The sequence below is a fragment of the Thalia democratica genome, chromosome 9 (assembly GCF_965202585.1).
Source record: "Thalia democratica chromosome 9, ktThaDemo2.hap1.1, whole genome shotgun sequence".
Classification (NCBI taxonomy): Eukaryota; Metazoa; Chordata; class Thaliacea; order Salpida; family Salpidae; genus Thalia; species Thalia democratica.
Window position 1 is genome coordinate 16,956,689 of NC_139173.1, and position 144,179 is coordinate 17,100,867.

The 144,179-nt window shown below is 24.8% G+C and overlaps 5 protein-coding genes across 10 annotated transcripts; 2 read left to right on the forward strand and 3 right to left on the reverse strand.

Moving 5' to 3' along the window:
* Positions 1-19,891: 19,891 nt before the first annotated feature.
* Positions 19,892-43,648, reverse strand: LOC145844071 (uncharacterized). Its single transcript, XM_082951410.1, has 24 exons — positions 43,525-43,648; positions 42,836-42,943; positions 42,425-42,467; positions 41,106-41,216; positions 40,272-40,343; positions 39,831-39,944; positions 37,392-37,575; positions 35,866-36,155; positions 32,516-32,689; positions 31,168-31,395; positions 30,812-30,875; positions 27,385-27,457; positions 26,701-26,810; positions 26,286-26,416; positions 25,847-25,949; positions 23,875-24,072; positions 23,019-23,167; positions 22,791-22,881; positions 22,402-22,563; positions 21,860-21,965; positions 21,412-21,487; positions 21,206-21,342; positions 20,891-21,105; positions 19,892-20,779 (listed from the first exon to the last, which is right to left on the reverse strand). The coding sequence occupies exons 1-24, from the start codon at positions 43,626-43,628 to the stop codon at positions 20,310-20,312; spliced, it is 3,513 nt and encodes a 1,170-aa protein (XP_082807536.1). The 5' UTR covers positions 43,629-43,648; the 3' UTR covers positions 19,892-20,309.
* Positions 43,649-50,070: 6,422 nt separating this feature from the next.
* LOC145844112 (uncharacterized) lies at positions 50,071-68,346 on the forward strand. Of its 5 annotated transcripts, none has more exons than XM_082951465.1 (9): positions 50,071-50,177; positions 53,171-53,315; positions 54,879-54,971; positions 59,402-59,524; positions 59,849-60,025; positions 63,984-64,100; positions 64,278-64,460; positions 66,958-67,059; positions 67,571-68,344. In XM_082951465.1, exons 2-9 carry the CDS (start codon positions 53,205-53,207, stop codon positions 67,784-67,786), a joined length of 1,122 nt encoding a protein of 373 aa, XP_082807591.1. In that variant the 5' UTR covers positions 50,071-50,177; positions 53,171-53,204; the 3' UTR covers positions 67,787-68,344. The 5 variants fall into 5 exon arrangements, with proteins under 5 accessions (XP_082807591.1, XP_082807589.1, XP_082807592.1 ...); XM_082951463.1 differs by having other exon boundaries at positions 50,158-50,273; positions 67,571-68,346; XM_082951466.1 differs by having other exon boundaries at positions 50,158-50,273; positions 59,945-60,025; positions 67,571-68,346.
* An 18,530-nt stretch (positions 68,347-86,876) lies between these two features.
* On the forward strand, positions 86,877-88,858 carry LOC145843818 (monoglyceride lipase-like). The gene has a single exon (XM_082951055.1). It carries the CDS (start codon positions 86,897-86,899, stop codon positions 87,800-87,802), a length of 906 nt encoding a protein of 301 aa, XP_082807181.1. The 5' UTR covers positions 86,877-86,896; the 3' UTR covers positions 87,803-88,858.
* Positions 88,859-94,819: 5,961 nt separating this feature from the next.
* LOC145844183 (putative methyltransferase NSUN7) lies at positions 94,820-115,189 on the reverse strand. Of its 2 annotated transcripts, none has more exons than XM_082951552.1 (15): positions 115,132-115,189; positions 114,627-114,784; positions 112,186-112,450; positions 111,632-111,690; positions 111,184-111,354; positions 110,805-110,917; positions 110,531-110,741; positions 109,942-110,069; positions 108,073-108,275; positions 104,410-104,667; positions 104,012-104,150; positions 103,748-103,883; positions 102,346-102,416; positions 102,072-102,271; positions 94,820-94,983 (listed from the first exon to the last, which is right to left on the reverse strand). In XM_082951552.1, the coding sequence occupies exons 2-15, from the start codon at positions 114,759-114,761 to the stop codon at positions 94,946-94,948; spliced, it is 2,127 nt and encodes a 708-aa protein (XP_082807678.1). In that variant the 5' UTR covers positions 114,762-114,784; positions 115,132-115,189; the 3' UTR covers positions 94,820-94,945. The 2 variants fall into 2 exon arrangements, with proteins under 2 accessions (XP_082807678.1, XP_082807677.1); XM_082951551.1 differs by having other exon boundaries at positions 114,941-115,154.
* A 10,098-nt stretch (positions 115,190-125,287) lies between these two features.
* On the reverse strand, positions 125,288-138,933 carry LOC145844856 (dynamin-2-like). Its single transcript, XM_082952277.1, has 18 exons — positions 138,861-138,933; positions 136,127-136,279; positions 135,428-135,631; positions 134,362-134,460; positions 133,367-133,527; positions 132,685-132,831; positions 131,472-131,606; positions 130,912-131,043; positions 130,482-130,553; positions 129,275-129,361; positions 128,493-128,675; positions 127,366-127,481; positions 126,962-127,112; positions 126,561-126,722; positions 126,436-126,492; positions 125,605-125,715; positions 125,456-125,520; positions 125,288-125,393 (listed from the first exon to the last, which is right to left on the reverse strand). Exons 1-18 carry the CDS (start codon positions 138,931-138,933, stop codon positions 125,288-125,290), a joined length of 2,214 nt encoding a protein of 737 aa, XP_082808403.1.
* Between the last annotated feature and the right edge of the window lie 5,246 nt (positions 138,934-144,179).

The following is a 144,179-nucleotide window of genomic DNA, read 5'->3' on the forward strand; positions in this document are numbered from 1 at the left end:
ACTGGTATATGTTGTTTTATAACATTATAACTTTGATGGTTTTTATAAGTTTAGCCTTAAAGTGTTGGAGTTATTTAAATTTACAATATTTTTTTAAGCAGGTTTTTCTTTTAAAGTTAAGAAAGCTGATTACAAAAAGAAACAGAAAACTTAAATAATATACTATATATATGCTTGTTTAAATGTTTTCTACAGCTATGGTTAAATTTATTTAAGTTTAATTTTTTTTCAAAGTGTCGTGACAAGACAATTAAGGTGAAAGAATGAATATATTTTGTTTTTATTCTAATTATAGATAATTTTGGAAGTAGTTATTTCTAAAAATACAAAAAAAAAACTTACTTTTGTAATTGACTTATGATGCTTCTTACTAGCTCCATTAAGCTGTTTGAAATTTTTAGTTACAGTACGAAAACTTAAATTTAAACTGTATTGTACTCAATTTACTTATATTTAGTGATGTACCGGACTCACTATCCGGGTCCGGCCGGATATTGCCACTTTTGTCTGATATCCGGATCCGGCCGGACTCTAATTTGAAAAAAAAGTCCGGATACGGTTCCGGCCAGATTCTAATTTGAAAAAAAAGTCCGGATCCGGGTCTGGCCGGATCCTAACAGAGATCCGGCCGGACCCGGATCTTGTTAGTATAAAAGAGCATACTGAAAAGTATTTTTTCAAAAACAAACCCTCTGTTAATTAATAAGAGTCATTTTTGTCAGTTAAAATTAAACACCTACCGTGATTGGCTCATTTTGTACACGTGACTAATTTACATTTGTATACATTTAAACTATGAAATAAACATTTCAGAAATGCAACTCTTTATATATGTTGTAAAATTGAAAACTTTGGAATGAATACTTGTATTATTTATTGTTTAAATTTGAGCTCAGAGAACATTTAGAGTAAATACGGTTGAATGTACGAGCTAATGAGAATCATATGACGAAATGTTTCAAACTATATACTGATGCAACAAAACATCAGAACATGACAGGCAGATTATATGTAAGCAGTTAGTTAGTTTGGTTTGCAGCTTGAAGCAACAAAATATCTTGAACTTTTTTGTGAATGCTTATTGTAAGTAGTGTTTTGTTTTAAAAGTGAATATTTCAACTGGTGTTTAATTGTATAAATATTTAAGCCAGGTTTATAGTTTAATAGTTAATTAAAAATTTTACAGTTTCTTGTTTACTAAAAGTTTTATTTAATTTTTAGTTTATTGTTTTAAGTCTTTTGATATAGATTTAAATAGCTTCCAGTTTTTAAAGTGTTACCAAATTAATTAATAGTTTTGTATATGCTAGTATTTCTTGTTGTGTTTTATATAAAAGATTCATCACTCAAAACTGTCGTGTCTGATTATAGAAAATAGTTTCAGTTAGAATTTAGAATTTTTTAGATATTAATTAAATAAGGTAGGATTTAGTTATGATGGGTAGTACTAATAAGTTAAGTGTACCACAATCAGTCCACAACTTTACTACCAAATTGTCAACCTTTGCTAGCTGTTCTACTGATTATTAGGTTAAAGTATTTTTTTCAGTTTTTAAAAACCTCATTCTGACTCAGGCTGGTTTATACTCACTCTAGCTAGTTTTGTTGACTTAAACAGTGGCAACACTGCTAGTTTGAAAATTTTTGGGAATTTTAGAAAATCTTGGACTGCCTAAGGCTAGTTTAGTCTTTTATAAAACTCAGGCTAGTTTTCTTTTAGATTTTGAATGAGCTTGAGCTGATCCAGTTTTCAATATTTTGTAATTTTCTAGTGTATTTTGTTCAAGAACTTGATTTCAGATTTTTAATTGTAAATAACACCTAAATTTGTAAACCTTGTGGCTAGCTGTTCTACTTATTATTAGATTGAAGTTCTTTTTTTTCAGTTTTTAAAAACCTCATTCTGACTCAGGCTAGTTTATAGTCTAGTGATGTACCCGGACTCACTATCCGGGTCCGGCCGGATATTGCCATTTTTGTCTGATATCCGGATCCGGCCGGATTCTAATTTGAAAAAAAAGTCCGGATCCGGTTCCGGCCGGATTCTAATTTGAAAAAAAAGTCCGGATCCGGTTCCGGCCGGATTCTAGTTTGAAAAAAAAGTCCGGATCCGGTTCCGGCCGGATTCTAATTTGAAAAAAAAGTTCGGATCCGGGTCCGGTACATCACTACTTATATTAGAGTTGAGTCAAAATAAATAAAATATTGGGTATGGATAGCGGTTTTATCAATATTTTTTTTTTTAAATTTTGTCTCTTTTGTCCTAAAATAAAAATACTTAAGTTATTTAAAGTTAAACAACTATAAAAAAAGTTTAAAAACAGTTTGATATAAAGTACAAAAAAAAATTCTATATAATAACTGTTTATAAATAAAACAATTATTGTCTGATATGACGAGGTATAGAAACATATTAATTGAAGTCGAATGAAACTAAACTCATGTCAAAATATTCAAATCAATCAAACTTAATTGTTAACATTTAGAAAGTGGTGTTATTAGAAAACATATTACATAAATTCATACTTTATATCAAATTAAACTAACTTTTTTCAATGATTCCTTATATTTTTGTTTCTTCTTTTCAACCTGTATTAAGTTTTTTCGAAGATTTTTTTTTCAAGAAAATATAAACATAAAAAAAACACTTACCTCGACTGAAGGTCTTTTTGTTTCTTTTGATATACTCTGAAGTTTAAAAAACGTATTTGTTATTTACTATCAATATTTAGTTTTTAATTGAATACTATCATTAAGTATTGATAAAAAAAGAAACAATACAACTTTTAAAGCAATTCATTTTTTGAAGATAAACCTTTTTGAATTAAGTGTACTTCTTAAAATAAAGAGACTAAACAGTTTTATTGATAGTAAGTTCTATTTTTTAAAACTTTGTTTTACTAATAATAAAACATTTTTAAGGTTAAGCACATGTATATACAAATTTTCTTAAGTGGTTACTTCAGAAAACACTATGTACGATAATAATATACAAAATTACACGAAAATAGTTACTTTAATCATTATATGTAAAAGCTGTAATTATTTTATTAAGTTTAAGGTTAAACATAAAAACGAGCAAACTCGACACTATACTTACTATTATCTTATCAAAATACTTCAAGTATACTTTTAATTAGAAGAATAAATAAGTTTTAAAGATATAGTAACAAAAATATTTGAAATATTTTTTACATAAAGTATTTTTTTTTAACTAAAAGAAAAGAAAGTAACAAACTCATTTTCGCCTAAAAATGACTATTTATACAACTTACTGATTCTAATGCATCAATTAATTGCTGTTTCGATTTTCTTGTCTGTTTGGCAATTACAACTAAAAAAAACTTTTAAATAGAAAATATTAGGTAAGTTTAACTACTGAATAAATTTAAAACAGTTAAATTTAAACAAAATTGATATTTAAGGCATATATAGCATTAATACTAAAAAAGTTCAAACAATGCATCTGTGAAAAAAAAAAATTAAAACAAACAGTTTAAAATTATTAGAACGAAAATAATAACAGAAACATTTCAATAAATATAAATATTTTATAACTTGGTTTAAAAGAGTAAATTGTTAAACTGGTAATAATTTGAAAGTAAGTACTTAAGTTTTGAAACTTTAATAAATAAATACCAAAAAATGCTAAACACAAAACACTAAAAATCTAAAAGTAGGATGTCAAAGTTTAAGCAAACTCGCAAAAACTATCGTAACAGTCATAATTTTTATGCTATTTTTACCAAATTTTTTCTATTAAAAAAAAGTTTAATGACATATTTATTTGTTATAAGTATGCCAAAAATTAATTTTATAAGTAAAAGTTAAAAAAAGAAACCAAAGTATATTTTTAATAAATATAGTTATAAATTTGTAGTATAACCTCTTGTAGTGCATCTTGGTATGCTTCTTTATAATCTTTTTTCTAAATAAAAAACATAAAACAACTTAGAAAAAAATTTTTATTTATAGTTTAGCTGGTGTAAATATCATAACACTGTTTTATAAGAATACACCTGCTTTTAGCTTATTCAGTATAGAACTTTTGTTTAAAGTTCAATAAACAAGTTTAAAAGTTTTAAATTAATCAGTCTTTATTATAATGTTAAGAATAACTATAGACTTTTTATAAAAAAGTATTTGAAAATTTTAACAAAATAAGACTAAAATTTATTCTTATAAGTTTGAGATTCCTCAATTTTAAAATAACGTAATTTTTGTGTAAAACTGTAATACGTAACTTTTTTTTATTTCTTTGAAGTTTAAAAACTTACTCAGCTCTTATCTTTTTAATTTTTTGAAATCAACGATTTTTAAAGCAATAGAATTAGTTTTAAAAAAACTTAAACTTCAAAATAAAAAGTTAATTACGTATCGTAGCTTTACACAAAAGTTACGTTTTAACCTTAAAACTGATTAATTTAAATGTAAACTTTTTAGTTTTTTAAAAAGTTACCAATTGTTAATAATTTAATCTTTTTTTTAGAGGTAATGCTTTCTTTTTAACGTACATTTAGTTTTAAAAATGATTACTGTAACATTTTAATTAAGTCAGTATTAAATATATCAGAAAATATATCACTTACTAACCTCATTTAAGTCTTCACAAAGTTTAAAAATGACCGTTGTGCCCTGATAAATGTTTTCTTAGTAATGAAAACTAAAAATTAAAATTAGTTAGAAAACGTTACTTACTTTGAAGTCAGGGTCTATGTGTTGAAATCCCTAAAGAGTTTTTTTCGTTATTAGTTTCAAATATAAATGTTATAATTTAAAGAAAAACATACCTCTGGTTCTTCACCCTATTGAAAGTAAACGAGCATAATATACAATAACAAAACTTTGTCTATATACTACATGAATATACTTCAATTGACCAAAAATACATCAAGTGTATGTCAAAAACAACTCTACCAATTCTTTAAAATAAAAACTGTGTTTAAGGAAATAAGGAAACTGCCACAATTAAATTAATTTTTACTTAAAAACTAAGTAAAATTTATCAACTAAATTTTATTAAAAATGCATATCTATATGTATAAACAAGTTTTGTACTGTGTAACAAATAAAAAACTTCATAGTTTTAAAATTAAAGCGACATACTTAGCTAGTTTTTGTAAAATTTATTTTAGAGTATTCTGACTTGTATAATTTTTTTTTTTGCTAATTATCTAATTTTTAGTACACTTACGTTAGAAATTGTAATTTATTTTAACAGTACAGACAAAAATATGTTTATAACTACATAAAAAGTTTTAATTTGGCTTAATCAAATGTTTATTTTTATTGAATAAATGAACACTCAATTTTTTTTCTTTCCAATATATTTCGTCAAATTCTCTTCAGGGAAATTACAATTGAAACAATACAATAAAACACAACAAGTATATATACAAAAATTTTACAAATTAATTAACTAATCGATTAAGTGAATGTAAATGTAATCAACAAAAACTTTAAAAATCAACACAAAATGGTCTTAACTAAATAAGGCTAAAGTGCAGTCAACTTTTTTTTACATAAATTTGGTTTATTTAAATGTATTAAAATGGCTTCAAGTCTAACTAATTCCAATGTATTTGAACATTGTCGTTACACTGAAATTAAATAATGCAAACTTTTTTCCACAATTTGGATTATTCACAAGGTTTTCTGCTATCGCGGAATTTTTTTTTATTGCATTTTTGACTGCAACACTCTTTTCGTCTTTTTTGTCTTTAATATTTTTATTTTTTGTATACATACTTGTTGTGTTTTATTGTATTGTTTTAATTGTAATTTCCCTGAAGAGAATTTGACGAAATATATTGGAAAGAAAAAAAACTGAGTGTTCATTTATTCATTAAAAATTTTAAAATAAAGTCTGATGTTTTAATTACTAAATATTTATTAATAACATAGATTTTTGTTCTCATTTTTAATTTGTTTAATTATTGTGCATGTTTTTACAAATAAAACTTTAAATGTACCAAGTTGAATTATTAATTTATTAAGAAATACAAAAAGTAACAATGAAAATTGTATTTAAAATTACTTACCGATTTTATCACTTGGATACAATTACATACATCTTTTCTTTTCTGAAAAATATACATTTGATATAAACTTTGAGTACAAAAAAACATTCATATATAAATCAAAAATAGATATAAAAGATTATGTTTTACTTTATACATGTAAATTTACAAGTGTTAGTTTTAAAAATATACTTCAATTGATCAAAATTCTTAAGATATGCAACACTTTGATTTATACGAAACAATGTTTTTTTTTTGTAATATATGTATTTTCCTCGAAAAAAACCTTTGGTTTGCTAAGAAGTTTTAGTTTAATGATAAAAAAGTATAAAAATCTAAATTGTACTGAGAATTGGTTCAGAAATAAGTATAATAATCTAAATCTGTATTGTGTGTGATGCAATCATTACGCTTGTGCGTTAACAAACAAAATCTTAAAATTAGTTACTCGAACTTGTCGAACATCGTAGATACCTTGAATATTAATACAGTGTTACAGGTAAAACATAAGTTTTTGAATTTGTTCCAATGTGGAAAAAATAACCAGAATAAATGTTTGACAGTTTTCTGTATAGCTTAGTATGAACTAAGTGCCTAAATGTATTTTATTAATAAAGTTTTATCTTAAATTTACCTCCAAGTAAAATAATATTTAAAAACTACCTTCATTTGTTCCATAAACAAAGGGTTCCAAAACTAGAAAAAAAATATTTTATTGAAAGATTATTTTGTTATCGATAGAAAATGTATAATAGAAAAAAAACTTAATAATAAGTCACATTTCTCTAAGCTAAATTAAATTTTAAACTTACCATACACGGGAAACCTATTTCCGCTAATTGCTGTAAGTAAATATGCATTTAAAAAAGAAAATAAAAGAATAGTTTCTTTTAATATATGAACTTACAGACAACGGGCAGGAATCTTGTTCACATTCGATCTACGTAAATAAACACTAATTATAAATAATGAAATTAGTTTTAAAACGTTTACTAAAGTTTTTTATTAAAAGTCTGTAATACACTATAAACATTTTTTTATATGTTGTTCAAAAAGAAAATGCTACTTAAAAACTATTTTATAGTTTAGAAAATTAACATTATTTTATTTTCAAAGAAAACAGAAAACTGTTTTCTGTAGTATAAAAAAAGTTATCAACAAATATTTTATTATTTAATAGTAATTTGAAAATGTATTGTATAAAAAGGTAATTTTAAAAAACCAAAACACATTTTCAACTTAAAAAAACGTTCTTTTATTTTTACTAACTTATTCGATAGTTTTCATTTTCGCTAAATCTTTACAGTTTCCTACTTATAAATAGATAATTATCAAAATTTTTACTTACGGAGGTAGCGCTACTGGCGAGTTCAACTTCTGACTTTTTTTCGTTTGCTACTATAGGTTCGTTTTCATAGGTTAGTTCGTGTGTTACAGTCTCTTCCTCATGCGTACTTATTTTCTATAAAACACCAACATAATAGAAATTACATTGGAATCTGATTCATCAGTTTAAAGGCTTGCAAATGTACTAAATTAGATGATTAACTGTTAGCTTACTTAGGTATATTAACTAAAATGCACTGACCTCTTCACAAGGATTTTCAGGATGTAATTCCAAATACGAATTGGTATCAGTTTTGGAAATCTAAAAAAAAATCAACATCAGGAAAGATATAAAAAAATAACTTATAATAAATACAGCATTTTCTGTTTTTATGAGCCAAGTTGTACAGGCTAAAAAATATTATAACACAATGTTAGATTAAACTGCAGAGTTTATCGATAATTGAAATATAAATTAATTTATATAAGCTAGTTTGAATATCTTTTTGGCGGTTATAACTAAAAAAGTTTCAAAAGTGATTCTGTGAGCATTGAACACGATTTTTAATTTTAGCTTACTTTTACCTATAAGTTTTAGAATTTAAATAAAGACTTTTTTTATTTATCAAATCACAAAATTTTAAAGTCTGATCAATAGGCTTGATATTAACCTTTTTGTTGAAAGTATGTGTACAAAAAACATCGTCATCTGAATATATATTTGTTCTGAACCTAGACAGATTTTCATTACAAAAGAATTCTTTCCGGTCATAATCTGAATATCCCGCAGTTAAGTTAGGAGACTGTGTTTAAATAACTCGAATTAAGTTTTAAAAATAACTGTCTACATTATATAGAGGAAAAGTTTTTGTTTTAGTAGTGTTACAGAGAATATAAATATCTTTCTAAAACTGATAGTCCAGCCATTTATTAGTTTTAGACTTTAAAGAAATTAAAATATATATGCTATAAAAAATTTAAAGTTAAATTTAAACCTAAGAGTTAAAAAATAAATAAAAACTGTTTTTTGTATGAAATGTTGTTTATTTGATACAGGACCATTCTGAAAAATTGTACATCATGTTTTACGTTGAATTATTTTATAAAAAAGTATTTTTTGCTAATTTTTTATTTTATTTTTAAGCTTAGATGACTTTACTTATATATTAAATTTTTAACGTTACAGTATACTTTAAAAATTTAGCTATTTTTTTAATAGTATTTTTATATTTAACACAGTTTTATTTTGATAACACCTGAAACAATTTTAAGACACCGTTATTTATGATATAGCAGCTTTATAATATAATTTATTGCGAAATATTCTTAATAGAATCCAAAACAAAGCAATAATTTCTAAAGAGGTATTCTGACGAGATATATTAGGGTGGTTTATAATCTAAATTGTTAAGAATGACAAACAACACTAAACTATGAAGTTACTTGTACATGAAATAAACAATTCATGTTAATTTAGTTAATTAACTAATTATAATAACAGAATACAAAAAAATCTATAAAAAGCTGATGCATAATATTTATGGAAAGGTTTTTGATAAGTTTAACTAAAAGCAACAAATTTGTACGAGCTGGTTTTTTGTTGGCCTAATGTAAGTAGCTAGTGATTTTTGTCAGTTAAACCATTGTTTTTACTGCTATCAAAATTAAGAAAATAGTTTTATTAAACTAGTTATTATTAGTTGTTGTCGTTTTTTAACTATAACTACACAAGTTGTTAGTACTTAATCCTTTAGTATACAGATATAAATAAGTTTTAAAAATTGCCATAATTTACCGTTTACTTCTAGCTATCTATTATAAAAGTTAAATAAACAGTAATAATTACCCAAACACTTTCGCGGCACAGTTTTGATTGTAACTGGGCAACTTTAGTCTGCGATTGATTGAAGCAATTCCAACTCATCTCACACGATCTAACTGCTGCAACATAAGGATTATTTTCCTCGTCAAATCTTGTTGGTGTATGGCAGGAGAGCACATAAGGAATTATCGAATGCTGACGACCCATACCATAGGCTCGTTCAAAAACTTCACAAATGCTAGGTGTAGGCGAGAATGTTTTTGATGTTATTGTTGATACGGTGTTAGTTTCTGCAAAATATTTAAATATTTTGTTAAAACTTAATTATACTACTTAAGTATAAAGTTAATTATTTTTACTGAACCTAAAGTTGTGAAATTGTTTTTAAATATATAATTTTAAATGAAAATAAAAGTTATAGACAAGTTTTAAATAATACAAATAAATAATAAAAAATTTATACGAAAGTTTATTAATAATAACTGTACCTAAACTTAAACTTCATTAACTGCAAGAAAAAAAACAAAAAACGATAGAAAAATATTTTTTAGTTCGAACTTCTTCTTTAATTTGTAATCAACAGAATCTGTGAACTATTTAGATTTTAGATAGTCTATTGCAAAGCTATTATAAACTATCAAGTGTAACATTATCGGTTCAGATCAACTTATTTCGTAAACTCTTAGTAGCATTAGGCCAAGAAAATTTTTTAGTTTTCCTAAACTATCATCAATAAATAGCTATATTTTAGATTACCAGGTAGTCATGTCATTTTGAATGTAATTTTTATCATTAAATACATTTTAATAGTATAATTTTTGTTTTTTAGCGATACAATATAAATATATTTTAAACTTAGTTTATTTATTTGTATTTGGAGAATTACTATAATACTGTATTTAAGATTATTAAATAATTCAATCAAAACTTTTAACAAGAAATAAAAAATAATAAAACTTAATTGTTTTAAAACATAAGTTACAAGCCCAATTGGTAATTTTATTATCTAAAAAATTCTTAGTAACAACCTTGAAAACTTACTTACTATCATTCTAATTAATTATTTGTTGTAATTAAATCTAAACTATACGTGATAGCTTAAGATAAACTCTTCTATAAAATATTTATTATACTTTTAGATTGATGTATTCTATACAAGTCCAAGTTGTTATGAAACTTTTAATTATCAGCCATATAAAAAATTCAAATAAATAAATCAAAATTAATTTATGCAACAAAAAACTAAATATGTATTGTTAAAGAATATTCAAACTTAGTATATCATTGGTCGTAATAAAAAATGATCAGGACCTTACAAAGCTAGTAAGTATTAAGCAGTGGATATCAAATGGTTAAAGGGACAATTTAAAACATATACTTTAAATCAGTACTTTATTTTCCTGAACAGTTGTTTTTTATTAAATAAAAACTAAACGAACAACTTTCTTTTTAAGTATAAAGTTAGTTAAGCGTTTTCGTTTCCTTTATTAAAAATACGTTTAACAAACGAGTTCTTAAAAAATATGCTTTTTTAGAACTTTTGAGTACAACAAATTAGAAACAAAAAATGTAATTACTTGAAACAATGTCTTCACTTTTAACACCTGCTCCCATCATTGGAGTTGTCAAAGGTTTGACTAAAGGTAGATCCGTAAGTTTCGTGTTTGAAGAAGATTCATCCTGCTCAAGTTCAAAACAACAACTTTTTTCAATTGAACACTTTACTGTAGAAATTGAGCTAACACTCGATATTTCACTGTACAGAGCATCAAACTGCGCTTTATGTGCCTTTAAGTCATTTGTGGAAGAATTCAATTCACTTTCATTAGTTCTATCGTTTTCTGAAATAAACACGTTTTCTTTTCCATGTTCTTGAGTTTTATTATCTTTATTAACGTTTGTTTCAAAAACTTTAGGATTTAAGTTACTAGTAAGAGACTGAAAATGTGTAGAATCTGAAGAGTTTGTAGATGTACCAGAAGTTGTATTTTCAGAATCATATAAGGATGTTGAACTAGCGCTATTATCTTTGCGAAAGCCTTGCATAGAAGTGTTATGTGATTCCAACGTTTTGTATGATGAAATTGTCTGCCAAGAACTTTCTGATGATGATTCAGATTCTGTATAAATGTTTTGTTTTATTGCATTCGACCAATTTATTTAGACTTTTTTATGAATGCTAGGTTTAGTTTTATTTAATCTAGTGTTTTCACAAAAACAAAAATCGATATTTATCATATTTAAATAAAAAAATTTACGACAAACTAATAAATTAAAGTTTTTGTAAAATACATTTATTCTATAAACTTATCTATTAGGTTAGTTAGAATGAAAACATAATTTAAAAAATATATAAACAAATCTAAACACCTGAACTAAACGTTTCACAGGAGTCTTCTGAGCTACTGATGTCTGTGAAGAAATATTTAGTTTGATCAGAATTTTCCACGGAACCTTTTGGTTTATTGCTACATTCTTTTGGTTCTTTTTTGTTACCTGAAAAAAAATCCACTAGAAAAATATAACTTATTAGTGTCTACATAAAAACTTTTACAGTGCATAAATTGTTTAAAAAGTTAGATAATTCGTTCATTTACTGTTTTCTAACTAAGTATAAAAAAAAAGATAGAATCAGCTTGCTAACCATCATACATAAAACTTACAAGCAAAGTCAAATACATGAAAAATGTATTTTTTTCTTCTTTGTATTTGTAAAAATATGTCCGTATTTTTGTACTTTACCCAATCTTCACTCTAAATGTATTTTTAGATAAAAGTTTTTGAAAGTTGTCATTAACTAACTTATATGTACTCTTTAATTTATTGTTTTTTTAAAGAAAAATCTTATATATAATTATATACAGTCTATAAAAAAAGTATATTTTGGTATAAAACTTTTAAATAACAAATGAAAAGATTAGTATTTAATAGAAAACACTTTAACTTAATAAAAACTTTCTGCAAATTTTAGTAGTACACTTTTATTTAACTTATTAAAATTAATTTTGCTATTTGATTGGTTATTAGTTATAAAAAAAAAACATCTAAATTTTTTTTAATAAATTTTATAATTTTGATTACATTAAATATAATTACTGCTAAAGAAATTAAGGTGTATCAATATTTACTGAAGCTAACCTCAAGCATTTGATAGCAATCGAGGATGATACTATGTATATTTTGAATAATGATACCTATCGAAGTAAAATTAAGATTATTTGTGTTAAAAACTTAAAACATTTAGAAAAACATTTTTCTACAATTTAATAAAAAAAATAATAATAAGCGTCCTTGTTATAGAGTGATTATCAAAACTTAAAACTACGTATTTAGTGTAAAGAAGAAGAGAAACATACTTGTAGCTTATTTAATCTACTTGTGGAAACTAAAAAAATTGTTTGCGATACTTAACTACCCAAATATAAATTAGGCTTTTGAGCTTTATACGGTAATAAAAAAATATTCTTTCTTCTACAAACTACCACAACAGCCAACGCTACCAGGACTACCTTAGAAAATGACATAGTCAACACTTTTACACGGGTGAAAAATTTTCACGAGCGTCACTTTTGAACGGTTGGGTATACGGCGGGAGTAATTAGATTAGTTATATTATTTTTCATTTAAGTTTTAGTTTAATTGTAGATTTTAACAACTGTTTGTAGTTATTTTTAAACAGTAGTCTTTTAATCAGTTATGTTTAACTTCACACAAGTCAACCTTACAAAAACAAGTACTAATGTAAACCTAAAGTTAAAACAATTAAGTAAAACTGAAACATAATTACTCTCCCCGTTTACCCAACCGTTCAAAATTGATGTCGTGAAAAAGTGACACACGTACATAAGTGTTACTCGTGCAAAAATGACGCCGTGCTGTATTGACACTTCGTGCATATTTGACATCTACATAATAAAAAAAGCAAGTTAAAATTTCAGTGAGAGAGCTAACTAAATACATCTTATCTTTAAAAGTTTACTAGTAGTTATTGTGGCTATATTCAGCAAAGCTGAGATGTTTTTACGGCGTCATTTAACAAATACTAAAAACTACACCACACGACCATCAACAAAAGTCCATGTGACATTCTGCAACTTGGTTTAGTACTCCTTTTGACTCATCAGGCATATATAGTCACGATGAACCGTTGTGTCAATCAAACCAAACGTGCTACGTACTTTCAAAAAGTTGTTTATGGTCGTTTGATGCAGTTTAGTGCTTAATTTAAATGTTAACAAACAATTGGTTTTTTTTTGACAATAATTTCCTTGTCGATTATCCAGTAAAATTTAGTCATTTTAAATTCTAGCATCACGTTTTCGTGTTTAAATTGTAATTGTTTAGAACAAATTTTGCGTGTTGAAATTATGTTTTACTCGTTGTGAGTCAAATATGTGAAACAATGTTTATCCTTAAGTATTAAAAGTTAATTCTTACTTAATGAACACTTCATCCAATTCAGAGTAGATGTGGAAAAATCTTCATCCTTATTTTCTGAACTGAATTCTTTTGAAAAATGTCCATAGATTACTTTATATACTTGTATATACTTCAAAACAAAGTCTTTAAACACGTCCGATAGACCACTGTTTGAAAAATGTTATACTTTTACAAAAAAAAGTTTTCTAAGTTTTATCAACACTAAATATTAGATTATAAATGTTTATAATACTCAGTATTTCTTAAAAAAATCAATTGCAATTAATATAATATTCTAACAAGTTTTGTGTAAATTAATATTTAGGACTAAATAAGCAAACAAAATTTTCATCGAGTATCAAAAGCCTTATTAATGTTATTAAAATAAAAACTGTTTTTTGTAGAGTATTAACAAAGCAAAAATTTACTTAAAGACACTCGGGAAATAAAAGAATATTTTTTAACAAAAACTCAAAAAACTAGTTTAAAAGTAATTTGTATAATTCGGGAAATATATTTTGAAAACTTTTAACAACTTTATTTCACAGATAGTTCAAATTTAAAAACGTTATTGTTACAGTAAAATATTTGTCCCTAAACTAGAAATAAAATATTTTCGTTTATGCAAAAAATGGAAGTTTTATTATGTTGTTGCCGGGACACGTACAAAATCCACCTGCGATCAAAATCCACCCGCGTTCAAAATTCACCCAGTCAAATTCGAGAACCGCTTACCGATCGAGGGTAACGGTTAGGGGTAAAAGTGATAGTTAAAATTGAATAAAAAATAAATTAATAAACGCAAAAAATTTATAAAATAAATTAATAAAAAAAAAAAAAAAATTAAGTGGATTTTGAACGCGGGTGGATTTTGATAGTTTACCGTTGTTGCCTTATCTGTTCACTTATGTAGTTATTTTATAAAGAATGACAGTTTTATTTTGCTATGCGTGCTTTTGACTAAAGTTAGCATATCCCGTAATCAAAATTAAGTTTTAGTTAAAAAGTAATAAACAAATTTACACATTTAAAACAATATTTTAAGCAAATGAGAATACTTTGAACACTCATTTTTTTATGAATTATGATTTTAATTTTAAATAAATGCGTACAAAAACAAGAAGATAGTGCTACTGTTACAAAGCAGCATAGAAACTTACCTATTAAGCTCAATACTTTTAACGCGCAGAAACTCTTTCAATCCGTTTGAAATAAAAGACACCTCTAAAAAATATACTACTTTTAGAATTATTAAACATATTTCTAATAAAAATATTAACGATGTTACCTGTATCAGAAATTAGTTTTTTACAGTCCACTTTAACATCTAGATTTTGACTAAGAGCTTTTATTTGCGTAAAGTTTTGATATAATGATTCGGTACATAATGTCTGCAAAAATTACCTTAGATAATAAAATTAAATCAAAAAGGTTAGTTGCAGTAAACTATTTGAATAAACTAATATCAATGACATTCCGTGTACTTCTTACCTTATTTTTAACTGTGTTCTTTAGTTTTGTATAGTTTTAATTCATGAACGATTTAAAAAACTTCATAAGTTTAAAATAGTTTATAAAAATTCTAAATTATCAAAACATACTAACCACACTCGTCGTCTAAATACTACGTTAAATAACTTAATATAAAAAAACATACTAGTATTAAACAGTTTTTTATAATAAAAGTTTTACAGCACTAGGGTTAATATAAAACTGTGAACTGTATTATGACAAGTTAGTTGCATGTATTGTATGCATACTTTTTATCACAGGTAAAAGGTGATCCTAAAGCAGGGCCAAAATATTTGAGCGCTAATCACTTACATACTATAAAAAGTTCTTAAAATAATGCTTTATATATCTATAGTACATTTTTTTTCATATAAAACTACTTAAACTTTTATTCCAGCTGAAAAGAATACTTTTAATAGTTTCATAAACACTAAGCAATAAGGGAACACTAGAAGAAATTGAGTTTTTTTCTTAATATTTTTACTCGTATAATATTATAGTTACAGCTGGTATATTTACAACATGACCGAATTCTAAATAAATTGAAGTTTTGTTTGGAGTTTTGAACAGAACTGCATAAGATATTTTAATTTTTATAACGTTGTAATTTTGTGACAAAAACCAGAAAAAAACTGTTAAAAAAATGTTTAAAGAAACGAAAACTTTACTTTATAAAACTTTAAACAAACTATAAATATGACAAAAAATAGCAGACTTTATATATAACAATTCTGGTATGCTATTTCATAAATATTGGTTTGCTTTAGTTTTTCTTAATTAATTATTAGAAGAAAAAATAGTCAGATATTATAATCAGTCATTAGTATCACGTTAATATTTAATAATATGTAACAAAAAAATTGTTTAGGGTTTAGTTATACTTAATGAATAAAAATATTTTTTACTATTGTTACTACTATAACTAACTTGATTTTTATTATTAAGTTGTTCAATTAAGTTTTCAATATCATCACCAATTTTAGTTAAAGCGAATGTAATATCTGTATTACAAACTTCATCAACTTTGTTACTAAAGGAAGTAGCTAGGTTTCTAAATGCCGAAACAATAGAAGAAAGCTTGATTCTAAAATGAAAGTTCTAGTAAAAAAGTGTTTATTTACTTTTAATTTTAAAATAAAAGTTAAAAATGTTTTATTTTCAATAAATAGGATGAATGGTATGTGGGTAGTCTGCCTTTTTTTAGCCTAGAATCGGATTCTATTTGAATAAGAATTGAAAATATATTTTTGTTAAACGAAAGACCTCTTGTTCAGAGTTTTTATTTAAAACAATTGAGACAGTTATTTTCTAGAGTTTTTCCTTGAAATTAATTCTAATAGATTTTAAAGAAAATTTTGTATTGAACGAGGTACAATCTTTGTTGTATATAGTATACAAAATGAATCTACATCTAATTTTTAATAATTATCAAAAAGAAAGAAAACAATGTAAAAAATAGGATTCTAGTCAATTTATAGGATTTTCTATGAAATGTATACTTATAAAAGTTTATTTAGATTCTTTTGTAACTTGATTTGAATTTTAACAAATATTAAAAATGAGTTTGATTAAATACCATTATTAACATTTTTTTTTTAATTTTTAAGTATTTCTATAAAGTTATTGCAACTTGATTGAAAGGTTAGTTTTTGCTAGTTATTTTGATAGATTAGTTTAAAATATTGCAAAATTAATTGATCAAAATCCAACCAATAAAACGACGGTTATTTTTAAATTGAAACTCACTTGTTGCTATCTAAATCTTCTGACATATTATTCTATTAAAATCTCTTTACTTTAGGGCGTCTTACTTTAAACATTTATAAAAATATAACTAAATAATACCATTTATTACTTAGGCTTCTTACTTTGACATAAAATTATAAAAGATAAATATTGATAAGTTTGTACGGGCTGACTTTTATTACGTCATATAATCTTTGAAAATACTTTAAATAATTATTCAAAACTCTTACTGCTTTGGATTTAACAAAAAACTTTTCTTAAGCCACTTTAAGTTTTGCAACTAAGATAATTTAATTAATTTTTATTTTCTTACATGTAGACAAATTATCTATTTAAGTCAATTTTCGTAAAGTGCGCACAAGTGCTTACGTTTTCTTAGAACTAATATCTTAAAAGTTAAAAGAGCAATAAGTTTCTGCTTACAATATACTTTTAATCTAGAAATTAATCATTTATTAAGTAGAAATATAAAGAACAAATCTTTTTTAAAGTATTATGCATTTAAGCAAGTAGATAGTATGCAATGCACACCAATTTTCAATATAACTTAAAAGTCTCGCTGCCCAAAAATGCTAGAAAATTAAACAAAGTCTCATTTGACACTATGTTCAACTTTATAATTTACAAAATCATTTTTGTTAACATGCGTTAATAAAAAGAGTAATTAGGGTAGACAACTATAAAAGTTTTTTAATATTCGACCAACTAAGATTCCTAAATTAGTTTTAAGTATCACTGCAAAATCTTCCGTTTATAATTTAAACTATTTTAAGAAACAGAGTTTCGATAGAAATGTTAACTTAGTTCTAGCTAGACCAACCTCTTTGTGTTTTTCATAAGTAGTCTAAATATTCAACAATATTTTTTTTCCTAGTTTTTATATAGCATTCAAGTAAATCTATTTTTGTCATACAGTTAAAACTTTTCCTAGATATATGAGTTTAGTTAGATGTTTATCATCGGTTTAGGTTTATTATTTGCTGCAGAGACGTAGCTTGGACGCTAAAACTTTCTATAAGACAATTTTGCTTATACTTTTGATTGAAAAATATTTTGTTTTTAGTGTTCAATAACTTAAACTGCATTAATTTTTTTTTTCTGCAGTTATAGGTTCAGCTTTGAGGAGTTTTTGTAATCCAAGCAAAAATTTTATAATTAGTTTTCAAACCGTCGCTTGTTATTAAATATTATCGTGATACTTATCTTTTAACTTTTGAACATTTTTTCAAACTTTGGATTAAAATGCTTAGAAAGCTAAGATAACGTTAAGTTTTAAACTTCAGTACATATATATTTTAGAACAGTTGAATAATGAATTATGGTACTATAATATTTAAAAAACTAGTCAAAAATCCACCGAAGTGTTCATTCAAAATTAAATACCTGCAAGTTTTGTGAATATTCAAAAGTGTTTTTTTTTAGTTTTGTAATGATCAAGATTATACACAATCATGCTTAGCAAATCACAACTTAAAAGAGTAGTGGAAAATAATCTTAACCGATTATACAAATTAAAATTTTAATCCCTATTCTGACTAATTCATACTCTATTTTAAACAAAAGTTTTCATAACTTTTTACGGGTCTGTAAGAAAAATTTAGGTTTACTTTTTATAACTTTTTTTCTTAAAACAACTTAAACAATTGATTCTTTTTTGTCCCTATATTGGTAAAAAGTATTGAGAACCATTACAAAAACAACTTTGAATTCTGATTAAGTTACTTAAGTCCCAAATATTTGTTTTTCAGTCACAACATGGTTTCTAACTGAAGTTAGAAAAAATAATTTACCTGTGCAAATATAAACTTGTTCATTTTTTCTAATGATACAATTTTAAATGAAATATTGAAGCTGATACAAATATTTAAAAAACATCTTTAAAATTGATAATAGAACTAAATCCTACATTTCTAGAAACTTTAATCTAAAATATTGTTACAGAAAACTATTTTTAAACTAGTAAGTTTTTCTAGAACTTCTTTTAGGAGAAAAGTTATAACTTTACATAATATTTACTCAAGAAAAAAAGAAGTTTAAATTGTTCAGTTAATGATATAAAAAAAAACTTTGCCAACTTATTTTTTTCAAAACCATCAGCTTAGAAACTTTAAATACATAAATAGGAGCGATTTTTTTTGAGATACAATAGATTAAATTTAATCAAGTATTGCTAAAAAACATTACTACAAAAACTGAGCAATTTTAGAAGTGAAAAAATACGAATTGGCAACATTGCAATTTACTTAGTTTATAACCCATTTATACACTTCAAATTATCATTAAGTGCAACCAGCCAGATTAACCGGAAAAAGTTTATACTAAGAAAAGTTTAAATAATTTAAATTTTATATCCCTTTTTTTATAAATACTTAGTATTATTGATTTGTACTTATCTAAATTAACTATTTATGTAGAAATGAAATAATTTAAAGGCTAGGTTATTTTAACTAGATGTGATGTTTTAGATCAGGATTTTCCTAAAGAAACGTTTCAATTTACCTCCTTAGTTCGGAAAATACTGGTCAAGATTGTTATTTTTCAATCAACTTTTCTTTGATAATCTAAAACTTACACTTTATCTTTTAAGTACATTTAAAAATTATGCTAGTACAAGAAAAAAGTACTTACCATTTTACAAATAATCAAGTGCTTTACAATTTAAAAAAATATAGCAAACAAATGTTGTAATTTTATAACTTTGTCATTTAATGCTTCAATACACACACAAATTAATTAATATTAAGATCCCATAATAACAAAAAATAGCGTTTTAATCGATTTTATCTTATCAAAAAATATAAGCTAAGATGTGTTCTTTAAAAATGATTTGATATTGAATTTTAGCAAAACTAAACTTTAGGGTACTAGAATACAAAATAATACTCAAGTTCATGAAAAGTATTTGGATCTTCGAAGTATAAAATGTATACTTGTCATTACTTATGTACATTACACATAACACAAACTTTAAAAGATATACTGGAAAATGTGTATATAGATAAAAAATTCTTCTTTTACCTTGATACAAAAATTGTGACGAAAAAATCATATGAAACATTAAATAAAAACGAGATGAAGTTACTAATTTAAAATGTACACAATAACTAGTTTAAAATACTGCTTCAAAGACAGAAATTTCAAGTAAGATTTATTATGGTATAAAATAAAAATTGTTACATTAAACAGGAAGAAAATGCCGGAAAACTGATGAAATTATAAGGCTACATGATAAAAATGATATTTAAGAAGTGATGCAATACAGAAAACGTTTTCATGAACAACTCCGTTTCGTCAACATAAAATTTAGTGTTTTTTGTATTGATTAGTTTAAAATTATTTAAAAAAATATACATCATTCTTAAAAAAAACCATTATGTCAAAAAAAAAGATTAAGCTTAAAGATTCAAAAAAGTTACAACTTTGCACAGTCTTTCAAACGACAGTCATGTCTCGCAAAACCGGCCTTACTTTTTAAACTGGTCGTTGAAGCACTTGACGGAGTTCTTTATGGTCAGCTGGTGGCCGATCGGCTTCACGCCCAGCTGCACCAGCTCCTCTCTGCCCAGCATCTGCAGGTGCGACCCCGCTATCTCGTTCTCCCTGAAGCTTTCCACGTAGACGGCCAGGTTGAGGCTCTTCAGCCACAATCCCACCTCCTCCACGCTCCACATCACCAGCGGCTTCGTTCCAGGATTTCCCGAGTCCGAAATTTTTTTCTTGCCGTAGACGGCGGCGGCGTCGCGCAAGTCGTAGGACATCCCGAAGTCGGAGTTGAAGTCGGAATCCGAGGACAAGTTGCTGACGGTGGAGACGACCGAGCGGGTTTCGATGCAGGGTTGCGAGGAGTTGGCCGTGTTCGGCTTGTTCTGGTTGCAGGAAATTCCTGAGTCGGCCGTCGACGCGGTTTCTATTTTGTGGCTGCTTGAAATTGCTTCTGAAATTAAAAAAATTATCATAAGATTAATTTCATATGATTAATTCAGACAGATAAAAATAATCATTGTATTTATTTTTTGACTTTATTTGTACGTTGAATACCACTAACTTTTCTGCTGGAACAAAGTCAACGGCTTGACCACAGTTGACGTAGCGACGACCGGAGGTGAAATCGGAGGAAGAGAAGTGGCGGAAAGCACTTCGGCCGGAGGAGGAGGAGGCAGGTCGTCGTTTTGTTTGTTGAACCTGGGATGTTTGAACAACTCGTTGTTTATTGTCGGTGGCGGAGGGAGCTTGAAATTCGATGCTGGATTGCTCTCAATTCTACAGTAACAATTAGCCTTGTAACATAACTTTGCACTAGCAAAAACACAGTGGTATAGTTTAAACAGTTTAAAAGTTTTACAAAAAAAAGTATACTAACTGATAAGGTTTTTTCAAGATACTCTGTTTAGTGAGATTGGTCGGATTAACTTTAAGATCTTCGCTTTTGTTTTGTTTCGACTGCATTTTGATTTCAATAGAAGAAATTCTTTCATTTATATTGGCAAGATGGTCACTCTGTTATAAAAATTGGTTAATTTAAAATTATTAATCAAAAGAATAAAAAAATTACAGATCAAAGCTTACATTTTTGTTTGCGTTCACCATAAAAGAATTCTTCAATAAAGAAGACTCCTTACCGTTATATGCAACAGTATCAAACCTGCGTATTTTAGCAAATTGTTAAAAATTAAATACTTATATTATTTATACAAGGTAATAGTTATTTTTCAATTGATTATTTATAGCTTTATAAAATTATCTTAAGCTCCTAGGTTATAGCTGTTTTGTATTTAATACTTCTTGTAACTTTTTTAAGTTATTTTTCAAAAGTTGAAACTAAAAGCATTATAATACTTATTTATTTTATTTTTCACTTTTTTCATTTTATCTAAAGTCATTTATGAATTTATTTGTAACCTTTTTAATATCTAAAAAAACTTACTTACCAAGTGTTTTATTTCAAAATCAAATATTTCACTACTTTAAGTGTTTTTACATGCAAAGTTTCTCCAAAATTATTAAGCAAACTTACTTATTTTTTGTTTCTGTTTTAGCAAATGGAGTTGTAGGAGAGCTCAAATTAGTTTTCGAATCACTTCTTTCTGGAGGTAGAGGAGGCAATCCTTTGTTTTTGGGTCCTAAAAGTAAACTAAGTAATAAAGAAACTATTCAAATATTAGATAATAGAGAGATAGGTTTATTAGTAAGTTTAGGTTGATTAGTTAATAAATCGTTAAAATTATATTCAAAGTTGAAACAACACAGTATTAATAACAAATTAAAACATATTATATATATATATATTTGTTTTATATTACACAATATTAAATAAACAAAAAATAAAACTATATATCCAATTGTATTAAAAGACTTAATTTCAATTTAGAGAACAATTTAAGGTTTTTATAACTCAAAGAAAACGAACTGTCATGTGACCTATGAATTTTATAATAATTTTTCAATTTTAAGTTTAGGACTGTTAATTAACCACAGTGTCAAACTTATTTTAGACTTTTCAATTTTGTTTTCTAGCTTTAATTTTATAATTATTCATAACTAAAAATTCATATTTACCTTTCTTAATTGCAGAGAGCAATTCATTTTGAAATGATGTTGGTTTTTCACTTTCATTACTGATGTTTTCACTAGACATTGTTTTTAGATTATTATTAAAACTTATTTTACTTTTTGATAATTTCTGTGATAGATCTGTTTCTTTGGGTGTTGAAGTTGATTCTGTGTTAATTATTTTTCAACTAGTACATTTTAAGATACAAAAGGCAATAAAAAACTTTACTCATTGCTTTATCGTAATATTAATTTCATTTTAGACAAAGAACTAATATAGTACAAAAAGATTTAGTTCTTACAAACTTCTATGAAAAAAAAAGTTGGTAAATATATAACTCATTTGTATTACATTTAAGAAAAATGTGTTATCAATTAGGCATATAATAACTAACCATCAAGCGATAAAGTAGGTGTTGTACTTTTAAAAGGTTTTCTAGGCAATGTCGCAGAACAAATAGTACTTGCCCTGATCATGCTGGGCTCCTGTAAAAATAAATGTACATTTAAAATTTTCTTAACATACAAATATTTACGGGATTAGTTTTTATTTTTGAATTTATTTAAATTAATTATTACTGAAGTCTTTGTATTATTAAGTATACAAAAGGTCAAAAATAAACCTTTTTGAAGCTGTTAGGTTTCACCGTTTTACTATAAAAGTCATCGTCAAATTCATTTGGTTGATTTTTTAAGCCATGCGTGTGCGTATAATTTTTTTGTGCACCACTGTCAGCTACTACTGATTCATTTATTGCATCATCTAGTTTAACTAAAAATATGATTTATTGAGCACTATCCAGTTTATGGATATAAGTTATAGATTGTTTGCTGATGTATATTACAATTATCATAGTATAAGTTGTACTTGTAACTGAAAACGTTTATCATAGTTTTACATGATCCTTACGTAAAAGCCTTTTATTTAAGTTTAAAGTTGAAAAAATACAAATTTAATCTAACAGCCTTGCTCAAACAAGTTTAAAAGAAAACTATCCCATTTAAACAAACACACTTTTTAATTTGTACTAAAGTACATAAATATTACATAACAAAGTTTGATTAATAAGTTGTTGTATTTAAGTTCTAATATTTTTTTTACAAAAGTTACTATTTTTTAACTAATAATCACGTGTTAACTATCTATTAGACATGAAAGAAAATATTACAAGTAATGTTTTGGATATCATCTAACAACTACTTAAAGTATCGTTTGCAGCATGTAATTTTAAATGAAAAATATCGCAAATTTTTCAAACCATAAATGCGCACTGTAAAATTTTTAAATTAAAGTCTTAAGTATAGTATACGGTATTTTTCGGTTGAAATAAATATTTGTACTTGATACAATGTCAAACGTCAGTTATCTAAACCTTTTTTTTTACGAAAACTTAACTCATGTATTTTTTAACTCTGTGAATTATTTATTATACTACCCATTTATAAAGATTTTAGTGTATAACAACTAAAACAACTAACAAATTGCTGATGCAACAGACGGTGTTCTCAAATGAATGTTGTTTTCCGATTTACTGTTTGTCTGATTTAAACGAACAAGCGAAGGTGGCGGTGGAATGCCTAGCTTGTCAGCGTTTGGTTTTTCACTTTTCCTCAAAGAATAACTCGGATGTTTTTTCAAAGAAGATTTCGACGGTGACCCTTGTTGTTTTGGTGTCTCTGTAAGTTTTTGTATTGAGTTTGAAATAAAAAGTAACAGGACTTACTTTCATTTCCTTAATATAAATTGTATAATTCACATAGTTAACAAACCTTTTAAAAACTTGGTCTTATTTTTTACATTGGTTTTCCAAGACTTAGAAATTATAATATTTTAAATGTTAATCTTTAGTTATATAATTAATTACTATTAAGTTCTTTTAATGATGTAAAACAAAAATACTTTTACGCTTACTAATCTCTTAGAATTTATAGAGTTCTAATATTCTAACCTTTAATTACTAAAATACTTTAATATTAAAATTAGCATATATCATTAGATAGAGCAGCATTTGAAATGCATTAGTACAAAAAAATCTGAATTTGTTAATTTTTCAAACAACAATAACAATTTTAAAAATAGGTAAATAGACTTTGCCTCTTTTTTGTAGTAAAAAATAGAAACTAAGGAAATTCATTTTGTAACTTGTATATATCTAATATTTAAAAGAGTCACAGTATCCTTATAAATATTTGAAAGTAGAATTTTGTTATCATATTAAAATATTCATACATATTAAAGTAAATAAAATATTATCAGCTACTAACAATTTTAACTATTATAAGTTCTTGAAATTTAAAATTAATTTTTTTTATTATATTTTAATATGTGATTGATATCTGTTAAATGTTAGTATTGATAATATTTTGTTTATAATTATAAATTAAAGATTTGAAAGCATTACAATTTAACCACCTTTAATTTCATCATAGTTAAATACTTTGGAAAGTAGTCCTCTTTTGGATTTAGTAGGTTTTTTGTTATTTTTCGAAACTTTTAGTTTTTCAGAATTCATTTTAATAAGTTTTAATCATTTCAAATATTTCAATACACTTTTTAATTCTAACTCTTAAGACTAACAATAAAAACTCTAAATAGAATTATTGAATTTGTTATAACTTCAGGTAAGTTAATTAAAGATAAAAATATATATTTATTGAATTCAGTAAATTCTTAAAACTATACAGTTTTTATAAACTATACTTGTAACTAAACTTAAAATTTACTTAATTTTTTCTAGCTTTACAAAAACCATTAAAAAAATTCTAAAAATTAAAAAAACTATATACAAAAATACTTTATATTAAAGAAAAAATTAACAGACTTAAAAAAAATCTTGTTGTAATCACAAAAACATTTTAAACTGCTGAAGTTTTATTAAAACCCCGATAAATACATATGCTTATGTAGCTAAAGTTGAGTGGTTTCAAAAAGATATTTGTAAGTAAACATGTGTATGACTTGCTTACAAGAATACAAGGTTTCTTATCATAATTGCAAACATTGCAAATTTCAAAAGTGACTTTGCTACTTACACGTTTGAAATATTTTACTATTTTAATTCTCGATGTGAACACATAAAGTTTTAAACTAAATTTTATCACGTAGTACTGATAACAACTTGAATGTAACACAAACTATAAAGAAAACTTTAAGGTATACAAATAATAATAAAAGTATGTTGAAACTATATAATCTAGCAGAAAAAATCAGACACTTTTTTCTATTTTAAAATAGAAGATCATGCTAAAAAAAATACTTATAAGATCATTAATGAGCTTTCAATAAAGATTTAAATGTAAATATTTTACTAATTAAAGTAAAATTGGTCTTTTTTAACCTTTAATCTCGTTTACCCTACCACTTGACACTGCCATGTCTGAAGTCGTTTATTCGTCACATACAAAACTATAGCTACTTAACGTATTTTACAAACAAACAAACAAAAAATACCTTCATAGCAAACAGCAACCTTCATGTCTATTGAATTACCCGAACTGCGAATGAACTCAACAATTTCGCTGTGTCCCATGAACCTTACGTCAGTCCCATTTATCTACAAATTTTAAAAATATTTACAGAAGAATATCTTGTTGTGTTAATTTAAAAATTAAGTATAAATTAATTTTAAACATTATTCTTACGTAAGCACAGTTCTTTATTAGAAAAAACAAAGTTCTAGTAAATTAAAATTATTTAAGAGTATTATAAAAATAAAATATGTGAAGTATTTTAAATTATTTAAAAGTATTATATATAAACTTCTACTATTGAATTTTAAAAATGTAAATAAATTTCAAACATTTTTCCAACATTACAACAGTTTTGTAAAAACATAACAAATCATAGTAAATTAAAAAAAGTCGAAGAATGTGAAAAAACTAATATTGACCTCTATGATAAAGTCACCGCTTCTGAGCCCGGCCATGTAAGCCCTACCATTGACACTCACAGATTCCAAATACTGAAGGCCGGGATTTTGAGGGGCGAAATCCAATTTTGATTTCAACTCACTTCCTGATGCTGTTTAATGAACGGGGAAAATAAAAAGAGATGGAAAGAAACAAAACAGAAATTTAATTGGTATATTACTTAATAAAATGATTTTAATGATCAGTTTATTAGTGTAAAGAAAGCACTGGCATTTTTAATTTTTGAAAATGTTTGTCAATCTCAAACACTTTGGTCTTGTTTTAAAAATACTCAAAAGTCATTAACTGATTGCTACAGATAAAAAATTATACGAAATTATATCTTAATAAATATATACTGAAATAAGTTTAGTTTGAAAATGTTCAAATCTTTACCTTTAGTTCCCCTTATAACAAATCCAAATCCTGATTTTGATTTGTCCAGAGAGACTGATTTGAAGTTGTAAACTTTGCTATTGAAGTCTTTTGGCAGTGGTATCATTTTACTGTAAACAAAGATTATTACAATTTACTGAACTTAAGCACAACAATTTTTTACAAACTAGGTAAAAAATGAAAACAAAACTAATGTTTTACAATAGTATGTAATTAATCAACAAAAGTTGACCTAGCTGAGACCACTTACATAAAAACAAATCTAGTTTTATTATTGAAACAAAACAAATTGAGAAATAAAATAAAGATAAATAAGACTAATTACATTTTGTAAAAACGAAATTGATGACCAACGTCATTGTTACTTTGTTTATACAAAAATAACAACTTAATGGTTTTTAAAAGTGATACTGTTAAGCTATTTTCTATGTACTAACACTAAAAAAATCAAGATAAATCATAGATAAAAAACTTATTTTAAATTTTTAAAGATAAGACTTGAAAATAAATATCATTATTTTTTACGTGTTTTTATACAAGAACGTAATGGAAAATATTTCTATAAAACTCACTATAAAATTACATCTAGTCAAGTAAAAAAAGTTTTGAATTTTTAAAATTTAAGTATGGTTACTTCTTTAAAACAAAAACTTATTTTTTAAAACATAAATTATATTTATTAACTTCTTGTTGTTATTGTTGTTGTCGTTTGCTTCTGTAGATATTTTTCCGATAGTTGAAAATCGTGTTTCCTGACCTTAAAAAAGTTAATTTTTAAACTTAAATTAACATTGTTTGAAAATATTTTAAAACTGTACCTTGAAATTCTTGTATATAAAACAATTTTTAGTTTTATAACAACTTCAGTAAACTATATACTATGAAATTGATAAACTGCAACTTTATATATATGTATATAAATTTCTTACTGAAATACATATAAATTCAATTCAATAGCTTAACTAAGTACTTAAAATATTTTTGTGCAATAAACTTTAAGCTAAAAACCTTAAAAAAACTTATATTTTAGAGCAGCCCTTTCCAAACAAATAAATATATTTTTCTGTGCAGAAAAATTTTAGTTACTATTTTAAAAAGCTAGGGATACATTTTTTTTCAGTAGAAGCTTTCACAAGAATTTAGTAAGGACTAATATATTTTTTAAATAACGGAACACTTAATAATAGAAAAATAATTTTTTACATGTTTGACAAAATCGTATAACTGACTTTTTGACGAGCCTTAGTCCATAACTAGAGCAAAAAAAGTAATAACGTTTTTATTATTAGACTAAAAGTTTATAGTTATAAAATTTATTAACACAATAACGAACAACAAATATAATATGGTTTATAGAGGTAACAAAAAAAAAACTTGTTAAACCAAACCTAAAATATATTTTATCAAGTACTTTTTCAAATCTAAACAAATAAAACAGTCAAAATAAATTAACAATAACCTCTAGTTAAATATTCTTTTAATTAAGAATAAAAAAAACTAACTTCTACTATATAGTACTTTCCTAACCAAAATAAAGGCAGTTTAGTCTCACTAGTATATATTTCAATTAGTAAATCTAACTGAACTAGAAATATCGATTTATAAAATGAAAAATTTAGCAGTAAATAAACTTATCACGTTATCGTTAAAGGTTAGTTTTAGTAATAAATTAAGTTATAGAAATTTAAACAAAATTTCCTATAACTCAAAAAGTTTTTTTTATTTCTAAACATGATAAAATTTCAAAATAAAAAAAGATAAACATATAAACGTTTTAAGATGAACAAAAATTAAAAATGAAACTAAACTGTATACTTACAACAAAACAGTTTTAAATAATCAATAAGTAACACGCTAAAAATAGAGAGTACTACGAAAATATTTAAGCTTAATGCTAAAAATAAAAACACATACAGCTTGATGATTTTCTTACAACAACTACTTAAAATAAAGAACTCTATTTTTTGATAGTATAATATAATATTTGTCATCATATAAAATACGTAAGGTTATTGAACTTTAATAATTTTATAAACAGAGAATCTTTTTCTTTTAAGTTATCAATAGTCAAAAATAATTAAACTAACATGCTTATAAGCTTATTAAAACAACTTTAAAACTTTGTTTTTAAATGAACGAAAAAAATTCAGTATGTAGATATTCTATTAAGACTATGACTTATTTATCAAAAAGACGTTTTACTGTGTTATGAATAGCAAAGTTAGACAAGTTCTGAAAGTGTGCTTCGAACAATAGAACATAAGTTTTTCTTTTACAATTATAAATATAAACATATATAAACTATATGCAGAAGTAAACCAATTAATAGTTTATAACATATAAATTTAAAATTTATAAACAATGCATGCACATAGTTTATTTTGACTGTAGAGCTTTTTTTTAAAGAACTCCGTCGAACTGTGCTAAGCATTTATTTGCTTAAAAAATAAGTAATTTTAAAACTTTTAGTTGATATACTCAAATGTTAATTTGTTTTTACTTGAGTTTGACTATTTAAAAATTGCTCAAACTCATAAAAAAACTTCATACTTGACGGTCGTGTTTAACTAACTGATTTTAACTTGAAATAGTTAACTTAATAACTCTGTACAAACATTGAACTAAATTATTTCAAAACTTTTGTAATTTAAAATTTTGAACTTTAATTAAACATACACACAAAAAATCTATTTTACAAACATTATTATAGCGTTTAAAGTTAGATAAAAGTCTGAAACAAACAAATAACTGCTTAGTCCTTCATAATTATGTATTATCTTCAAATAACAAGTTTTCTTTAAACCCAAGCTGGCACAAAAACTTAATCAAAGCCGGAAAAAAGTACATAATAGCAAAGCGGTCGGTAGGTCATAAATTATTAAAACTAGGCATTTTTCTCTTTTTTACTACAATCGAAAGTGTAGAAAACTCAAAAAACTTTTGCTCTTGTTTCTCAATACTATAACGGATACATTGAGAAAAATAACGGTAGCAAGTTTTGTGCAGTATGCATTAATTAATTTATTTATTAACAAAAACATTATACTCATTTGAACTATAAACTAATCTAATTGTTAGATATATAATATTATAGACAGGGAATAAAAAAAACAAAAAAAAACATGATAAGTAGATTTCTATATACAATTACTGTTGTATGATGTATAAATATATACTAGATGCTTTATTAATTATACTTTTTTTTACGTTTTGAGAAACAAGTGTAAAAAAATATTTCTATCAACTAATAAAACTTTACATAAACGATCACTATGTAAAACATTTCATATCAATCACTACTATCAAAATAAATCTATTTTATTCTCAATTTAAATAAAATTTATTTTAATTTATTTTAAATAATTCAAAATTTTAATAGCATTAATCAAAAACTACTAAAAACTGACGTAGGTAAATAATTAGGATCTAGTAGCAACATAATAGAAACTAATGAGACTTATCACAAAAACTTACCAAACAAAAAGCAGAATACGACGAAAAGTACAAAATAAAAGCAAAGGTGACAAAATTTTTAATCGTTTTGGTATTTTTTATTTTTTTCATGCAATATTTAATGTGAGGATGATATCAGTTATTCAGTGGTAGGTTTAACTAGAAAGGTTCTAGCAAAGATCTTTAGAATGGCATTGATACAGAATTTGTACAAAATTTTACTTAATAACTATAAATTAACTTTTTTTAGGAGTATTTCATTTCAACAAACTTAAATACTATTTTAAAATAACCTTTAAGAAGTATAATAAAAAAAATATTAGCACTAAACTACTGAGCCTATTATTTATACTTGTTAAGTTTTTTTTTATCTGCCAAAATTTACAAGATAAACTTAGACTTGATAATTAGAGTGTGTAGTCTATTCTTAATAAATATATTATGTTTAATTATATCTTTTTTTGTAGTAATTGTAAAGTTTTAACAAAAACTACTATAATTTTCTTTTACTTTAAATGTTAAGGCAAAAAAAATCACTTTTAAATACATAAACAACAACTTTATAAATTAAAAAATTAAATATTAGAACTTTAATTAGTACTACACCAATAAATTGATTTTTATAGTAAATCAATTGTTACAAAGTTTTTATACTTACTTTCAATGTCCGGATATTTTTCAATTATTTCAACCAGTTCCGTATTGTCGCACATTTGCGCCACCTAACGTTTTGAAATTTTTAAATAATAAAAACTAATATCCGATTAAATTTCGCTTTTTGAACAATTGCCAACCAATAATCGACTACTTAATTCATATAAACATTTATCAACTGTATTTTATTTTTATTCTTTAACTTTAGCGTTTACGAAAAGTGTACACGCTAAAGTATCTAAATAAAAAGCATATTAATCTGCAAAAGTTTTAGGTTACTAGATTTAAAAATTGTGAAAGATAAAACAACATCTAATAAATATAACATTTTCTATCTGAAGCTAAAGAGATGTGGTAAACCTGTACTGAATCTTGATTTGAAAAGTTCAATTTTTTAGCATCGGCGCCGTGGTCCAGCAACTTTAGAAGACAAAATCGCTTATTGTAAATGGAACAGATGTGAAGGGCAGTGTTACCTGCAGAATTCTGCTGGTCGATTAACTTGTCATCTTCACCAGATTTCAACACTTGGAGTTTTATATGCTTCAAAAGAACGCACAAGTGATCCAGTAGGCCATGCCTACACACCTGGTTAATAAAATAATATTTTAAAGTAATTTTTCAAAATAGTTGAAAGCGCCATCGAATTTAGAAAAAAAAGATGTTGCAGTCAAACAATAACTAACGATAAAAACCGTATAAAAGTAGTTTTAGCATTTTAAAAAGTAGTTTACCTTTATTAGCAATCGACTGTGGCTTCATTATTTTATTAAAATTTACTATTGAAAAATTCCTTCAAATCAAAATTTTTAAATTAATACAAACTTATTTGGAGTAGGGTGATGAGTTAGAGAATAGAACGTAAAGCATAAAATAAAGTACATAAATAAAAATAGAGTGTAACTCAAATCATGGACCAACATAAAAAGTCATGACTTTTCTAGAGTAACAATTTTTTGTAAGCTTTAAAACTTAATAGTATTCAGAATAGTCTTAAAATAAACTTAAAAAGTTTTGGTAAAAAAAGCTTAATTTTTTTCTTGAAGGAAATTCTAAAGTCTCTAAAAACTTCAGTTGGTAATAATTATCTACTACATACTTTTTTTACAAAAGTTGAACTAGTTTTAATGCATGTTATATCTTAAAATTTGGTTGGTTCTAACCGGCTGTAATTTATTTTACAATAACTTTTTTTAATATTTGCACACCATCATCAGATAAAAAACATTGAGTTAGCTACGTATAAATCGTTGTACATATATATATATCCACTAGTATTGTTCGTACACTTTTTAAATGAAAAAAAAAGACCACCCTGAAGCACTAATTAAACAAGTGAATTAGTAAACGTATGAAAGTCGTGCACAATTAGCGCTTTAAAACTAATTATAAACACACCAAGCTTGTTTTTTATACTTTAGAGTATACATTTAATATAGCATAAATACGATCAATGATCATATTCATTGACCTAATTAAAGTGGTTTGAAAAACTAAAAGTTTACGTACGTTATATTTGTAACTAATTCAAATATAAGCATTTTGTTCGACAAACTTGTATATATTGTTTTGATTTCAATTATTAAAAAATTGAAAACTTTAAAAACTAATATTACAACAATAACACGTTTTATAAAAAACTATTATACACTATTTTATGCATCAAAAATACTTGAAATTTTTTTTTGTATAATTCAACTAAACAAACCTGATGTAGTACAGTCCAATTTTGAGAATCAACAGTTTTTAAATTAGCATTATGATTTAACAACAATTGTAGGCACTGTTCATCTGTAACCAACGTTGATGTACAACAAACATACAACGGGGTCAACCCATTTAAGTCTTCGCAATCAACATAAGCTCCCAGTTCCAATAGTGACTGTAGTAAAAATTAAATTTAAAAAAAAAATTAAATATTAAAAGTCTTTTTTTTGACATAAAACAAATGTATTTGAAAATTATTGTAAGCTCAGGTTTATATATTTTTTAAACTAACACAAAAAATAAAAATAAAAGATAGCTACACAGTTTTGTGTTGTTAGCTTCACAAAATATAATGTAAACACGATACATAATTTTTAAATTTATCTTTATGAATAAACCAATAGTTTTGCTACGTATGTACAGTAACCTCTCGCTTATTTACGCACGTTGTGTCCACAGAAAAAATACGTAAAGATACGAGAGGTATCAAATATACTTACTATATAATGGCTGTTTTTTGATACTGCTTCTAGTTAAAAGTAGTCTGGGGACTTTCCGATTTTTAACAATGTTCTTACTTTATTTATGAGTATTAAAACAAAATATCAAACTATACATATATTTAAAAAAATGAATTTAACTTATACAAAATAACATTACTTCTAGAAAATTTTTACTAATTCTAATAATAAGTAGATTTTATCTTTATCTTTATTTATATAATGCTTATTTGATACTTAACATTTATATTCTATTCTACTAAGCAAATTCAATTTATAATTAAGCATTTGTTTACAATTAAGAAATGGTGTGGTGTCTATATTAAAATTTGTTTCTATAGCCTTTTACAAAAATATGCACTTGGTGCTGTAATGGATTTCTTCTTTTGAATAAAAATATAAAAAATGTAAGAAAATTGTTTAATAAAAATTCTTAATGTTACTACAACTTTTTTTTAACTTGACTTTTGCCCACATAAGGATAACTTTGTCTTGCATTGATTAAAGATATATTAATGGATTTTTGAGTATGAATGAAATTTCATCCCATAATAATTTGAGGAATTCAAATTTTTATTTATTTAGGTGAGTTAGCATTTAAAAACATATTCTAAATTAAAATATACAATAAACCTAGTTTGTGAAAAAAAAAAGTTTTTGAAATTTTTAGAATTCTAAAATGCGTAACTAAACGAGAGTGCGTAACGTCACAAGTGCGTAAAGATGCGAGAGGTTACTGTAGAAATATTAAAAGATTTTATAACGGCGTAAATTAAACAAGTGTACATTAATTCAAAAAAAAATTAATATTAAAACTTTAACTACCAATATAACTTTTAAAGCATTATTTCGCAATCTGCACACCTGTGGAGAGAAAGGTTTATGACTTTGAAAATATTTTTACAACATGTTAAAATTTATTTTGTACGTTGCGTTTTCGCAAGTTTTTGACAATAATAAAGCAATTTATACATCATACTTATAATTTTATAAGATTATCATTTAATATAAACTTAATGATCTGGTTCACAAAATATATACTTTCAGTCTGCGTAGTTCTTTAAAAGTTTGAAACAACTATTTAAAACATAATGATCATAAAACTTTAATATAAGTAAAAAGACAAATGATAAAGAAATAAGAATGATCCTTTTTTTTAATTATTTTAGTTATAGTAATTATTTTTTAAATCGATAAAGAATTTTTAACTCACCATTTTTTAAATAAATACAAAATAATGTAGCTATTTAATTAAAATATAATGTCACATGAAGCTAATTGAGTTTTTAATTATCCGTATACAACACCTATAATTTACACATACTAATTTTACAGTAATCACATTTTATTAATTTCTTTTTTATTGGTTGTGATTTTTTTAAGCTTTTTACGTAAACTTATAGCCTCAAAAGTCTTTGAAAAATAACAAATAAGTTTAACTTATTTTTTGTATATTTTTCCGATGGATATTTTTTACCAAAAAGTTGACTGAAGCTTTTAGTATTAAAATAGAATAACCAACAATAACAAAAGTGTAACTAAAGGTTGTTTAATAACTACCAAAAACTCTATATTTGACTAAAAATTAACTATATACAAACATTTTTATTCGAAGAAGTATTATTTTATATTTCTTATTAATAAAACAGCTTGTTGATTAGGTTAACTTTGCTTCTTTTTTTTTTAAACAAGTTTGAAAAATTAAATCTTATTATAATATAAAAAAACTATCAAAAATCATTAATGGTATTTAATTTGAAACAAAATTGTTTACTCTTATTAAGTGTAAAATTACTCTATTTATACCATATTACTTTTGAAAGTCAATAATATGCTTAAAAAAATGTTTGTATTTGTATCTTAATACTAATGAAATTCAAAGAAAATTTTACAAATTTCAAAATAAAATTTATAAAATAATACCTTCAATCAATTTTTAGTTAACAATTTAGTATTACCAGCTGTAAAAGGACCACAAGGAAAACTTTTTTTATATAAAAGAAACTTAAAACAAACAAAACATTGTAATAAGAAAAAAATTCTTTTATGACTTGACAGTTTTGAGAATTATTTCTTAAAAATATGCTTAAAATTTTTTAAAAAAAACAACAAAATTTTTCACTTATCAGATCATCATTTTTACTATTGTTTGTTGAATAAACATTTTCACAATATTTTCGTGAATAATTAACTTGTACTATAAAACCGAAAAAAGCCGGTGTTTCTACACAAAACTAATACTTTTTATATTTATTTTTTGTTGTAAACAAATATCGGTAAACATTTATGACATATAATTAAATTTAATTTTTTAAGTTTAGTATTGTTGAAAATGTAAAAAAAAATATTTTAACAAGTATTTTAAAAATAGTTCATATCTAAATAAATTTAAACAATAGTGTTTTGCTAAAACAGTTTTATAAAATACAACGAAATTATGTAACACAAAGTATACAAGTATAACGCAAAAATAAAGTTTCCAACCATTATTGTAAATAAAAAACCCTTTGTTTTTTAAGAACTCCTTCGAACAATAACACTTTTTTAGCTAAAGTGTATTTATCAATACACTTGAATTTAAGTAATTACTTAAATACATAGTTATTAACTTTAAAATTTGTAGTAAACTGAAAAACAAACAAACCCGTATACTACGATAAAATAGTGTCTCGTAAACTAAACAGACAATAAAAAATAAATTCAAGGTCTCGAACCTTGGTTGTAAACACTAATTATTTGCACATTAGAATTCAAATAAAGTCCAACAACACATACAACAGCTTAACATTCTCAAACTCGTATATAAACACATCGTTTCATTCTAAAGCAAAATTTAAAGGACGCAACAAACCTTCAAGGCGGGGTAGTTTCCCGTTTTCGAAGCGACGTGCGCGGGCGAAAGACCGTCGGCGTTCCTGAAGTCCAGATGGGCGCCGCCCACATTCACCAGCACCGATATGATTTCGCTTGCAAGTAGTTGGTGGTCGCGGACGACAGGATTCGGTTTCGACTTGCCGCTCCTCCTCAACGAACTCGTGCTGCTTCGGAGGAAATTGCTGCGCTTCTTCAACGTAGAAGTCATGTGCTCGCTGTTTGTTCGTTGCAGCTGCTGGAAGGTCGAGAAAAGTGTCAAAGGGGTTTCTGTAAACGAAAAGTGTTAAAACAAATATTTGCATATTTTTGTTAAGTAGCAAAAATAGTTTGTTAGCCATCATACATTTATTTTTAGACACATTGGTAATTAGCCACATTGTTTTCAAGAATAGTGTTTTTTGTTCTACAATATACTTTGCTGTTGCTTTTGTTTCCAAAAAATAACAAAATAAGATTGTAAGGCCTGCTTAAATAAAAATCTTTGGTATGATATTAACTAATTGGTCAAAGTTAAATGCAAATACCATCAAATTTTAGACAAAAAATATTTAAACTTAAAGTTTATTCTTTTTTTTTCTCATACTATATATCTTAAACAGGCTCAAGTGTTTACAATTGCAACGACAACACCACTAACACTGTTTTTGACAAAAATAAACATTCAAGCTTTTCTTAACAATTCGTAATTCATAAGCTTATTTAAAGTTTGTTCACAAAAAACTGCATAAAATACTCTGTAATTTTGTTATATCATTGTTATAACAGCTTAAAAGTGTATAATTAGTGAAGAATCAGAGTTCTACCTTATCAAATATAGTTTATTGCCCATTGTTTTAAGTAATGTTGTAAAGCTTATCACAGCTCATCTTTAAAAATGACTAAAATTGATTCCTAAATTATGTAAAAAAAACACAAATTTTCAATTTATATTAAATATATTATATTTTAAAATCAAATAAACCTGCTCAGTTTTTGGTTTTAGTTAAAGCTACAATGTAAGTAAGGATTTAATTCAATGTAACATACTTAACAATGCACTTACACAATTATAAAGATTAAAAATTTCAGATAATGCATATTTTGCATTATAAGAACAAAATTGTGAGTTTTATTCTATTTCGTGAGAAACAAAAAGTTTGTTTGCTTTTATGTTGGTAAATGATACAGCCTGAAGGGTTAAAACGTTTATGTAAATGTTTTGATTCTTAATACAATGCTAAAATACATAATGATAGTAATTTAGTGGAAGTTTATTAAACTAGTTGCATTGTAACGCAGTTGAACTCTTTTAAACTTGTCAAAAAAAAAGCATGAGCAAAAAAGCAGTATAAATTTAATACTAACAAAATAAGTACTTAAACTAACCTAATTATTAACCAAAGCTTAAACATATCTTAATAGCTGAGTATAATACTAAATATAATACTTAACAATTTCTTCATTAAAATGTGTTATAAAATAGTGAGTAATCTTTTTAAATACGTATGAAACAACATTGAAAACCTCCGTCAACATGAAAGTTAGGGTCGACTCCCTTTTCCAGTAATGATGTAATCTTATGCAAATCAGCTCGTTTTACAGCGGTTATCAGGTCGCGTTGTCGCGATACATTCTGCATTTTCAACAAGTTTGAAGAATCTTTACGACTTTTAATGACAGTGTGAAACACACGGCGCTTGTATCTGAACTATTTGAAAATAGATTTTATTAACAAGTTATTTTGCAATATAAAAAAAAGTTTTAAATGAAATGAGAAATTATAGTTTTTAGTTTTTAAACATATTTTTTATTAAAATAAACATCATAAATTTATATATAAAGCAACATAACTTATCTTTTTATAACACTAAAATTTATTTAGTTTTCGTCAGAATGAATTTATATAAATAAAAATAGTTTTACTGCTTTAAAACACAATCTAAATTAAAAATCTAAATTTAATTTTAATTATATAGTTTAATGTATACAAAATGTGTTTTTAATTGACTCTAAAAATAAAACGATTATATATCTACGATCTTAAAAGTATAAAATAAAACTTAATTTTAATGTTTAAATATAGGTAGGTTACTTGATTTATATTATTTTTAGTTTTTAGTATACCTCTTTTTTTTTAACTTAGTAGCATTTACTAAGCTTATTTGAAAGTTACAAGCAACAATGCTTTTCATATGTAAAACTTATATTGTCTTAATTTAAACTTTTAGGGCATTTTACACGCCTGTATTTTGATCATTTTTTTAATTTTAAAGTTTGAAATACGTACAAATTTTATTTTACGCTGTTAGCAGTAGAAAAAATTTCTCAAGCCTTAAAAATTTTCAGCGAAAGAAAAAGTTTTTTTTAAATATAATCACTACCTTTATGGACAGACTAAAATTCAAGTGTTACTTTACACTTAGAATTACTTTTAGTTTTATAAAATGGTTTTCAAATATTTAGTTTCGTTGAAGCTAAAATAAAAACAATAACTTCAATAGCTTAACAATAAATGTTAAATTAACAAAGATGTTAACATAGTATCATAAATTTATTTTTTAACGCTTTATCAAAAAAGTTTTACCTAATTAATATTCCAACTTATGTCATAGTTTTCAATATTAGGTTATGTTATGTGCTCTGAATTAATTTTTTTTAACTAAACAATTTTCATATAAGTTTCCACTAAAAAAACTGTTACAGGATTGTCAAATGTTTTCGGCAAATTTTCTCCAGGTAGTAAAAATTTCTTCCAGGTTTTAAAAATTACACGTTTTAGGGTCTATTTTTAGTTAAAAATTAGGTTTAAGGTAAAAACAGTGTTAAATAGTACAACAACATTGAAAAGATACTGTAAAGCTTCTTTAAATAGGTATTTAAATAAAAAATGTTTGATGATGACAAAAAACGTTTATCTATACAATAGATTTTTCGAGTCAAATCGAAATTTTGCAATTTAAATGTAAAAGTTATCTAAAATTCTAGGTTTTTAGTGGTTATTGTTCAGAATTCCAGGTTTTTTAGTGATTTTTGTTCAAAATTCAAGGTTTTTTTCAAAATTTCTAAAATTTCAGGTTTTTCCAGGATTTTAGGTTTTTTGGCAACCGTGCTGTTAAAAATACTTTTAACTATACTAACAAAGCACAAATTAAATTTCACAAATGTACGCAACTAAGATTAGTATAAATGAATTATTTTATATAAACTAAATTAGTTTTTAAACTTATTTATATGAGAATAAGCAGTACAGTTTTAACTATATCAGGATTGTCACTAGTATTTTAGAAATTTCTTTCAGGTTTTCTGAGTTTTTTTTTTGGGTCTTTTTTTGTTTAAAATTAAGCTTAAAGTCAAAAACTGTGTTAAATAGTATAACAACAATGAAAACATACTATAGACCTACTTTAAATGTGTTTTTTGATTAAAAAACTGTTTGATGTTGACAAAAAACTTTGGTCCATATGATAATTTTTTTGTTTTAAATCAAAATTTCACTACTTTACATGTAAAATTTGTTCAAAATTCTAGGTTTTTTAAAAATTTCTTAAATCCAGGTTTTTCAGGTTTTTTCAGCCTAAATTTTCAGATATCAGGTTTTTCCAGGATTCCAGGTTTAGTGGCCACCCTGCTATATGTATTTCTTATATTAGATTGTAATAAATTGCAGTAAAAAATTCAGTTTATAAAATGTTTTAATTACACAAAACTTAACTTTCAGATTAGTAAAAATCATTTATTTCTTTTAAGTAAACTAACAATAGATTTAAAAAAACACTTAAGATAAAAAAGGGAACAAAAGAAAACTTTGAAAACTTTAATCTATTTTTAATAACATTGACAGTTTTTAAAACTTTATAAAATTAAAACTTATAAAAGTTATTCTATAACAAAAACATAAACACATAATAACTAACTATTTTCACAATCTTATTTTAAACAATATAAAACAATATAAGTACTAACTTGAAAAGAGGCTATACAGCCACTATTAACATAGTTGCCAATTTTCTTATCATCCACTAGAAATTCTCCACTTTTAGGATCATAAAGACCGTAGTTAAACCATAACTTTGGCTTCTGATTAATAAAAATATAAACAACGTAAGTAATGTCTATAAAAAGTTTGAAACTTTTAAAAACAAACTCTCTTTATAAACCAGTTTTAAATGTTAATAACTATTATTTTTATAAACATAAGTTGTATGTTATTTGATTTTGTTATATAGCTTAAAAGCTAGTAGTACAATTTCGTCAAATTTTACTATTTAATTTGTTAACAACTTTTAAACATTGGAACAAATTAGAAAAACATAAACTTGTAAATGGTTTTGTGAAATAATGGTATAAAAAATACATATAGGATCAAAGTAACGTTATCTATTCATAAAACTATAACTTTTATACCTGTACTAAACTATTGATTATTTTTGATTTCGTTGACCAAACTGATTCCAAGATGTTTATACGAAAACATTTCTGTGATAAAACTTTAGTTATTTTGTTGCAAACTTTAAAATAAGTTAAATATCATTTAACATGTAATACTAAAACACTATTTACGTTTGTGTAGCTACAAAGTATGTATTTATATTATTGTATACAGGGTTGTCATCCTTTGAAGAAAAAAAGTAACCTGAGTCAATAGGTCAAGTTGAAAATTAAGAAACAAATGTATTAATCTAAAAGAAAATAATGTTAATGCTACAAAATAAAAAGCAGTATATCTTCCAGTAATTAAAAAATTTTGATTTAAAATAGTAAACTAAGCACACCTAAATAAAAGTAAAAACTTCCTTAGACTTTTTCAAAAATAAAACTAGCAAAAAAATTGTAATAAAATACTACAAAATGTTTTAAGGCAAATTAGCTTGAGTTTATCTAATTTTTTTCTAAATATTTTTATCAGTCAAAAAAGTTTCATAGCCTAATTAACCGGAAAACTAGTATACAACAAAAATAGACTTTAAATAAAATAAAACTCTAGCAAATAAAAAATTACTTTACTTTTAAAACTAAGTATCTTATTACATGTTAAATAAAAACATTTCAAAAAAATATTACCTTATTAAAATAGAGTTTGAATGCAAACATTACTTTTTTTTTTATTTATGTGAAATTCAAAAACTTAAACACTAGTAAGTAGCATTAGAGTAACAAAAACTGAAAAAATTAAGTATAAATAATATTTATTAAATTGTTCAGTAAAAATTGTCAATAATTTATCTATATTGTACTTACAATATGTCTCAATTCAGTTATATTAATTTCTAGGATGATATGACTATCTTTTAATGAGCCAAGTTGTGACTGTGCCAATTCTGCATTTTGAGTTGAAACCAAATGATCACTCTGTTTTTATAATAAAAAAATAGTTTTGAAAACTAAGAAAATTATGCAATCAAAAATTATAAATTATTAAAAATGTTCATATTAAAAAAGAACTAAATAATAAAAATGAGCACTTTTAATGTTCTTTTCTAATCGTTTAGCACTTACAATTTAATAAATGATACTGGTAGTACTATTCTAAAAATATGGTTTATAAAGCTATGTTATAAACAGCTTCCTTAACTTTTAAGTATTTTACTTCACTGTACTACTAAACTAACTTAAAAACTTTTGTAATAGTTAATCACAGGAAAAGTTAAAGATACTTAAATATAAAGTTCATTGGAGGGTATATTACATTTTTTAAAGTTTTAATTAAGCTACAAGTTGTTTTTCATAGCTTTGTAAAATTAAATTAATTTTCTAGGTATAGTTGGTAAGGTTGAAGATTACAAGAGGTATTTCATAGAAGAAGAAAATTAAAATAGTAAACAAAAATATCTTTTTTTTCTTACGTTTTTTGAGACCAATACTTTGAATTTTAAAAAAATGTTTGAGGATAAACTATAAAAATCTGATGTGAATAGTTTTCAAAAATCTATAAGATAAAAATTTTATTATCTAAAATATTTTTAATTAGTTTTTATTTTTAATTCAAAAAGATTAGAGTGTAAAAGTTTAAAATGATTGCTTAAAAATTTTAGGAAAGTATCTAATTTAAATTAAATTGTCTTTTTTTGTATTTTTAGTTTGCGCCTTCCATTAGAAACCTAATAAATTCTCTACTTTTGATTTCCTAAATCTCAAAAACTTTAAATTTTAAAATACAGTAAAAAGCAACTAGTAGTAAAGTTGCTATAATCAAAAAAAGACTAAAAATAAGTGTTTTAAACTCTTACAATCTTAATAATAAATATCAAGAAAGTAGGAATATAAAGACACTTTATTACTAGATTTAACATTAGCTCTTAGAACCTTTCAATCTCACTCAAACAAACTCACCAACTATAACCCCTTATATTTAAAACACTGTTTTGAATTATAATTATTAGTAAATAGTACTTTTAGCTCAGATAAAAAACTACAAATAAACATTAGTTTATAAAAAACAATAGGTCTTAAAGCATTACTTAAAAAACCATAGTCTAGTTTTAGCAAAACATCTTAAAACAGTTTTATAATACTTTTATAAATACGAAATCTATAAATTATATTATAATGTTACCAACTTTGTCATGTTCCAAATCTCCATCCTCGTCATCAGAATCACTGCTACAAAAATTAAAGTGTTTAAGTAAAGGTGTATAAAAATTTCTTCATATTAAAGTTAAATTTAATAACCTTTAAAATATGCAAAATACTAATAAATTAAAGGATCTTTATTAGAAACTGTTCTTATAGTATTTAGTTTTTTCACTCCCTTACATAGCGCAATTAAAATATGAAATAGACAACTTTAAAAACTTTCTGATTTTGAGTGAGAAATTTGTTTTAATTTTGCCCCAATATAAGCAATATTGCCCCCTAAATGCAAACTTAAATCTAGCTCAATTTTCTGTTACTAAATGTAATACACACATTTAATACTGACACACTTATAACTCTTTTAAAAAATAAGTCAATAATGATAGGCAACTCACCTTTGATCATAATTTAAACGATTTTGTGACTTGTAAATCAATGTACTATAAAAGGATGATCTTTTGTCATTTAAGCAGTTTTCATCAAATTCAAGCTTGATATCAGAACTGCAATTTTTTCAAAGATTATAACTTGTATATAAATACCCTATAAACACTTTCTTTATCTATACATAGATTATAAATAGAACTCTTTTATGGACTAGGTTTTTATTTATTAAAGAAAACAATTAAACGTGTAGCAAATTACAATTTACTTAAATAAATCTTTAAAAATCAAAATAAATTTTAATAAAACAAATTTATTAATTACTTGGTACACTATTCAATTTTATAATTTGAACAAAGTTATAACAACTCAACATCTTTAAATAATTTGTACAAAAACTAAATTTTGTTAAAAAATAATAATCATTAAATCTTGATTTTAAAACTTAATTACATTAGTAACTTGTAAATTTTAAAAAAACTATAATATTACTTAAAAAGCATAACAAAACTAAAAATACAATCTATTTCCTTTTTAAATAAAATTTAAAACAATTTTAAATGACAAAGACAACACTGTCTTTAATAAAGTTTCAATATAACTTTTTAAAAATTAAATATTACTATTTTATTTTTGATTTACCATGTTTATGATTTTTTTAACTTAAGTTTGCTAATCAAATACATATATGCTAACTTACTTGTAGACACTGAAGGTTTTGTTTTTACTACTGTTTTTACTAAATAAACTCAGGTTTCTTAGGGATGCTGACTTTTTCTTTGAGCTTCTAAATGTTGTTGTCATGGAATTTACTACTATTAAAATCAAATGTGTCTGTAAAAAAGTATTATAATATACTTAACTTTAGTATTTTTAAAATTTTAGAGTATTGTATCAGTTGCTACTAGAACCATTCTGAACCGATCAAATCCCTTCCAATCAATTTCTTTCTACCCTATCAATTTCAAACCAACCAAGAGATTAGGTGATAATTGATTGCTGTTTGGAACTGAGTGTGTCCCAAATTTAATATGTAGTTTTATATTAAATATTATTAGGTATAAATGATAGTTAATAAGAGTTTTGTGAAAATTGACAATGATTTTTTTTTATACTTTTGTATCTGAAACTTATAACTAAATTTACTATAACTTCACTGTAACTTTTACTAAACTTACGACTGAAAATTTAAACATTTATAAATTTATGAAACTATTGTTTGGTGTGTGATTTTAGCTTTAAGATGAACCAATGATAATTTTTGTAACATAATGTTGGACCATCATATACTTAAAGCTATTACTTTAGACTTTTTAAAATCAAGTTACGAAAAAATTAGATTAAAATAAGAAATTATAATACTATCAATTTTGCACTGACACACGCAAACTATTTTTCAATTTCAATTAATATCAAGTAGTATTGATAAAGATATACTTAAATATTTACTAAATTTAGGAAATATCTAAACAGTTTTTAAATTAAAAAACATTAAAGTTTAGTAGAAAAACTACTATTTTTTAATATCTAATTTTTTAATCAATTCAATAATTTATTTTATTACTAAATATTTATTATTACTAAAATATAGGCAAAAAAAAATCAGCTGAACGTGTTAACAAAGTAGTAATCACCTCCAAATGTATTGACATTAAGTATTGGTAACTGTTTTATTGAAACAACTATATGTTATCTTTTGTAAAGCAATTATTATTCAAAACACTATTATTTTTTATGAAAGTTTTGACCACTGCGTTTTGTTCTAAAAACATTCATCTCAAATAGTTTTAAATTCCATCATTAGTACCTTAACACCATCAGGTCACACATTAATTTGAGGACAGTACTAACAAACGTAATTAATTTTTTCATAATATACAAAATACAAATATAGATATAAATCATTGAAAGTTAATATAAATAATATATTGAGTAAATCTTTTAAATATAATACTTTGTTTTAAAACTAGTGGTCAATTGGGTACAATTGCTGAATTCAGGAACTACTAATTATTATTTAAAAATAAACTAAAACCAAGTTTTGGTTAATATTTTATGTCTGTGAATTTTGAAGTTTTTTTTTGTGACATCATTAATATTTAAAATATTGATTTAAAATTAAACATAAGTTTTTAAAAAGTTTTTAATAAAATTCATACTTATTTTCAAAACTATATATGCAGAAGGCTTGACAAAAATTAAGGTTATGTTTTTCAAAAAAAGAACTTTTGTCTGAAAAAAGTGAATCAACTTATTCTTTGAAAGTTAGGTAATTTAGACTCATTTATTAATTTTAATCAATATTTTTGAACCAGTGTTTATCTGTCTACTTTAGTTTAATAAAATATAATAACTTTATGTTTTAACTTCACTAACTACTATTCGTTTTTGAAAATAAAAAGGTTAAAATTGTTGTTCAGTATTAGTATGTTATATTTAACTTACTTCAGTAAAAAAGGCTATTGATTTTAAATTTATTTAAATGATATACATATGATAAATATTTTGTAAACGTTATTATTACTTCCTATGTGTGCTCAGCACACTTTGCTGTAAATTTGAAATAGAAAACTTAGATAGCTTGTGTGTAACCACTAGGAAAGAATAACCTTTCTCAGTATGCAACTTGATTGTAATTATAGCATTATTAATTTCACTCAAATGTGTAGGGCTATTTGTTGTAAGTTTTTATATAAACTTATTTTTATTAAGAAAAAACGAAAAAAAGAAAATTCTTTATAACAAAAAAAAAAGAAAATTATTTAATTTTTATAGCTTTATGTCTTGTTGATTAGTTATTAAGTCTAATTAGCTAACAAGCAAATAATTAAATAATTAATCTAAATTATATTAATATGCTTAAACATAAACAGTCCAGCTTTCTCTTTGTTCTACAAATTTATCTTAACTTTTTCTAGCAATAAAACTACTATTTTTTTAACTAATATTTACTTGGAAACTATAAAAATTAAAACACATTAAATTTTAATTTTTCAAAGTGTGTTTAAACTTATACTATTTTTTATGAACTATTTTTGTTCAAATTTTGTTTGTATTAGATATTTTATTTAATAATCTTAAGGAAAACATGATCGATGGCGTAAGGGTTTCAAAAAAGTCATTGACTATAGTAATAACTTAAGATCGACACCTGCTAGTCGACATTCCACACTAAACCGACAGTGTGAAAATCCCGATGATTAAGCTACAAAATTTTAGGTATTAAATATTTTCTAACAATGTTTAATAATAAAGATCCAAACGAAACAAGTTCGCTTAAAATAAAATAATAATTTAAAAAATATTCAATTTAAAATTAAACCTAGTGAAGTTTTCCTTTTTCGAATTAACAACACAGTTCTGCGCACTTCTAAATAAATAAAAAGTAATTGAATTACCGATCGCAAAATTATTCGCAATATAAGGAATCGGCCGGAATTGAATCTGAAACTGAATATAAATGAAATAAGGCCAGATCCAGCTGGATCAAAAGACCACTTTCAAATCATTAAAATGTTATCTAATGTAAGTTATAAACAAATGAATAATAGCTAAATTTTTGATTTGATTATTAATTAATTATATGTCCTATAAAAAAATAGTTATGTCTATTGTGTTTTCTACATTTTATCTTGCCTGTTATGTACGAAATTTTGTCTTATTGGGTTAACCGACTAAACAAATTGTTTAACCTTCTAATAGAACATTAAATATTGAAATAAAACTAATTTATTTAGAAAAAAAATAAATAAAAATACTACAAACAAAAAAGTATTGATTTGTAATGTAAGAAAGAAGGAAAAGTAACTATGAATTAATCAGTCAATATGTTTTTATTCATACATCTATGATTTGGTATGTCAATAAAAAGTTATTTGAAAGATAACCTATTAATTTATCAACAATTTTGGTTTGATATTAACGAGAAAACACAAAAAATAATAAACACAAAATAAATAAATAAATAAATAAAACCTAAATACACATTAATAAAATTTTCAAAAAATCAAAAAAAAATTTTACCCTCGGTACTCGGTAATTTACTTTGTTTTTATATACTGTTATAAATTTAGTGTGGTTGTTTCTTTACAAAAAAAAGTTACAGTTGGTAATTTTAAATAACTTCATCTTGATCTATTTTTGGATAACATATGTTAAAACTAGTGATTCACCGGGTCTAAAAAAATAGAACTAGATTCGGATCTACTTTTTGAATTAAGATTCAACCGAAACTAGATCTGGTTAATACTGAAAAAAGGCAATATTTAGTTGGACCAATTTTTTACTAAAAGAAAATTGTGTTGTGTGTATTCTATACACAAACTATAGATAAAGCTAAACAAATTAATAACTGCTAATAATTGCATATATTTAAATGTTTAACAACAAAGAGTTCATGTAAAACAACCTATCGTTAAAATTTTTAAAGTAGAATCTTTAATACCATTATCTTAGTAAAAATAAACTAAAAAAACTATATATTTAAATGAAAACATTGAAAAAATTGTAGAATATAAAATGACGTTATCGAGTGTACGATTTAAACTTTTAATCAATCTAGAACTATAAAAACATTACTGTTTACTGTTGAAAGTTATCAAATAAAAATCTAAAACAATTCTAAAGTGAAAAAAAACAAAACTCACTTTGGTAAATTAAACTTTAAAAGTACTAACGAAAACAATCATTGTAAAAATACTTAACATAAAGTTTTAAAATTCTAATATTATATACAATTTTTTTTTGTTTACACAAAATGGGATAAAATATTCTATATATAAAGCTTTTAAAAAATAAAACAAAATTAGAATTAAAAAGAGTGAAAACTAAATTTTAAAACTATTTAATTTTCTTTAGCAGAAGAAATGTTCTTGTAAAATCGACTTAGAAGTCGATTAGTGTACGAAATGTTTCTTAAGCGTAATGAGCAAATAACATTTTTTACTTCCCAAAAACTCTTAGAGAACCTCTCTAAAATATTACCAAGCTAAAAAAGTCTAAGGTAAACTTGATTTTTCGAGTGCTAATAATTTTTAACGCTATTCCTGTTAAAAAAACAAAATAAATTTAGTTTGCGTTGTGATATAGAGTCTATACAATACTATATATAGACTACGTGAGAAAAATTTTCCACAGACGAGTCCAACAGCATGAGCTAAAAATATTTAAAAGCTGGTTTAAGGCTTTATCAGTAAAGTCTAACAAATATAATTTTTCTGCGGTTGGCCAACAATTAATTGACAACTATGACTATGAATGTGCCAGTAACTAGAAGGAGAAGTATTTTTTAGTTTTGATGCGAGCCTAGAGTTTTTTTTTAATAAAAACAATATAAAGTGTTATTTAATTTATTACGCTTTGATTATATTGTTCTTAGGTAAAAAATAATAATTAATTTTTTGTCATTATTTAAAAACATTTATACAAACCTAATTATAGTTATATTGAAAACAAAAAAATATAGTAAACTATGGAGCTATGGACTATGTTTTTAGTTTGATAAACATATATATATTATACAGTATATTATAAAAATAACTTAGAACTCTAAGTAGTAATAAACTTTTTTTAATTAATATTGTTAACTATGGTTTTACTTATGTTTGAGAAATTAAATAGATTAATCAATTTTACATACCAATAAATAACCAACAAAAAATTAACTGACCGAAATAAAAGTCTAAAAGTTTTTTTAAAGAAGCATGTAAAATATCAAAAAAAATAAATTTCTTAAAATCGAAAATGAAAAAATCTCCGGAACCTGTATAACAAACATAGTGTGATTAAAATTACAACATAATTTCAAAACTTTGATTAAACTTTCAAAATATAATTCAAAATAAAATAAAAATTAAAAAAAATCAAAATTTAACCAAGTCCATAAAGTTTAGCGAGGCTACTAGTTTTAAAAAACATCTTTTTTTTATTAATGAACTAACTAGAGTTAAATTCTAATAATCTTTTAAACTTCTAATAATACGACACTTTACATAGCATTCTAAAACTTAAATTATTACTAATAAAAAATCTTAGTTCCGTAAAAGTTTTTATTTTGATGTGATTCTTTAACTTAACTTACATTGTTTGTGGTTGTATCCTTGTAAATATTCGTAAATTTTCGATTATAATACTTTTATATTTGTTTTATTAACTTTAAGTCTTAAAGGTTAATGAATTTGTTAAATATACTAAGACATATTTGTGAATATTACACTAATTACTCGAGCGTAAAGTTACTGTCTTAAAACAAACAAAAATTTATACGCTTTAGCGCTCGATTGGCATAAAAACTAATAATATTTTGACAGCTCTGCTGGTTTTAAATTATAAAATAAATAGCCAAAAGAAACTATAACTATATTTTAGTTTAAGTGTAACACGCACTGCACAAGTTATATTTTTAATAAAAAAACGTTTTTTATACTTTGATAAATAATAAAGACGTTAATATTGCTTAAAAAGGAATATATATTTATATACACTTTTTCTTGTTATACAGATTTATTTAAAAACATACTGACCAGATACTGACCAGTATTTGCCAGAAACAAATCTAAATAAACATTCGTTTATTTTAATACAAAGTCTCATGCTAAAGTGACTTTGTAGTTGTACATCTAAGTATATCGTAATACAGTTACAATTTTGACTATTATTCAAAGTTCTAAAATATGCTTTAGTTTAACAAATTTTTTAAACTCCTAATAGTATTTTTTATTCTTTTAACAAATGCTAATAAATTAAAAACTCTAATGAATCAGTCGGATTGATACACTTCACTAAGTTTGGAGTTTTTATACAAAAACGTCAGAATTAGGTTCGAGTTAGAGAATAAGATTTAAAAATTAAATGTAGAAGAGTTTATATTTTATAAAAACAGGTTATTTACTAGAAGAAAAATAATTTAATAATCTTCTTTAACTAAAACATTCAAACTATACTTATTTGTTTGAGTTTTCATAATTCGAAATTTCATTTACACTTTAAATAGACTGTTTTACATTATTAAAAGTTCCGATCATTTATCTTTGCTCATATTTATGCAGAACTAAAATCACTTTTATAGTTAATCAATGTTTTTTTAACTTTATGTTGTCTTATTTTAGATTATATATAGATAGGATTTAAAGTCTACTTATATATAGCACAAGATACATTTTAAGTTGTTAATTTTTAGTCCCTGATATTTCAAAACAGTTTCAAGTGTGTGCTAATTTTGTCACGTGCATTGTTTTGTTTACACCATTGGCCTAGTTTGTAACTTTTATGAATTTCAATTCGTTCCTCAATGCAGATCAGGTCCAATCATATTGTATTACAAAAAGTGGACATATGAAACTTTCTTATTTTGAAGTTAGTTTATCTACATAATAGATAAGTGTTTTATTAAAGTTAAAGATGCTCTTTCTACATTCTTTCAATTCACATGTTTTTAAATTCAAAAGAAAGGTTTGTTAATGTTAAATTTGAAATTTGATTTTTAAACAAGTTTGTCGAACTACTTTGAAATAAAATAATGATAAAAAATATGGCAAATAAAAGTCAATTTGTAAAAAAAATATTCAATAACATTAACATATTAAGTTCTAACACTATTCTTCATAAGTATATTCTTCTGTATTAAGCAATCAGCAATTTATATATTATGATAGCACACTTTCTTAAAGATAATAGGGTAGATTATGGAGTGTTTATTTAAAATGATTTTTAATTACTTTGATTTATAATATAAGAAAATAATTTTTAGATATAAGTATTTACTTAAGTTTCTTTTTACTAACTATACTTATTAACCTAGTATTTTACATTACCTTGCTCATATAGTGATTAAGATGAAAATAGAACTTGATGTATAAAGTTTTACTATAATAAAAAACTTTTTGCTTATTCATCTTATGAAACTTATATTTTTATGAATCTTTTAGTTAATTAAAACAGTGAACAGGGTAATAAACCTGTACTATAAGTGGAAAACCTTGAATTTGATAAATTTTGAACAAACTTAGAATGTTAACCAAGTTTTACATCTAAAATAAAGAAATTAATGATAAAAAAAATTATAATGCACAATAAAGTTGTATAATTTTTTGAATTTAATTTCTAATAAAACACATCAAATTAAAAAAATAATTATTTTGAATCTTAGCAAATGCATTTTAAATAGAAAAAAATATTATCTTTGATGTTAACTATTTGATGGACAATAAAAAAAGCTTTAAAGTATCTCATATCATTACACAACTTATAAAGATTACTTTAAGTTTAAACATTGATTTAATTAAATTTTATTTATTTCTTAAGTTATAAATTTATAAGTGTAAATACTATAGGTAATCTTTTTTATTATTAATCTTGATGATATTCCAGAATTTTACAAAAAAAGATAACAAACTAAGTTGATTACAAATTTTCTCACAAACTTAGTTTTTTAAATTAGTTAATAATATTAAAAACTAAAAGAAGTACAATAAGTATATTAGTTTTAAAAAGTTAGTTAATATAATTTTACTTTTTTGGCAATAGTTAGATGTAAACTATTTTAAATATAACTCAGACCTAAACTTACTATTTGGCTGTAAGATCTTTCTAACAAAATGTTTTGAAATCTCAAAATTAAAATTTTTCTAAACAGGGTTGACAAAAAAACTGGTATTCTAGAAAAACCTGGAATTTGACAATTTAGTCAAAAAAACTTGAATTTTGAACAAAAATCACTTAAAAGTCTGGGATTTGAAATTATTGTTACATGAAAAGTAACAAGATTTTAGCTGGCTACAAAAAAATCTATCATAATTTTTTATCAAAAAAAATTCATTAAAAAACTCGTTTTATGTACAGGGTTGCCACAAAACCTTGAATTGTTGAAAAACCTAGAATTTGACATTTTAGGCTTAAAAATCTGGAAAATTCTGATATTTTAAACATATTTACATTTTGAGTATTAAAATTTGGCTTGACACAATAAATCTATTATGTAAATAATTTTTTTTTGTCATAATCAAATTTTTTTAGAACTAAAAAACACATTTAAAGTAGCTTTTCAATGTTTTTTTACCTTAAACTTAATTTTAAACTTAAAACTGACTCAAAAACCTGTACTTTTAAAAACCTTCTTAGAATTTTTCAAACCTAGAGAAAATTTTTCAAAAACCAGTGGCAACCCTGTATGTAGCTTTAAACTATCTTTTCAATGTTGTTACATTAATTATGACAGTTTTATTATCTTAAGTATTTTATAAGAAAAATGGACCAGAAAACTTGTTTTTTAAAAACCTGGAAGAAACTTAACAAAAACTTCTGGCAACCCTGAACGGTTGCAGAAATCAACAGCTACCAAAAACTTTTGATATATATTATTTAAAATATTTACTTTTTGTTTAACACAACATTACTAAAAATTAAATTTCAACTTTTTCTTAAAATTTTTCATTTTAACTAGAAATTAATGTTGTTCATATTTAATTGAAATAACAATTGAAGAAAAAGTTGAAATTATATCATAAGTTATGGAATATAAAAAGCTAAATACTAGAAGAAAATATGAAGCTAAATATGATGGGACTCTGCTTTAACATAACAAACTATTTTTATAACAGAACATATCTAAATAGCTTAGTATAGCTAAATTTCTTAAGTTTATTTATTTCTATTTTGACCATTAAAAAACCATTTTATCCCCAAAAAACAAAAAGAAGTTTCAATTTTTTTAGAATTAAAATCTTATAAAAATAAATAATTGATGCTTTTTAAACATGATCTATAAAAAAACAATAAATATTGATTATAAAAAGTAAACACAGTTATATTAAATTTCCAATTTTTTAAATTTTTTTAGTAACACAACAAAAAAACTTTTAAAAACAAAACTGAAATTTTTTTAAGTTTTGCCTCTTATTTTAGGTCTATATTTAATAGTTCATTTTTGCTTAAAATTTAAATGTTTATTGAGCAAATAAAATTTTAAAAAGTCTACTGAAACTTTAAAATAAACATATAGAGGAAGTATTAGAAACATTCTGTTATATAATTGGTGAACTACTAGATTTATTTAACCATAATTTGATTTTTTTTAATATTAGTTCTATAAATTTTCAATCACATTTAATAGTTATATTTGTTGATTATATGAAGAGTATTTAAACATATATAGGGAAAGATTAAGTTTATTTTGAATATTTAAGGAGAAACATTAAGAAAATATCTAAGCTATTAAAAATAATGCATTAAATATTCAATAAAAAAAGGTTGAAATAAAAAATTAATATCAAGTTTTGTTTTGGTACATATAACAAATTATATGTAGCTGATGTGTAAACATTACTCTGATATTAAGTATACTTTGACAGAAAAGAAAATTCAAAGTTTAAATTGACAAGTATAATGGACAATCTTTCTGAACACTCTCAACAAGTACGCTTAAGTAGTGATGGTCAGAATGGTATACATACACATTTAGTTCCAACAAATGAACCTAATACTCAAACGTTTCAGGTTTAACACAATTACAACTAATTAAAATTAAATTTCAAGAAAATGTACATTATTAGTTAAAATAAAGTATTGATATTTGTTTTTGTTTAAATCTACATATTTAAAACAGGGACTCAGTAATTAATGGAAAATATTTATTACTTAAAATTTTTTTATAGTAGTCAAACTTACAACAATTTTATTTAAATTTTTGTATTAAACAAAAAACTTGATTTGACAAACTTCAAGTTACAATACTTGAACTTTGGTATTTAAACCACAGTTTTGTTTATATTGTTGAAATATCAAAGCATAACTTCTTAATTTATTTATATAACCATTTAAAACACCTTCTAAAATTCACAAGTTTTGGTTCAAATGTTTATGAGTTGAATGTTATTTGTACTAATTAAAGTTTAGACGCTTTTAACTTCAACAACTACTTAACCTGTTTGAGTTTTATTGAAATTTGTAATTAAGAGTCTGTAGAATTTTATTTGATCATAAAATTAGATTTTAAGTAAACAGATTCAAATCATTTATAAAATACAAAAACTGGATATAAGTTTTAGTTTTTAGGTTTATTTGTGTAGAAATCAATATATTAATAACGTAGAAGTCGAAAGTTAAAATATGTAGCAGTTATTAGTTATTAAAACACCAATTTAGTATTAGATTTATCAAGTTTTTAAATATCAATTAACAGAAGTTTTTTTTTATTGTTATATTGTAGTTTTTTGGTTTTTTAACTAAAGTTTTTGTAAAAGAGTACATTTTAGATGTTTATGTCTTGTACTTTATAGAAAATTCAATTTCCTATTTTTTTATAATTAATGAACTTCACCATCCGACCAACAACAACACCATCCGAGACAACCTACGACCGGTTTCGTGCTTATATTTTATGTCAGAATAACTGAAAATTTTACATGTTGTGAAACTTTACAAATTAGTATAAAAATATATTTTTTTAGTATCAAAAATTAAAAAAACAAAGTAGTTATTAAGTTTTAATTATATACAGGGTTACCACAAAACCTGGAAAAACCTGGAATTAAATTATTTTTACATGTTAATTTACAAAACTTTGATTTGACACAAAAAATCTATTATATGAAAAAAATTTATTATCATCAACAATTTTTTTATTAGAAAACACATTTAAAGTATCTTTACAGTATCTTTTCAATGTTGTTGTACTATTTAACACAGGTTTTTTAAAACTTCATTTTAAAATAAACATAGACCCAAAAACGTGTACTTTGAAAAATCTGGAGGAAATTTTAAAAATCTGGAGAAAATTTTCCAGTAACCAGTGGCAACCCTGTAGATATAATGTAAAGTTGTTTAAAGATTTAATAAGTATTAACAGACAGTGAAGGTCTGCTTATGTTTTTTTATGGTTTAACTCAAAACATGCTTAATCAAAGTACTTAAAAATAATGCTAGTAATAGTAAATAACAAGTTATGTTGTATTCTGTTTGCGCAAACTCATTAAGTTTATTGCTGTACTCTATTGTTAAAGTCGGGTAGCTGTTTTAATTCATTTTATTGGCTCTAATTTTTAAATAATTTTTAAACAGGTTATTACCTTAAATGGAAACAATAGTATACAAAACATAGTAAGCAACAATCAGCAAGCACAGCAGGTTGTATTACAAACAGACAATCAATTAGTTAGTAATTTTCTGAATGAAAAAACATTTATTTATAAATTATTATCTACTTAGCATTATTTTTAATAAAATCTTGTTTTGTTTATGAAAACTAAATATACATTTATCTTAATATATAATAATTTGATTGCATATAGTTCAACAATTTTGATCCGGATTGCACAAAACGTTTTTGCATTGTATTTACCTTTGGGAATTAAAACATAACTAAACAATTTAAACATAGTAATGTTACATTATATGTGGTCAAGGTAGTCTTAGTTAAGTGGCACTAAATCAACAACATGTCTGCTAATTAAAAGCTTTGCTTTTTAAACTTTGTATTTAATGATCACTATTATGTTGCAGTGAATCTAAAACTTTTTAGGAACTGTGCATTGTTACCAAAATTGTTTAGCATTAACTTGATAATAAAAATTTCAAAATCTAAGAAAAAGTACTTATATTCTTTTTTAAGTTTATACATCTAATAAAATTAAATATTTGATGAAGTTTAAATTATATTGTTTTAAAATGTTTTCAACACTCAATTAGCTTTTTGTTCACACTCAATGAAGTACACTACTGTGCAAGTGTTTAAAAAAACTGATATAATTAGCTTTAATGTTAATAAATTATTAAGTATGAATAGTTTGTTTATTTAGAATAAAATTTACAGTTGGGAAAAAAACTATCTTTTAAATTTTTTCAATATTTTTGTATTTTATAAACATTTTCAAAAAACCAAAACCTTAACTATAAAAAATAAGTCATTAAAAAAAAAAAAAACAAACTTCTGTATTGTGTACACAATGTCATAAGTATTTATTTATATTTTCTAATAGAGTTCAGAAGAAATTTGAAATGTTTATAAGTTTTTATTTTTGTAATTATTGACATTTTAAAGTTTTTAGCATGGTTGGTCATATGGTCAATAGAAATTAGGTAACAACTATTCAAGAAATTATTTTAATTTATAATTTTTGCTTCTTGGAAAATATACCATAACTGTTATTAACAATGAAAGTGTATATTAGGGTTAGAGATAATGAAGAAATAATTAGAAAATTTGTTGTATTTAATCTCATCTTTAATTTTTTTTGTAAGGAATACAAAATATATTATTCCTATATAAACAAAAAATGAACTCTTAAATGAAAAAAATACTAGTTCTTAATATTTAAATTTTCTTTAAAGCTTTAAAAGGCTAAAAACTAGAATTTAAATTCTTGATATACATCGTGAATATTTAAGTAAAAGTAGTTTAGTACACATACGTTTAACTTGATATAAAAATACTAAAAGTAGTTTTTCGTGTATTTAATTATTTTCAAAACTTTTTCAAAAATATGGTATTTTCTTAAATTTATTGGCATTTTTTTTAAAAAGTTTAGCATTGACTCACAAATAAAAGTTATAAATATAAACTACAAACTAGTGTTTAAACTCTGTATATCTTTTGAGATATATTAGCTACATAAATAGTTTCGATAGAAACATATTGACTGCAAAATATAATCATCAATTTTCTCTAAAACTTAAAAATTCACTAAAAACCTATTTTTTTCTTCATTTATTGAGCTATAGACATCAAACTTTTTAGGAAACATTCCATGTATAGTTTAGAAGACTTTTAATGTTAGGAACGGGTCAAAATTGCATAAAGACAAAATTGCACGAACACACTTTTGCACAAAGACAAATTCGCACGAGAGGATTAAATTGCAAGAGGGAACAACATTGCACAAAGACATTTTGCACCAAGGGTCAACTTTGCACAAGTTACAATTTTGCACGGGAGTAAAAAAAAACCAGAAAAAAATCTAATAAAAATAAACAGAAAAAAAAACTAAAAGATAAATTGATAAAAAAGCAAAAAGAAAAAAAAAATACTGACTGAGAGTAAGGGTTAGGGGTAACAGTGAAAGTAAAAAAAAAAAACTAATGAAAATTATAAAAAAAAAGTTAGAAAAAAAAATTAATAAAAAAAAGTTACCGACCAAGGGTAATGGTTAGGGGTGATAGTGACAAAAAAAAAACACTAATTAAAAAAAAATTCAATCCATGCAAAAATGTCTCTGTGCAAAAGTGAATCTTTGTGCAAAAGTCGCTTTGTGCAATTTTGTCCCCTTGTGAAATTTTGTATGCTCTTGCAAATTTGACAGCTACCCTTTAATGTTAGAATTTTGAAAAAAAAGGATAGTTAAAAGAAAACAAAAATCCTACATTTAAAATACTTAATTTTAAATATTAGTAGTGAACTTTTTTTTTAATTTTGAAGAATATTAATTTAAAAATGAAGGAGAGATAGATTTTTATTGAAATAGTTTTTTTTTTTGCGTTTTTGGTTTGTTCCTTCTTTAAGGAACCAATTGAATGACAAAAATCTCAAAATTTACTTTGAATTTTGTAAAGCGATAAAAATGTGTGATAGCTAGGATAAAAATTCATAAAAAAGATCAACTTGTAAAAATCAAGGTAAACTATTTTTTTAACTCAGCTAACTTTTTAGCATTTTTATTTATAAGACTGATCTTAAATTCAAAATTTAACACATAAAAATGTTAAGATAGTGTTTCCTCAATCATCTGGTTCCTCGTTTATCCGGCTGATCTCGGTCGAGAAGTAGATTTATTTAATTAAGCTCAAGTCAATGCTTTTGTTTACTTTACATTAATTTTAAGATTACAATAAAAATTTCAACTTATAAGTAAGGAGAATAATATCTTACCATTATATTCAATACTTTCTATTTGATAACATAATATTAACAACTGCAGATCTTGCTTAAATTGTTTAAACAAGTGAAACATTGTTTTGGTAGTAAAATTGAAGTTAAAATTGATGTTTTACTATAAATACACGATTAGTTCAATTTTTTATAACTAATTGAGCAGTTTACGGTTTTCATATTTCTGAAAAAATCGCAAACTTAATGTTAAAAATTTTTGTTTTTGCGCTCAGTAAATAAAAAAGTTTTCTGCTAAGAAACTAGAAAGCTTGTTAAAAAACCGCCATTCTTTCCTTTTTAAGAAAGAATTCCAATATTAGCTAAACTGTTTACGGCGTAATTAATTTTTGCTAATTAAATTTAGAATTAATTAATGTATTGTTCCTTTTATTCTATGTCTGTTTAAATAGTTTGTTTCAGTAAAAATTCTGAAAATAAAGTAAGCTAGTTTATAATTTAGTTTTTGTTCTGTTGTATGCATTTCATAATATAAAAGAAATAGTTTATTAGAAAAAAGTACTATGTTTGTAGTTATACGGCCTAATGCTTATCTGGCCAAAAAAAATACTTGGCCCAATAAGCAGGGTTGCCACAAGGTCAGGATATACTAAAAAAGTTACAAAAGTCAGGAAATTTGACTAAATTTGAAAAACAGGTTAAATTTTGTCAGTTAAAATTTACAAAATTCCTTATTTTCCAAAGACTTCAAATGTTAAGAAAAATTAAATAAAAATCTACTAAAGTTACAAATTTTTCTAGAAATTTTCAAAATTTCCTAATTTCCAATGCCTTCATCTGGTAAAAATTAATAAAATATCTTTTATAAAACTGCAAAATTTTTCTATTAACATATTGAACTACTACCCTACTTGAACAAGCAGTTTTGGTTTAATTTTTAGTGTTCATGATCTGTGGCAAGGACACTTCCATGAGTTTATAAGTTAGAAAATACAAGTATTTTGCTGGTAGGTAGTATAGAGTTGTTTATTGCAAATACGTCAATCATACACAGATGGTTCAAGTGATGTAATGGAAGGTAGATGATTGAATTCAGCAAAAAAAAACTGTTGTTTTAAGCTGTATAAAAATAATATTAAAAGCTTTATATAGTTTCAAGTGTTTGATTATGTATTTTAAATAAGTTTATATTAAGAGTTTGATTTAAAAAAGTCAGGAAATTTTTCTCAGTTTGATCTGTGGCAACCCTGGATAAGTGAGGAAGCACTGTATTATTTTTAGCAGTTTTTAAAAATGTTAAAAATCTATTTGATTAAAAATAATTATATCATTGCATACTAACTTTATACTTTTAAGTTTATTAAACACTGTTTTGCAAAATCACTTCATTAGTTTAAAAGTAACATGATATTTATCAAATCATATGGCATAGCCTCATCTTAGTATTTCAGTCTGCTAATGTTAAAAATTAGTTGTAACCGTTAAGTTTCAAAAAAATTCAAATATCCTAAAGTTAGTTTATTGCAACTTTTAGAAATAAAAGATAGTACTGCCGATTTATGTTATTAGTAAGTATCAGGCATAAACTTATTAACTATTTGAAAAATTTTTTTTTGTTCTCTTTAAAATATATTTTAATTGAAATTTAAGTTCACACAACTCACTTAGTTTTGTTTTATAAAAAAAAAAAATATCAACATACATTAATTAAAGTAAATCAATTTACTTTAAGTTATTTGTACTTAACACAAATATTTAACAGAGTAACCAAACGTCTAGTGGTAAAAGCCAACAATCTGTCAGTGGTTTGCAGTTTCTAAATAGCAGTAACGGAAGTTCTCAAGTTCAAAGTCAACCTCAGTTTGTTATTCAGCAAGCTCAACAAGTAATGTCATTTGTGATCTAATGTTAACATACACTGTATATACATTTGCAGTATAATTATTTATTTCTGTAACATTATTTACTTCCTAAGTAATTACGAATTTGTAACTTATTTACAATGCAAACTTTTCCAGTTTTGGGTTAATTATTTGTTGCTTGAAAATTATGTTTAAAATCACATAAATGTATAGGTATTATAATGTATTGCATCTATAGAGTTTATAATGTGGAAGTAATACACATTGTTTTAAGTATTTTCAAAAAGATTGAAATATCAGCTCAACAAAATCTATAACAATGTAATGCTTTGCTGTCTTACTCTTAGAATGAATTTCCACAACTATCTAGTTTTGATGTATTAAAACAGCTTGGAAGACAAAAACCAAGGTTGTTATCCCAAGATAACAAATATTTCTCACAGAACAATCAACTTAATTATCATCAAAACCATCTACCACCAAAAATTATTCCAAGCGGAAGTAAAAATAATAAAAATAGTCAGGTTTATAAATAGAAACTTCATCAAAGTTTTTGTAGTGAGCCTGCTTTTTAGCTTAATTTTTATAGAAATTTTTAGAAGTTTATTATGCTTGTTTTGATTTTGAAAGTTTTTTTTGCTTTTAAAAGTCATGTTTAGAAAAAGATGTACATATACTTATTGTTGTATTAGTAAAAAGATGAAGTAAAGATAAAATTTTGAAGTAAAACTGATTTGTATTGAGTTGTAGGATTGATTAATGTAAGACTAAAATACATTAAATTTTTATAACATCTCAAATTGTATTTTGTATGAAAACTAAGTCCTGCTTCAAAATCACTTTCTATTGAACGTATAACTTTAATTAATTGTTTAAATACAATTAATTAAGCAGTTTATTTTAGAAGCCTAAAGTATAACTAGTTTTCGCTTGTCTTGATTGTTCAATTTCGATAGCTTTGATACTGTATTATATGATATAGAAATTTTTAGTACATGTATTGTACATTATTTTAAAAGTTTAAGGAGTCATAACCAAAAAGCACAATTTTGATAGATAGAACAATTATTTATACAAGTTATATTTAGATCTACACACTATTTGTAGGTGATAATAGCTTCTTATTGAAAATATAATCTGAGAAGTATACTATACCGTACAGTAAAAGACAGTAAGTCTTTTTCTTTTGTTTGTTTCTTTTTATCATTTATATATGTTTGAAACAATAAAAACCTATCAATAAAAATACATATTTTACATTTAAGTTGAAAATATAACAGTTTAGGTCAGATAATAAACAACTGTTCAAATCCACTGTATTCTTTATATAATATTAAATTCAAAAGAGCTGTACAGTGTACAGTAACCTGTCAACTAGGTACGCAATTTTTTAGCCGAAAAAAGCTGTGTTCAAAAATAAAATCAAAATAAATAGAGTTTTTCAAAAGTTTTAAGCTAGCCTGAATTTTCCTGGTTGGTCTAAGTGACCTAAGATTGTCGTAACCATGACAATTACATATAAACAAAATGAAAAGTAAACTTATAAAATTGTTAAGCACTCCTTATAAAATCCATTACTGCCAATATTGACGATAGAAACCACAGTCTACCATGAGCATCACACCATTTTACGGTTTGTTGTTGTGTTTTCTACGAAGACAGCTAATTAAAATGAATATATTGCTAAACAATAAAGTGGAGTAAAATTTTATAACTATAAAATTTTTTGAAAAAGCACAATTTAATAAAAGAATGATCATATTTTTCATCAATCTTCATTTATTAAAAATTAGTAATAAACTACATTTACTGTGTAAATTTACAAGGTACAAATATAAATACATGTATAAAGTATATACTCAAGACTTCTAATACCAAAATTATGTTTTGTTTTTATGGTAAAAGTTATCGTTTTGGGAAATTTTTCTTTAATAGTTATTTGTAAAATTTAGTGAATTTTAACATGCTTGTATCAGACTTAATTTTGGTGATTAATTACCAAAAGTTACTAGGTAGATACTGCTAGTTGGGTACGCAATTTTTGCGCTGTGTTTAAAGTGCGTACCTAGTTGGCAGGTTACTGTACTAAATTTTGTGTAATTTGGGTACTAATTTGGTTTTTAATTTAGACTTTAAACTAGTTTGCGCTTAGATGTTAGTATGTATAGATATCTTAGAGGTATTTTTGGAGATTTTTAGTATGTAGCTTCAACAAGTTTTTAAGAGGGCTTATTAATTTTTGTTTTAATTATTAAGTTATATTTTAAATAATTATATGATTAAAAAAATATTAGTTTATTTTTTTGATTAGGGATGGGAAGCTTTTCTAGTCGGCGGAACAGATTTACCAGAAAATGTATTACGTTGATTTGTAAAATAATTTTAGTGTGCAGCGTAATTTTGAGAAATTGTACTATAACGGCTAGAATTTTTATTAAGTGAAAGTACAACGAAAAGTACATTTAATAAGCACTTCTGTGTAATAATACTAAACTTGAGAGCACATTTCAAAAAAGGCGTTTATCAAAAAGCTCAGTTTTATTAAAACTACGCAAAATCTTTTCAAGCTACAAATACGTCGTAGGCTAGGTCTGGTCTGCGAGCCATACGTTATTCAGGCTTAAATTATATACTAGTTAGTTTTAGTACAGATGAAAAATCAAAGTTTTTAAGAGAGAATCACATCAAAAAATATGATTATTTAAAATTTTACTTTTTTTTCATTGAGTCGTTAATAATATTATTAAATTTTTAGAGACTTTAAAGAAGCTCATGTAAACTTAGTAGAATGTTTTTAATAATCTAACACATAATTTTTATTAGTTTTTAGTCTATGTGATGTTATCAAGCTATTAAATGTCCAGTCCATTTATCATAACACTTAGCTCGAAAGCGGTGGTTTTAGCTTTATGTCATTTAAACAGTTCAAACTCGTTTTTCAAGCTTAATTAATGAAATTGTTTTGGTTTAAAAAACAATATCATCAAGCTGAAAAAAGCAAGGAATTTGAAATAATTAGTGACACTAAACAAATGACATCAAGACAGTTTTAACAAATGATAGCTATAGATTTTTAATTTCATAAAGCTTTAATTTCAGCTTACTAATTTTCCTTAAAGTATTGCTGAAAAAACATTAACAGACTAAGAAAGTGTGATCAATTTTATCTGCTAAAAAGTTTTATTCTCTGATGTAAAAACTAATATAAATTTAAGCTTATGGTTATTTTCTTAAGTTTAAAAACGAAGAATCTTTATAAAAAGATTTCTTTATTTTCTATAAATTAAGTTTTGTGATTTTATCAATTCAAGTGGTGTAGTTGAAATTTTAATTTAAACGTTTTAATTTTCTCTTAATCGTTTTTTTTTTCGGTGCTGATAATGTTCTATAAAATTATTTCTGCTGTTTTGAATTGTTTTTTAAATATTACTTATCAGATTAAAATGACATAAAAAGGTTATTTATCATTTTATTGAAAAGTTTTATTGTTGAAAGTCATTAAAATTAAATACATAGTGAAGTTTAAAATTATTTCAAACGTTTATAAATCTTTATTTAAACTAATTGTTTTGTTAATCTCACAAGTTATGAAAAATTTATTGTAAAATTTGAAATACTAGAATTATTATTTTTCTGTTTCATTAACTAAACCTACAGCTTTTCGTATGGTATTATTATAAACTTTATAAAGAAGAACCTTGACCCATTTTATTATATCAAATACAAAAATTTTTTTTTTTTACTTTTTAATTTCTAGCGGTTTGAAAAAATATTAAACAAAGTGTATTTCAAGGTTTAGATAAACTGTTTGTTTTTTTTAATGGAATCTGAAGATACTGTCCAGGTATATATTTTAAGTATACCAGACTTATCGTGTCTTTTTTTCAATAAACTTTAACATAAAGTTTAGTTCTATACCTTAAATTTTTACAATCTTAAGAAATTAAAAGATATATTTAATGTAGTTTTTCAATGCTCATTTTTTCAAGCTAGTTTCATATAGTAACTACATATTTTTCACCATATCATTTTAATTAGGTGTACCATAATAAAGTTGTATATACCACTAGTTAATAAAGTTATAAAATTTGTAAAACACTTTTATCAATGTAAATTTTAAATTGAGTACAAATAATAGTTTTTGTTTACACAAATATATTTTTTTTTCTAAAAATGTATTTTTAAGGGAAAGTATACTTAAAGGTCAGTCTGAGTCAGCAATTTTTTAAAAGTTGTTTTTATTATTTTTTTATTTATACCCTTATCCGTAACCCACCTTACCCAAACATATATAAAATTAATCAAAAATAAAGTTTTAGTATTTTAAATTGAAAAAAGAAAAAAAAAAAAATTCTGCTGACACAAAAAATATGCAAGTCAGACTTATCTTTAAGTATACTAGCCTTTTTGAGGTTTTCTTATTTATTTTATTTTTAGTCTTTATGGTGTTATTTGTCATTAAAAATCAATTAAACAAATTAGGCCGATGGTTCGTCACAGCAGCAGCCAATTATAATTCACGGAAATCCTTCTTCTAACATCTCCAATATTATAACAAGTGCACTAGGAAACGGAAGGAACAACAGTCCTCTTATTATGGTAAGAATATAAAATGGTTTGTACGAAAAATAATGTAGCATTTATAAAGAAACTTTTTGCATGTTAAAAACAATTATCAAAACTTTATGAGTAACTTGTAGTGTGTTGTTCTACAAAAAAAAGATTGTAGATCCATCATAATCAAACACATCTACTGCAAATAATATTTCACAACAGGTGCTTCCAGGGAACACCGCGTCAACTTCAACTGCTAATATTTCAATTCAACCGGCAGCGGCTCCCGTAGTGCCTGACGAAGAACCTCTGTACGTGAATGCAAAGCAGTACAACAGAATTCTCAAGAGAAGGGCTGCCAGGGCTAAGCTTGAAAACGAAGGTCGCCTGCCAAAAGAAAGAAAGGTCAGTTGACTTTATAACTACTTTTTACTAAAAAAGAAAAATATGTTTGTATTTTTTGACATATTTTATAGAGTAGAGTATTTCAGCTATAATTTGATAGATCAGATATTGGCAGTCTTTTTATAAGTAACAAATCGGATTTGCTAGAAAAAGTCTTACATGAACAAAGTTGCCAAAAAACCTGGAGTTTTACACTATTTTTACTTGAAAAGTAACAATGTTTCAATTAGATACGAAAAGTAGGTCATAAAGATCAAAAAAAAAATTCGTTAAAAGCATGCTTTATGTAGCTTTTAAGTATCTTTTCAATGTTGTTAAATTATTTAAGATAGTTATATTACCTTAAGTTTAATTTTATACTTAAAATGGACCGAGAAAATTGTTTATTTAAACCTGAAAAAAATCAGAAAACCTTGAAAAATTTACCAAAAACCTCTGGTAACCTTGCATGAACCACTTTTATTTAAAAAAAACTAAAAAAAGAATTTTTTAAACACAAACTGAATGAGATAGTTAGTAAGTTATTAAAATTACCCCTTTGCTCACTTAATTTACAATTTAATTAAGAGCGTGTTTGTACATTTATTTTAATTGTTTTGCACAAGTTAGCTAAAAGATACGTCCTGAGCCGTAGCAAAAATACACTTTTTATAATACTCTTTTAGTAAAACATTTTATAAAAATCAAGGTCTAATAATTTATCTTTAGTATCTTATCTCTTGTCTTAGAACCATAGTATTGTAAAACGTGATATTTTTTTACTACTAACGTTGATTTATTTATTTTCAAAAATATATTATTTAAAATTATGTTTATTATTTTAAAACTTGCATTACTATAATTAATTTACTTATAGTTTATTATGATCACTAGTATATGTTTTTAATTTTCTTCAATAAAAAAATCAAGATCTAAAAAATATCTCATTGATGAAATAAAAGGTAGAACGTTTTGGTTTTACATTAAAAGCTTAAGTATACTTTAAACATTTTAGTATGTATAGTTTTTTTTTACTATATTGATAGTTTCTACTCACAATTCAATTTTTTGGGAGAAAAAAAAAAATCACTTTTTTTGTTACATTAACTTGACTTAAATTCGTCTATGGTGTTTATACTTTTGTTAAATATTAAATTTTATATAAAATATTGTTTACTTTAACTTGTGACATTAAAAAAAACTTATTTTACTAAGTTGATGTACAGGACATGAAGTTTGAAAAATAATCTAGATACTTATTTTATGTAGTAGTCATGTGTTCTAATTAAACCTCAAAAAATTTGTGCTTTTAAAAAGTTTAGTTTTTTTCTATTAAGCTCTCAAAAATTTAGGTTTATAAATATCATAAAGATATCAGTAGCCCTTTTAATTCAAAACTACAACTTTCTATCCTGAGCTAACATTTACTTCCTATTTTGTTTAAACTACTAAACTCTTTTTGTTGATTGAAAACCTTAAGCAAGTTATTTTTAAAGTTTGAAAAAATTGTTTTTAACCTCTCTATTTTTTATGCACAAATTTAAAAAATAGACATTGATTAGTTTGTTGTTAATATATATATATATAAATTTACAAGGTGTTAAATTAACAACCATAAAAGATTAAATTTTAAAAAGTATACAATGTTTAGATCTTACAACAGATCACAAGGTTAATGCTGTTTTTCTACAGCAACTGTTGTATAATTTCCCAAAGTAAAAAAAATATTTTACTATAGAATTAAAAAAAAACTTTATGTTGTGTTAAAAAAGAGTTCCATCGATTTACATTTTGGCTAATTTTTTTTAGATATTATAATATTAAGTATTTAGGTCCTTTTATAAAAGTTTTTAAACAAATTTATCTAAAATAATATATAGCTGAAGAATTTCATTGGCTTTCAGTGAGTTTCTATTTTTGGAAAAGTATTTATATTCAAGATATAGATCCTCAGTAATTAGTCAGAAATAAGAAAAACTTTGTGCAGTTTTATAAACCCTTCTGTTTGATTTGTACTTGATACTCAAATAAAATAGGGTGCACGATTATTTAAATTCAGATAATTCAAGTTCTTAACTCAATATTTAAAGAGCCGCAAATCAAAAAGTAATACACGTTTGGAAAAAGTTAAAAAAAGCTGTTGTAGGTCCAATTAATACCTACTATACTTTTTTACAATTTTTCTAATATTTTTTGAGATATGGCTAAAAAAGTTTTATAATATATAAATTTTGAGTACTTTTCAAAATTATCTTTAATAAGTACTTTTATTCAAATCTTTTTACTTTCATTATCTTATTACTTAAACCTCCAGACGCTTTTTTAATTTTTTAAATATGTATTATTTTTTGAGTTGTGGCCCTTTTAACATTTTTAAAGAATTTGAATTTTCCGAATTTGAATAGTCATGTAACCTCTTAACTGCAGTTGTCAATAAAACTAGCTTAACATAATAATTATAGAAACATTGAAATTACATCTATTAAGTCTTTCAAAAAATATAATATGAATTTTTTAGAAATATCTTCATGAGTCAAGACACAAGCATGCAATGTCAAGGCAAAGATCGAATGGTGGAAGGTTTGACTCGAGTTGCACCGGTAATAAGTCAACACAGCAAGTTTGTTTTTTTTACTTTGAGTTCTTATTAAACGTAGACTTTTATACTATTGTAAAACTAAATAAGTTAGTTAGTACTATTTGCGACGCGTAGTATATTTGTTAGGGGTGCAGAAAAATTACAAGTATTTAAAAACCATTATAAATTATAAAATTGACATTATATTTAGTTTAAAGTTGTAATGATAATGTTAAGCGTTAAAATTTTTTTTTGATTGATATATTTAATTTCCAGAAAATTTCAAAAAAAAACTATGAAAAATAACACACAATTAGCTAAGTATTGAAAAGTGTGTTTAAAATTTTTATATTTCATAAGGTTAAACAAATACAAAGGCTGAAATAACTAAATTTAGCTTTTACATTTTTTTGGTTTTAATTATAGTATAACATAGAACTACATCAAATTTTTTCACTATGGACACTATAAACTTGTCACTATTTACGTAAAGCAAAACACATTTAGCTGATTCTTAGTATATAAGTACTAATTAACAAACACACGAATTAAGCACAACGAAGTAGACGAGTTTCAGCAGTTCAATTTGAAGCAGCAGAAAAAAATACAGCAGCTCAAACACCAGCAAAAAAAGAACATCGTCCCTATTACTTCCAACCTGCAGCTGAAAGACGAGTCGGATCTCGACCAGCACAATTTTATTTTGAATTTTCCAACCGAAAAGGAACCGCCTAAGAAAAGTTTAATACATAATAATTCCCGCTCTTAAAATTGAAAATTTTATTGTTTAGAGTGTTGTTTTTTAAAGCTTTTTCAAATTATAGCCTGTGTTTTCAGTAAGCTTTTTTAAGGTTTTCTCTTATCCTAATAAAGTTGACTAGTTTCGAAGAAAAAAGTCCTTATGTTTTAGAAGAAGTATATTTAAAATAAAAAGCTCCAATCTAATAAGTCCAGTTTATTAAAAAGTTAATTATGATTTTAAATGATTTTATGGTTTATTTTTTTCCTTAGTTTCTTAAAGTTTGATCCAGACCACTACTTTATTTTTTAGTATAATACTTCCTAAAGTGATTTTTTTTTCTGTCTTTTAATTTAATTGAAATTGTTTTAAGGTGTTACTACAAAATTCTTAAGTAAATAATTACTGCTAAAATTTTGTTTTTGTTTTAAATAAGTTCGTTTTACGAAACAAAAGTTGTTAAAAATAACATGTTTTTTCTAAAAATAAAATATGTTTTTATAAAAATGACTTGAGTAGTTATTGTTTTTTGTTTTCAATATAAATTAAAACCTTTTAAGCTGTTGATAACTTTTATATAAAAAATCAACCTTTTAGATAATTGTGTAATTTCTATAAGTATTTCAACGTAGAATTAAAATGTTTAAGAAACATAATGATTGTTCACAGCTTAGTTGTTATTTTTGATGAGTTCTGCTGCAACTTAAATTGTTTTCAATGCAGGGCCTTTACAAATAAAATCATTTTAAACCTAGCGGCTGAAAAACTTGTATGTTATGGCACAACAATCTGAATGTATGTTAAGCAAAGAAATTAAAATCACTAGATTTACAAAAGTTTAGATTATGGCAACTCTGGTTCACAGTATTGATGATATTAGAATGAAATTTTTTGATATTTTTACAGCTTTTTCATTTATCTTCAAATTTCAAATTTAAATTTTGTACAATTATAATATAATAATCAAATTATAATACTAAGCAAAATTAAAGTGTTAAATTAGCATTAATTCTATCTAACGAAGTTATTTTGTTTGGATTTTTATAACAAGCTTTAAACGTTACTAATAATTTTTGGACATTTCTCAACAAGCATTCTCACAGACAAAAGTTTATTCAAGTACAACTTTTTATTTATATCAGATAAGCTAAATAGTTGATTCATTAAAAAAAGTTTTTCTTTCCACTTTAAAGATTTAAAAAAGTAACTGAAGTGTTTATAAATCATGTTTTCGCGATTAAATTAAAATCAAAAAATATTTTGATTCATAGCTAGTGAATGTGTTACATACAATAATTGTAAACAAAACAGGTAGTTTAAGTTTATTTGGTTGTTTAAAGTTTGATAAAAATTGTTTAAAAACTGTAAGAGAAGATAGATTTTAATGAAGTAGTCTTTTTTGCCTTTCAATTTGGTCTTTCTATAAGGATCCTATTGAGCTCTTCGACTTTGTACCCTGATATCTCAAAAACTAATTTGAATTTTACAAAACGGTAAAATGTTACTATTAGTTAAGTTAAAGATCTGTAGAATAAGATCAACATGTAAAAAAAGTGCTTCCCCTCTATTACCTTAATATACATGACAATTAATTATACATTTTTCGTTTACTTGATTAAAGTAAAATTATTGATTTTATATTATTATTTATAATGATGTTTTTTATGTTTCTTTAGAAATAAATTATTAAATGCAATGATAAAGTTAATTGAGGAAAAGCTACAAATTAATTAATTGTTCAACAAGTTACTTAGTGTAATTAAAGAAGTACCTTTTTATTTAGATACTGTGCAAAGGTTAAAATTACATTGGAAACTACTATAATGTGCATTAATAAAAATTAGTCAATAAGTACTAATTTAATAAGTTACAAAATCCAAGAATAGCCCAAACAAGATGAAAAGTATTTCAACAGAAACTTTAGATCAATAGAAGCAGGAAAGACCCTAATGTTTTTACTGTGAAAAAAAATCATAAATGTAAAATCTGTCTTTTTAAGTTTAAGCGGTAAAAATAGTAGAGTATTTTATATAAGGGAAAAATATGGAATAATTCAAAAAACAGAACTTAAACCAAAAAAATCAACTTATAATTAGATTTTTAGTGTGCCAAACCAACATGCTCGCTGGCCACAGAAGTACCTTTTGTGCGGCCCGCGGGCATCGTGTTGCTGACCCCTGGTTTAGTTAGATGGAAGATCAATTTTTTGCACCGAATATTTGTAAAATACAGCATTCAATTCTAACTTCATATTGTTTTTCGTTTTTTTGTATAACTTTTGCATATCTGTTTAACGAAGTACTTTTTATTTGAAATTGAACCAGATAAAAATTAAAGACCATCTTTTTTTGTTTTTATGAAACATATGTTCTTGAATTTTTAAAATCGCTTTTTCCCAATAAACTATTTAAAACACCCTTTAAGTGGGCTCTGTAGAAAGTAATTAAGTTTAAATAATAACCTTATTTTCAATATGTATATGGGTAGCTGTCAAACTTGCACGAACGTAATAAATTGCACGAGGAGATAAAATTGCACGAGGGCACAAAATTGCACGAAGATACTTTAGCACAAGACACTTTTGCACGAGGGGATAAAATTACACGAAGACACTTTATCAATTTCAATTTTTTTTTGAATTTAGTTTATATATTTTAATTATTTTATTTTACTATCAGTGTTATCCCTAACCTTTACCCTCGGTCGGTAGATTAAAAAAAAATATTTATTATGTTTTTTTTTGTCAATATTCTTTATTAGTTAATTTTTTATTTTTAATATCACTGTTACCCCTAACCCTTACCCTCGGTTAGAACTTTTTTTTTGTTTTGTATTTTTAAAAATTTATCTTTTAGTTTTTTTTTTCTGTTTTTTCATGTATATATTTTTTTCTTCAGTTTTTTTTTAATCTCGTGCAAAAATGTAACTCGTGCAAAACTGGCCCTTAGTGCAAAATTGTCTTCGTGAAATTTTGTTCCCTCGTGCAAAATTGTCTTCGTGCAATTTAGCAACCTCGTGCAATTTTGACCCGTTCCCAGATGTATATGATGTTTGCAAGTTTTTAAATTTTCAAAAATGTATTGTAGGTTTTTGTGAGTTTTCTTCTAGATAAAGTTTAAAATTTTTTAATCTTATCGTAATGATACAATAAAAAAAAATTATAAAAACTTGCACATTTCGGCATTTAACTGGTCATAGCGTTAAATGTTTGTTTCTAACGTGTTTTATGTAATTTATCATTAAAAACTGTTTTTGAATTCCGTTAAAACACCGTCAAGTTAAAAGAGTCAATTTAAGAGCCGTTGGATGACCATTTCAAGTTTAAACAAACTGAAAAAGTCATTTATAATTATATACTTGTCCTGGACAAGATGTTAAACTGCACCAATTGGTGTACCACACAATAACTGAAAGATTTTTTCGTACACCTGGTCCAAAGACTATTTATATTAAGCGTTTTTTTTTGTCGTTCAATAGACAGAATAAAAGTTCATTCAAAAGGTCTATAAAATAAAATAAATTTATATTTAATAAAATGATTTATTAAATTTATTTCTAAGTTATATTTTAAAAGTTTACTTATTATAAATTAAACTAGTTAATACTATATGTAAATTTGTTTTAACAAAAACTACACTGGTAGTAAAACATAGTTTTGAATTTTATCTTTTGTTTGGTTTAAAAGGAAATCAAATTTGTTTTCATAAAGTAACGGTATGAAATGTTTATCAAATTAATTTATTCTAGAGTAACCAATTTTCTAAAGAAGTTAAAAACAAATTATCAACAAACTAGAGGAAAGTAAATAAAAATATAACTCAGGAATTATTTTTTATGTTAAGTTCATGCTTTTACTAATAGTTTACTCAAAAACAACTCAATGAACTTTACGATAATCTTAAATAAGTAGAACGAATTAATATGAAAGCAGCCATATATAAAATTAAAAATATTTTGTAACGAAATAAACAAAGAACACTTTTAAATAGCTTTAATATTCATTATTTATATTATCAGTAGAAGTATATCTGACTAAGTTCAAAAAACTATCTATTTTCAATTGCTTGAATGACATTCAGTTTTTTTACATGTTCCAGGACAAAGCATATGGCATGTTGTTTGGTGGAAAACTATAAGCAAGTCCTTCAAAATCTGCAAGCAAAAAACTCTGATAAAAAGTTAAACGACTTCTAATACATTTATATTAAAAATAAGTTTTAATCAACTCTTAGCCTATACAAAAAAAGTTAAAACTTGCCTTGTATTTTCAATGGTTGATTAGTGCAGTATTTTTGTCTGTTCTCTTGCTTTTGTGACTCATTTTCGCGTTTTTCCTTTGCTCTACGGTTTTGAAACCAATTTTGAACGCTACTGCTCGAAAGTCCAGTTCTAACAGCTAACAGTTCTTTTTGCTTTTGGTTCGGATACTGGTCACAGTTGTAAAAAAAGCCACACAGTATATCCATCTGCTCACTACTGTAATTTGTGCGAGACCTGGTAGAGATTTATTTTAGCGTATTGTACTTACAAAAGTAAAAATAACTTTCAAATAAACATATTGAGTATAATAGTTATAAGTCTTGATAACTTTTTTTTTAACTCAAATAAAATAAATGATTTAAACTGCTTTTTTAAGCTTTAAGTTAGTAGTACGACAAAAAAAGTGTAACTACGTTTTGTTTTTTAAAATTCAAATCTGTTTTGATTAAAAAATTCAAAATGTTATAGCAAAATACCTATTAACGAATAAAACTTAAATTTTTATGTAAATTGAAGTTAATTTTTTTAGTTTTTGTGTTTTTTTTTTTAGTTTTTCATTAGTAAAACAGTTTTTTTTTTAATAAATATTTACATAAAGCTTTGTTTTTAAATAAGAAAATAACTAAAGTTTAATTTATATTTTTTGAACATATTATTTATATACAACTTAGAAATTTTGTGAGATACTTTGAAAAACTATTTTCAAGTTTATGTAGAATAGTATTGCAATAAAAAATTATAAAATTAACTCTATATTTCTAATAGCATGTGTTAAATTTTTTTATCTAACCTCGTAAAGTTAAATTTTTATTGTACTTTAATTCTAAATCTTGCGTTCAGATAAAGAGTTTAATTAAAAGACTTTAAAGTTTTCCAATATATTTGTTATCAAAACTTTAATAACTTTTATATTGCTGATTTTAGATTAGATTGAAAAACTATTTCTTAAAAAAAATACTAAAAAAGCTTTTATGCATGATGACAACAGTGGTTATTAAAAGCTAAAAGAAATAGCAAGATACAGTTGTAGAATTTTATTTAAAATACAAGTTTAAAGTTTACAATAACTATTTTCGAAAACAAGATCGATTATTAAATTGAAATTATAAAACATTTATTAAAACTTTTGTATATATGTTTAAAAATGTATAATATAATAGTTTTAGTTCACTTAAGACAAACTTAATTTAAAAGATTGTAGCTACTTTGATTTGAAAAAATATGAATCTTCCTTAACTTACTGTCTGCTTTTCTTTACAATACGTCCTTTAGTTTGCTTTCCTTCTTCTTCACTTTTTGCGCTTTTTTGCAATTGCTTAAATTTAAGTATTGAAGTCATTTACAATATAAAAAACAAATTTTAAATTTTACTGTGAATATTTGATTTTTTTTTCTAAATATTAACTTAAAACTATAAAAAAAAAACATCTGTTTTAAATTAGGGTTATATTTACAATTGTTTACTTTTAATTTGCATATAACGTGTTCTAAAACATATTTTTTTATAAATACTTTATTTCATAAACATATTATGATATTCTACAACATTTGTTTTTGTACCTATATTTATACAAAAATAAAACTGAAATTTTCACTAACTTGTGAACTATCTTGAATACCAGTAGCTTGTAATTCCATATTAGAGCTGTGTTCATACCCTATTACATGTACAACATATACTTGGTGTTTTAGAAGTATAAAACAAATTGCATTTGAAATATAAACTAAGTAGTGTACAATTAAAGTGGTTTATAAAACTAACAAAAGTTAAATTCAGAAGCTTTTATATTTCTTGATTAGTTACTTAAGATACTTACCAGCTTGCATGGGAAAATTGCCATAGTTTACTTGCGTATTGTAAGGCCACGGCTGAGGCATGAACTGACCAAAATAGTTTTTGTTTAATTGACTAGACTGAAAACCGACTCCATGCAAATGAGGTTCTTGTTTGCCTGGTTGTGAGTTGTGAGAAATTTGGTGTCTCTCTGGCTGTATTTGAAAAGATCTGTGGGGATATTCTTCATGCAAGTTATTTTTTACTTCGTTTTCGACCATTCTAAAACTCATTGAACTGAAGAGTAAAAAACCTATTTCAAGTTTGAATTTTGTTTGTTCTTATATATTTGCTAGCTTTTAACAAAATTATAAAAGTTCGAGTACTTGTTATTCATATAGCCTTATTCATAAAAACTATCTTTTTAATAAAATATATTATAATTACTATCTTAATAAAAGTAGCTCATTTTATTGTATAATTAACCTAACAAACTAAAACCACAAAAGTAAAAAGTAAGGGTCAATAAATTAATATGTTTTATAACGAAATAAATTTAAATTGGTCTGTATTTCTTGTTTGGAATTATCCTTTGTATTTTTTAAAGCTTTCTGTTATAATTATAAACTTTTAAAACTTTAGTAACAAGTATCAACTGGCGGTTATAGGTCTAGTTAATCGTTGTATAAAAAAATATATAGTAAGTAAGTAAATAAGAAATATTTATAATTATTTTAAGTTTTACCATATTAAAAAGCACTATTTTCTTGTTAATCGTTTGTATATAAATATTTTTGTACGATTTTAGCTATTTTTACAGTCTTATAAACTTACGCTAATACAATTAGATTGTTTTCAATGAAAAAATACAAACTTTACTAATGTTTATTCGATGTTTGAATTAAATTTTAACGCTTTGTCTGGCTAATTTTTAAATTGTGCGCGTAATGTAATTTTTTTGTTGTTATTATGCTATCTGTAGTTATTTAATAATATTGATTTTGTAATTAGACCTTAGTTTATTATTAATATTAAGCTATGGAAATTTAATATTTTGAAGATTTTTGTTCCCTAACCATCTATTTCTCATAAAAATAACCGTAGTTTAGCAAAAAACAATCTTACTTTAAGTACTTTTAAATCTTGGTAAACTAATTTAAAAAAAAAAAAAAGATTCGGGTTCACACTTAAAAAAGGAAAAAGTTAGAAAGTTTCCTAAAAATATAATTTTATAAAAACATATAAAGATACAATTAGATAAAATTTTTATATATAAAACAAGAATATTTTTAAAACAAGTAATAAAGTTTATTCTTATAGACTTTAGAAGTTTACTTTTTAAAAATTCTTAGCATAAAATATTCTTTGTTTTAACTTTCTTGTTTAGAATAAAAAAATATTAATTAAAATATATCTTTGGTTTTGAAACTCTCTAACTCAAATAAACTTACTTATATCACTTAAAACTTTCTACTTGAAACAAAAGTTTTTAACTCAATTTTAAGCTAATTCTCAAAAAACTGCATTGGCCAAAAATAGCTACTTCATTAATTATTTTTTATAAGAAAATTAAATTTTTCATGACAAGTAATAATTGTTAAACTGTTTAAAAAAATTCTTTTTTCACATTATGGTTTAACAAAATAAATTAAGTAAACCATTACACTCTAACATTGTTTTAAACATCAAGAATTGAGCGTTTATACAACAGTCTTGTCTGCAGTTGAAAAATAAAATGAAAGTTAGAGTTTCCATAGCTGTACTATAAAGTCTTATACTCACTGCATCACTACTTTTATAAGTTGAAAAAGATTTTATTTACAGTTAACATTTGCAACTTACACTGAAACAGTTAAATGATTCATTGGTACAACAGAATTCAACTTATATATAATTGATAATAATTTGTGTTGTAGATTTTAGCCAATTATCTACACTGTAATTGTTTTAAATAAGTGTTGTTTATAATTTGCTAAAAGGTTAGCAGTTTTTAAAAGGTAACTGTTAGCTTACATAACTGTTATAAAATAGCCATAACTGTTATCTTTACCTGTTTAAATAAATAAACTAAATATGACTTTTTTTGATATTAAAAAAATATAAAACATCTTTACATTAATAAACTACCGCTGTACAATGTTTTAACAGTCTGAGTTTAAATTGAAAAAGAATATTTTAAAAAATTACTAAAATGTACATTTTTTTAAAAATAATCATATTTCCGGTAAATTTATAAATTTTTGATATTTAATACTCATTTAATCTATATAATAGGGAACTTACCTTTTTTTACACAAAGTTTACAGCTAAAGCAACTTATTACGGACAACTTTAAAACAAGTTTAAAATGTTTAACCTTTTATCCCCACTTTAAACCAATCATTTAAACCAAAACTTATTTTTGTTTTCTTAGTGAAATAATTACGGTTATGAAAGTAAAAGCAAAATGTTTATATTTGGTGAAAAAATAAAAAACTGTTTTACACTTGTTTCACTTAAGTACCCTACTTATACAACATAAATCAGTTTGGTGGTAAAACTACTAAAATTAATTTAAAAAAAAAACGATTGTATTACATAAAATTCTTAATACTTTAAAGTTTAAAGTTACTTTACAGCTAAAACCGAACTACTTTAATACTTTTGCTCATTATTATTTATAATAATTCTTACTTTGTATAAGTTCTAAAATAAGGTTAAAATTCGAGGTATTTACAAATATAAATATTTTAGAAAAAATAAGACACGTTGTTTCATAAGAGTTTCTAATGGAGTAAAAACTAATAAATATAGCATTTTAATGTCTTATATTTTTTTAGTTTTTGTAACAAAAATTCTAATAACTTTTATAATAATACATTCTAAAAATATAAATTTTCACTGGAGTTTTTTTCTGTAACTAATTTTCTTTTTTCAAATTATGGTAAAAAATATATTGTTTATATTTATTAGTTTACTATTGCTAATCATTCGGTCCATTATTATTTGTTTTTGTTAACTAGTTTACTTTTTTAAACGACAAAATAAAAGCGCTCAAAAAGTTTGGTCTAAGGACTTGGTGTACGATAAATCCTTTTGATTTTCGAGTCGTACGCCATGGATACAGTTTAATGTCTTGTCCAAGTCTAGAATACAAGTTAAATGATTATCAGTAATATTTTAAGTTTTTAGTTGTTTTTTTTTATTTTGTGAAGAAACTTTTTTAAAAGAATGAGCTAGATTTATCGTTCTAGCATAATGTCTTTATCGCTGTGAAGTTCTTTTTGAGCAAAGTTTAAAAAAAATTGTCTTTAGTGTGTCACATTAAAGGAAAAAGTTGTTTGCAGGCCATAGTTTTTTGAAAAAAGTTCAATTTAAAACAAAAAGAAGCATATAAAAGTGCAAATTTGTAGTATAAGAAAAATAAAAATCGGTAGCAAAGTCTACTCACAAGCATCATAAGTATAAAGTTTTTTCTAGAAAAAAGCTTGTTATGTAATATTTAAAATAAAGTTAAAAAGTAAATGTTCTACCAACATTTGCCTACACCTGTTTTAAGTCATCAAGTAAGTTTGTTTTAAAAGCAACAATAAAGATTGAATTGCTTTTAAGTTTTTTTTAATGATGTGTTACCTAAACTACTTTTTTCAAATAGTATTAAAGCAATGAAAAATTTAATAACCATTAAAAAAGGTAAACTTATCTAAAGTTAATTTTTTAAATATGTTGATTCAGTATTTTCGGTTTAGATATATTTTAAAACTGATACTACTTTGCAATGTTTTTTTTTCATAACTCTACTTGATTTTTTTTGTTACATACTTATTTAACATTTTTAGTTTTTGAAAAGTTGCAACATAGTTAATAAAGAAAACTAAAATAACATTAAGAAAAGTTTCAGAATTAGTTGTTTTGAAAAATCTATAAGAATTGACATTACAAAAACATAAGAAAACTAGTTATAAATTTTATATTTTTTAAATGTAACAATACTTAAAACTTATGGTTTGTTTTCAAGTTAAATTTTACATAAGCAGTTTTTAAACTTTATGTCCGTAAAATACTAATTTATAATTTCGAATAGAATGAAAACAGACTAAAATATATTTGTTTTGTATTTAGCAAATTTTAAAACTGTATTTCTAATTTAAAAAATTTAACTTTAAATTTATATTAAAAGTATGTGATAAAGTTACAATTAAGTATTGTAATATTTGATGCTTTAGAAATATTATTTTCAATTGTAATATTTATTTTGTCTATAGTATTCCCTTATTAAAGAAAAATTGTCTATCAATGAAATTGGCAAAATGCCTTTAGTTCAAACTAGCGTATAGCTGCAATACTTCGAGTAAAATAAGTAAACTACTTCAACTCAACTCATGCGAAGGTGTAGCTACCATAATGTGTTCTACAATTTTTAACTAAAAGAACTTGTTTACTTTAAGGTTTTTTGACTATATAAGTTATATTTTGTATTCTAGTTGAAAAGAAATTGAATTTAAAATAAACTTTAGTATTTTTATGCAAACTTACTAGTGGTCAGAAAACAGTAAAAGTTAAAAATTAACAGTAACAAACTGAAAGATGTCACCATTTAAAAAAAAACTTTGTTTTTCTTTTTTAAACTAGAACCAAGTGTGTTTATTCGTAGGCCAAAGTTTAATTTATTACAAAGAGAAATATTTTAACAGTTATCATAGCTATGTTTTAATGCTATGTCAGAAGAAAAACAAACGTTTTATCAAAAGAAAAACTATTTGTTTCTATAAAACATTGTTGTTAAAGCTGAAACTGTTGGTGATACTTGTCTTTTTGTTGTTTAAATTTTATTCAGAGTTTTGTCTAAGAAGAAATTACATGTTTTCTTACAGTAAGTTGCCATATAACTGTAAACCGTTTTTTATAAATTTTAAGTTTACAAAAACATGTTTTTAATAATTACTGTATTTTTTTGGTGAAAACATACAAAGTAGGTTATAAAACCAAAAAAAAAATTAAACAAAATTATTGCGTAATAAAAACGAAATTAGTTTTTAATGCTTATGATTTCATAGCATTGATTAGCTATATTATGAACAAAAAACTTTCTTACGATAAGTAAGAAGACGTTTTTGCGCAGGCATTGAAAATTTTGAGCTTAGAACAATCGTTCCACTTGTCGTAACAACCTGTTTAAATTACTTTACAATTTATTTCATCTGTATTTCATCACAACTTTATTTTTATTTACATCTTAAATTAAGATGATATTTATGTATGAATTATTGATAACTGTGGGTCGGTCTAAGAAATGCACGAGCGTCACTTTTGTACAAACCGAAATTTTTGCACTTAAGTTTAGCCAAAAAAGTCAAAATGTAATACAAATTAGCAAACTTTTTTAGAAAATTACGATTAAAACAAAAAACAATGAAAGCTCTTGTTTAAATCAGTTAAAACTTGTGCAAAAGTAACGCTTCGTCCAAAAGTGACTCTCAGCATTTGTGGTCCGTTCCCGATAGTTGTATGTACATACAAATACAACCTATTAAATGTGTAAGATTTAGCGTATAGTCATTTTAAATAAAACTGTTCTTTAAGTTTTTATAAGATATATCGTATAGCTTTATTAAAAAAATTATGCTAAAATAAATGATTGATAGCTATTAGGTTTTTAAAAAGTATTAAACTTAATAATTTTAATGTTTAATGTTTAACTTAATAACTAAAAGTAACCTAAATGTTTTATTATAATTAAACACTCTATAAAGACTTTAAAAACTAGAAAATTATGTAAAAATTACATTTGTTTATAAACTACAAGGTTTTAAGACTAGAGGTACAATCGTATAAAGAAATTAAGATAGCGAGCGAATAGTTTTAAAAACATTGAAATCCAAGACAACTTCAAACTAATTAATTAAGAAAACTTTTAAGTTACTCTCTAAAACTAATTAAATTGTTTAATTAAGATCATTTTTGTACCTAAAAAATATTTTTAGAAAAACGTTTAGGTAAGCTTAAAAAATTATTTGGTTAGTTTGGTTAATTAGAATATTATTTTCAATTGTAATGTCGAATTATCTATATTTTCCCTTATTAAAGAAAAAATGTCTATAAATGAAATTTGCGAAATGCCTTTGGTTCACACTAGCGTAAAGCTGCAATATTTCGAATAAAAAAGTAAACCGCTCCAACTCAGCTCATGCGAAGGTGTAGCTATCATAATGTGCTCTACAGTTTTAACTAGATTAGTTTGTTTATTTTATGGCTTTTTTACTATATAAGTTATTTTTGTATCTATTTTTAAATTAGATGGACTTTATTAAATTTTGTATTTCTTTTTACAACGTTTGCTAATGTTTAGAAAACATTAAAAGTTTTAGTATTAGCAGTAACAATCTGAAAGATATTATCATTTTTAGGTAGACTTTGTTGTGTATATTTCAAACTAGAATCAAGTGTTCTTTATTTGTAGAAAAAAACTAATTTGAAGTAAAGAAAAATATTTTAATAGTTACCTAATCTGTTTTTAAAAGCTGATATAGTCAGAAAAAAAAGCAAATTTTATGTTAAAAAAACACTAAAATAATCTCGTCAAGGAAAAAAAGTAGTACTTTTTATATTTCGTATCACTTGATTTTATCTTAAAAGAGCTAATTTTTTGATTTTATAGTGAACAAACTAAAAAATATTTATTATTTACTCTTTGAACTTAGGCTTACGCAAAAAAAAAATTAACAAGCAATCAAAAATAATTAGAATTTTATTATCAATGGTTAGTAATACCAGTTTGGACTAACTTATTGTTTGTGATAAATAATATTTAAAAATGCTTAATAGATTTAACAGTTTTTTTTTTAATTATAATTAATAAACTATATAACTTTTTTTTGTTGATATTTTATAAAGTATATACATACTAAATATTATGAACATTACTTTAACTGTTTGTAACGAATTCGATTATTTATATTACTTTTAAATAACCTAATAAATTAGCAAACACTTAAAACCTAACAGTTTTTACATATGTTTCATATATGATTAAAGTTTTCTTATATAACTAAAAAAATAAGTTTATGTTTGTGTATGTTGTTTGAAAGAAAAACTATGTTGCTTCTTTACTGAATTGGAAGGCTTATGTTGTACTTTTTTTACTATTGTTGAAACGGATTTCTATACTTATGTTTTTTTAAACAGTGATTTGTTGTATTTTAACTACTTTCAATATGTTATAACATACTAAAAATCGTTAAAAAAAGTTTCAATAGTTTAAAAGCTTATTAGCTTCTGAACATAATATTTTATTGAAGCATAATCACTAGTTAATTTCAACATTTTATGTTTATACGAGAACGAAGTTTTTATTTAATTTCAGATTAGTTTTCAATACTTAAGTCAGCAAATATACTTTTTAAAATGTAACATATAGTTAATTCTACACAAACTAAAAGTTCAAAATTTGAATAAACGTCGAAATATTTAGTAAGAAATTTAAATGACTTATGTTTATAATATATTTTAATTTTGTCCTTGAAACAAAATTAATAACAGCTTTTATATTTTATAAGTTTATATATTGAACGCTAAAACAAAACACTTCTTTTTCAAATCATATTATGTACAGAGTAAAACTTGAACAATTTCTGATATTAAAACTAGAAGGATACAAATTTTATACATTAGAAAGAAAAAAGATTTCGGCATTAAAAAAAAATTAAACCTTCTAATAATAAACTCTTGTTTACTAAAATGTTTTATACCTATGTTTTGATGCTTAAGGTCGAAATTTTAAGCAATATATTTTATTTGTCTCGGATAATGGTAAGCACTAAGCACCTTTTGTTTGCAGAAATAACTTTTGAGATTTTTTATACAAAAGTTTTGTTATATTTCAAAAATAACATATACAAACTATTTTATTGAGATTCGATACTTTTTTGTTCTGAAAATATTAAAAACTGATATGAAATCATTAGTGTTAGATACCAAAAAATGTAGAAATTCTAATGCTAAAATTCTTAACCAAATGATAAAAAAATTGCTATATTTTATTAAAAACATTTGAAACTGTTTTAAAGCAGACGAGCATAAAGTTAATTTTATAGGCAAATTTATTAATTTTTCAAAAAACATAAAACTTTAATGTGAATTATTTTCCTTATCTTAAAAGCTATCTAAAAAAATTTATTTTATTTTCGAGAACGCACCTTTGTCTTTAATTTAAAAACTAAAAAAAATTTGGTTTGGGGTTGGAATTGTTTCATGGGGTCCCTCCTAAAATAAAGGTTTTTTTTTTGTTTTTTTTCATCATATGGCATTAAAACCAAAAATAAATATTTTTTTTTTATATTTTACTTTCTTTTTCCCTTAGTTTGCATGTTATTTAAACTCTTAAATGTTTATTTTATAAATAATGTTAATATCTTTTACGATTTGGCCCCAAATCAAAATGTAGTATATTACACTATCATTTGCCTTGGCCATTTCCTAGATAAAAAATTGATAAAAGAAAAAAAAAAATTAATAAGAATGTGAATTACAACAAATTTAATTAAATTATTTCGGTTCAAGGCGGTTCAACCAACGAGCGTGAACTTGGCTTCAATGGCTTTTTTTTTGTATTTTTTTAACCAATTATTTTTAAATTCTATAATGCTAACTAGGAATCTTTTTTTATTCTAGAGAACTTACTTTTGCTTTGCTTTTCACAATAGTTTCCATAGAAATGGGGTTTGATAATTGTAGTGGGGCTGTTGTAAAAATTTTAATTTTTTTTATATTTATTTTATTTTACAAGTTTTTCTCCACAAATATATATTTTTTAAATTTTTATTTTCTTTACATACTTAATAAACTAGGTTTAAACTTTTGATTATTTTTTTCCAGTTTAGTTTTTTATACTATAAGCCTAAATATATTTTTCATAAAAATTCCAATTTTTGCACGGTTTTCGATTATTAAGTTTACAGACTTTTACGCAAAAATATTTTTTTTTAGTGCTAAGAGTTTAAATAAAACTTGTATGGGTCATATTAAAAAAAACAATAATTGATTCGGAAAAAAATATAACTTCATCATGAAACTTAACTAAACAAGTCTTAAAAAATAAAAAATTATTAGAAAAAAAAATTTTTGCATAAAAGTTTGTAACCTAATAATCGGAAATTGTGCAAAATTTGAATTTTTCTGAAAAATATATTCAGGTTTATGGTATTAGAAAAAAATTGGAAAAAAAAAAATTACAAGTTTAAACTTATTTTTATAAGTATGTTAAAAAAAAAAAATTAAAAAAAATATTTTTGGAGAAAAAATTGTAAAATTAAAAAAATATATAAAAAATTCAAAAATTTTAAAGGGGCCCCACTACAAAAGTCAAACCCCAATTTATGGAAAATATTTTGAAAAGCAAAGCAAAAGAACGTTCTTTAGAATGAAAAAAAAAAGTTCCAAGTTAGCATTAAAGAATTTAAAAGTAATTGGTTATAAAGTTTGGTTAAAAAAAAAATAACAAAAAAATCCATTCAAGCCAAGTTTACGCTCCTTTTCAACCACTTAATAATGAACAATTTTTGCCTGCACAATAAAGTATCTCTTTGTTTAAAAAGATGCTTGCTTCTAAAAGTGACCTTAGTATAATTAGAAAATAAATGTTCATAAAATGAAACTGCTCTACTTTGGCGAATTTAGAAAAATAAAAATATTGAGTTTATCAGAAACGTAATATTTATTAATCCATAACAGTTTTAATCTACTAGAAAAAAGTCCCTTTTCTGAATAGAATGTGTGAGGATACTCTTTTGCTTAATAAAAATGAAATTCTAGTTATGCTTAAATAACATAGTTTTCTATGATTTACATGTATAACCAAGCCACTAGTAAGTATTCAGGCTGGCCATTTTACATAGTAATTCCTGAAAAAACTTTGAGTTTGAAAATTTATGAATAAGAATCTGGAACTTTAAACTTGAATAAAATGCCTTGAATTTCATACAAAAATATTAAAAAACCTGGAGTTTGAATCAATTTTTGTTTGTTAAATAATATAATTTAAACTAGATAAGTGATAACTACTATTTTCAACAAAAGTTGTACATGATTCAGAATTTATTTATTTACATTTCAGTATACTTTAGTATTTATATACTATTTAACGTTTTTTTTAATTTTAAGCTTAATTTTTGAACAGTTTTTTTCCAGTGCATAACTTATTTAAAAAATATAACAAAACACATTTAATTTTTCTTAAATTTATTTGAGTACTTTCGTAGTAAGGCTCATCAGAAATTGTATATTACTATTTTAAACTGAATTGAAATTGTAATAAAATTAAACTGTAGAATAAAGATTTAAAATATAAAATGATGTAATAATTGAATGTTAAAGCTAACTAAAAGCTTATACTATAGAACTTTGCTGTACTAATAAAACTTGATAGATTAAAATCAAACTAAAATAAACCAGCAATAAAAATGAAAATAAAACTACATTTTGAAAATTTAATGGGAAACTAATTACTTTAAAATAACTTAATATAAGGATTAAAAAGTCTAGTCTGGTATACAAACTTTTTCTGCTTACATAAACTGGGCCTACTTTCAATCTAACGAGTTTTATTAGTACAGCAAAGTTCTATTGTATAAGCTTTTAGTTAATTCTAAAATTTGATTATTATGTCATTTTATATTTTAAAACTTTGTTCTACAGTAAAGTTTTATATTAATTTCAATTCAGTGTAACTTAGTAAGATACAATTTCTGATGGTCCTTGCTACGAATATACTCAAATAACTTTGAGAAAAATAATATGTGTTTTGTTTTATTTTTAAATTAAGTTTAATTTTGATTTAAAAATGAACAAAAAAGACTTTTATTTGAAAAACCTTGAAGAAAACTAGAAATATTACAAAAGTTTAAAAAAAACAGTGGTCACCTAATAATTGAATCCTTACATATAGTTCTTATATAGTTGTCTACTAATTGTTTTTAAAAATTAATTTCTGTAAAAAAATAATAAACATAATATTATAAACAAGTTTTAAAAGTTATAAAAAGGTTTTAGTTGACAACTGAGTTTTTATACTAATAAAGTTTATTTAATCCCTGATATACAAGAAAAACTTATTGACTAGCATATTTATTTTTATCCCAATTAGTTCACAAAAAATGAGAAGATTGTTTACCAAGTGATAAATAGTTTTTCACATTTTTTATTGCTTGCGTTAAAAGTAAAAATACATTTTAATTAAAAAATCATTATTGAAATAGAAAAAAATATTGGATATAAATTATATGTAAGTTTTAGACCAAGCCATTGATTAAAGTGTTTTTCAAAATAATCACAAAAAGCTTCCTAAATAAACAAACTATCTATTCCTATAGTGTTAAAAAACATTGTTGTTAGAATTAAAAAAAAAAAAAATTGTGATAAATTTAAATATAATAAACTTCTAACATAATAATATTAAAGTTTAATTACTCTTTGTACTCTAGGACACCCATAATTTTTAAATCAGGAAATTATGGTGCAGATTTTACTATACTTTTTGTAGCCAATTTTAAAACCTTTATTATAATCACTTGTGAACAGTAATACGCATAGAACTAACTTTTTTTGAAACAATTATACAAAAAAAACTTTGTAGCTATTGTTTTAAGTTAATACATGATTTATTTTAACTTTAAAATAATTTTACAACTTTTATTATTTTGTTTAGACAACTAAGCAATAATAACAATAGTTTTATAATATATACTTTTTAAGCAAATAATGACAAAAAATCACTAGGCTGTATTAATGTAATTGAAGTTTAGTAACCCATTAAGCTAAACAACTTATATTGTTACTTATTATAATTGAGATAACAATATTTTTTGTGGTGATAATAATTTATTCATAACAGAATTGCTACTCATTAAGGCCTACTAAATAAATTTGAAACTGTAGGAAAAATCAAAATATTTTGAATTTCTTGAAAAAAATAAATTAAAGCTGATTTATTGATAGTAAAAACTGCCCCAAACTGTATTAAATGTTTAGATTTTTTTGTTTTATATTACTAATTTAAAATTCATTTTAAGGTAACAATAATTTTACCAATCACAGTTTTAACTTGCAGTTGTTTACTACTACTTAAAATATTTTTCGAACTTTATAAAGTTGTACAATTAATTCACTGAGAGTAATTCTTGCAGCTTGGTCACTGTTTTTTTTTTTAAATTTTGTTAAATTTTTTTTAAATGCAAGTTTTCTCGTCACTTTTTAGTAGAAAAAAAAAGAATGCTACTTTAAATGTGTTTTATAGTTAATATAACTTTGAATAATGCAACATGCTCTGTTTGAAACTGTGATCATTTCTTACCTTAGTCAAGGCAGGAATTTATAGTATACCCTGAATAGTATAAAAATTATTATTGTATTTAAAGTTGGTTTCTTCTCCTATCAAAAATTCATTATTTTACATTTAAAAGTTGTTCAAAAATTATTTTCTCAAAAATAATCAAGTTCAAGACTTTTTTTGCTAAATTTTTTAAATTCTCGGTTTTTAAAAGTTTGTTAAAATTGCCACTCTTCTCTTGGGGAAAAACTTGATGGTGTTGTAGGAGTGCAATAAATTTAGAATAACTCAATTTTTAAACCTTGTAAAGATGCAATTTTGACAAAATCATAAATAAAAATGTGTAAATGGAATATTTAAGTGTGAAAAAAAACTGTATTTAAAGTTTTTTATGTTTTTGCACCCCCTTATAAAGTCACCAATCATTATCACTAAATATTTTTTGCTCAGATTTGTACTTTTAAACATTTACTTTTAACTCTGAAATTCATCCCTTCCAAACCAAATTTTCCCAAAAATAATTTTTACTTAATAGTTTGGTCAAAAAGAAGTTTTTGTAATCAAAATTTACAAGTTTTTATGTAATTTTGCCCACCCTACTTTAAAATGTGGCAACCCTTTCTTTATTAATTAATTTTTATCCTATGTTCTATATATAATAAAGAATATTTTTAAATCTTGTAAGGTTGGTGAAATTTTTTTTTCAAATATTTTTTTGTTAACAAATGATTGTAGTTATTTATTAATTAGTTTACTATTCAAAGTTTTATTTACCTTCCAAGATAATCTAAAACATAGTTTAATTATGATTTGCAAGTCTAAAATTAATAAAGATGAACATGAAGTCCTAACAAGATCTGGTAAAAGTTATAATGATTCTGATGTTAAGTTTTTCGTAAATTCAGCAGGAGATAAGATCTTTTCCAAGTATTGGATACCAGAAGAAGGATCTGTAAAAGGTTTAGTCTTTATAATTCACGGTTTTGCTGAACACTGTCAAAGGTATGATTCTTTTGCAAAAGATCTTAACAGTCAAGGCTTAATGGTTTTTTCACATGACCATGTTTTGCATGGTGAAAATCCTGGATATTTTGAAATCACCAACTATCAACAATTTATAGATGATGCTAAACAGCATGCAACTTTAATGAAAGAAAAACATCCTGACTTGCCAATGTTTTTGTTTGGTCATTCAATGGGAGGCTGTGTTTCATTATTTTTAGTCAAAAACAATCCTACTTTATTCAATGGTCTTATTTTATCATCACCATATCTTGCCCCTAGCGCTGAATTTACTCCTTTTAAAGTTGCTGTTGCCAAACGTTTATACACTTGGCTACCAAGACTTCCAATTGGAAGTTTAGATCCTAACCAAATATCTTCAGACAAAGACCAGGTAAAAAAGTATATAGATGATCCACTAATTTACAGTGGCAGAGTTAATCTGCAAACTGCTTTGCAGTTGTACAACATGGTAACAGAAGTGCAGAGCTGTTTTAAATTAATTTCTCTTCCATTTTTAATACTACATGGTGTGGCTGATGAAGTGGCTCTCATATCTATTTCTAGAAACTTGATAGAAAGTAGTCCAAGTACTGACAAGTTCAAAGTAGAGTTTGAAGGAGCTAAACATGAACTCTTACATGAACGCGATGATATTCCTGAAACATTTGCAACAAATGTTAAGTCATGGATCAATAAGAGAATTTGAGGAAATGAAAGAAACTATATTAACTTGCTGTTTAAAAGGGATAATCACTAAATTTTATTAAACTAAAGGTCTGAGAAAAATTATTATTTCTGAACATAAGTAATGAACGAATGTATATTATTACTAATTAAATACTACTAAATCAATTAAGAAATAAAATTAAATTTGCATGCTCAAATCTTTTAGTGTCTTTTGTTTTTTTTTTTATAGTGCCTCTGGTTGTTTTATTTTTTACATGTATTTGCACCACCTGTGTTGCTTCAAAAGCTAAATGAATGCCATACATTGTCAATGTTTTAATAAGTAGTGTCAATATTGCAAACAAAAAGATTAAATTTTTTTTAATTTGATAATATAGAGACATGTCATTTTTGCACTGCGTTTTTTTCACAGATTTCGCTTTTATAATTTAAGTTATATTTAAACTAAAGTTTTACAACAATTAAAATAAACCTACTTTATATAAAAACTTAGTTAGTGAAAAAACAAAATTAAAGAGATATTAAAATATTTTCAATATATAATTATAATAAACCTAATTAAAATTAATGCAATAGTGACTTAGTTCAAAAGTGACTTTAGTGCATTTTTGACACCTACCTAGTACCCACTACAGATATACAACAAGTTTTTCAACTAAATTTTTTTATGTGAGTAATGTCTTTTATTAAAGTGTATTTATAAACTTATGATAATTATTTTAACAAAACTTTAGTTTTCAAATCAACTTTTTACAAAATTAAAAGTCTTGTCAGTTGTATAATTACTACACTAAACTAGTATTATGTATCTATGCATTGTAGTTAAAAACTTGAGATTGATTTGAATTCGTTTTAAAGTACCCTGCCTAAATAAATTTGTTTTTTTTTCTGCTTTATTGTTTAATCCTTTTCTGATACGTACAGTGGTTAAAGTCTAATATGAACAAAAATGAATTTACAAGCTTCTTTTATTGAAATATTTTTCTCAGGTTCACTTCGTGTTTAGAAATTACTATGATTATTAAAGTGTAGAATACAAAAGTGTTTGATAAAAAAGTTTCTACATGGATAATTTTTTTTTAACTACAAAAAACCTTAAAACTTTCGAAAAAGACTTCTTTAAGTTTAAGTATATTTTAAGTCAATTTTATTTTTAATATGATTAATTATTATCTTAGTTATGTTTTAAGATTAGTAAATATAAACATATTGTGCACTTTTTATTTTTAATGTTACAATAAAAGTTCTCAATTTATAAATAAGAAATGTAATATCAATTCAAATTTTTGAATTTTGTTACCAAGTTTTTTTTCACTTGTTGAAACAATATAAACGAAATCATCATTTGATTAATAAAATCTTATTCAAATAAAATTTCTATTTGAATAACATTGTATTAATCAACTGAAGATCTGTGTAAGTTGTTTAAACGAGTAAAACATAGTTTTATTAGAAAATTATAAAACTATAAACATATACTTGTTGTTGTTTCTTAGATTAATTTGGTAATTGTTTTCATTATTTTAAAATTTCAAGAATTTTTTTTTGTATCATAAAAACAGAAAAAGAATTTAAATACCTTTTACCTCTTTTGGTAGCTTGCCATTATTAAATTTATATTAATATAAAAACTTAGACTTTTAAAATGTTCTTCAAAAAAGTAGTTTTTATATTCTTTTTAATATTTTATTTCAAATCATAAACTTTAATATCAAATGATAATAAACTTCACAACACGATCATCAACAACAGCATCCGAGGCTACCTACGACAGGTTTTGTCATTACTTGGAGTCATTAGGTAGGCGTAGTCGCGAGTCTCTAACCACAAGCGGTCGCTTCAGTGCTTTTGCACTTAATTCTGCTTGATTAATTCTCAATATCAGTTTCTCGCGATTACGCCTGCCTGATGAGTCGTAATAAGGACGAAGCGGGTCATAGATTGTCTCTGATGCTCTTCATGATGGTCGTGTGGTGAAGTTCATTATTTGTAATTATCTTTAATTTAAAATAAAGTATGAAAAAATGTATATGAAGTGAAAATTAAATTGTGTATGCTAACTTTGTTGGTAAGCTAGTAAAACTGAACAACGTCGAAAAACTCATGATAAAAAAGTAAATTCTCGTAATTAAAGAGTTTTAAAAACTTGAACAGCTATGGTATAACAGAATAAATTTGGCTTATTAAACTTTGTTTAAGAAAAATCAAACAAACACAGATCTAAAATATTTTGGTAAAAATTTATATTAAAGTATTGAAAAATTTTAATTTGTTAATGTGATTTATAATTTTGGTGGTAAAAGCTATTTTCGTATATACTTTGTATAAAAGTTTAAGGAATCTAACCTCAGTTTATTTTTTATGTGAAATGACCATTAAACTGTATCTACACTATTTTACTAATAAATTGCGTTTTATTTTTCTAAGTTTCAATTAAATATATGCTATATTTTTTGTATTTTAATCTTAAGTTTTCGTCTTTTACATAAAGTTTAACTTGTAGTAAGCTTGAAAAAAGGTTTCTAAACTCTTCAACTAAATCACCTTCATAATTAAGTAATAATTAATCGCCCTCTGATTGAACATACTTTTAGGCAAGTTTTTGAAATGCATTTTATGTTATAAGGTATTTTTATAGTAAGTTGTATAAAGTAACGTACTGAAATATTTATTTTGGGTAACGTAAATTTTTTCACTTATTCTAAAGCTTTAAAAATACATATGGAATAACTGAAAAAAAGTACTTAAAACTAATTTTGCATAAAAAACGAACTTTTTTTTTTAGAATGTATTTTCCCTTAAAAAAGTAATAGTTTTAGTCAAACTAATTTCTATACTAGTTTACTGGGTTAGTATGAATAGATAAAACTTGGTAGCAAAAATCTTTTTGGAGTCAAATAGTTATTATTTTTTACTTATGTCATATATATTATCACAATGATTAAAACTTTAAGCAAAGCTAAGACTTTAGTTTATGACAATGAGGTTAAAAATTAAAAAAAAATGTTTCACAAATCTTTTTTTTAATTTTAATAGTTTATAGACTTATGTAATATTAATAACTTTTATCTAATTATCAAGAAATCTTAAAATGTTTTTTTTTAAACGTTATTTTTACATGTTTAAGTTTTTGATTGAAGCATTTAAGTTTGAGTACTGTAAACTTAAAATAATGTACTCTTTTTAAAATATTTTTATTTAATTTAAATCAGGTAAAAAGTCAAATAATAATCTTTTAAACTTGTAATGAAAATATAATTATCCACTAAATTAAGATTACTCGTTTACTACTAATGCAAACTGACCTAGTAAAATCGCTCGAGACGTTGTTGTTACTTTCGGTAAACTCTTGTTCAAAAGTATAAAATATTTAATAAAAGTACTACTTGTTTAAACAGAAAAAAAAATCAATATACTATTAAGACTAAAATTTTACATTTTATCATATAAGCATGACTACCTACCCTCCTTTATAGTTGTATACCATTTGTACCTAATTCAATCTTATAGTGATTGACAAATTAGCATTGATTTATTTTTAATTGTTGATATATCTCGTATTAAAAGTTAAATAAAAAATGATTGTTTTTGTGTTACATTACAATGTATATGAGTAAAAATCTATTGTTTATTGAAAATTAACTTAAAAAAACTGCTAGTAAAACGCTGGACGATTTTAACAACAACAAATTAGTATTTGGTTTAAAGTCTTGAACATTTCGTCTGTTTACTAATTTTACTAATACAAACGAAGCACCAGTTTCTTGTTACTACACAAGAAAATTTCAACAACTTTCTTCAGTGTGTTTACTATTTCAGTGATATTAAAATACTGTTAAAGTTAAAAGCTTTAAATAAGAATCAAACTAACCATTTTTGATAAATCAAATGTACCTAATTAATTATAAAAAACAAAAATAAATCAGAAGACGGTTTAAAAAAAAGTTTTGTTTAGACAAATTATTTTTGTTACATTAACAAAAAAAACTTCAGTTTAAAAAAAAAAACTTTAGTACACTTTATTAATGTTAAACTTAAAATTTCAATGTTAATAGAGTTTTATTATTTTTTACATGATTTCGAACGCTTTTAAAAAAGTGTTTTTTTATTCTGCTTTCTCAATTCCTTGAAGTTTTACCTACATAGCGCCTCGCACAAAGAATTTTAAAATATTTAAACCTAAAGCTTGAGATAAGAACGGAATTAAAAGTAAAAATTAGTTTTGTTTCTGCTGCTTTATAAACTATTTTTTTTTCAATTTGAATAAATATTGGATAAAACACCGGTCTTACATGCAGAAAAACTGATAATGATAGTTGAAGAAAATTTTGGCTCAAAACAAATATCGTAATTTAATTTTTAGATATTGTTTCTAAGGTATACTATCAAAATCCACCTGCGTTCAAAATCTACCCAATTTTCTTTTATTTTTTATATATATTAATTTGTTTTATATATTTCTTGCTTTTTTAAAATTTATTTTTCACTATCTGTTACCCTTACCCTCGATCGATGAGCGGGTCTTGAACTTGACTGGGTGTATTTTGATTGGGGGGATTTTGAACGCGGGTGAATTTTGATCGCGGTTGAATTTTGAATGTGTCCCGTTTTTAATACTCTTTTATTTGCTGAACTACCAATGGAGTAATTATTTAAACTAGTTATTAGATATTTTCTATATTGGAACTTTAATTCCTTTGTAATCAAACTTATTCTGTTAATTACATATACTAGTGTAAAACATTTATACATAGTTTAAAAAATCGAAAAATAAAAGTAATAAGAAGTATTTTTGCATAGAACTTTGATATTAAAACTGAATGATAAAGAAACATAATATATTTTAGTTAAATACAACTTCAAAGAAAATATTACCATAATAGTGTCGTTGTTGAAATGACAAGGTCAATATTTAGTGAACTATAAGACTTCAAACTTAAAAAAATAATAGCAATATATAAATAAATATCACAGTCAAGTACTTTTAATCTGCTTTATTATAGTTTTCGATTGCTTTGGTAATTAAACTTGATAAATTTACCTTACACAAACTTATTATCTACAAGCTACTAAGTGTAGTTATATACTGTTTATTGGACGGCAAAAATAAAATTTCTCAAAATATTTGGTCCTTGGACCTGGTGCACGAAAAAATCTTTCGGTTATCGAGTCGCACACTACTTAGATACCTTTTAACGTCATGTCCAGCACATTATTTTACTTTTTAACAATTGTCTAAGGACATAGTTTTATTTCATTAGTTCACATTTGATCTTGTTGAAATAATGTTTTACTTTTAGTTTGAAAATAATGTATAATAATTATATAATACTTATGAACGTATTTTAAATAGTAAGCAACTTAGTAAAAAGTTTCCTTTTACTATTAGGTTCCTTTAAAAAATGTATTTTTTATGACATTACAATTAAATTTTATCTCTTTAAGCTAACCTTTAGGAATGCACAAGCAAATGTTGAAACTTTCTTAACTTTTACATTTTATAAATTCAACACTCATTGTGTAAAAATCTAGCAAAAAAAAGTATGTAAAGTTAATAACTAAAAAACGATTTTAGTGAATAATCTAGGCTCCTTTTTTTAGGTAGTGCACAGCAAAACACGATTATCCTTTACTGGTCTAAATTAAAGTAGGAAAAGTGTTTTTATATTTGTGTCGGTATAGCAGCTCCTAAACTAGTGTTTATTTTCTAACGATCGATGTCACTCAGAAAAATTCTGCTGCACTAATCTTTAATTAGACAAAAGTAAAAGCGAAGCGCTTAAAAATACTTCTTCTTGAAAAAGACTAAAATTAGATTTCTTTTAAACATTTCGTTGTGTAATTAATAACACTATATTTAGACATAATTGCAAGTATGATTTTATATAAAGATATTTTATAAATTAGTTTTTTAAATGTTCAACTTTTCTATACAAATAATTTTACTCCTCATTTAATTTTATGTACAGACTATGATTTATGCAGTTTCACAGAATAAATATACAAACAAGATCAGGTATAAATACTATAGAAGTTTGTGGAACAAAATATGTCGAGAGAAGTATTATGTACGACTTCTTATGGAAAGTAAAGTTTATTGTCGGTAAATATATTTTTTTATATAGCGCAAATTTTGTTAACATTTACAAGCCGATTCAATTTCGTATTTTTCTAAAAGTATTTGTAAGTAATATCTATACTGTATTAAACTAGATGTTCTTACATACAAAAATAAACAACAAAATACCCTTTGAGTTCCAAATCAATTACGAATGAAACATTAAAACTTTTTATTGAGATACTCATCATATATTCATTTAGATTATATTACTGTCATTTAAATCAAACTGTTTTAAGACTTTATATTTAAAGTTCGTTTCTTATTTGAATTTTAAAGTATGAATTACAACAGCTCTGAGCATATTATTAAAAAAAAGATAAACACTCAAACATCAGGATAGTTTTGTCCTATCAAAGAGAAAAAAAATATTTGTTAAATACTATTAGATAAAATTAAAATCAAGAAAGTATTAGCTAAAGTTCAACAATAAATTATTTTCTATTCATAAATAAAAACTTTAAATTATAGTTTTGATAAAACAAATCACAATATTTAAAACTCTTTATAGAAATTAACTCTTGTCTATAAAGTCAACTTCCATAATAAGCTAACTACTTATTTTTTAAACTGATATACATTATGAATAATAAAGAAAACATATTTATATTTTAAATCATGAGGTGAAGTTTGTTTATTTTATCTGGCAGTATATGTTTTAGTATAAAATATAGTACTTTTTAAATCTGTAAATGATAACTTTTTATAATATTGTTGGAAATTTTATTATTTGGTCATTTTACAACTTAAGTATGTTAGGTTTTATAGATAACTAAGTACTAAACGTATATAAAATATTAGAAAATTACCAAGTATAGAAAACTAAAACAATCAAACAAAACAAACTATAACATAGGTAAGGAAAGAAACACAAATAAACGTACAAAATTTTATATACGAACATAGCAAAAACGAGGTACCAATAAACATTAAACAGTGTCAGTTAAAATGCTGTGATCTTGCTTCTTACAACAAAGATGCGTAAATGAGGTATTGCATGTAATTGAAACAGTGTAGTGAGTATAAAGTTCTGAAAACTATAGCTTAGTTGATTTTTCCGATTTGAAGGGTTTTTGGTTTACCTGTAAAAAGTTATTGACAACTGTACTTTATAAAAATTAAAAAAATATATAATAAATTATTTAGCTCAAAGAATAATTTAAAAACATCGTACATTAAAAAATAAATACTATAATGGTATTTTTATTTATTTAAAACCAAAGGTAAATGCCAAGTTTTTTACAATTTGAGTATATAAATATTTTTTTAAATTTTGTGAACTTATTTTTACAAAGTTTTACTAAAGTCCATTAAAACAATATTACATCAATAAAAAATTATTCTAAATCAGCCGTTTCTAAAAAAAGCTTTCAAAAACGTAGATATAATAAAACACTAAAGAATAAGAATACACTTTAAAATCTCAAATAATAAACTATCTAAATTAAAAGATATGCTTTAAATAATAACTGTCATGAAGATTTTTTATAGTTTAAAAGTACCTACTACTAGTTATTATAGCTAAGGAAATATATTATTGAACTTTGTTATTTGTAAGCTACTGATAACCTCAAAAAAAGAAACGGGTCAAAATTGCACGAGCAGACAAATTTGCACGAAGACAATTTTGCACCAAGGGTCAATTTTGCACAACTTAAATATTTTCACGGAGGGTCATTTTTGCACGCTAGTAAAAAAAAAAAACAAAAAAAAACTAAATGATAAATTAATAAATAAACAAAAAGAAAAAAAAAACTTACTGACCGAGGGTAAAGGTTAGAGGTAACAGTGATAATAAGAAAAAAATCAACTCGTGCAAAAATGTCTTCGTGCAATTTAGTATGCTCGTGCAAATTTGACACCTATCCTCAAAAAATGATTCTATACTTTAAAAATACTTAATGAAAAGTTGGTGCGCACAACTTTTCTTAACAAGAAACAGTTTACACTACCTTTAATACAATTCCTCAAAATTACAAACTCACTAGTAACTATATAAATCAATGGGATATTGAAAAGGATGAGTCTTAAATAGAATTCTAACTAAAAAAATTGGTTAAAAATGTGACTAAGATAGAAACAAAATCTGAATCAATGGTTTAATTAAACCTTTAGGATAAACAACAACAGTTGCTAAAAGCAGTCCCACTAATGCTGAGTTCAAAAGTGTTAAGTTAGTATAACACTTTGATTCAGTTTAACTAGCTTTTATATAGATTAGAGTTACAGCTAGTTGCTTTATTAAACTAATTCTTTTTTAATAATTATATTAACAATATCTAAGTCGGACTCATACCCAGCAAAATGGAGTAAAAGCTATATATAACTGCACCTGTAATAAAGATATTTAAGGTATCAGTTAAATTGTCTGAAACGTGCAGTGAGTAAAGAACTTTTTTTAGTAATAAAAACATATTTTAGTTATGAGATGTAACGTTATAAGGCGTTAAATCCTGGAGATCCTGATAAGCTAAGCTTATCGGAATGTATATCACAGATGTTCTTGTGCTAAAACTTTATTCCGACTAACGGCGTTTCACTGCTCTCAAATAAATTTAAGAACAGATCTACGGAGTCTATAAAATATTAACACACATTAGAAAAAAAGCAGAAAAAAGCATGTATAATTATGTATAGTGTTTATCTAGGTAGTAACTATAAATGGACTTTATGGTTTAAAAACAAAGTTTGGGATAAAAGCGTAAAATTATAAAATTGTCTACAAAAAAAACAAATTTAATAAAAGTAGGCACCAACCTCAAAAAGCTCTAAGAATAGGCAAATTTTAAAAATGAAAATTAAATTGAGTTGTGCAGAAATGTTACGTCATAATAATTTTAACAAATTATTCAATAATTTATACAGCTTGAAAACATGAAGTATTAAACTTGCAAGAATATATAAGTTTTGTGAAATAAATTAGTACATAAATAGACAGAGTTATTTAAAGTAGAATCGTCGGTTATGGGGACAGATATTCGATAAATCTTGCCGCTTATTCAGAAGTAGGTCTTTATCTTCTGCTGCAATTACTGCTCTTTCTGTATTGCAAGTTGGGCAAATTCTACTTACTCCGTTGGATGTATGTTTTATCTTTGAAACAATACTCCACTCCATGTTTGGCCTTTTACCGTACCTGTGAAAAAAGCTCCAGACATAATCCGATAAACGCGTGCTTTGTTTTTTATTTATATTTTTAAAAGTATGTTTATGATTAGCATATCTATCCTTGAAACTACCTGCTGTACTTCCGATATAAATTTTATCTGGGCCCTTACTTTCAACTTTAACTTTATAAATTACATTTTTAATTAAGCAATTACCTTTTAATGGGCAGTTATCTTTGTTTAATTTACGGCAATTACATGTTTTAGGCATATTACTTAACTTATTACTATTAGGGTTAGCTGGTTTTGAATATTTATTTATAGTTTTATTGTTATGCATTTTGCTTATACTTTTAGCGCTATTATCACTTACTTGTTCTAAGTTTTCTTTTATCATTTTAGAAATACTTCTAGTTATACGTTGATTATTATAATCTACATTATTGTTAGTATTATTGATATCGATATTTTCATTATCATTAATATTAAAGTTATCATTATAGCTTATATCTTTAATGTTTAAAGTTTTAATATGTTTTACATTATTGTTACCATAATTAAAATTTTTACTATTAGGATTATTATTATTATTACTGTTATTAAAATTATTATTATTATTATTATTACTGTTATTATTAATTTGATTAGTATAATTAGAAATATTGTTCATATCTACGTTATTACTAACTTTATTACTAGAGTTATTATTTGTATTAGCTTTGATATGTCTATTTTTAAAATTTGAAATTACTGTTTTGTTGTGCGATTGTATTAAAGTTTTAACATTACTCATGCAACTATAAGAAATTTTAACTGTCTTTCTATTAAAAATTTTGTTATAAAAGTGGCTATCGGGGAAGTGTTTATCGACTAGCTTTAAAAATTCTTTACCTAAGTTTATATTAACTGAAGAGCAATATGGAGGATTATACCACATTATATGTCGGTTACGCGGTTTTTTGCGTTTTTTATCTACATCTAATTTTTCATACTTTAATTTACATTTAAAACCTCGATTTTTTAATTCATTTTCGTACGGTGCTTTTATTTCGTTAAATATCTTTTCGTTCGAAGAGAGGGTACTTAGACGTTTTTGTGTCATTACCGGGAGGCATTTTTTTACATGGTAAGGGTGGTCAGAATTAATATTGATAAAGTTTAATAAAGAATTCGGTTTACGGTACGGACGGTAAGTATTATTAGATAAATTTAAAGTAACATCTAAAAAATTCGTTATTTGCGCTCCTATTTCTAAAGTTATTTTAAAACCGATATCAGACATCAATCTAAACGTTGACTTTTTAATTTTTTCGTAAACAAGAGGTTTTGAAAGATCATAGGTCATGAAAGGTTTTTTTGATATACCAATGGGTAGTTTTCATGGAGCGGAGGTATGCGATCTTGTAGGCTTATACATCCTAGATAAACTCAAAAGTATTTTTGATAATTGTGGGTTGTATAGAGATGATGGACTCGGTGTTATTGATCTTTCAAAACCTCTTGTTTACGAAAAAATTAAAAAGTCAACGTTTAGATTGATGTCTGATATCGGTTTTAAAATAACTTTAGAAATAGGAGCGCAAATAACGAATTTTTTAGATGTTACTTTAAATTTATCTAATAATACTTACCGTCCGTACCGTAAACCGAATTCTTTATTAAACTTTATCAATATTAATTCTGACCACCCTTACCATGTAAAAAAATGCCTCCCGGTAATGACACAAAAACGTCTAAGTACCCTCTCTTCGAACGAAAAGATATTTAACGAAATAAAAGCACCGTACGAAAATGAATTAAAAAATCGAGGTTTTAAATGTAAATTAAAGTATGAAAAATTAGATGTAGATAAAAAACGCAAAAAACCGCGTAACCGACATATAATGTGGTATAATCCTCCATATTGCTCTTCAGTTAATATAAACTTAGGTAAAGAATTTTTAAAGCTAGTCGATAAACACTTCCCCGATAGCCACTTTTATAACAAAATTTTTAATAGAAAGACAGTTAAAATTTCTTATAGTTGCATGAGTAATGTTAAAACTTTAATACAATCGCACAACAAAACAGTAATTTCAAATTTTAAAAATAGACATATCAAAGCTAATACAAATAATAACTCTAGTAATAAAGTTAGTAATAACGTAGATATGAACAATATTTCTAATTATACTAATCAAATTAATAATAACAGTAATAATAATAATAATAATAATTTTAATAACAGTAATAATAATAATAATCCTAATAGTAAAAATTTTAATTATGGTAACAATAATGTAAAACATATTAAAACTTTAAACATTAAAGATATAAGCTATAATGATAACTTTAATATTAATGATAATGAAAATATCGATATCAATAATACTAACAATAATGTAGATTATAATAATCAACGTATAACTAGAAGTATTTCTAAAATGATAAAAGAAAACTTAGAACAAGTAAGTGATAATAGCGCTAAAAGTATAAGCAAAATGCATAACAATAAAACTATAAATAAATATTCAAAACCAGCTAACCCTAATAGTAATAAGTTAAGTAATATGCCTAAAACATGTAATTGCCGTAAATTAAACAAAGATAACTGCCCATTAAAAGGTAATTGCTTAATTAAAAATGTAATTTATAAAGTTAAAGTTGAAAGTAAGGGCCCAGATAAAATTTATATCGGAAGTACAGCAGGTAGTTTCAAGGATAGATATGCTAATCATAAACATACTTTTAAAAATATAAATAAAAAACAAAGCACGCGTTTATCGGATTATGTCTGGAGCTTTTTTCACAGGTACGGTAAAAGGCCAAACATGGAGTGGAGTATTGTTTCAAAGATAAAACATACATCCAACGGAGTAAGTAGAATTTGCCCAACTTGCAATACAGAAAGAGCAGTAATTGCAGCAGAAGATAAAGACCTACTTCTGAATAAGCGGCAAGATTTATCGAATATCTGTCCCCATAACCGACGATTCTACTTTAAATAACTCTGTCTATTTATGTACTAATTTATTTCACAAAACTTATATATTCTTGCAAGTTTAATACTTCATGTTTTCAAGCTGTATAAATTATTGAATAATTTGTTAAAATTATTATGACGTAACATTTCTGCACAACTCAATTTAATTTTCATTTTTAAAATTTGCCTATTCTTAGAGCTTTTTGAGGTTGGTGCCTACTTTTATTAAATTTGTTTTTTTTGTAGACAATTTTATAATTTTACGCTTTTATCCCAAACTTTGTTTTTAAACCATAAAGTCCATTTATAGTTACTACCTAGATAAACACTATACATAATTATACATGCTTTTTTCTGCTTTTTTTCTAATGTGTGTTAATATTTTATAGACTCCGTAGATCTGTTCTTAAATTTATTTGAGAGCAGTGAAACGCCGTTAGTCGGAATAAAGTTTTAGCACAAGAACATCTGTGATATTTTAGTTATGAATATTAAAGTTGTTATATAAAGTATTTAACTGATAAAGTTATCAATTAAAAAGAAACTAAGTAGTTAAATTCAGCAAATCAAATTAAACTTAAAAGAAGAAAATTAAAAAAGTTACGAGTAAACCCAAAAAGTAAATATCAACAATTAGTATTTGAAAAAGCTGCATGTTTTTACTGCTGCTTTATAAGCTTGTTTTGGCTGAAAACTTTTTCTATAGAAAATAGATGAAGGTTTTAAAATTAACTTAAAATATTTCATCAAAAAAAAAATTTGGATACTACTATAAAGTCTCAAACCATACTAAGGTACATATATATTTAGAATAATAAAACTGCTATTTTGAACTTCTTTCTTTGAACATGCTTTTGACAAGCTATAATTGTCCGTATTTTAAAAATAATAAGACGCATACATAGTCTTTAAAAATTAAATAAAGAAATAATGATTGAAGTTTTTGGCCAACTTAAGAAATGATTAAATTTAAAAAGTACTTTTGCTTTAACTATTTAGATACGTATTATAGAAATATCAAAGTATAAATATTAAAAACAACAAAATTACACATATGAAAAAAAAACTTCATTATTCTTGTACCAAACACCATATAAATTAAAACCAAACAGTGGTCTATTACAGCTTTTCCTATAGAAATCAAGGTCAGTTTATGATTTCCCAAAAATATCAAATTATTATATAGTTATACTAAAAGTTCAAGCGGTGCATAGGATGACTAGGTGATTGTATTGTTTTACGGAAAACTGCAACCTTAACCCTTAGTTGTCAAAACTACAAAACAATATGTAAAACTGTACATAACATTAAAATTCAAAGTACAACCTCTTAAATCAGGGGTCGGCAAACTACGGCCCGCGAGCATATTTTTATTTTAATGGGATGCGACCCCTGAAAAGTAAAACCTGCTAAAAGGGAAAAAAAAATTGCATTAGACACTCTGGGATTTGAAATGAAGAGCAAAAAAAAGGTCTTAGATAAATTTCGCGAAAATATAAACTTAAACTAAGTATTTCTAGTCTGTTATGAAGAGTAAAATAAAACTAAAACTGCAGCCCGCAACTATTTTTATTTTCAAAATTTGGATCGCGACCACCAAATGCAAACCGACGCCAGCCTTGGATCATAGTTTATAATATATGGCTCAAACCCTAAACACTAATTTTTTACATCATAATTTAAAATACTGCATATACAAACACTTAAAATATAAACTTAAACTACTTAACCCTTAACTAAATGAATTGAGACTACTTTTAATAGGTTTAACAAATATGTTTAACATTTAATGCTCAACTCTTAATGCTTACCTACTATAACTTTTTATTTATTTATCAAAAACTCAGTATGTACAGTCACTTTCCTTGATCACTAAAACCGTGATCCTAAAGGCTTATCATTTAAAAAAATATAATAATAGATACCCCGTGCAAAAGATTTATCAGACGACTCGATCAAAAGAAATAACACATGCTTTTTGCGCACTCCTATGATGGCTAAGCTTATAGCAACTTATTTAGCAGTACATTATGAAACTATTTATAGTCATAGCACGGTAACTACTATAACAGTAATTGAAATTATTTGTGTCAACTTTAACCTGTTTTAAGTTCATGCTTTTCTTCTTCTTTGACTTCAGTCTTCTTGACTAGTGGTCTGGGCACTACCTTAGGCTTGGGTAATACTTTTGAAGTTATTGGAACAGATGGAATCTTTTTTAAATCGCTACTTCTTCGTCTGTTTACCATCCTTTCACCTGATTTCCTCTTAGTGTCGACATTTTTAGTTTGATCATCACAACTAAAAAGATAACTACTTATTAAAACCTGTTTTATTAAAAAAAAGCAGGTTTAATAAAAAAGAAAGTGAAAAACCTGTTAAGTGAACTGATTTTGTTTAGTGATTGAGGTTGTGATACTCTTTGTTCTTTGTTTGCTTTGTCAATCTTTGTAAAAAAAACATCTCGTTTTTGAATTTTTATTACTAATTTCAAATAATAAAACTATAGTGCAGTTAACTTTTTAAAGATTTACAAAAAAACAAGTAGTTTTTTACTAATTAGTTTTAAATAAAAAGTTTGCTCTTTTAATTTTAAGAAAAATAGTGAAGCACTAAGTCAAGCAAAATACAGAGATTAACTTTACATGCTTCAGACTTGATGCTTTAGGTAGTAAACTTTATCAAAAAACCTTTTCAGGCGCAAAATTAGTATATATACATAAATTTTGAGTAATACAATGTAATAATCTATAAGTCGAGTATAAAAAAAGTATATTATAATTTTAATGATTAACTCTAAATGCTTTTTAGGTACTTAGTTATAGAAACTTTAATTCAAAAGAATTCGATTTAGTAAAAGATAATAAAAAGTTGTAAATTAAAAAGAATATAATAAAACTTAAAAGTAACTTTATATATCTACGGCTTTGATTTGTGTTTAATGTTAAGACTGGTTGTACTAAATTTTGCTACAAAATAATTTCAAGAAAGTCCAAGTAATTAGAAAAAAATAGCCGATATTCTTTTAAAACACCACGAGGAATTAACCTAAATTATTCGAAGAACATATATTTTTTGAAATTACTTTGCGCTTTGCAAGCTAAAGGGACACTGCTATTTATTTTGTCTGCTCAGTATCAGAAACCGAAAATTTAACTAATAAGTATAATTCTCCGGTTGTTTGCTCTTATATTGATCATCACTAAAACATTTATCTAACATAATACACATTAATGTTTTTTTAAACAATAAATATACAATGTTTTTATTAAAGTCCTACAACTAAAATAACATAGTAAGAAGCAACAAAAACCTGGCCCATCTGAACAACATTATCTTTACTTTACTAACTATGTAGTGTTACAATAAATATTTTAAATAGAGCCAACTATCAGCTATTTAGTGCTTAGATATAAAGTTAATTGAATAGATAACAAAATTTTCTAATTACGGTAAAAATTCTTGTCAAATCATGTAAAACTTCAAATAAATAGAAAATTAAAATGATATACTCACACGGATTATATACCAAAAAAGTAGTAGTATATACAATCAATATTAATATACTGGTATTTTACTTTTAGCCCAGCCTAAGTATCAACTTTTGAGTTAAACAACTTAGTTTCTTAAGTTTAAAAATTATTGCAAACGTAAAGTTTATTATTGAAAACAGTTATACTAAAACTTTCAAACGATACAAATCATAAAACCGTAGGGCGTAGACCATAAAAAAGTTTTAAAAGTATATTCTTTAAAGTATTTCAAACACAATCTTACAGTTCTTATAAAAACTCCGATAAAGCATCCATTCATCTCAGCACTCGCATCTATTTTGAGAAACTTCCCTTTTATTTCTGGAGGAGTGTTTATATTATCATTTGTTGCTGAATGAAACAAATCATCGCTTGCAATGCTGGTAAAAGTTTAACTTGTTGAAAAGCATATACATAAACAAAAAAAGTTATAATTGTATATTTTAGACTTACTTCAACCACCACTGAAGTAAACTAATTAAGTTCATAATAGCAAAAAGTTGTTCACCTTATTGTAGGGGGACAAACTTTAAACTGGTGATTTTGAGGTATCCCTTTTTGGTCCTTCAAACCTCCCACTAAAACGTCTTCATTTTCTTCGGCAAACGACGACCTCGTGACGTACACACATGACGTCACACTTTTAACTAAACAATAACTTAAGTTTGAATTAAAAATAGCAGCTTGCTAAACTAACCTTGGTAATAATTATACAATGAGAAGCTAGAAGTCTATCCATAAAAAAAATCTTATCAATCTGATGAAATTTTTTTGTACAACTTTCATAAAAAACAATTAAACTTGCTTTGTTTATGTTACAACTAATTATTTTGTCATTTCAAAAATGTGTTCTTAAATTGATTTGTATAAAAGTAAAATTAAAAAAAAAAATTATACTGAACTTACACAGCATGGCAGACTTAATAGACTGCAGATGCTGAGCGGCGGCCCCGGCGGCTTTTTTCTTCAGCTCGAAAGTGGAGTAGTCTTTCAAGTTCTGCAAGCACTCGCTGTCGCCTTCGTTTATCATGAACTGGACGGGATTGTTGACCGCCGACCGGGTGCACTGCGCAGTGATGAGCACGGAGCGCACTTTGCCGAACTTGCTCACGTTGTGGTCGTTGTACTGCAGAGTGTTGAACGGCGCCTTTGTCAGCTCCACATCTGCGACGTTATAAGTGGTACAGGACGTTTAAAAAAGTTGAAGATGAGCTTCAAGAGTTATTTGAGCTTAGGTGTCAAAAAAAGCTCACTGTTTTTGTAACAGTTATATAAACATTCAAGAACAAAAAACTGTTAACTGGTCATAATGTTTGCTTATAGAAAAAAATGTTGGAATACAACAACAATAAAAACTTGCCAAGTACTTAATTTATTCAAAACTACGTCGTTTATTTATGTAAGGCTAGTAGTTAGACAGTTTTAATAAAGCAGACTTTAGTATTATCTGTAAATAATATATTAAAGTTCATACAACTGTTCCTAAAATATAAAAGCGATCATCAAGGGACTTTATAAAAAAAATAAAAAACCAACGATTGACCAAAATACATGTGACAAAAGGAAAAAAAAAAACTGTCCAAATGTATGCTTGAATGTGTAGTTTATGAAGCAAAAGTTTTAACCAGAACAATGATAGTATGTCAACATAAAATGAACTTAAGGACAACTTAAAAACAGACTTTATAAGCACAAAGAATCTTTTCATAAAGTGAACAAGAAAAAATCCAATACCTACACGCAAATAGCTAAGCACTTGTGAAAACTACAAACTACAAAAGCATCAAATACTCTGTTTAATAAGAATTATCGAACAAATAAAAAGTCTTTTTAAACCAAAATATATGTATGTGCCTTGAGCATGTAATGTACTTAGAAAGACTGTATAAAAAACATTTAGTAACACAGTGTCCTGATTACCCTAAGAAATACTTTTAGTAAGTTATTAGTAATTTCTATTTAGTTTGTTAATGTCTTTTGTATTTTGAAAAAACGTAGTTGTATAAGTTTATAAAAATTTGTTTTGTATTTATTGTAACTTATTTTACTAGTTATATATAGTAAGTTATTTTTAATAATGTTTTTTTTTGATAAATTAGTATTATTGTTCAAGTTATTTTTTTGTACTTTTTACATCTTTATTGTAGTCTAAAGAGCTGTTCCATAGAAAAACACTACTACTATGATAAGTTAAGCAAAATATTACTATTGTTCTATCTCATCTGGGTTAGTTAAGAGTTGATATATCTGCTTTTAATCTTCTTTTAATCACATCTACTTTAATCTTATTTAAAAGAGAAGATAGATGTATTTAGATCCTGTTTAAGTAAAAACATTTTATATTTAAAACATTATGTTGAAAATATTTAAAGTTAAGTTTTACAAAAAAACAGGGAAATCTTTTTGTTACAGTTTAAAATTAAGCTGTAAAGATAGAAAAATTAGACCAAACAAAAATCTTTGTTGTCTAAGACAAACAGCAATCGCAAAAATATAAAATGATTATCTATTGAAAATATAAATTAAAGTGTTTGTTTACAAAAGATCCTAGTGAAACAAGTTCACTGGAATATATAATAATAACAAATTATACAGTATCCTTCTTTTATTACATTGACATAATAATTGATCAATTCGATGATTAGCAATGATAATTCAATGATTAGCAACCAGTAAATAATTTGAATTAATTTTTCCTCCTATTTCGTGTAAGTAGTTTATATTATGATTTGTTATTTTATTGTGTATTTTAGTTTAATTTATTTAATTTACACTTAATAATTACAATTAATATATAGTTTTATAACAGTCGGATAAAACAATAAGTTTTTATCTATGATTAACGATTAACCTCTAAAAATCTATAGCAATTATTTTTATTTTAATAAACACATGTATACACCTACTTGAGCTTCTCTCTCTTTCCTTACAGTACTTATTTTTTTACAGAGCTCATCCGTTAACACATAGAAACATATGTCAGTGTAATAAAAGAAGGATATTGTATAACTTGTTATTATTAAAATGATTATTAAATTATTTAATTTGTAATATAATCGTAGTTCAACTTATTGACTATTTGTAACTTAGTTAACTCATTAAAAAAAACAGCATGAAAATTAAATCGATACTCAGCTTACTACAAAAATATAAAAAAAATAGAAAGAAGATTCGATTAGGCGTATAATAGACAAGATAATTTACTTCGCAAAAAAGTTTTTTGAGTTAAGGGCATAGGGGAGGGAGAATAAATCATCTTTTTCACAATTTAGTCTTATTTTATTGAGTTTTAATTAAGGTACAAGTTGCTTTCAAAAACTCTAAATAATTTTTGAAATATTTCCGGTCGAAGTTGGAGACTAAAATAGGTTCCTAATGGGAGGCTAAAACTAAAACGGCAAATAACTAGAATTTACTAAAAATCTATCTTATCCAACGTTTTTTTGAGATAACTATCTCAAACTTTCAGGAAAGGTTTTTTGCAATATTTAAAAATTCTGCCGGGACAAAATATAAAAAATTCAAAAAATAATAATTTTATGACAAAAAAAAAACAAAAAAAAAGTTTTTTTGTTTATTATTTTTTTTATTATTATTATTTTAAAATTCCTTTCGCCACAATTTTTTAAATATTTCAAGGAACATTTCCTGAAAGTTTGAGGTATTTATCTAAAAAAACGAAGGAGAAGACAGTTTTAAATTGAAATAGTCTTTTTTTGCCGTTTTAGTTTGCGCCTCCCATTAGGAACCTATTGTTGCCTCCGACTTTGACCTGCTCTATCTCAAAAATAATTTTGAACTTTCAAAATATGTAAAATGCATCTTGTAGCTTAGTTCAAACTCTATAAAATAAGATCAAATTGTGAAAAAAAGAAATCCCCCCTATGCCCTTAATTATAGATCTGAGTCGAGCTTAATTATTGCTTTGAACCTAGCCGAGTTATTAAGGTGTTTCATATTAGTTGAGCTTTATGTCTTTTGTGATAAAGACGCGACCAGTCCTAAAAATGCAGGAAAATCATTAAAAAGAAATCTTTTTTTCCAGACAGACCAATTAAAAAGAAAAATGTCCTACTACTGAAAAAGTTTTTCACAGTATTGAAAACAATAACACATACTAAAGTCAGTATTTAACTTTATACTTAAGTCAGGGTTGCCACTGGTTTTTAGAAAAATTCTTCCAGGTTTTTGAAAGTATACACGTTTTTAAGTCTATTTTAGTTTAAATTTAAATTAAAAGTTAAAAACTGTGTTAAGTAGTTTAACAACATTGAAAAGGATACTGTAAAGCTACATTAAATGTGTTTTTTAACAAAAAAAGTAGTGATAATTTTTTTAATCTTGATGATAGATTTTTTGTGTCAAATAAAAATTTTACTGCTTTACATGTAATAATTGTTAAAAATTCCAGGTTTTTTAATGATTTTTGTTGAAAAATCCAGATTTTTTTTCAAAATTTCTCAACTTTAATGTTTTTCTAGGTTTTGTGGCAACAAAATTTAAAGCAAACTTTTTTTTCCAACAACTAAAAAAAAATAAACAGCTAATTAAATTCTGAATCGCACTCACTGCAAACGTTTAAATTTTCAAAAAGTTGCAGAAGATTGGCTCTGTGCTGATCGTTTTTCAAACCAAACGTGTAGACTGTAGGAGGCTGCCACTGAGAATTCACTTCAGCGTCTGCCGCTGTCTTTTTCTGCCCTCCTACACTCTGGGCCATGTTGAGGCTACTCATAAGTTGTTTTCGGGTTTCCTCTCTTCTTTTGGCCATCCTGTAAACTTGATAAATAAGTAAAATAATATTTTATTGATACCAGCAAACTATTAAAATGTGTAATCTTAACATTGACTGGAACGTAAGGAAAATTAATTTAAAAAACTTATATTTTGTTGACACATGGTATTGTACTTTGTTTAAAAAAACATGGAATTTTTTAATAAATCTTGTAAAACAATATGTAAAAATTGTTTATATTTAAAGTATTTCTTACTAGGTAATAAGCTGCATAAAAAGCAAAGAAAAATTTAAGAAATTTTAAATAAAATCATATATGAAAATATAATTACTGTGATGAAAGAATAGAAGCATAGAATAAAGTGGGTGTATACATGTTTCTATTCTTTCATTACAGTAATTATTATTTTTTTACAGAACCCAGTTGAAGTGTGTTGATTCGTTAACACACAGAAACATATGTTGGTAAAATAAAGGAAGATTACTGTACAATTTGTATTTATTTATATTCAAGTGAAGTTATTTCACTAGGATCTTTTGTTAGCAAACGATTAAACCTATATTTTGAACAGTTATATGAAAATATACACCATAACTTTAGTAAATATTCAAATTAACATTATTATTAACAAAAAATTGTTCAAGTATATATTGTTATCTATAATTTTAGCTAAGTAAATTAAAATACAAAAATTTCTAAAAAAGATCTCAAAAACTTGATAAACAAAACTAAAAATTTCAATGCAGGGTCTGGAAAACTGTGGTAAGTATAAATTTCTTGCCCGCGATGTGCATTTTAGCTAAAAACAACTTATGTCTTTTTTAAAGTAAAAGTTTACAAAAACTAATATTTTTCTGCTGGGAATAAGTATTTCTGCCTGTTTTAATGCAACTTCATTATCTAGACACATAATATATTTTTGCTATTAAATGTATAGTTTTTATTTTATTTTTTTTAAGACAATATTTCTCAAATACCTATGGTCTACAAAGGACTTTTATTTTTAATGTGGTCCTTAAATTTATTCCTTTACTAAATCTGGCATGTTCCTTATAAAAGGGTTCCGACCTCTGTCTTAGAGGCTAAACAAATTAAAAAGAACATCTAAATATGTATTCACAGTTTACAAAAAAGTATAACAACTGTAGTACAAGCTGTATTACTACAACATTTATGTCAGTAAAAACGAACTACTTTTACCTTCTATATACAGTTTTTCTCTCAAAACATAAAAACTGACGTCAGAAGAAAATTTTTAGTTGTTTACTTATTAAAAAAAAAATAGGATGTGTTTATATCATAGTAGCTATCTTTAATTATTTACTAAACTAAATCAAGCACATAAAACATTAAAATAAAAGTATGTATAACAAAAACGTTACTGCTGCATTTAATAACTTTCCTGAGTGTTATTTCAACAGTTTACAAAATAAATTTTATTTAATTGACTGAAAATTTGATGCATTACGTTTTTTGAGTTTTTATTTTTGTAATTATAATTATTCCAAAATTTTATATTAAATACCTCTATAGCAAGAAAAAAATCTTATTTAAAACAACTCAAAATGATAAAATAAATATAACTTTTTCAAACGTTGACAAAAACAAAAACTAGAAAAAACTATTCTAATTTGCGTATCTAAGATTTTTCACTAACACGAGCATATAAATAAGGCTTTCCTAGAATGTTATTACAACTCACCGGTACAAAGACACAGCCAAATGAGCAGTTGTGCGTCCAGAAGATACATCAGCATGAATCACCTCAAAATCGTCATTGCTGCTGTACATTGACTCCATTGTTAAAACTGCTAAACAGCTCGTCTTGTCCTATTGTTGACACATAACTTATCATAGGACTTATAAAGCAAATTTTACAAAGAAAAAAAAACTATTTTAAAATTAAAAATGTACAAATTAGAATTCTCATTAAAAGAGATTTTAGAAAACAGTAAAAATATTATGATTTTCAAGATGTAATAAGGTCCGATTTATCCTTAACTTTTTACTCAACCCTAGATCTAAAACAGTTTCAGCAGCTTTCAGGGTGAAGTTAGGTTTAGGTTTTATACTGGTTTGGTAGTCGACAATTTAACAAATTTAAACTGATTTAGACAACCCTCAATGGAACAAAAGTTAATAAAAAATTAAACTGCAAATTGAAAAATTCCTTCAAAAAAAAATTGTAGCACATAAATTGTGTCCAAGGGTATTAACCTATATTTTATTTTTAGCTTTGGTTACCAATAATCAACATGTCGTGACCAAAGCACAACAAACTTTATCTTCACCTGCAACACGATCTCGTGATCGGTGACGAGATCGCAAGTCATGAGAATGTCCCTCTGATCTCTCGGGACCAGCATAACGTCTTCGCAATCCGAATCCAACCTATAATACTTTCCGTGTCTCGGAAGAAGATCCTGTGCCTTTGTTATGGCCATTTCTTCGTCGTAGCTCCTGAAGCCCATGCTCTTCAGTTTCTTCTGCACGTCCGATACGCTGTTTTTCGTAAACACAAAGTTTGAGTTAGACGAAAGTTACTGATGACACACGCTAACGTACGTAGTTTTCATGGTATTTACCCAAAAGTATTGAGGCAGCAGCTCAGCCAGCTCTTCCTGATTCTTGATTGCATCTGGTAAAACAAAATCAATTGTTCTGGACTGGTGTTTTATCTGTTTTTTTATTCAAAGTTTAATTATAAAACAAATCTACAAATATTAATCAATAAAGTTTACTGGTTTATCTATCATTGCAAATATAATTAATTTCAAAACTTAGTTTTTTTTTGTTTTGATAGATTATCTTGAGTGTAAAATTAAAAAAAACTTGTGAATCATTTAACAATAAAATCAAGACTAATCTGTTTAAATACTCTAAATAAAGTAGTTAGTTATACTAAACTGCAACTAAAGCTTTCCAGAAAAAAAAAAGCACAAACCCTAGCTCGAGCAAGCGCTGCTGCCAGGCATACTTTATTTTCATTCAAAGATTCTTCAATTTCGCGAACATTTTTTGGTATTACATCGCCAATAATATCTGGTTTAACTCCAAAATTTCTGCTTTGAAAATCACTCAGCATCACCATGACTAATGCCGCGCAATCTTCGTCCTTTGTAAAAAATCAATATGACTATAAAATAAAACTAAAGTAGTGTGTTTTGTTGAAAACTTTTTTAAAACTTTTAGTTTTACAGTTTTAATTTTTGCTATCTTACAAAACAGAACTAAACTTTTATTCAAAAATATTATAAATATAATTTTAAGTTAGTATAGTAAAGATTATATTTTCATTTTATATATTTTTTTAAGGATGAACAGTGGATATATAATTATATCATGTAGATTATTCTCAACTAAAAACTATACAATTTGAATTATAAACTAACGAAAGGATGTTTACGCAGATGACCACTGTCCACTAAAACTTGTTCAAACAATTCTTGATCTAATAACAAAGTTAGAATATACTTACAATTTAATAACATACCATAAATATTATTAGTCACGTGTGCTTCATAAAGTATTGTAAAAGTTTTGTAACTGGTTGACCTAGATATGCTGTCAAAAACTTTAGTAATTGAAGTACTGACTTATAACTATATATTAAAAATTAATAAAATATAATCTCTACGATTAAAAAAAAAAATTATCTCTCGGATTTGAACTAGATTACTTAAACTTTGAAACAGATGAAGTTGATTCACAAAAACACTTTAAACTATACATCTAGAAATACTTTAACTACTTTTTTCGTTATAAGATAGAGTAAAACATTCTCTTGATCCTTTATATTTAGTTTGAAAGAAAATAAACAATCAAAACTATTTATGCCGAAAACTAGCAAAATTGTAATATACTCACTGGTTAATGCTTGTTTATTTATAATGAGTTAATGGAGTATATAAACAAATAGTGTGCATACGTAAAAAAGTAAACTAACATTTTAAAGCTCTGTATGCTAATTGAAATGTTTGTAGTTTAATCCTTTCCGCTTGAAAGTTTTCTTCTATGTCTTCTGAACTCAACATGGAAACTTTTTCTTCTTGCGGAATTGTGTACGTGATCAAGTTATAGTTTGAATCATTCTGATTTTTTTGTGCAAATTTAGCAAAAATAACTGCAGCAGACTCATAAACTTTAGCCTCAAAACCATATTCAGAACTAGTCAAGAGTTTAGGAATTCTTCTAAAATGTAATTTTCGATTCTATAAATTAAACTTTTTGATAAAACTTTCTTTTTGTTCTAAAAACTATTTTTATACAAGGTTATTAACTATTGAAAAAAATATGTTATTGATGAATACTAAAAGCTTAAAAGGATTGAAATAAATAATTTAACATAATAATTTCATAGCTAATTATTTTTTATATTTCAATACAAAAATGTATTGATAAAAATTTTTACAACTTCAATCAACAGCCTAGCCTAAACGAAATATTTTTTAATTTTTTTTAAAGACTATTAGACATAGTTTTTAACTACATGTGATATATAAGTTAAATACATATATTTACCTCAAATACTATTTACAAACATTAAGTATAATAGTCAACATAAAATAGGAGGCAAAAATGTTTAGAAATTTTACTTTTAAATAGAACAAATAAAATTTAGAATTGAAACTAAGTTTACCTTAAAGACAGTAAATTCGTAATGGTTGAAGGCATTTTTACAAAACTAACAACGATTATATGAAAGCTTTAAGTATGATCTATTTTAACATTTCTTATTTTATATTTTATTATACAGTAAAATTTAATTTAGTTTTGAGATATAGCAATTCTCAACAGAATTTCTTAAGTGGTAAATTGTGTTGGATTGCTTAAATAAAAGTTAATTTTGTTTTTACAGAGCCTATACAATTAATAACTATATTATTTCCAGGAAATTTCCTTATGTAGTTTAATACCTTTAACTAGCATAACTTTATAATATTAAAAAATCACAGGGTTCGTGCGCGAATTTTTTTTCATTTAGCCTGACTGAGAACAATTTAGCCTGACATTTTTTTCAAAGTAAGGAAAATCCCCTTTAAAAGTCATTTTAGGTATTGGGGGTCTTGATTAGTACTATTGTAGTTTCCGACTTCAACCAGCTTTATCTCAAAAATATTTTGAGCTTTAAAAATCTGCAAAAAGCAACTCATAACTTAGTTACAACTCAATAAAATAAGACTAAATTGTGAAAAAAGTGATTTACCCCTCTATGCCCTCAACATAACAAATTCAGTGATAAGTTTTAAAATAAGTGTTATATCTAATCTATTACTTGTGAAAAAATTTAATATATATTACTAAACACAATTGTTCAATTTTATTAAGCCCTAAGTAAAAACATTATAACCAGAAGATTTAAAATACAACAACGTGCATTGTTGTGTTTTATTAAAATTTAAAATGAAACGCTTATGAATATTAAAATAAGTAAAAATGTTTATTATAGTATTTTGAATAATACTTAAAATTGATACATAATTATAAATCCTAAACTCTAAACAAATACAGTGATTGTTGACGTCGTATCAGATTTAAAAAGCTTACACTTAAATAAGAAAAAAAAACCTTTAATGTTTTGTTCTTGTAAAGAAAAATGAATTGTACCTAAAATTTGTACTCCCACAAAACTTAGTTTTTATATCTTAAAGCTAAGTTTTAGTGTTGTGATTATATCTAATAACTTTTAACAAGCAGTAAAATATATGAATAAACTGCTAAGAGTTTTAATCTAAAAAGTATTTGGTATAAAGCCTTTATATTAGAAATTAAAACTATTCAACTAACTAAGCTCTGAAAAACATAGCTGATGTAAACAAATTCTAACAAACAGCTAAGTTGTTGAACTAAACTGTAATGTTTAAACTGTATTTTTTTAAATGAATTTTCATAATTATGACGTATATATTCTACTCAAAACAAAATAAATGAAGATTCTTAAATTTTTTTTAGATATTCAGCAAAAGGTCTTAAGCATTTATATTTACAAATAGTGACTGACTTTGTCTTTAATAACTAAATATTTATTAAGAAATAAATTCACATTTCAATTTGATCTTAAAAAGATTTCTCAATTTTTTTTTAACAAAAATTTTCAAGCACTTAAACTGAGAAAACCTGAGATTCTCAAATTTTTAAATGAAAAAACTGATTTAGCCTGACGTTTTTCAACTTTTTTCAAAAAAAAAACTGATTTAGCCTGACGCGCACGAACCCTGTGCCTAGCAAAATATAAATTCATATCAATATGCACATTGATGCAACTTGAAAAATAAATAGTTAAACTATTTTAACTTTCAATATTTCATGCTCTCATATTATGACAATGGTTTTTTATTGAAATAGTTTTAAAAAGTATATAACTTCTGGATTTAATAACAAACTTACTTTACCCTTAGAATCATTAAAAGCTTTGGAAAGTAATGTGTTCATTTTTCTTACAAGGTCTAAATCACTGGTACTTATCTTTTTTATTTCTTTTACTACAATTTTAGATTGTGACCGCCGACCTACGTTAGACATCTTTGAACAACAAGAAAGTCTACCTATAGGAATAATTTTAGTTTTAAATATTAATCTTTTCTTAAAAAAATACTTTTTATTATTTTGCTAAATGCTAAATTACAGTTATAGTGCATTATTTTAAGTTTATAAAAATTACAACATTTAAAAAAAAAAAAAAATTATATAAAAATACTAACAAGTTGCATATGTTAAAACTTTTTTTTGTCTTTCATATCAATTTTACAAAATAAAAAAATTCCTTTTTAAAATGGCTGTATTATTTTGTGGTGTTGCTGTTATTTAAAAATGTATTCAAGTTATGAACTATCTTGCAAATTGTTTTTCTCTTATTTGCAATTCATAGGTAAATTCAGTCTCCATAACTCACTTCATCTTCATATTAATTTTGCATGTATCTAACAATGTAGTTAGTAGTCCAAAGTTTTGTTTTCCAACAATATGCTACTGTATGAAACATTTGTGTTTAATTTGTCTATAACAAGGTTGTCACTATTTTGGTCAAAAAAACAGTCTTGAGTCATCCTGAGATTTTTCAAAATATCATAAAAATTCATTTAACTTTTCAAAACCATTTAGAATCAAATTCTTCAACAAAAATGGTTATAAAACAACATGATATTGAAACTAAACTAACTAAATCTCATTCAAAATTTAGAAAAAACTGGTCTGAGATTTTCAGAAATCTAAAAACTATCCTGAGTTTTTTTTACAAAAAACTACTGAGTCATCCTGAGTTAAAAATATGAACTAGCATGATTTATACTGAGATTAAAAAAAGTTCAAACTGTCCTGAGTTTTCTTGAGTGTGTAGAAACTATAATGTATCAGCAAGTACATTGTTAGTTGGTAGAAATTTTTGTAATCTAAATATATAGTTATTTGTCTTAACTAAAAAAGATTGCTTTCTTTACTGAATTGTAAAGAGCTTATGTAAATAAAAATGTGCAAATAAACTATTTAATTTACTACCATATTTTCAGTGGTAAAAAAAATTCCGACCTTTTCAAGTATAACAAAATAGTAAGCTGCACATAACAATGTTGTTTATCTGTAATGTTATTTAAAAACTTTAGTTTTTTGTTTAGATTTTCATGCATGAATAAATTTATAAATAACACTAGAGATAAACAACATTGTTATGTGCAGTTTACTACTTTATTATACTTAAAAAGGTCGCAATTTTTTTTGCCACAAAAGCCTGGTAGTAAATAAAATATTTAATTTGCACATTTCTATTTATGTACTCTAAATATGAAAACCATAGGTATGATGATCAATGGACGTTGCTCTGACCATTCAGGTTTAATTCAAAACTGTTAATATTTACCAATCATATATATATATATATAGAATTAAGTTATTTAACTTAATAAATTAATTTTTTTCACACTGAGCCCACCTTGAGGGCTTGAAGCGAGTTTGTATCGTCTTGTAGACATATAAAAAAGTCGCTTTTAAAGTTTAACAAGTTTTAATTTCATCTTAAAATAACCTAAATTTCAATTTACATCTTAATTTTATCTTTATCTCTTTCAATTATCTGTCCAAATATATAGTTACTCACTGAATTTTTATGAATTTTTGCCAGTTTATTGTCCATTGGTAAGTTAATTTTTGCACAAGCTGTTTTGCATGATTTTTGATAGTTTCAAAATTACGTCATAATCTATTCATGCAAAAAATTTTAACTTTCATTCGTGATTTTGTTTTGTGCTTTATTTTAAACTTGTTTTGAAGCTGATGAGTGCATAGGCATGAAACTCGAGTCCTTTGAGTTTTACATCTTTAAAGAAACCTTTATATATATATATATATATATATATAATTTATTGAAATGGCGATTTTAAAAATGCTGGAACATATGTTTCATAAAGACAAAAAAGATTGTCTCTAATCTTCAGCCAGTTCAAATTTAAAATAAAAAGCACTTTGGTAAACAAAGATGCAAAAGTTTACAAACAAACAAAAACAATATGACCATACCATGGTAGATCGATTTTTGTACTGAATATTTGTAATGTACAATGTTCAATTATTACGTCATATTGTTTTTGTTTTTTTGTAAACTTTTGCATCTTTGTTTACCAAAGTGCTTTTTATTTTAAATTTGAACTGGCTGAAGATAAGAGACAATCTTTTTTGTCTTTATGAAACATATGTTCCAGTACTTTTAAAATCGTACATCTCAATAAATTATATAAATATATATATATATATATATAGAATTAAGTTATTTAACTTAATAAATTAAATTTTTCACACTGAGCCCACCTTGAGGGCTTTATTAATAAAAAAGTTTATTTAAAGATGCAAAACTCAAAGGACTCGAGTTTCGTGACTATTCACTCATCAGCTTCAAAACAAGTTTAAAATAAAGCACAAAACAAAATCACTAATGAAAATAAAAAAAAAATTTCATAAATAGATTATGACGTAATTTTGAAACTATCAAAAACCATGCAAAACGGCTTGTGCAAAAATTAATATACCAACAGACAATAAACTAGCAAAAATTCATATAATTTCAGTGAGTAACTATATATTAGGACAGATAATTGAAAGAGATAAAGATAAAATTAAGATGCAAATTGAAATTTAGTTTATTTTAAGATGAAATTAAAACTTGTTAAACTTCAAAAGCGACTTTTTTATATGTCTACAAGACGATACAAACTCGCTTCTTTTGTTTAAACATCTCTTGTCTTTCAGTGCATATACAACAGCATTGACTACGAAATATCCTGGGAAGTTATAAAAAGAGCACAGCCTATAGCCGACGGCAATAGCCCAATATGTAGGCTGTGTCTCAAAGAAGCATCAGCTGTTGTATATGCACTGAAAGACAAGAGATGTTTAAACAAAAGAAGCGAGTTTGTATCGTCTTGTAGACATATAAAAAAGTCGCTTTTGAAGTTTAACAAGTTTTAATTTCATCTTAAAATAAACTAAATTTCAATTTGCATCTTAATTTTATCTTTATCTCTTTCAATTATCTGTCCTAATATATAGTTACTCACTGAAATTATATGAATTTTTGCTAGTTTATTGTCTGTTGGTATATTAATTTTTGCACAAGCCGTTTTGCATGGTTTTTGATAGTTTCGAAATTACGTCATAATCTATTTATGAAAATTTTTTTTTACTTTCATTAGTGATTTTGTTTTGTGCTTTATTTTAAACTTGTTTTGAAGCTGATGAGTGAATGGTCACGAAACTTGATGAGTGAAACTATATATATATATAATAAGATTATTATTTAAACTTGAACACCTTCTACTGAGCCCACTTGAAGGGCTTTTAATTAATTTATTAGAAATAATAAGATTTTAAAAATACTTTACACGTGTTTCATAGGACTAGACGCCTTAATCATCAGCCAGCTAAATTTTAGTTGTATGAAAGTTAGATGGTAGATCAATTTTTGTACTGAATTTTTGTAATGCACAATATTATGCCATACTGTTTTTTGTTTTTTTGTATAACTTTTGCATCTATGTTTAGCAAAGCTTTACATAGATGCGTTACACGTGTACCAGTATTTTTAAAATCTTATTTTTCTAATAAATTTTTTAAAACCCCTTCAAGTGGGCTCAGTAGAAGGTTATCAAGTTTAAATAATAACCTTATTTTATATATATATATATAAGATGTAACGTTAAAAGGCGTTAAATCCTGGAGATCCTGATAAGCTAAGCTTATCGGAATATATACCACAGATGTTTTTGTGTCAAAACTTTATTCTGACTAACAGCGTTTCACTGCTCTCAAATAAATTTAAGAACAGATCTACGGAGTCTCAAATAAGCTCTAAGAAAATGGCTCTAAGAATATTCTTAGAGCTTTTTTGAGACTCTATAGATCTGTTCTTAAATTTATCAGCAGTAATTTATGAAACACGTGTACCAGTATTTTTAAAATCTTATTTCTTCTAATAAATTATATATACATATAACCAAATTAACACTCCAATTATTGAAAAGAACTGCTGAGCTAAACAGCATAAATACATTATATAGATTAATCCAGAAAGGAAACAGAAATGACCAAGCTCTTTTACTGGCAACTCCCTGTGTTGGAAATACAAATGAGTGCAACAACAGCAATTCAATCCTTAAAAACTTCCTAAATTGAATAAAATGACATAAATTTCAGGCAAGTAAAGGATACTTTAAAACTATGATAATTAGTATTATTAATAATATTTCACATTTAATAAAATAAAAAGAGAAATTATAAATAAGAAACTACTTTTTAGACACCATCCAATTTATAGACACCAACATGGTATGACCAATAAATTTGCATAAATAATGACATTTATGAACGTTAAATTTTTTTTTATCTCAATTACAGATAGCTTACTGAATCAGACTCAAAAAACCCTTAGGTAAACAGAGAGCAGACTTGACAACTGATAAAAAGTAAAAAAAATAGCTTAGCAGTATTAAATTAAATTCAATTTTAATATTTTGTCCATAGCTGAGTTGGAATTAGCAAGGGCAATTGTAATACAATTTTTATTGATACAAGAAAAATCTTTAAAAGGTCATAATATGTCCATAGATATTTAGCTGCTAGTCAATAGCATATTTTAAATAGCAACAGAGTTGTTGAAAAGCTATAATAAACAAATAAACAGGGGATTATGGATGAACATTGACCAATTGATGAACTCTATCTTTTGAACCTGAATTAGAACTGTCTTTTTTGCTATTTAACTCATAAGCTTAATATTAACTTATTTTACACAACTTTATTATAAACAATTATATATAGAATCAAAATTTGACTCTTGCACAAATGAGTATAACTGAGGAAGTTAGTATTTTTATCTTAAATTTATTTATCTAAAAAAATCTAGTGTCAATATTAACCCTTTAAAAATAAAACAACTGTCAATATTTATATATATTTTATAAAATAAATTACAGAATAGCTTAAAGTTTATCCAATGCTGTAATAGTAATCAAAAAAAACAGTTTATGTCATTAATTCATAGTGGCCACTGGTATTTTAATAATTTTAATAGACAATTCTGATTTTGTTTTGGTTTTATAAACTAAAAGTTTTCTTGTCCCTTTTTAGTAAATAAGTAAGTTTAAAGCAAAAATTTATTTTTAATTATAGAGAACTACTTAAAATTACTTCTTTCATTATTTTACATATAAAACTTTTCAAGATTTTGGACTTTTTACAGTTGGTTATTGTTCAACGTTCCAATTTTTTTTTCAAAAATTATTAAATTACAAGTTTTCTGGCAAAATAACCACCTTGTTAATTACTACCATACTAAGAAAGAACCAAAAACCTGCACTAGTAGATGGTCTTGCTGAATCTACCACAGAGAGTTTTTTGACAGATGTCTTACGCTTAGCAGTATGAGCTTGTAATTTATCATTGTTTGATGAACTTTGCTGTTTTTCATTGTTAAGCTCAGAAGGTAGTTTCATTATAATGTTAATCTAAAAAACAAAAAACTCTATAAAATAAACTTATTTTTTATTGAACATGTTTTGAAGTTTCAATTTACCTATCTTTGAAAATAGTTTTCAGAAATAGTATACATTTCTTTTTACTGAAAAATCCAAGTTCTAGGGAAGAAATTTAATTGTAAAAATACTTTTTATAAACTGATTTGTAAAAAAAACATTTCTGTTGTAAAAAAAATCATATACTTATTTTGTTAAAACAGTTTGACTAAAATATTGTGTAGTTTTAAAAATAGAAATACATATAATGTTGCTTATTTTATGTTCTAGTAGTATGAAGAACTAAAAACTAAAGTGATAAAAAATTCATATACTTATTTAAAAATATTATTCTAAATTAGTAAACAGTGTTTTTTTGAAAGTTTATAAACTAAAATTTAGAAAACCTTATTAATACAAGCTTCGTCAAGTCTAGTATCATGTATAATAGATTGATAAGCTTTTGTAGTTTTTTTTCAATGATCAAACTTTTAAGCAAATGTAGACAACTTTAATTTTGAGGACTTAGTAGGATTCTTTTTTTGTATTATATAATAGACTAGGCTTACTATTTGTTAAGATAACTTAATGCTAACTGTTAAAGGGCAGGTAGAATCACAATGATCCTACTTGACCCTCAAAAATATTTATTGTAGTAGAAGGAAGAGTGGGACTGATTTTTTTTTCCTAAAATAAAAAGACTTACATATAGGACAAACTTCTGTAAATTTATGTTAAAAAACTATATTTATTTAACCTCCAAGTTCAAAGAAAATGACAATTGAGTTAGTTACATAGCTTACTCCCAAACACATCTTTACCAAAGTTGTAAGTTTTCATAAAATACTTTTTCAACTTGTTATTGTTATTGCAAGCTTATTGTCAATACGATGGACTCAGGAATCAAAACCAAAGCCACTTAAACTGAAAGACACATAACAAAGAAATAAAAGCTATTCAAGGGCATAGGGGAGGGGGGGTTAAACACCCTTTTTTGGTTTTTGATCTTATTTTATATAGTTTTTAATAAGCTACAGGACAATTTTTACAGATTTAAAATTTCAAAATAATTTTTGAGATATAGCCGGTCAAAGTCGGAGGCAACAATAGGTTCCTTATGGGAGGTGCAAACTAAAACTGCAAATAACTAGAAATCACTAAAAATTTATCTCCTCCTACGTTTTTTGAGATAACTACCTCAAATTTTCAGGAAATGTTCCTTGCAATAAAAAATTATAAAATAAAAATTTTATAACAAAAAAACAAAAACTGTTTTTTTGTTTATTTTTTATATACTTTTTTTTTTATAATTTTTTAAAAATTCCTTCCAACAGAATTTTCTAAATATATCAAGGAACATTTCCTGAAAATTTGAGGTAGTTATCTCAAAAAACGTAGGAGAAGATAGATTTTTAGTGAAATAGTCTATCTTTGCTGTTTTAGTTTGCACCTCCCATAAGGAAGCTATTGTTGCCTCCGACTTTGACCGGCTATATCTCAAAAATTATTTAGAAATTTTTAAATCTAGAATTATCCCTTGTGCAAATTTGTCTTGGTGCAAAAGTATCTTTGTGGAATTTTGTGCACTTGTGCAGTTTTGTTCTTGTGAAACTTAGTAACTTAGTGCAATTTTGTCTTTGTGCGATATCGACCAGTTTCCATAATTATATATGATATTTGCATCAAATATTTTAGAATACTTTCTTTTATGTGTATCATTCATATTGACAACATAAACAAAACTTGATCAACTTTAGTGCTTCCTTCATTACTTATACTTCATTATTTTTATAAAAAATTTTTTTTATAATGATCTACAAAGATTAAAGATTAACCAACAAACTTCTTTAATCTTTTAAGTCATTTTGAATTTTCCAGAGAGACTTTTAAACTTTTAAAGGTATTTTTCACCACATTTCCTTCATTCAATTTTGAATAAGAAATCTCTAAGTTTAATAAAAAACTTAGTATTGATAAGTAAGAATTATAGCTTAAAATTTATGATAAATTAGGTCTAAATTATTAGATATACTTTTTTTTGAGGTAAAAACCATCAGTCTTAAACTGTTTACTTTGCAGAAATAAACATTCTCAGATCTTTTTACTGATCACAAAAAATATTATCAAATGTTTACTAGAGATTAGTATATGTGTGTAAGTAAAGAAAAGTTTAGTAGTCTTTTTCTCATATATCAACCTTGGCATTACCTATCAGCTTGTTTTCTAACTTTTTGCTTATGAATTGAGTTTATAAAATGCTTTATAATAAAGCATTTTAAATCACTAACATCACATTTTGGCTTGTAACTTAAATTAAGCAGTACTTTACATTCATTGTCATGTAAGGTATGCTTATCTTTTTAACAGATGGAGTTTTCAAAGTGTGTATCAATATTTTTATTGAAAAATAGTTTTTGTTGAACTTTTTATTTTTATTTGACAATAATTTTAAAACATTTTTTTAATAATTTCAATTAATTTTAAAACTATAGTCTACATATCTAGTAAATTTTAATACTAGTATAAGTTTAAAATAAAAGAGTAGTATCACTAAGCTTATTTATGATTTTTTAAATTAAGTTTCTTTAGTACTTAATAATAAAAATAAATTACAACTTCCTTAATTTGTAAGATAAAACCTTAAACCTTCGTTAAATTATATTTTCAAAAGATGTCCAATACTGTTTTTACTGTATTTTTAGTACAGTTTTAAAACTTAACCGTATTTTAGGTAAACAACAAAACTTATAGTAAACTTGTTTTAATATTGTGTAATTTATTTGTACATCATAGTTAAAATTATGTCTATATTAAATCATTAAAGATTAAAACTGCTTTAAATTTTAATTAAGAGTAAAACTTAATGCTTGTTTATATTGTTTATTGAACGACAAAAAATGCTCAAAAAGTTTGGTCCAAGGACCTGGTGCACGAAAACCCTTTCGGTTATCGAGTCATACACCAGAACAGTTTAATGTCATGTTCAGGATACAGCTTTTGATATAGTTTGAAATTTATATTTTGTTTACAATACAGTTACTAATTTTAATTAGACTTTTTAAAAGCAAACGCAACATTTCAATACTTATGTTCATTTTATTTGTTTTTTGCCTTTTTGGTTTACTAATAGTAAGCAAAAAAAACTAAAACGAAAGCAATAACAGCTCTTATTATCCTTTGTTCGGGATATTTTTTGCGTGTTTTTAAGTTAAAAAATCTACTGATGTTTTGAATGTTAAAAAAAAAGAAATCTTATTTACACTGTTTTGGTTTGTTCTCGACATTTGGGTTTTTTTTATACAGTCAGCATAAACTTTATTCAGACCTTAAAGTTGCACGTCAGAAGAGTTTTAAATAAAAAACTAATATTTATTTGCTACTTCTTACCTTTGTATTTTGTAATGGTCATTTAGGCTCAGGAAAGTTATTGGTTGTAGCTGAATAGCATGTGTGTACTTATATTCACAAGAAAATAAGCGTATAAAGTAGCTTTACAAATAGCTTATTATTGGTAACTATGTTTTGTCAGCCATTTCTATGTATTTTGAATTCATCAGAGATGAGATACTTACTTAATAAGTATAAAAGTGAAGAAAGGGTTTAGAACATGAAACTACAATTAGAACTTTATTATTTAATGTAAAAGTTTACCCTTATGATACCTAGCAAAACAATGTGAAACAGTTTTAATCAGGAATGTTTTATTTATTTTAATTTACTTAAAATAAAATATTGTTTAGAACACCCAGAGATTGTAAAAATACATAAAGAACAACTTTGTAATTTTGTAGATAAAGTATATAGAATTACTAATATTAAATTTAATACTTGAATTTACAAATGTTTTAAAAGTTACACTGCTAACATGATTATTAAAAAAACCGAACAAAAGAAAAAACTCTTTGGAATATAATAACAAAAATTTTTGAAGTATTTTCTTTCTTAAAACTGCTGTACGCTTCTTTATGTTTAACTAAAAACACAGTACCATGGAGTTTTTCAAGAAGCTTGCTAGTACCTATTTTAAAGAAGTTTACAGATTTTTTAATACATACATATACTTATATAAAGCAATTTTGCACATTTTAGGTATTTTTAAAATGTTTTGTTGCTTGTACTTAGTAAAAAAAAACAAACAGTAGTTAATAAATATATATTGTTTATTGGACGACAAAAAACACTCAAAAAGTTTGGTCCAAGAACCTAAAATAATAAAAGGAATAAAAAGAAAACATACTAAAAACATAAAGTAGAAAAGAAATACTTTAAATATATTCAATTTGGTACAATATACTTATGATTTAAGAATGAAACAGTACCTTACTAGATGTCTACACACTGATGGAGCTGGTACAGATATAATTAAAACTATATATTTACTGAGTTTGTTACTTTACAAATATTTCACCTTTACATGATGATCACAAACAAAAAAACTTAATATTAGTTTATTTACCTGTCATCACCATGTAAAAGTGAAAAATTTGTAAAGTAATAAACTCAGTATAAATTTTAGTTTAATTATATAAATACATTTGTATCTACTATTGAATTATACCATTACTACTCTTTCTAAAAAATTAAAGTTAATAGTTTTTATTAGGTTTTATCTATACAACTAAGTATATGTTGCCCCTATGCATAGTTATTTAGCTAATTTATTGTATTTAAAATAATAGCCAAAATAAAGTTTCGTATTTTAAGATAATTATTTTGCAAATTTTAAAACTTAAATATTGTTTTTTTTCATAAATTATGTAATAAAAAAAAACATATTTCTAAATAAATAAAATAGAATAACTAAAGAACTTTCACTTATACTATTAAATAAGTATACTTATTTAATAGACTCTTAACACCGACATCTTTAACACGAACATCTAGATACTAAATAAAACAGATAGACGTGGATTGACAAAAACGATATTATTAAACTTAATAAGTTATTTTTTTCAAAAGCGTATATTTTGTCTATTTGATTTAATAAGTAAAGAAACGGGAAAAAAAGAGTAGTAGTTGGAAACAAATTGTTAAAAATTTTAGCTTTTGGGCGAGTTATTCAGGTGGTAAGAAGCTAATGTCTTCGTTGGATGATGAGAAGTATTCATCATACTCATCATCGTAGTCTGAACAGTTGAAAGAGTCATCGTCTTCCGAGTAACTGATAATATTTACAAACGTCATCATACTGTTGTTAAAACCTTAATAGAAAATTTAACTAACGTGTTTTCATTTGTTGCTTCATTTTCTTTTGTTGTGCATTCAACGTTGGTACCCGGAAAACTCGCCTTAGATTGAGTTAAAAAGTTAGGACAAGTCAGAAGAAAAAAAAATGCAATGGTTTAAAAGTATAAGATAAATTAGTTTTATACCTGAGTGTTTATGTCTTTTATCAAAACCAAAGCTTTTTCTAACTTTGTGTAGTCATTTTTAATATTTTGAACCCTTTTCTTTTCATTTTCGTCTGGTTCAAGCAAGTTATTCTGAAAAAGTTTTAATTTTAGAAATTTTGGTTTAATCAAGTAATAATAAGCGTACTTAGTCAGTTAAAAAAAAAAACAGAAAAAACTCACAAAGAATTTTAAAATTCTACATAAACTTTTTACGAAAAAAATAAAAGTGTAGAGAATGTTAATGTCGCATCTGTATCGAATAAAAAAAAATATCTTTGTGTAGATACATTTTTAAAAGTGTCATATATTTGCTTACTGTCTCTTATAAAAAGCATAAAACAATTTTTTTACTAACATATGAATAAAGTTTTATCGTTTAGTTAATTAACGTAATATTAGTTATAAAACGGAATTAGTTGTATATTAATATAACTGTAGCTATAAAAACTATCAATCAAATAGTTAATACATTATTATTGTATAAAGATATAGTGTTTTAGTATCATTATAAAGTAAGAAAATAATAAAACTGTAATGTTATTAAAAAAATTGAAAATAATTACCTGTCTAAATATATTAAACATGTTATCTATAAAACATAATGTAAAATCCATTTTTTGACATAACACTAGTTTTTAAAAGTGTAGTTGTAAGAATTTACGACTAAATTTATAATGATCGAAGCTTATCGTGTAGCAACTTCTAAGTTTGTACAAAATAAAATAAAATAAAAATAAAACAAGCATTAAAGAAAGGCTATCAAGAAAGTAATTAATTTAATAAGTCGTTACTTTTAATAAAAGCACTAACGTGACTTTCTTCATTTGCAAGCTCTGCGTACAATTTGGTCGCTAAGTATTTTCTGAACTAAAATATAAAGTTTAATAGATAAAAAACGAAATTGACAAACATTTTCAACAACTTGATAAATTTACCTCATTTACTAGGAACTTGACAATAGTTTTTGGTACGTGAGAAAGGGTCATTTTAACTGATTCTTTCAAAAAGAAGTTTATTGTATCTATTATGGCAAGATGACTTTCTTCCTGACCAGAAGTTTTGATCTGCTGAACTTTGCGAGTTATGGCATCGTCTTTCTTAAAAAAAAGTATAACAGTTCTATTGTAAAACACCGCATAATAAGTAATAAGTTGCAAGACTAGCTATAAATGAATCGCTACACCACGAATATAGCATGAAGTATTAAATATTAAACAAAATTATGTTTTTTTTTGTTTTATATATATATGTATTAGAATTGTTAAAAAATGGTGTTCTTGCCATATAGCAGTTAGATATAACCACAAAATTGTATAAAAAATGAGAAGTAAATTACTTTTGGTTTACTTTTTTCGTTGCTTATATTTTTTGCTTGAAGGCTTGCCTGAAAATCGTCGTCTAACTCAATACCATATTTGACAAGAAGTGATGCAAAGTGCTTCAGATCTTCATAACTTCCACACAGCAAATCCAAAGTTGGTCTTTTGCTGTAAAACATATTTATATACAAAAAACTATTCACACTAGAGTATATATTTTGTAGAAAATCATACGTAATTTTACTAAAGTTTTTAAATTATTACTTGTACCGAATAATTGTTCATAATTTTTTTTGTGCTTTATCAGATAGTATCTTTTATACAGAGGTACGTAATTTAAGCAGTTTTCTTAAAACCAACTCATTTTTCATAAAGTAATACCCTTCAATCTATTTTTTTACTAATTTTTTTGCAAACTTACTGAATAATGTTTCTCTTTTTTGAGTTGTAAACTATAAGTGCTGGTTTGTCTTTATAATCTTCTTTTGTTCTAACTCTTAGATCTTTTAATTTAACAGCTATTTTTTCTCTGTATGCCTATTATAGTATTTTGATACAGCTAAAAGCAACAATTAAATAATAACTACTTAATTTCGATGTTTAAAATCAAACATTTTAATCCAAAACAATTAAACCTTACTATAAAAAAGATTAGTTTATATTACTCGCATGTGAATTTTAAGAAATAAAATGTAAGCTGACATTGTTTTTTTCCTGTTGATACATAATTAGACCTCTTTCTGATACTTTAGCAATAAATTCATCTTTTGTCGCTACACCGTCCAATATACATTTTACCATACAATACGATTTCTTCTTTTTCTTTTTTGTCTAGTGAATTACAATTTATAGTTATTTTCTGTCTAAAATTATTTAATGGTAAGCGTTTACAAAATTACCTAGAGTTAGTAAATACTAAATTTATTTTACTTGAGTAGTTTCATTAGATTTTAAACAGTTTTTTATAATATTGAAAGTATCTTTTTGAACTACTTTGTTTTATGACTGTTTAGACATTAGTTCCGTATTTATACTATATTATTACTAAGTTACTGAAACTTTTAGTTTAAAGTACATATGCCAAATTTGTTTGATTTTAAATCCAAATAGTTAATAAAAATAGTTTGCTTAGACTTGGCCGATACATTAAGAAGCGGCAATACTAACTTAAATGATAATAATGAACTAAACAAAATAGTTAATGACAAGAAATATACTGTAAAAAAACAATTTAACAAACTGTTTTAAACATTGAATATTATAAAGTTTACTATTTTGCTTGCTTTTACGCGGTAAACTTACAGTTCCCACCCGCGCACAATTCCAACCCATATTTTTTTTTTCTTATTTATATAATTGTTATATATACATTTTTAAATATACCTGTTACCCCTAACCCTTACCATTGGTTGGTAAGCAGTTCTCAGGTTTGATCAGGTAGGGATTGTGTGGGTGGGAACTGATCGCTGGTTTAAATTGAGCAGTTCCCTGTTAAACATATATTAGGATTTTACATTAAAGTATGTTTTTAGGCAAAAAAAATATCACTTTTTTTTCTTTTCTTTCTTCAACATTGCTACCTCCATCTTCTTCGCCAGCATCTTCGTTGGAAACTTCTTCTTCCTGCTGATTACCTGCAACGATCTCTTGCTCTTTTATGAGACCCGCCGCATCCTTCATGCCACCAGCCAAGTTTATTTGGTTTCTATAAACTTTAATATTTATTTTAAGCTGATTATCAATGTTATGTAACGAGATACAAAGAACTAACAGTATGCGAGCATCACTTGTATGCAAACTTGTATACTCTCCATGAAACTTTATATAAAGTCGTACCTATAATTTACACTTTGTAAGTTAAAAAAAAGTATATATCTTAAATTAATTTCAAAAAGTATATTTTTTTTTTCGAAACCAATTTTAAAAGAAAGCATAGAGATGACTTTTATCTAATGTGAAAACAACGCATGATTAAAAATCCGTTAACAATACTTTTGTATTGTTAATAGATGCAGTAGAAAAGAACAATTAAAGGTAATAAAAAACAAATATAGTTAAGAAAAAAAGTATTTTTAATAAAATTAAGAAATGCAATTCGTTAATATTTTTATCTTAATCAAATGCATTAAGAATAAGTATTTAAATTTAAAGAATGACATACAAGCTACTTATGAGTTTTATAACTGTTGTTTTTATTTTAGTGCTATTAATAAAAACTTTAATTATAATGACAACATTTTTTTTTGTTTTTCTTCAATATAAATCTAGATTTAAATCTACACAGTTCGAGTAGTTGCATTACAAAAACAATTATAACTATAACTTAAAACCATTTCTTTAACTTGATCTTCTTTTTCACTCAGTTTTTGACTCAAAAGTTCTTCTGCTTTTTGCTGAAAAGCTGGGTATGCTGAGAGCTAGTAAGAAATTTTAAAGCTGATAAGTTTTTGAATTTTTATTCAAATCTCAAAATGACGAAACTAAAAATTTTTACTTTATAATACCATAAAATATGAATTTGAAAAAGATAAAGTTAACTTCATAATTTTATAACATACTTTCTTCAAAGTTTAAATCTACTCTACATTCTATCATTGTACTACGCATTAGAACTGTTTATACTTTAGGTAAATTTAAAATTACTTTTTGTAATTTTTGTTTTTTTGTTTTAAAATTGTTTTAAGCTACTTGTTTTTAATGCTGTTTTCATACTCAATAATATACATATTATTATGAAATTATTAAGCAGTTTATGTTTAAAGTTCTAAATATATTTTTAGTATATATTAAACTTTCGCGGTTAATCAACAAATTACTCAATATTAATATGTAAAAAAGTCTTACATAGAGAAAAAAATATGAGCAGATTCTTATTTTTTTTGTTTTTGACAGTAACAAACAAGAAGGTCGCTTAAAAGTATTTTAATTCAAAATTGAGTTATAAATAGTCTTCTTGAAAAACGGATTATACATATACGTTACAACTGAATTTATAAAGTTTAACTTATATAACTTCAGTTTATTTTAATGTTTAATTGGTTATAACATTCAAACCAGCAAAGTTTTTAACAATCAAAATAAACCATTTTAAATTAGACTTTGAACTATTTGTTTTGCACAAGAAGTTTCAGTTTGATAAAAAGTACAGATTTTTAAATGATGTTTAATGTTTACTTTAATAATGAAAACATCAAGCTACCGCATTAATAAAGTGAGTATTATCTTGACAAAAGTATGGTCTTTTTAATATAAATTAAAAAAAAACGTGTTTTAATATATTATAAGAGTTCAATGTTTAGAGGATGTCATAACTAACAGGATGAAACAAATATAAGTAAATTTACAGTAGTATAGAAAAAATAAATTCAAAACTTAACTCGAATAAAAAAAGGAATAGTACAAATTTAAATAACTTTTAGTCGTCTACCATAGGTATACTTATAGTCTGCTTTACAAAATGAAAGTTTAATCTAAAGAAATGCAGCTGTTATCATGAATATAATAGTTTAAAAGTCTTAACAATGTAGAAGCACTCACTTTACTAACACACTCCTGGAGGACATTTGAAATTTCATTTGTTACATCATTTACACAGGATAAACATGGTTTCTATGAAATTTGTTGTGTAACAATATCTAAACTTAACTAAAAACATAGTATTTTATTAGTTCTTTATGAGTATTCATTTTTATTTTATTTTAAAACTAATATTTACCAAAGCTAGTCAGATTTTCATGGTTTAAAGTTTTGCAAAAGTTTACTAAAATTTTACGGTTTAAGGTTATTTGATCTTGACAAAGAAAAAAATAATTTTTTAGGTTCTCTGGTTAGGCAATGTCTTTGCAATTATGCACTTAATCTTTTTTTGCAACCTAAACTGAGAAAAATTAAAATGTTTTTTTCAGTATAAAGTTTCATCACAAATGCAGTCAGTATTTTTTACGCTAAAAAGTTATATCTTTCTTACCAGCAGTCTTTTCATTTCTTTAGCAATAAGCTGCGGTATGAGTTCGTTTGGAGTAAAAAATCCAGGATTAATACCATGCATGTTCAAAACTCCAACTCTTATGCGGTTTTTAAAGTCGTTTTCACTTTCATACTTAAATATTTATAAGTTGTTTTGAAACTAAGTTGTTTACTTTAATTCACAAAGTACTTTTTTACTCATTTAGCTATAAAACTTGTTTTTACGTAGACAATACTTTACAAATGTTAGAACTTTAAAGGTTTTATGTTTAAAAAATATATATATAATTTAAATTTTGTGACTCACTTATACGATTAAAAACACTTGATTTTAATTTTAATCTACTTCAGTACTTTGTTGAAAACGTAAAAGTAAAACAAGGACATATTCTGGTATAACTAAAGCTTTCAAGTTAGATCCTTAAAAAAATACTACTCTTAAAGATTTTTGAAAAAACACGGTGCATTACAAATAAAAAAACTCAAAATAAATTAGTAGTAAAAATTTATTAAGTAACATATGATAATCAAAAAAAAAAATTGTTCTCTAAAGTTTAAAACCTTTAATCCTTTATACCCTTTTATTTCGTTGCTTAAATTTGGAAGATTAGGAACATAATCATCATCATCATCAATAGAGGATTTTAAACAGTTTTCTATATATTCAGTGTAATGGTATGGCACTTTAATACCTGACTGAAATTTATAAAAGTTTTTAATAAAACAGCATTTGCTACGTTAGAATCAACGCTAGCTTAAGGTTAAACTGTAGTTTTAAATTTTGTATAAAAATCTTTAGAACTAAAAAAAAAGTTGCTTTTGTTATAGTTCTTGCAAATGTTTTTATAATTTTATTTTTAGATTAATATCTGTATTTTACCTCAACCATTGTGTTTATAAACGATATTCTAAATAATCTATTGATTCTATGGCCACAAGCAACTTTTTTTTGATGTATTCCTGCGTTAAAACCATTTAATTGCATAGAAAATTCATCTTCAATTTGTCGAACTAGTCTAAAAAGTAATACTTGTTTAACTTTACATGTATTTTAAAAGTTTTTTTTTCAAAAAATAAAAACAGCATTTATAAAAAAATAGCAGAAAATGTTGTGTCATAGTTAAAGAAAATGTTATTAGTTTTAGTGGAAATGCTTTTAAGTTAGCTAATATTATTAAAAGTAAAGTGGTTCTAGATTAGGCTTCTGTTAAATTTATGTATCGTTCAAGAATTAATTAAATTCCAGTTTAAAGTAAGCATTAGCTAAAATTACTTTATTAAAACAAATAATTGATAATTTTGTCTAGGTAATTTAAATAAAAATATTCACTAAACAGAACAAAAAAATTTTTACTTAATATTTAAATCAAAAAAAAATGTTTGACACATCATTTAGATTATTAATAAAAAAATCATTTATAAATAAAGTTAGCAGAAAACAATGCGTCATAGTTAACTTTTTTTTTTAGTTTTAATAGAAATGTTTTTAAGTTAGCTAATATTGTTGAAAGTATAGTTGTTCTAGAATAGGCTTGAGTTAATTTTATGTAATTATCAAGAATTAAAAAAAAAAAAAAATTAAAGTAAATAAGTTTAAATAACTATAAGTAATTTTTGCTGAGTTAAAACAAATAAACCATACTTCTGCCTAAGTTGATTAAAATATTAATATTTACTTAGCAAGACAAAAAGTTCTTAGCTAAATATTTAAGTCAACGAAAAACGTTTTACTCATCACTCAAGTTATGTATTTAATAAGACAAATTGCTATTACTGACGAAATCATTGTTTCTGTTTTCCAAAGTGGATCGCTTAAGTTTAAGTTTTTAACGGCTTCGTAATCTTTTTCCATTTCTTTCAGTTTTTTAACCATGTTGCTTCGAATTTCAGGTAAAAATTCTTTGATGTGACGAGACAGTTGCTATAATTTGTAACAAGCATTGTTTTTTAACTTAACTTTCTTTTAAAATATAAAAATAAGGATAAACATAATAAAAATTATAAAGTAACTAAGATTTAAGTATAGTTAAAATTAAACTAAACGAAAAAAATTTGTTGACGAACAAAACAAAAACACACAATATATATTTAACGTTGTACTTTTATACTTTGGGGTTCAAAAAAATGTTTGCATTACTGCAAATCATTTTCGAAATAGTTATAAAAAAACTGAAGTTTTTTTGAAGTACAACAAAAAAATTTTAAAAGTGTTTTTCAAATAGTTAAATTTATACTTCTCTGTAGAAGTAGAGATCTCTGTATATTGGTTTCAAAAAGTCAAAACATATAATAGTATATTTCATTAATTAAGTACTTTCTACACTTTTCATGACTTTTTTTCATACAAAACTTAAAACTGATGACTCTAAAAGGATAAAAATAAATATACATTACAGATATTTACAACAACAAGAAAGTAAAATTTTATTTTAGTCTAAAACTTAATCATATCTCACTTTATTTAAATGGGACTGTAAAAACTGCGATCCCAAACTACTACTCATCTTACTATAAACCGGATGCTTGTTGAAAAATTCCATTTCTTTTTTTTTCGCCGAAGTGAGATCGATGTTTCCGTTGAGCGCCTTCTGACCTCGATTGACCACACCGACATAACCTGCGAAATATAAAAAGTTTTGCTAATAAATTTTTTTATATAAACGTATTTAAATATAATATCAGTGCAAATTAAGTATTTTATTCACTACCAAATTTAAGTGGCAAAAACATTTACAACCTTGTCAAGTATATCAAAATAGTAAACTGGTATTTACGATGTTTTTAATATACAATGTTATTTAAAAACTCATTTTTGCATGAAAATCTTAACAAAACTGAAATGTCGTATAAACGCGTATTAATAATTTGTATTTTACAAAAGTACTTTGAGCTATGCGGGTGCACGACTAATCAAAATCGGACAATTCAAATTCGGACAGTTCAAATTCTTAAAAGAAAATTTAAAGGGCCACAATTTAAAATTTAATGTATATTTGTCAAGTATAAAAAGTACATACATAAGTCCTACTAATATCTACAAGCCATTTTTTTCTTTTTGCATAAAGTTAAAATTTTTTTGAGATATGGCTTAAATAAAGTAAAATAAAAAGTTATTTTAAGTAATTTTAAAATATCTTACAAAAATATTTAAGATTTTGCAAAAAAGAAAAATTTTCTTGTAGATTTTAATTTGATCTACATACGTACTTTTTTATTTTTATCAAATTTATATTATTTTTTGGGATATAGCCTTTTAAATATTTTTCTAATAGTTCGAATTGTGGGAATTTGAGTTGTCCGAATTTGAATTGTCATGTAACCGAGCTAGGCACATGATTTGAGATGTTGTACATTGCTTCTTAATATATGTATCAACTAAAAAATATATTTTTGTTGTATTAAATTTAGAGTTTACTGATAATTTATCGTCATTTTTGGCAGATAAAAAAACCTCTTTTTAAAGGAAATTGCTCGTTTCTTAAAGTTTTGGAACAATCTGTCCCTTCATCCATAAGGTCTAGTTTTGTTATCACCCCAATTGTACGAGTACCTGTGGGTTAGTTGTTTGCTAGAGTCATCAAAAAGTTACAGTAGTATGACAAAAAGGTTTTATTTTAAGTTCTCTTATGGTCTTTACTTAAAAACGAAACCTATTGAAAAATCTTTTTTCATTTTGTGGAACTCTATTGAAATCTTAGTTGACTGATCCAGTCATTGTAAAAACATAAGTTTCATTAGTAGCTTACTTAAAAAAATTCAAACACTTTGTTGTAATTTACATTTACAAATTTTCCTTATCATCTGTTTTATTTTCACAATATTATTAAATTTTGATATTGATCGTTTTCAAAAATATAAAACTGTTTAAACTATGTGTAAAAGGAAATTAACAATCTTTCTAAAAAGTATCAATCTAACAGTTGTTAAAACTTACAAGGTTTATTTAATCTATTTAATTTGAATATTTGAGCATTTAAGATTCTTTTTGCTATTTTTCTTGATTTTCATAAACTCATATTATAACATGCTTTGAGTTATAATATGAGTTAAAACAGCTACATAATTAATTTAGTCTTTATCAAACATAAAATAATTTTAACAAAAACTACAAAATAACTATATACATAAAATTTTATACATTAATTAACTCTTAACATCATAGGTTCATATACTAGCTGTTATAACTTTGTATGCTTATTATTTAATCAAAAAATAAATTTATACAATAATATAACCTTTTTTTCGCTTACAAGCTATTTTATTAGTATTTCAGTATATAGCTTACAGAACTCCATTGTTTTGTTCTTTTATTTATGTCATACTCAAAAAAAAAGCATTATCTATAACTTAGTTTTAAGGTTTAGACTATTGTAAAAGCAATATATATATTGTAAAAGGAATCATGTTAAACTTGTAATTGGTGTTATATTATTTTGCAAACTTTTTTTAACCCGTGAAAGTTGTATAGCTGTTTTTTACTTTTACAATATTTAGAAAAGTGTAAACAAAAGTAAAACCGTTTTTATCGAACTCTCTCGCAAGTTTCAACGCTTCCGAGTTTGCCAGATCGATGTTGGCGGGAATGATCGCCAAGATAAGGGTCGTTTCCGGTCTAATGCGTTCACTGATCATGTTTTTGATCTGCTGCTCAATGTCTTGGGGCTGATCTCCAACCGGAACCTTTGTTATTCCCGGCAAATCCACCAAAGTGAGGTTCAAAACTGAATTTTTTAATCATGTAGTACTTTTTTAATGTTTTAAAGCAACATAAAAATGTTGGTAATACTAAACTTGTTATCATACAATTATAAAAAACTTCTTTGCCTCACACTTAGTAAATAACGTATGTTGCGCTAAAGTACAATACGACTAGATTGGAAGCAATACATCGATCTTATGTTATGAGTGATTTAGTTTAAAAGAGACAATCGCAATAATAACCTTATCGTACTCTATTCAATCGTTTTCTTAAATATACCTGAATTTTGTAAATAAAAGTAATTTAGTTATAAAACACCTACAAATTTTTATTAGTTAGCCGTTTAATTTAATTTCATTTTAATCTATTGATTATAAGTTTGTAGTTTCATTTATATACCATATCAAACAATTACTTTACATTAAAAAACTCTGTTTTGCAAAAAAAAACAATTCATTTATAGTTCATAAGTGTATTAGACCCTATAATTGGAAAATAATGAGTTATCCAGTTATACCGTTCTTTGAATAAATAGACAAAGTAATTGGACTTGAACTGATGCCTCTATTTTTTCCGGTGACGTCATCAGTTGCGTTTACTATTTCTTTTCCGACTTGTTTGAAATCTTGAAACTTTTTGTCTTCACCAATATGCAAGAAAGTAGCGTAATCTGTCGTTTACTAAGCTGATACAGTTTTGAATAATAGCGTATGTTTTTATTTAGTTAAATAATTTTCTATTTACTTTGGTTAGAAATAAAATTTTTATTAGATAATCTTAATACTTTTAGTTAAATAGATAGTAAAAAAAAACTATTCTAATAAAGTCTTAAATAAACCAACTATTCAGACTATACTGATGAAATTAACATTTGTTTTTTCTTTGAAAACAATGTTTTTGTCAAAACGTACAAGTTACTTTATTAAGGCATGTAGTATTTCAAACAAGTTGTTTCTAAGTCACTATGAACTATGTTTATAGCATCTAAGCCAAGGGTCGGCAGGCAGTTGGTGCTTGCGGGCCAAATTTCAAGCTTTTTAAATCTTCGAGGGCCACAGTTTTAGTTTAAGTAATATTTGAATAATACTTTGGCTTTAGTTTTGGTCACACCAGAGATAGTTTTACTTTTATCCACTTTATTACTTTAAATGACTTTTAGCTACACATAGAATGCCTATTTAATATATAAATATCTACTGGAGTAAAATTTACATTGTTTAATTTACTTAAGTCTTTATATATATATGTACTTTCTTAAAGACTTAATGAGTTAAACTTATTATTTTATTTTTATTATTTTACTTTCAACCTAACTCTCTATAAAAACCGAGCTTGAAAAACATTTATGGGTCACTTTTATACATTTTTTATATTATGAACCACCTTTTCATATTTAAAAAAATGTTAACTTTTGAAAATAGCTTTTTGTCTTAAATAGTTTGCACTCATTAGAAATTTCAGTAATTAGTTAATTAAATAAAAATAAACATTAATTAGACAATTTCAGATTGAGAGTTTTATTCAACACGGTGTTTCATGCAAAGCAATGATCACGATTAAAAACTCTATAAAGTAAGATAGACAAAGCCATATATACTAAACAACACTAATCAACACTAATTATATTCTTATTGTCTTTAGGTAATTCTTATTGTGATCATTGCTTTGCATGAAACACCGTGTTGAATAAAACTCTCAATCTGAAATTGTCTAATTAATGTTTATTTGCTCCTTTTTAGTTGAGCTCTTTATTGGGATTATAACTCAAAGTTAATAAAATTAAATAAAATTAATACCTATTTATACTGTAGATAAGCTAAATCAAGTTTTTAAACATAGTTAATACTCGAGTACTTTAATAAACTACTTAAAAAGTTAGTCTTTTACACGGTTGCCACTTTAAAAGCAAAAATGTCTGAATTATATTAAAAGTTTATTAAAAGTTAAAATAGCTAAAAACTTTCTGTTAATCAAGCTTAAATACATAACTAAAATATCATTATTATAAAAAAGCACAAAATGTAATTAGTCAAAAAATAATTACAATTAGTAAACTACACTACAGTCATAAAAAGTATTCTGAGAATTCGAAGATTTATTCAAAGTGTTAGAAATAAAGGTATCAGATACACCTGAGTTTTATGAAAATTTCTTAAACAGCTTAAACCTAGTCTGAGTTTTCAAATTTTGAAACTGACTTGTTTGTTTGAAACCTTGTCTAAAATAAAGTTCACAAAATTAAGAAATATCGAAGTTTATTAACAGTGAATTAATTATATATCTAAAAAAATTGTTATAATTCAGCTTTGATGGACAATTAAGATATTAAACATTTTTACAAACTTTCTTACGTGGGCCGCATTTCATTCAAAAAAATAACGTGCTCGCGGGCCGCAGTTTGCCGACCCCTGATCTAAGCAGAAGTATATTTTCTAGCTTTTTAAGTATTATATTTAAAAACATATATTAGGGTAAAAATAATTCAACTTAGTTAAATATTTAGTAGAAAAAATACTTGTTTAAATTTAAGTCATTATATTTTTTGTCATAGAATATTTAGAGTAATAAAAATGTAAAAGCTGCTATTCAAAAACATAAAAAAGCTATAAAATATTATGATTTCAGATTTAAACAATTGAATAATAAACTAAAAATTTGTTATAAAGTGTCTAAAAAGGTTTTTAACTTACCACTACATTGTTTGTTGATTAACTGAAGTACTAATGGTCTTCTTGTAACAATACCCGAACCTTTAGGTAGGAAGTCTCTAAATTTTTAATTTTTAAACATTTTTACGACGAAAGATGTGAAAATTTTATTAAATATATTTTTTATATGAAAAACACTTCATTTATCAAAAACAAAATACTTTTTAGATCAACTAAAAATGTTATTTTAAAGGTTTTTGTGTATACTCAAATATAACATAAAGTGATAAAACATCTATAAGAGAAACTTAAGCATAAATTACATTATAAATATTTAAAAAATCAAACTTCCCAACAAAATTTTCAATAACGCTTGTTTTTCCAGCACTCTGCTCTCCAACAACAACAATTTGAGGTAACTGGAGATCGACAGTTCCTCCTAGGGCAAAAATGTTTTTTTAATAATAAAATAGGTAGGTCAACAAGTTTGTAATCTAATTTAAATTAAAAAAATTGATAGCCAGTAACTGACAATTAAAAGTTCCTTACATTTATATTTTATAGTTCAAACATTTTAGGTTTTGATTTTAAATAAAACTTAACCTGAAGCATTGAAAATGTCATGTATATCATTTATTAAAGGAATTAGCATTTCCATTCCCGGATTTCCCGCCATTTTTCTAAACTCTAAATTTGAAAATATAAACTTGTAAAAATTTATTAACTAAGTTTTATTAGATCTGTTGTTTGAAGGAATTTATCAGTAAAACTAATCTTGCTAACTACTCATTTCAAAAGGAGTAAGTATGTAATATTGTTATAACAGAGTCAAAGATTCAAAGTTTGAAACTGTTGTTATATTAAGTAAAACGCATTACAATTTACAATCATTTTTTGACTAAAAACTAAACTAAAGACTACAAATAAGAAATTTTATAAAAAACGATTGTAAAGAGTTTCAATCCTATAAACAAAAACTTTTAGCAAAATATGTTTTGTTACAGATAGTTTTTCAAATTATAAAAAGCTGTCGGATTATAATCCATTATAAGATTATAAACAAAGGCAGACTTCCTGCATACCGTTCATTCTAAAGACTAAAAATATAAACGAAACATCTATATAATTCTTGTAAGTTTTACGAAGCATTTTTTTGTATTTAGAAAAAATATTTAGTTAGCACTTAACTGTTTTTTATAACTATTGTTAAAATTTAAATAGTTTTGATGATTAAGCAAAAAAAAAGTGTCATTGTTTACTTTAAAAACTTGCTGGCTGGTTGTTTGGTTTAAAAACGTTACTATTTTTCTTTAGGTATTAGAAAAACATTTTTTTTAGTCAAATGTTTTGATTATTATAACATTTTAATCAATTTAGCAGAATACGGACACTCATTAGTTTTCAAACTAACTAAGAGCTTTATAGCCCTTTACATTTAAAAAACAATTTTGATTGTATTAAAATAATATAAAGTATAAGTTTAAAAAGAAGTAAAAATGAGTGTTATATATTTAGTTTAACTTAAACTAAACAAGTAAAAAACTCTGTTAATTTTAAGCTAAACTTAAATCTATATCAACTCAGGTTACAAAAACAGTTCTGAATTAGTAGAAAAAGTATTTTTTAACCATAAAAACTTTTGGAGCAATTTAAAACTAACTGATTTAGCACAACCTTTTTTATAGTAATCTTAATGTAACTGAAATAAGTTTTAAATAAAAACGGTAGTAAAAGCAATTCACAACGTTTGTAACAAGGTTATTGATAATAATAATGATAATAGTATTCAATAACAACGACATAACCAATAATAGTAACTATAATAGTAATATTAATAATCATCATAATAATAATAATAATAAAAATAAAAAAAATAATAATTATAATAATTTTAACAATAATAATAACAGTAATAATTTAATAACCATAATAATAACAATAATAATAATAATGATAATAATAATAATAATAATAATAATAATAATAAAATATATATATATATAATAATAATAATGAAAATGATAATAATTGTAGTAATTAGAATAATATCGTTATTAGTAATACTTATAACAATGAAGTAATTAAATGTGGTTTTAAATTCAAGAACAATGTAAGTAAAAATTGTAACTGTTGTAAGTCGAATAAAATAATCTTTCCGTTACATGGTAATTGCTTAATAAAAAATGTAAGCTTAGTGAAGATAATAACAAAAGTAATCATAATCTTAATGATAATAATAAGGATAAAGTGTATATTTGTTCGACAGGAGGTCACTTTAAAGATAGGTACACCGGGTACAAGTATACTTTTAAGCATGTAAATAAAAAGAATAGCACAAGATTGTCAGATTTCGTTTGGCAGTATTTTGACAGGTATGGAACCAAACCAGAAATGGAATGGAGCATCCTTCACCACGCCAACAATAACATCAGTAGCGCGAGCAAGATCTGCTAAATATGCAACCTTGAACGAATGGCAATTTTAGCAGAAGATAGTTAAGAATTACTAAATAAAAGACGTGATATTTCAAACAACTGTGCACACAACCGACGGTTCTTCTTAAAATAACACCTTGGCGCTTTCTCACCTTTCATATTTTTCATTCACCTTTCACAAGTAATATATAGTTTTAATCATTTATTATTTATTATTATTTATACATCTATGTCACTTTCTATTCTCCTACATTTTATATATTCACTTTACCCTCCGACTATAATTCTTCACACTTTTATGTGTTAAGTTCCAAGTTTAATTGTAAGCCTGTATCACAGATAAACCGTGCTTTTTTTACCTACTACGCCCAAGAGAGCTAGTTTTTTTACTGCAGGTTTATACTTAGCATATGACCACCTTGTTGTTTTACATTTTAACTCTCATATATAACACAACTTATTTATTAAATATTTAAAATATCTGTATGGGATATTTAATTTAAACACCCGATTGCTACTTTATCAATCAATTATTTTAACAACTATTAAATACAATATATATGTAATTTAAGTCATTGTGATTTTATATATGTCGCTGTAACTGAATTATCGGTCAGTACTTTGTAAGCTAAATAACAAGTTTGGTTTTTTTTGTGTTTTTTTTTCTTAAATTTTAAATTTTTCATTTTTGATTTTTACAATTGAACTAAACCTGCTTCCTAATTGTATATAACTTTGATTTTATCATTAAAAACTTTTAATATATAATATACATTTACATCGAGTTTCTGTGACTTTTATTGTCTTCACCGTTGTTAAGTTTTATTGAATTTTATTGATACACTAACTAATGGTTAATGTTTTATTTTGTTCAAAATAGATTAAAAACATAAAAACTAAATTAACAAACTTTGCATTACAAATTAAATAGTTGAAATAACCTCATTTATATTGTGACGTAATTATTAGATGTAATGAATGTATTTTGTTCATTCATTAACAACAGTAAAAATTTAATCAGTTATTCTTTCCATTAACGTGGGTGGTTTGTTTATATTATGATTTGTTGAGTATTTTAGTTTACTTTACTTATTTTAGACTTAATAGTCACAAATATTATATATCGGTTTTAATATTAAGTAGTTTTACCTATATTATTAACTATTATCTGTAGAAAATATTTTATTTTAATGAAAACATGTATACACCTACTTTATTCTATGCTTCTATTCTTTCATTAAAGTAATTATTATTTTACAGAACCCACTGGAAGTGTGTTGATTCGTCAACACACAGAAACATATGTTGGTACAATTAAGGAAGATTACTGTACAGTTTGTTTTTATTTAATTATTACGTCTAAATAAATTAAGTTAAAGTAAAAATTAGTGATGTACCGGACCCGGATCCGGACTTTTTTTTCAAACTAGAATCCGGCCGGAACCGGATCCGGACTTTTTTTTTCAAATCAGAATCCGGCCGGAACCGGATCCGGACTTTTTTTTTCAAATCAGAATCCGGCCGGAACCGGATCCGGACTTTTTTTTCAAATTAGAGTCCGGCCGGAACCGGATCCGGACTTTTTTTTCAAATTAGAATCCGGCCGGATCCGGATATCAGACAAAAATGGCAATATCCGGCCGGACCCGGATAGTGAGTCCGGTACATCACTAAAATAAACTAGCATGAGTCAGAATGAGGTTTTTAAAAACTGAAAAAAAATAACTTTAATCTAATAATAAGTAGAACATCTTGCCACAAGGTTTACAAATTTAGGTGTTATTTACTAATAAAAATCTGAAATTAAGTTCTTGAACAAAATACACTAGAAAATTACAAAATATTGAAAACTGGATCAGCTCAAATTCATTCAAAACTAAACTAGCTTGAGTTTTTATAGAAAACTAAACTAGCCTGAGGCAGTCCAAGATTTTCTAAAATTCACAAAAATTTTCAAACTAGCAGGGTTGCCACTGTTTAAGTTAATAAAACTAGCTAGAGTGAGTATAAACAAGTCTGACTCAGAATGAGGTTTTCAAAAACTGAAAAAATTACTTTAATCTAATAATCAGTAGAACAGCTAGCAAAGGTTGACAATTTGGTAGTAAAGTTGTGGACTGATTGTGGTACACTTAACTTATTAGTACTACCCATCATAATTAAATCCTACCTTATTAAATTAATATCTAACAAATACTAAATTCAGACTGAGACTACTTTCTATAATCAGACACGACAGTTTTGAGTGATGAATTTTTTATATAAAACACAACAATAAATACTAGCATATACAAAATTATTAATTACTTTGGTAACACTTTAAAAACTGGAAGCTATTTAACTCTATATCAAAAGACTTAAAAAAAAAACTAAAAATTAAATAAAACTTTTAGTAAACAAGAAACAGTAAAATTTTTAATAAACTATTAAACTATAAACCTGGCTTAAATATTTAAACCATTGAACACCTGTTGAAATATTCACTTTTAAAACAAAACACTACTTACAATAAGCATTCACAAATACGTTCAAGATATTTTGTTGCTTCAAGCTACACACCAAACTAACTAACTGCTTACATATAAACTGCCTGTCATGTTCTGATGTTTTGTTGCATCAGTATTTAGTTTAAAACATTTCGTCATATGATTCTCATTGGCTCGTACATTCAACCTTATTAATTCTAAATATTCTCTGAGCTCAACTTTAAACAATAAATAGTGCAAGTATTCATTCCAAAGCTTTCAATTTTACAACATATGTAAAGAGTTGCATTTCATGAAATGTTTATTTCATAGTTTAAATGTAAATAAATGTAAATTAGTCACGTTTACAAAATGAGCCAATCACTTTAGGTGTTTAATTTTCACTGACGAAAATGACTCTTATTGATTTACACAGGGTTTGTTTTTGAAAAAATACTTTTCAGTATGCTCTTTTTTACTAACTAGATCCGGGTCCGGACTTTTTTTTCAAATTAGAATCCGGCCGGAACCGGACCCGGACTTTTTTTTCAAATTAGAATCCGGCCGGAACCGGATCCGGACTTTTTTTTCAAATTAGAATCCGGCCGGATCCGGATATCAGACAAAAATGGCAATATCCGGCCGGACCCGGACCCGGATAGTGAGTCCGGTACATCACTAGTAAAAATACAAAATAAAATAATAAATCATAATATAAACTACTTACATGAAAAAGAAGGAAGTACTAACTCTAAATATTTACTGGTAACTAATTATTGAAAAAAATATAATCTAGTAATTACGTCACGATATATATGAACATTAGGGCTAGCTAGTTAATTTATACTACAAAGCTAGATAAATTATTCTTTATGTTTCTAAAAAGTAGTAGAGCGCTTTAATTAAAAAAAAAGTAATATGTAATCTTTTGTAAATAAAAAGTACAACAACAAACATTAATTATTGAATTAATAAACTGAACAATAGTAAAGGCAGTAAAAGCCACAGGAACTTGGTATAAT

Coding starts and splice junctions, on each gene's coding strand:
- LOC145844071 (XM_082951410.1), bottom strand. CDS start 43,628: ATGACAACAACATTTAGAAGCTCAAAGAAAAAGTCAGCATCCCTAAGA. Junction 42,468..42,835: donor CGTTTAAATTATGATCAAAG/GTGAGTTGCCTA, acceptor TAATTTTTGTAG/CAGTGATTCTGATGACGAGG. Junction 26,417..26,700: donor TGTTATAAGGGGAACTAAAG/GTAAAGATTTGA, acceptor TTCATTAAACAG/CATCAGGAAGTGAGTTGAAA.
- LOC145844112 (XM_082951463.1), top strand. CDS start 50,251: ATGTTTTTAAATTCAAAAGAAAG. Junction 64,101..64,277: donor ACAACAGTCCTCTTATTATG/GTAAGAATATAA, acceptor ATTTCACAACAG/GTGCTTCCAGGGAACACCGC. Junction 67,060..67,570: donor GTAATAAGTCAACACAGCAA/GTTTGTTTTTTT, acceptor ACACGAATTAAG/CACAACGAAGTAGACGAGTT.
- LOC145843818 (XM_082951055.1), top strand. CDS start 86,897: ATGATTTGCAAGTCTAAAATTAATAAAGATGAACATGAAGTCCTAACA.
- LOC145844183 (XM_082951552.1), bottom strand. CDS start 114,761: ATGTCTAACGTAGGTCGGCGGTCACAATCTAAAATTGTAGTAAAAGAA. Junction 111,355..111,631: donor ATCTGCGTAAACATCCTTTC/GTTAGTTTATAA, acceptor TTTTTTACAAAG/GACGAAGATTGCGCGGCATT. Junction 110,742..110,804: donor GTAAATACCATGAAAACTAC/GTACGTTAGCGT, acceptor TACGAAAAACAG/CGTATCGGACGTGCAGAAGA.
- LOC145844856 (XM_082952277.1), bottom strand. CDS start 138,933: ATGGCGGGAAATCCGGGAATGGAAATGCTAATTCCTTTAATAAATGAT. Junction 131,607..132,684: donor CAGAAACAATGATTTCGTCA/GTAATAGCAATT, acceptor TATAAATTTCAG/TCAGGTATTAAAGTGCCATA. Junction 125,716..126,435: donor TTGCAAATGAAGAAAGTCAC/GTTAGTGCTTTT, acceptor AAACTTTTTCAG/AATAACTTGCTTGAACCAGA.